Genomic DNA, 143561 nt, shown 5'->3' on the forward strand with positions numbered 1-143561 from the left:
AACACTTAAATACAAACTGCAACATGCAAGAAATCAACTAAGTGGTCTTAAGCCAATAAGACAGAAAAGAGGTCTTATAGACGCACTAGGAACAGCTATTAAATTCATAGCAGGAAATCCAGACAGTGATGACTTGAAAAATATTCAGGAACATCTTTTCCTTATTGAACAAAAAGAAAATGGACTCATAACCAACAGTAATAGACAGTATAAAATAAACTCAATTTTTGAGGAAAAATTAAACAACATAACAAAAACACTACATAAAGTCACGCAAAATATTCTACAAGTTTCGAAAACACCAAGTGATTTGGAAGTTGTTAGCATGATTTTCGAAGTAGATGAAATTATTCAAATACTAAGAATAATAGGAGAACAGATCGAATTTGCAAAATTAAACATTGTTCACAAGGACCTCTTTACTCTAGGAGAAAAAGAAAAATTGTACAATTTGTTAAAAAATCAGATGATCAGCATGAACCAGCTTGACGAAGTCTTCAAATACTGCAGCGGGAACATCGCCTTCTCCAATAATCAAGCCGTCATGTTAGTCAAGATACCCATGCTTGAAAAAGAAACGTTCGAACTCCTAGAACTCCATACTCTGAACAGAAACGGAAGTAAAATCGACACACATGTCCAATATGTTGCAAAGAACGCTAACCGCATATTCATACAAAATAACATATGCGAAATATGCGAACCAACTTGGCCAGTTGAAGACCAATGTATCTTCAACATCCTAGTTCACAAAACCCCAATATGCCCTATAAAAACTGCACTTCAAAAGTGGGCAGCCAAAGAAATCCTTCCAGGGATAATTTTACTGGATACACAGAGGCCAATAACGGTATACGACTCATGTGGTGTTGCAAAGAATATCAGCACACCAACAATCATAGAAGCAGAGAACTGCACAATTCAGCTAAAGAACCTCACATTCAACAGCAGAGCAATAATCACACACGAATACCTAATCCCAACCTACGGAAAATACCCGAAGAAAGCAGCGGAATCCGAAGAAGACGTTGTGTTGATTAAAATAAACAACCTAGAGAAACTAGCTGAGCAACACTTCAACAAAAATCAGAAACACACAATCATAACAGCAACAAGTGCAATTTTGCTGTTAGCTGCAATTTTGGCATACTCGTGTACCACATTCTGGAAGAACAGGAAAAATTCCCATCAATTGGATCGAGGCGCTCCAATCTTAAGGGGGGGGAAGTTATGTGAAACACAAGAAGGCAATGCGCCACGCGCGAACTAGCGGCCACAACGCCACGCGCGAGCCAGCGGCCACAACACCACGCGCGAGCAACTGGACACCAGCATGGAATCGTGGGAACGGACGCTTCCGGACACCAGCAGCCAGACGCATCGTCAGCGCAATCGGCGCGGCCAACGTAGCCGTACTATTTCCAATAAAGCAGTCTTCAGTCTTTAGTCGTCCAAGCTCGGACCAACATCGTAAAATAAAAAGTTCATTTTTTAAAAAATCCGAAAGGAAAGTTATCCTATAACTATATATTAGGCCTTTAGCACACCGTTCTCAACAAAGAGCGACGGTCTTGCGGTAGGTGCGCAGAGACCGGAGTGGAAACAACGCGGTTCAAGTCCGCGTAAGGCCGCTAATAGACGGCGCGCGTCCGACGCGTCCGCGTCCCGAATGTTAACGAACATCAGTCAAAATGGGGTCTAATTGACGTTTAACGAATTGTCATTTACCCGCGTGGGACGCGCATCGTCTAGGTGACCACCCGCCATTTTGAACGCGGGTCGTCAACTTAACCGTTGCCCGTTCAACCGTCTACCCGGGTAGTTTTTGGAATTTTGTTTTCAAATAACTATTTCTATCGTACTGCTAAAGAATAATTTTTTTTCCAAGGAATTTAAATAATTTTAATTTGCGTTTTTTGGTTGGCGCACCTCAAACGTCCATCTGTTGCCGAGTAGTTCATACATTTTGACGTCGGATCGATTTGAAATTTTCAGTGAAGATACTTGAGGGTATTTTCCAAATCATTGTTTAACTTTTACAATTTTAAAAACTCATTAAGTATATTAATTTGAGGTTCCAACAAATTTCACCTTTTACATCTACAACCATTTATCTGTGTAGTTCATGCTTTTTACATAGAAGTTTGCCTTTTATGTATTTTAACACTGATATGTTTGCACTTAGATTCTCAACTACTCGAAATTGTTTGAAAAGTTGCAAAAAATAATGTACAAATTAATAAACTTTCAGTCGCTTCATGCTTCAACTGGAAACACTTTTTTTCGTTATTTTATTCTTTTTTCGTCGGGAATGTTGTTCCTAGTAATTCTTGTATTTGTCTGTTCTGTTTTTATCTATTCTAAGGATCGAGTTTTTCCATAACTCTCACTTTTACTTAGCTTTTTTGTACCTCGAATCACATACATAGTCGAATAGAAGCGTATTAATAAACGTGTTTTTGGCGCACATTTTCTGAACAAATTGATGTGTAGCATACTTGTATTTAATATAAGATTAAGATTTTAGGACTAGGCATAATTGCTTGAATTAAAGGATTCGTGTTTCCGCATGAAACTATTCTATTTGAGCATTTAACAACATTGAATTTCTACATCATTTTTGAAAAAAAATTGAAAAATTTCCGGAAATTTCAAGTAGTTAAGATTCAATGATCAAAGATACGCATACTGAAATACAGAAAATGAAAACTCCTATCAAAAATGTTGGAGCTACACAGGTTTGGGTTATAGATGTGAAAGGTGAAATTTTTTGGAACCTCAAATTAATATACTTAATGAATTTATAAAATTAAAAAAATTAAACAATATTTTAGAAAACACCCTCAAGTATCTTCACTAAAAATTTCAAATCGATCCGACGTCTAGAAAAAAAAGTTATTTGGTCTGAAGTACAGGAAAACGGAATCTCCCATACAAAATGTATGGACTACCCGGGTAGTCCGGTTGAACGTCTACGTACGTAACTTTGGTTGAACGGATGATGGTTAAAGAAACTTTATTTTAGGTATTTAAGAAGAAAAACTCATTCTTACTTAGCGTTGCAGGTGTAATGTGTGTTTTCATACAACATCCACTCAACGAATTAACTATAACGGAACATTTATATTGAAACGTCAATGGACGCGCTAGCGCGTGGAACGCAGAGTTGCTTGCTCGAAGCAACTCTGCGTCCAGGCAGGCGCGTCCGCTAGCGCGTGCCGAAAGTGTCCTAAAAGATGTCAGTTTGACAGAGTGTAGATCACATTCGGGACACGGGCGCGTGGGACGCGCGCCGTCTATTTTCGGCCTAACAGCTCGTGACATGAGAATGTGTAGAAGGAAGAGAAGAGAAAAAGGGCAAAGGCCCCGAAAGGGGCTTCCATTTTTCGTTTTTGTCGTGGCAACTTCGGTTTTTATCTTCGGCTTTTGCTGCATATTACCAGAATATGCACACGAGTATGCGTTAAATATACAGCGTCGGCCCCATACCGCTTCGTTCCATGGGTTGTTTCGTTTCTTTTCCGTCTTGCCGTTCTGTTCGGTGAACTGTTGGATGGAAAACAAACAGAAATTGTTTGCCAAGTTCAATAAATGTATGAAATAAAACTAAAATATCTCTTCAAAACTCAATAGGTGTGTAAAAACCCACAGCAGAGAGTTCCAACTGATGATGATTTGTCCGCGCTTTTCACACATTTCAGTGTCTCGACAAGGAGAAAGAAGCGGCTTAAAATGAACATCAATGCGTTCTACGTGTTTTCACTGGCCATGACGGAGTGGTGATGCACATCATACATCGAAGGAGCCTGCTACGGTCCGTGGTCGTTGTTTGCCAGCACGAACCAGAGAAGGGGTCAGACGATTTCTAGATGTTTCGTCTGATCGCCTTCCGAACCGGACGATAATTTATTATTATTATCGATATATCGATAACAATAAAACAAACAAAAATATTTTCCTGCATGAAAATAATTATTATGGGAAAGAAAAGATATCCTGAACTCAGCTCATATAATCTACCACGAATGCGTATACGTTTTTTGCGCGAATAGTATGAAAAGAATTGTTTTTCCCTTCTTTTCAGAAGTCGGTTTACGCCTAGATTGCAGAGGAAATCTGCTGCAAAAAGGGGTAAAAGAATTCTGAAAAGAAGAGCGGGCAGTTCTGAAGAGAATACTTTTTTTTTCTTCCGTTCAGCGATTCAGATTCATTAATTTTGTTGAAAGATTCATACAGATTCATAATTCTGAATCTGAAATACACAACTCTAGTTAATTCTCATCACACCCCAACTGGCGAACACTTTACACTTTTTCACTCGACTGTTCTAGCGCTGGATTGGGTCCCAACTGACGGCGACATGCAACATTGCCCCGTTTCCACAGATTCCTACCCCCGCGAGTCCAGAACTGTCAGCTTTCTCTTGCACACTTTGTCTTCCTTCTCGTTCTAATGATGAATTGGTGTGCTAGGGGAGAAGTCACATCTGCCCTTTCACATCTTCCCTTTCAGTCTGACTCATTACAATAGCGGAGCCGATCGTGTAGCATTCCCACACTGCACAGCAACCCGAATGTGTGTTGGTGCACTTTATGTCGGTCAATCATGTAGAGAATAAAAAAGGTCGTCTGTATGAATGCCATCAAGCACCAACTGTCAATCGCGACGCGATGAAGTTTTCAGTCTTCGAAACATCCAGCGCCTGAACAGTCGAGTGAAAAAATGTAAAGTGTTGTACCTTCCGCAAAAGTGTGTTGAATTTTCAATGTTCATGGCGCCTAAACGGAAACTAATAGGATCCATCAACAAGTCGAGAACAGTGTCAGCTCATGTGCGATCTGGTCCGGGAAACGGATGAGGAGTTCGATCGACCACGAATGCGTTGGCCGGATCTTAGAATCGGTAAGTAAACAAAGTGGTAGTGCAAAATCATAACCATTTATAACAGCGATTCACTAATTCTATTCCTTGGTTTGTTTCGTTCAATAGAAATAACACCGGAGGAAGAAGCCGCCCTTGGGAGAGCAGAATGCTGAAGAAGCTGAGGAATTCGACGAAAAATAAAAATTTCCGCGTTGGCGGCTCGAGCAGAATACAACACCGTCTTATCCGTCTCATTTGACATCCGAAATGGATTATATCCCAGGTGACAAAATTGACGGTTATTTTTGAAAAATGCAGTGAAATTGCCCTAAATCCCACCGATGTTTGAATGTATGGGTGCGGAATTTCGTATCGCCGTGTACATACACGGACTGATGAATGTCCCAGGTGACAAAATTGACGGTTATTTTTGAAAAATGCAGTGAAATTGCCCTAAATCCCACCGATGTTTGAATGTATGGGTGCGGAATTTCGTATCGCCGTGTACATACACGGACTGATGAATGTTTTCTTCTTGAACATTTTTCTAAGCTGGCTGTGCATCAGTTTGGAGCTGTCATTGGTGTTTTCATTTGGTAATGCGACTGTGCATCGTGCGGACTTGTTCAGCGTAAATAAAAGATGATAATCTTTATTAATCAAACATGTTTTCACGGAATAACAAGAAAAGCGGTAAGAGAAGCCTTTTTCCGGAAACATATTTAGCATTATCATCAACGTCGGTCGAATGTAGGTGTTCAATGAAAAAACGTCAACAAACCAGAGGTTTGTATCAAAACTTGTTGACACGGCGGGAGTGAATAAATCACAACCGTTGAAGGAAGTTTTGTTTAAAATGTTCCATCTCTTGAACTTCATATTCGATACAGGGTTTTTGGAGAAGTAGAACTTCGCACAACGAACTTGGTGGCTTCGGGAATTCTCTACAAACTCGCAACAAACAAGGAGAATGTGCTGATGAACGATGTGATCGCCATCGTCAGTTCGCTGCTGCAATAGTGCAACCAGCGGATATTCGACGAAAAGGTGCCGATAGCTTTCGAATTGCTGATCGAAGCGATTCAAAACGAGATGTCCCTGGGTAACATAAAGCTACTGCATAAGCTGCTGCGGAATCGGGTGTTTAACTTCCAATATCTGGGTGAAATTCTGGGCACATACAATACATCAGTACGATTATCAAGGACGATCGGAAGTATAGTTGGCGTCACGTCAGTAGATGTTGGACGTGGTATAGGAGAATTTCGCGATAGGTACGACACTTCCGCCGCAAGATACCATAATGGTACTGTAGTCACTGTTGACAAACGTGAAGTGTTACATCCGAAAAGAGTTTAACATTGAAAAGGTTCGTAAGATTCAGGGGACAAGCATATTCATTTTCCTATTTTTCTCGTTTTGGATTTTATTCGGGCTCACCCTTACCACCACAACGAAGCACGAGGCTACGGTTGATGACACTTTGGCGCCGAGGAAGCTGATCAAGTTCATTACCGATATGCTAAACACGAAGCGAAATTCGAGCAAAAAAATGCTGTCCTGCGATTCTACGATCCATCACTTGAGTGCCACAACCTTTAATCGGGGTTGTTTTCCTTCACGCTGCCGTTCGAGCTGGAGCCGCACGTTATTTTGGGTTTGCGGGATCTCGACCTTGGGTCCGACACCGAGATGGGATATGCCGGGGCACTCTGTTTGATTTATCACACCAATCTGGCCAAACTGTCACTGAAGCTTGAAAATGCGCGACGGTTGATGACCAACACTTTTACCAAACCGAAAGCTCCGCAGATGATCGCGAAACAGATTGGCTGGCAGGAGTCGATTGCTCGATTGTTGAACAAAAAGCGGATGGAAAACCGCGTCCACGGAGGCGCGAGGGAGCAAAAGCAGGGTAATATTTTGATCGACATGGATGAGGTGGTCAAACGTGAAAGTGAATCGTCGGTGATCAATGGTGCTGGCGACGATCTGATGCGTACACGTACACGACGGTGGCGGTAAGCATGGACCTAAATCGTTCATGTCTGAGGAGGCTGTGATCGAGGAGCAGGAGGATACGGTGTAAGATGCGGTGGTGAAGAATATCACCTCTTCGATCACTTCCGTCTACTTGGTGACATACAGGACGCGATCGGTTCGCTAACGCTCTGTTACGAGGATGCTGCCAGTCGTAAGAAAAACTCGTCGCTCAGCAGCAGCAGGGAGGAGAATGTTTCCTCTCAATAATCGGGTAAGTCGGTGATGAAAGATGTTACTTTCACAAAGCGTAGTGAAAAGTTGGATAGCAGCGCTGGAAACAGTGTCGAGTCGCCGGGTGTGAAGTACGCTGAAGAAAATGACGCAAATAACCTCTTGTGCCTTGTAACGAGCAGTCTGTGGCTAGGTCAGACTGCATTAGCTTAGCCATGCTCGCATCGTAGTTTGCGCTTGCATTCTCGAGATGGGTATTCAGGCTGCACTGATCGATCTTACTTGTCCTGCGGCACCGATAGAACGTAGCCCAATTGCCCTCTGGCATACGATCCAGTGGAAAAAGTGTTCTATGAAGCTACACGACGGAGTGATTTCGCTGCACTGTCATGGTACTCCTGCAGAGCATCAGCAATAACTGGACTGAAATGACCCACCTGCGTCTCGGTCTGCGAATAACATATTTCCACATCTCTCTCGATTCAGCCGTTTGCACTGTACCAAAAACAACATTGTGGTTTGAAGATAAACAGGGATGCGACTCTAATTTTCTCGATCAGAAGGCGGATTAAACAGCGAGTGGATCAACAGTATGAAAGCCAACAACACGTTTACCCAGGGCCAAGCAAGATTGTGATGAGGCAGTTTATCGATTATGGTAAGTTTATTGATTAATTTGCGTTATCGCTTCAGCACTCGATAATTTTTATTTGGAAAGTGTTATTTGCAACCGTCCAGCAGGTTTCAACAACAAAGGCCGGAAGGTTTCTGCATTGCTCGTATTGACCGTGGTGGAGCGTTTGCTGCTTGTAGAGGCTATGATTTCGGAAACGAGACAGGACATACAAGCCAAAATAATGCTGGAAAGCCAGGGTAGGCCAATATTTCCAGTGACTGTATCGACGAGGGATGAACTTTATGCAATGATGATGCAGACGCTCTGTTCGCCGCAAGATGCAGCTGACCCTGTGATACAGGACGAGCAGCAAGCTAGGAAGCAGGTTTACTCCATGGTAGCTCGATACATGCAGTGTTTGCGATTTTGTTGCATTCGAGTTCGTCGGGGAAGATTATCCTGTTTGCAAGCAAGGTAAATGTGAACAGGTAATTTTTTGTATATTTGTACTTTTCTATATTTACCTTTTCGTCTTTTTTGTTTCATGACTACAAATTGCAACTAGACGGTTTTTGGAACATGCGAAGAAACTATTCCAGAAAAACTGCTGAGATTGTTAAAATAAATCCTTTGTTTGAATTCGAATTTATATTTTGTTTTAATTTGATGGCTTTGAGCTGTCAGTTCTGGAGTTGGGATGGAAGGGTTCAATTTATAATAGTAAGGATCGGATCAGTGCACCCACGGTGGGTTCATTTTTCACGCACACACTTGCAATTTCGGCTTAATAAGACTGCTATTAATCTTCTATGCAGCCCCTTTCTAAGCCTGGCGAAAATTATCTAAATCGTGTTTTCTGTCACTTGGGATAGTTGTGTGCGTGCCATTATGGTGAAATAGCACGCACACATTCGTAACCTCTGTTTGGCACTAACACCACCACAAAATAACCGATTGAATGTTGCATCCCCACCCCTTTTTCGGTGCAACACTTTGTCTCGTTATGGAGATCGAAAATTAACAAACGAGATGATAACGATATGATAACGAGACAAAATTCGCCAGTTGGGACACGTATGCAATGCAAAATCTACTAAGTGTATCTGTGCCAAACTTGGCTGGAGTGTAGTTATTTTTTTTTTCTTTCTAATGCCCTCCTTCCGTTTCCCCCTTCAGAATACCTATGCCTTAAAAAGATGAAAAATAATAATTCAACAATTATGGAATGGATTTTTACAACATTTGGTACACATACTATTTTAACATGTAGCCATATTGTGATAATATTTCATTCATTTGGAAGGGGCAAGGGGGACTACCATCCTACCCCCTGGCTCAACAATGGTTACAATGCAATATGCGTATCATTTTCAAACTATTTTGGGTCACTAAATCGAATGGTTTGTGTGCTCAATCTCATCTCTCCTACGTAGCAAATATTCTCAATCACACAAAATCGGTCTAATCAATTCAATCAAACACAATTATAAAAAAGCCAATTTTTCAAGTGTGAAATGTCCAACATTTATATGCTTCCTTCCTGCCTACAACTTTCTATCACCTGAACGATAGAAAATATCTAAAAATTTATGATGATATCCTCCTTACGACAGATGCGACGGATTAAAAAAAGACACTGTTTAACACCGCAAATATCGCGGGGTGATGGTAGAAGTGCTCTTAAATAATTGTCGAGTCCTGGTCCAACTGTGATTTAGGCACAGTTTTTTTTCATACTTGCTTTAATAGATTAATTTTAATTGCTTGCGCAAAGCTGGAAGCATAGTTAGGTAATGAATACAAAATGTATATTTACATGGTTTCATCGACTAAAGGTAATACTAACATTTTCAGCACATAGCAAAATTTAAGATTGTTAAACTAAAAACTGATACTGAATGCAAACACTCTTCAGTTTGAAATTGATTTCTACCCGGATGAAATCGGGTTAATCAGCTAGTTAAAATTACAAAAATAAGTTAACATTATTCAAAATTTCTTATTGAAAAGTACTGCAATTAACCATTCCGACGACGCACGCTTGATAATTGCAAAGGAGTTTAGTCACACCTCGTTGAAGCCACACTACGAGGCTCCAGAGAGGCCACTATTACCAATCTGGTAGTTGAGTGGATTCCGCTTGATTCTTCGAGTGCACCGAAGCTTGAAATAACCGTTTGCAATGCGGCGTGCAATTGTGACTATTAAATCCATAATTTGCATTGACAGATTATCTTAAAAACTTTGATTTTGAGGAGAACAAGAACTTACGAGTGTTGTGTTTTTTATTATGCCTTGCAATGACTCCAGTATGAAACAATCTAATTTCAAATACAACTGCAGCCAAGTCAAAGAAATCTAACAATGAAGAACAACCTTGTGCCTAAAACAATCCCCTCAATCCAAATTTGAATTGTTTTGTTATTATAAAGACAGTCTATCCGAAACAACCAGAGTACAGTCTGGTTTATACTGCGAACAGAGAAGGTGGGCTCTCGCTTTCTGAGATGTAGACATTTTGTTCAACGTTATTTGCAGTAGACAATAGTGAACAGATTATCTTTACAACCGTGCATAATTTATATGAAAGGCTATATGTTAAATAAGTGACATTAGTGAACTGTTTCTTCATCTTTCCATCACAATGGCATGTTTTCAATCTCGTGAACATGGAAATTTGTGTGTAGTGGGATTCATTCTACTAAACGCTTTTGCTTACTGCTTTGCCAATACCAAACCCAGTACAACTTTAACTGATAATAGCCGTTGGAAAGTTGTGGACATACATACTTCAGGATCAGATTTAAGGCAACCCGAATATTACGATACTCCTTACGGCAATAGGAAGGATTTCGTTACTTCGAGTTATGAAGACAAGTACTCTGGCAATAGCCCTTCATACGGAACGAAAAATCGGCTCGGATTCAGTAAGTCAAGTTCAGTGCAAAGCAGTTTAGTTTGATGTCATTGTGTTTTTCATGCTCGCTTTGTCGTTTTAGCTCCATTTAGTAGCGGCAGCATATATACCCCCGGTGGTTTATATGATAGGAGACCTTCATTTGGGACTGCCCACCCAATTGACTATGGAGTACACGATTATGAGACTCCGTATGAGTATGCTCAACATGGACATGGATATGGCTTGAACTATTTACAGGGCGGCAAGGTAAAACTTGAGTTTTAAATTGCCATAGCTTGCAATACTTCTTCTTGAACTTCTTCTTTGTTTTAGGATATAACGAGAACCGTCCTGATACCGTTGGCAGGGGCGGCTCTTTTGGGAATTGCTGCAGCGTTGGTGGCTAATCCTGTATTGCTGCATTTGGGTGTTACTGCAGGAAAACGAAAGCGTAGAGATGTTGAACCAGCGCATAATCTAGCCTATCGCGCTCAACTACCACAGACACATTTATGATGGAGGGTAGGTTTGTGGATCATAAAATATTGTGTGTGAATAAGCCAAACTTGAAACAAATAGGTCCCCTTCGTATTTGATAATTTAAAAAATAAAAAGAATCCATCTGAAATTGATAGGTCCCCTTCGTATTTGACAATTTAAAAAATAAAAAGAATCCATCTGAAATTGATATATCCAGAGAAAACAAGACAGACCGGTGTTGTTTCACAAAATAGGCACAGTTTTTGTTGATAATTTGATATGGAATTGAATCTTTGTTGCACATCAATGAAGCAGAACCATTTTCAAAACATATCGCACAACCGACGTAGGAATCTTTATGCACATTCCCTCATAAGTACCAAATACACCTTTGAACATATATTTTTATCAGAATACAAAATACAACATACGGCTAGATAAACAGGAGCATACAGGTTATTTCTACTGTTTCTGCAATACTTTTTGTTGCAGCTCGGTGCTAAAGATGGTAAACTTTCGGTTAACCGTCACCCGTTCAACCAAACCTACATACGTAGACGTTCAACCGGACTACCCGAGTAGTCCATACATTTTGTATGGGAGGCTCCGTTTTCCTGTACTTAAGACTTAACAACTTTTTATCTAGACGTCGGATCGATTTGAAATTTTCAGCGAAGATACTTGAGGGTGTTTCCCAAAATATTGTATAACTTTTATAATTTTAAAAATTCATTAAGTATGTTAATTTGAGGTTCCAAAAAGTTTCACCCTTCACATCTATGACCCAAACTTGTGCAGCTTCAACATTTGAAATAGGAGTTTGCATTTTCTGTATTTCAGTATACGTACCTTTGATCATTGAATCTTAATTACTTGAAATTTCCAGAAATTTGTTCAATTTTTTCCAAACATGTTTAAGAAATGTTAAATGTTCAAGTAGGATTGTTTGATTCGAAAACACGAATTCGATAATTTAAACATTTATGCCTTACGTTTAGGTATTAACATCTTAATCTAATATTAAATACAAGTATGCTACACATCATTTTGTTCAGAAAATATGCGCCACAAACACGTTGGTAAAAGAGTAAATGAGGCCCCGGCCGCCATGTTTTCGATCGTGGCTACACCTCTTTTGGGCGTTTAAACTGAATGTATGCAATTGGTGATACATTAATCCGTTAAATTCAACCTACGAGTATTTGAATGGTAGTGTGTACCGTTAATTTCGGCTACGCAATCAACCAAGGGGTGCGGTATGAGGGGGGCCCACGGGCCTCCCCTTATTACTCAAAACTATAACAAACTCTCTTTTTCAGTAGACCTAGCGCAGTCCGCTCGCTGCGCTCGCTGCGGGCGCGCCGCCGTTTCCAAATCATTTCTTCGGCTAAACTCATTGTTTCATGCTGTCCATCATGTGTGGTATTGTTTACTTACTAGTAACTTAACATGTAAAAGTATATTAACCCGCATTTAACCACCACCGCGTGATTAGTTTAAACCGTTACGGTCTTTTAAGCGAACCGTTAGCGATCAAATATTTGAAAAGTATGCATGCGTCGCGCTTTGCATAGCTTCAGGCGCTTAATGTGAACCAGTAGGAAGAGGAGAATCTAGCCCGGGGACTCATTTACTCTTTTACCGACCTTTCATTTGAGGGGTCTGTTGCTAAAATTGACTGGGGTACTGAAAAGCTATTAACAAATTGGGTAAAAGAGTAAATGAGGCCCCAGCCGCCATGTTTTCGATCGTGGCTACACCTCTTGTGGACGTTTAAACTGAATGTATGCAATTGGTGATACATTAATTCGTTAAATTCAACCTACGAGTATTTGAATTGTAGTGTGTACCGTTAATTTCGGCTACGCAATCAACCTAGGGGTGCGGTATGAGGGGGGCCGCAGCGCAGTCCGCTCGCTTCGCTCGCTGCGGGCGCGCCGCCGTTTCCAAATCATTTCTTCGGCTAAACTCATTGTTTCATGCTGTCCATCATGTGTGGTATAGTTTAGTTACTAGTAACTTACAGTAACTTAACATGTAAAAGTATATTAACCCGCATTCAACCTCCACTGCGTGATTAGTTTGAACCGTTATGTTCTTTTAAGCGAACCGTTAGCGATCAAATATTTGAAAAGTATGCATGCGTCGCGCTTTGCATAGCTTCAGGCGCTTAATGTGAACCAGTAGGAAGAGGAGAATCTAGCCCGGGGCCTCATTTACTCTTTTACCACAAATTGATTGTTTTACCCATTATTTCAAGTTGTGACCAAGGTTTTTGAAGCTTGTTGATGCCAGTTTGGCGTGCAGCTTCGTTCTAGTGGTGGTTAAACCGAATTCCCAAATCCGAATCCCAATCCAAGAAACAGTCGCAACATCGTCTCGATGTGAACCAATCAATTGAGGGTATTTTAATTGGGAGGACCGAAACGACACAAACTGTCAGATTTCTCGACGCTGTCCCATACAAAAGGTAAACAACACCTTGGAAAAAAGCGATACAGTCTCTGCCACGGAACATCTTAGCCGTTGGTGTCCGAACTGCGGCCGTTGATGCGGTAATAGCTGCACACCGTTTTCTCAGCCATTTGACAGACATAGGCAGCGCTCTGTGAACAGCCCAACAAACCAGACAAACACGACACTGTTCGAAGGGTGCTCTGCCAATTGTCGTGAAGAACTCCCAACCAGTCTGGAATTGGGTTCCATTTGAAAATAGAGCAGCCCGAGGAAAACTCCATACATAAAAAACCAACCCAACCAGCCTGGAATTGGGTTCCATTTGAAAATTGAGCAGCCCGAGGAAAACTCCATACAAAAAAAACCAACTCTCGCGGACTTAGCCGATTTTTGCGATGACACTCTCGACGATTGCGGTCCGCAGATGCCGCGATAGTGGCGGAGACGCTTCGCTCGCGGACTTAGCCAAATTTTTCGATCCCGCTCTCGAACATAGCCCGCCGCAGATGCCGCGATAGCAAAGGAGCGTCCTTTTTGTGCGATCGAACGAGCGCGACGATGTGCGTGTGGGTGTTTTTTTCCCGTTCGCACAGCGCATCTCGCACGCAAAGTGATTTTGACACATCGAAGTAAACAACGCAGCACGGTAAGTTCGCCAAAGTTTTTCGCTGATAATTAGATGTTGTTTTTACATTTCAGCTGCTACAGGACAATATTTCTTATCTTCAATCAACCCTCAATCGATCAACCTACGGGGTGCTAGTGGTTCTGTATTGCCGAATATCAGGTGAGATTATTCAAGCGATAATAAACGATCCGAAACCGCCCTCCAGCTTATAAACCCTATTCCTATGCTTATTTTTCATTTCAGCAGCATCTGCATCTGTTTTGTTCGTCCTATATTTTTTTCATAACGAAGGCGTCTGTGAAGTCAAACTATAGACTTCATAAACGTTTACGAACGGTGTTACACGCTTTCCAGAATGCACCGTCGCGTAACGCGATGTCGCCTGACAGGCGCAGGACTCCATGCAAAAAAAATCTAGCGCGTTTCGCGCGACATCGCGCAAGGTTTTTTTTATATGGAGTTCAGCTCCTGTCAGACGACGTCGCGCTGTAGTGTGGATCCCGAGTTACATTTTACGGCTAGAGGAGGAAGTTAAACGACAGTTAAACGAGTTACGTTTTACGGCTAGAGGAGGAAGTTAAACGAGGAGTAGAAGACGAAGTTAAACGACAAATAAAGAAATAACTTAGTTTCATGTATGCAATTTCATTCCATTAGCTTCACGCAATTTCATTCCGCAATCAAAACAATACCCCATGCATGCATCGAACACATACACCATTCATATCATTAACGTCGAACAGCTGTAAGCGAAACCATCCGTGCTTACACCTGAGCGGAGCAAAGTCGTGCGCCGTGATGGGAGAGAGAATGGAACGTCATGGAAACCGATGTCCATTCCTCGTAGGTTAATATTGGATGTTAAACCTCGGGCATCGCCAACTGACAAATAGCCCAGAGCAATTATAGCACTGACTTATCCTATCGAGACAACATGACGACTAAATAGTAGAAAAAGACGCATTGGTGAGAATTGAAGACGAGCTGCGAAAAAAGTGGGGCTGGACATAGTAGAGAGCGGAATACGAGAGCAACTATGTTTTTGCTCTCTTTTTTCTAGCGCGCTTGGTGTGCGTGTCACCTGTGACTCAACGTTGTGTGCGTGTAATCCGAGCCCCCGTTGAGCGGATATCGGGGGGTCCGAAAGAAAAAGGCAACAAACTGCTTGATATTCAGTGTACCGCCGTTCGCTGGGAATACACAAGGTATAACAGTTTCACAGTGGGATACAGCCCTGCACGACTAAATCAAACTGTTTTGTTCTGTCCCGCTAGGCGATTTACTTTCCTCGAGTACTTTCCTCGATCCGCAACCACCCCTGACCTATACTTTGGATGTTGTGTACAAGACTCGGTGCATGCTTTGGCAGCGCTCTGTGAACAGTCCAACAAACACGACAAACACGACACTGTCGGAGAGGTGCTCTGCGACTTGTCGTGAAAAACTGTCACTCATCCAAGCAGCAAGGTAGCAGAATACACAAGGTATAACAGTTTCACAGTGGGATACAGCCCTGCACGACAAAATCAAACTGTTTTGTTCTGTGTCGTGTTTGGCAGCGCTCTGTGAACAGTCCAACAAACCAGACAAACACGACACTGTCGGAAAGGTGCTCTGCGAATTGTCGTGAAGAACTGTCACTCATCCAAGCAGCAAGGTAGCAGAATACACAAGGTATAACAGTTTCACAGTGGGATACAGCCCTGCACGACAAAATCAAACTGTTTTGTTCTGTGTCGTGTTTGTCTGACATGTTCGATGCAGGTTGACAGAGCATCTCCATATGATTGCATGGGTTTGATCGTTTTTTTTTGTCGTGTTTGTCGTGTTTGTCTTGTTCGATAGCTCACAGAGCGCTGCCTTTCTCGGGGTCCCGCTAGGCCGGTTCGCATGCAAGTTGTATTGCACTTGTTCCACCCAGGCCTCGGGCCAGCGAAAACGGAGGACGGTTTTATATGGGAGCTTGTATGAAATAGAACGAAATAGGACGTTCGAGCAGCCGCATAAACAAGCAAATGAGGATGTGTGCGTGCATCAATTTGTGCTATTTGAGAGTGTGTGAGTGAGAACGAGCAGCCCAGGTTTATGTATGTAGTTGTGAAAAGAGGATTCTTTCGGGTTGGTGGCGCAAAATAAACATGTCAGACTCCAATTCGAAAAATTATGGAAAATTTATTGAATATTCACTGGAAACTCACAAATTCAATCGGATATATTAAATACACACTTTGCAAAGATAGACTTACCAGAATGACGGCACAACTCATTACAATCACCAACACCAACCACTGTTAGCCGGTCTTCGACCAAGCCAGTAGCAAACACATTTTGCACGTTGAAGAGCTTCGAGATGATGGATTCGCTAGAAGAGGGATCGAAGGATAAAAAAGTACATGTTAATTTACAGGAAAAGGTGTAAAAAGGATTGCCCGGTTGCGTTTTGCTTGACCTTATTTCTTTTTATCGTTAAGTACGTTTGTCGGCAACGATACGATGTAGGAGTCCTAGGAACACATCGGGTGTAGGAATATCCCGTGCACAGTGTAAGCAAGCTTTCGTCTGTTCGGCGAATCATCTAAAAATGTATTTAGATTTAATTATACTGCACAAAAAATGGTACGGACTGACCAACGACATGCTTGTGCTTACCCTCTTTAGCAAGACCAGGATTGGCGACACCGGTTGCACCGAAACTTCCTACTCCGTCTTTGCTGCCTCAGAGGAAGATTCCTCGGTCACTCCGTCGACTTCCTGAAATGCTGCTTCTTTTGCTGCTTTTGGGGCAATCACTTTGGCCTGTTTTGGGTCCTTTTCTCTTAAAACTTTGTGTCCGCGCCGTTGGTGCGCAACCGTGTTAGCCCGGCTAGCTCTTGACTACAAATGGCGCTTTGGACTTGTCAAATTTTCACCGAATCGTCGAGCAATTTTAGTACCTACACAAGGAAACACACAAGTGTACAGACACGGGCTACCATGTTTCACACACCATGTTGGATCGAAGCGGTACGTTCATAACACAGAAGAGGAAGATAGCTAAAATATCCTGGACGTGTAAGGGAGAAAGCATGCACCGAGTCTTGTACACAACATCCAAAGTATAGGTCAGGGGTGGTTGCGGATGGAGGAAAGTACTCGAAATCGCCTAGTGGGGTCCCGCTAGGCAGCTCGAAATATCGTTCTCAAAACGTCCTCCGCGCGAACAAACGTCCTCCATGTTTGTATGGGGATGAAACAAAAGGAGGACGTTTTTCGAGCAATCGTCCTCCTTGTCCTCCTCACCATACAAAACTGCTCGATGTTTGTGTCATGGAGGACGTTTTTGAGGACGATTTGCTCGAAATTGCCTAGCGGGGTGTCGTGTTTGTCTGACCGAGGAGCCACACGTAAGCGAACGAACGCGTATAACGAATTTTTTGGCCCGAGCTTTTTGCGGCAATCGCTGTATACCATATTTATAACAGTTGATCAGTTTTTTCTACCCGTACATGGAAGGGGAAGAATGCCCAAAAAATTCGCTCGACTTTTTCTGTGCGCTAGCGAACGTTCGCTCGAATTCTGAGCACCGAACATGAACCGAAGGAAGGAAAGAGAAAACTATCATTAGAGCGAGAGGCAGTGCTGACACACGGAAAGCTCCAGCCGCTCGAAAAAACGTTCGTTCGGTGTAAAAAGCTTCACGTGTGGCACCTCGGTGACATGTTCGATGCAGGTTGACAGAGCACCTGCATATGATTGCATGGGTTTGTTCGTTTTGTTTGTCGTGTTTGTCGTGTTTGTCTTGTTCAGGGGTCGGCATACATTTCCCTAAAGGGCCAAATGATTCAAAGGAAACTGAAACCGCGGGCCGGATACCTTAAACAATGGCTGAATATTTTCAAAGTAGTCACCTTTTTAATGCAGTATCATCTTTCTAAATAGTAAAGTTATATAAAAAGTGTTATAAAGTTATATAAATTGTAGAATTATACTTTTTAAAACATGTTCATACTTGTTTTTGTTTAATTTTGATTTTGGATCCCAACATATAACAGGAACACCGTGTTGAACAATTTTAATCCAATTTTTGGCAAGAAAACAAACCTGACAAATCCGATAAAAGTTGAATTGGGGTTTTTGTATGAACCACTAAAATTTTCTTACGGGCCGAATAAACTCAGTTGACGGGCCGGATTTGGCCCGCGGGCCGGACTTTGCCGACCCCTGGCCTTGTTCGATAGCTGACAGAGCGCTGCCATATCAGAACACCCTAAAGGTATGCAATTGATCGAACACTGGTCCGGGTGAATTGAGAAAATACTGTAAAATTATACAGTATTTTCCTCGCGCTAAAAACTCAATCTGTGTATAATCCATTCTACCCCCCGCTAGGCGATTTCGTGCAATCGTTCTAAAAGCGTCCTAAAATGAAACAAACATCAAGCAGTTTTATATGGGAAGTAGAACGGAGTAGAACGACTGCTCGAAAACGTTCTGCATTTGTTTCACCCCCATTCAAAAAAGTAGAACGTTTGTTCCGCGTGTAGGACGTTTTTAGGACATTATTTCGAGCTCCCTAGGGGGGTCGACTCGTTACGTGACTAATGCGACTCACATCAAATTCAACTAGTATCGGCCATGTCAGAATCGAATCAAATCAAATTCCCAAGGAATCGTATCTGAATCGAGTTCCATTCGAATCAAATCTTTAGAATCCGTCTAAGGATTGAATCTTCGAATCTTCCGTATCTCGATTCTGCCAACACTAATGCCTCAATGAGGCCTCCGTGTGAGCAGGAGGGAGACATACAAAAAGAGAAATTGAGAATCGAAAAGGAAAAAGAGAGCACATGAAGAAAACGCAAAAAGAGTAAGAAATACTCGCTCATCATTTAGTGATGGCGGCTTAAAGTGAATACTTGTTGTAAAATCTTTTGCTAAACGGATTGTACGCCCTCAGGAAACGAATCAAACTTTGCATTCGTTTCCGTTTTTTTATTTCGTTTTATTTGCTTCGACTCGAAAGGTGCAGTTCATGGTGGAAACATTATGCATGAATTTGCTACCCTTGAAGAAACCGTATGAGGCAGAACAGCTCAGCTGAAAAGCAGCAAAGTAGCCTTTAAGGAAGATTCCCTATGAAAGCAAAAAGTGCTCGTCGATAAATGTACGTTCATTTGTAAACTATTGATAATTTCAACGATTCAATGAGTCGTAAACGTGCGAGCAAGTCCTCTGGAGACTATCAAAACTCTTATTTCAAGTTACAAGGGTCGTGTTCACAAAAGTGCTGAATATCATTAGACATCATTTACTCCCGGATTGCTTCATTTCTTGTGCGTGGTGTAAAATCGTCGAAAATATCGTATTGTTCCAGTTCCAGCAGCAGCATCGGTTAGGAAACGGAAAGAAAGCCCTGCTTACAGAAGAAATTTAGTTGCCCGGCTGACGGGTTTTTCGGATGATCAGAGAACCAAGCCAGAAACAGAAGCAAAAAAGAACATATTACGGCATTAAATGGTAATGCATGCCAGGAAACCGCAACGTTTGTTAAGCGATGGGTAAATTTCAAATTCCTTTTTTCTTTTGCGTTTTCCACACTAAACTGCACATTCCGCCAAACTCCGTCTCAAAGATAAAGTAGTATTCCTTTTTGTTGTGAATCAATTTGAGAGGAAACTACAGGCATTAGAATGTACTTTTTCTCGGCTGCTAGATTTCTTCTTTCCCTGCGAACTGTTTCACTCAGTGTCATCGTTGACAGTTTCGTGCGCGAGATGACACCAAAAGGAGTCGATTCTGGTCAGCAAAATTTTTGCCACTACGACATGATTCGATGCCATAACGTTTGTTTGCTCACTTGTTTCGCGTTAAAGTAAAACTGTATATATTCGCTGTGCGATCTGATGATCCTAGTCAGGGTCGTTTGTTCGCAGTGCGTAGGAAGAAGAATTGAGCCAGCATCGGCCGCATCAGAACATTCCACAAGGACGAGAATAGTAATCTTTTTCCTGCATTTTTCTTGCAGGTACCATCAATCTCATCAGTATCAGGTAAGTTTTTTTTATCATGTTTAGAACCGCGATAAATGTTTCGTTCGAACTGGGCTTCTTCGACCAAAACAAAAATCACGAGCCACCAAATCGTGCAACTTCATTGGCTGGCTGTGAAGCAAATCTAAACCTAACAGGATCCGAAAATGCCTTGGTTATTGAGGATAGGAATGTGGTTAGGATACAGTTGTATGTATTACTACAAATGCCTAATTTATTCCAGAATTCTAAGTATAGTTCCTCCAAACGGGACTACGAACGAGAAGCGGGTTCTCGATCTACCAACTATGGGCGGGATAGAGACAACTCACCTACCGGAGGAACGTTGAATAATGGTAAGCCGACGATGTGTCGACAAATTGAACACAAGGCGTGCTCTGGTTGAACATCAATTTAACTAACATCGAAAACAAATATTTATTCTTGTGTCTATGCAGATTCCCCTCGGGACCGGGAGAGAGATCGCGACCGCGATCGTGAAAGGGATAGAGAAAGGGATCGTGATCGATATCAATCTTCAGGGTACACAATGAGCAAGTTGCGAGACAAGGAGCGGGAGCGAGACTACAAAAAAGACAAATATTCAGGTTAGTTATTTATAAGACACGATAGAACAATTGAAACATAAAATTTCCTTCTGGTCCATTGCAGATTCGTTACGTTCGCCGAAGCGTAGTCGGACTGAACGAGACTCCGATCATCGAACTATTCATGACAGAAGATTAAAAGCAGTGACACTGCTGGATAAGCGTGGAGTTGCTGGTGATGATCGCGAACGCGATAGAGAACGCGAGCGAAACGAGCGGGAACGAGAACGGGAACGGGATCGGGACCGTTTAAGAGATCGCGAACGCGACAGAAGTGGCAATGGCGGAGGCAGTGGTAGCACTGTAATAGGAGGCTCTATTGGTGGCAGCACAGTTGGGGTGGTAGGAACCAGCTCGGCCACCATTATTGCAAATGCTTTAAACAATGCCAGTGGTAGTGGTTCTACTACCTCTGGTTCAAATACTGCTGGAAACGCCGGTATAGGCACTGTCTGTGGTGGGGGTACTGGTAACAGTATCGATCGAGACCGGGTAAATCGAGTCGGCGACTGGAGCGAGCATGTTAGTTCATCTGGGAAAAAGTACTATTACAATTGTAAGACGGAAGTTTCACAGTGGGAAAAACCACGAGAATGGATTGAAAAGGAAAGGTAGGCAATATTGTAATTTATTTAGACTGCCCTGAAAAATAATAACTATCTTTTTATAATGTTTTAGCACACGCGTGTTGACTAAAGACCAGCATCGCGATTATCGCGATAAAGAACGCGACCGTGACAGGGAACGTGATCGTGATGAACGGTACAGTTCGTCAGTCATCAATCGGTCGGGAGTCTCGTCGTATGGCAAGCATTCCAGCAGCGGCAGCAACAGTAGTGGCAAGAATAACACTCGTGTACGATGGCAAACCCACGAATCTGCGACATCTCACCGGAGGCGATTTGATGGAGAAAATTTGGAAATGGATATAAGCCCAGGAGATTCTACACCTACGTCCGAGGCAAGTTACTCACACTCAAGTACGCCGACCACTGCCCAACAGCAGCAGGGAGCACCAGGGCATAATTGTGCGGTGGGAGTTGGTAGCAGTGGCCACGCAGGGACAACAACAACGTCAACTGTTCCCTTGTCAGCGAATTCGGTTCAACCGAACACCACTGGCAATTGTGTTTCTTCGGATGGAACGAGCCACAACTTGTCGGGACATTTGCTTCAACGGGCTGTAAATCCAACAGTAAACCAAACGGGATCGTCAAACCACTCACAAGCAGTGTCGTCGAACCATCAGCAGCAATCACAACACAATGTAACGTCATCATCGAGCTCGTCCTCATCGTCATCTTCATCGTCTGGTAATAGTGTATCGTCCCCTTCACTGCATCTCGCCTTGCATGGTTCCGGCAGCACTGCCCCTATACTACCGGGAGCACATATTTCGATTACGGACGGAGCTATGCTTAACTCAAATACTCCTGGACCTCCACCGTCATCGATGACCGTACGTGTCCATTTTTGTATTAAAGTTTTCATATGATCTGCATATTAACTAGGAAAATTTATTCGATTAAATTCCAGAGCTCGCAACAATTGCATCTGCCAGCGCACCTGCAATCGCAACAAATATCTACGCTTGTACAACGGTCACCGCAACAGCAGACGCCACAGTTATGTCAACCCCCCAATGTTCATGGTTCTTTAAGTAGCACTAGTACCGGAATCAATGTTGCTACTTCTTTAGCAGGATTACCGAAAATTCTTTCGCAAATAACTGGCAACAAATCGATAGAACACAATGACCTCAATCCTCAAAAAGCGCTTCAAACAATTAATAATGCGCTTATGATGCAACAGCAATCTCGTTCGCAAAATTCCGGCACAGCGCACGAGTTGGGTGGAAATAGTTCATCGATGGCTAGTTTAAGGTATGTGCTGGGTCTATTTGATTTATCTCGATATCGTACGTTCTAATCCTTTTTTTTTTTTGTTTCGTTTTAGGGAGCATGCTCTCAATTCACCACTGTACAACGTCTCTAACTTGTCTCACCCGATAATGTCATCATCACTTTCCAGTGGATCTGGAAATCATACGAATCACAACACACATAACCACACCACAAGTAGTCTTGGAATATCTCAGACAAATATGTTGCACGGCGGAGGACTGGGAGGGTGTATTAGCAATGTGGGTAGCAACAATACAATTCTTACGGGAGATGGCCCTCCGACTCCAACACAGGAACTTGATCTACCGCTTGTTGATCATAGGAAATGTAGGTTGACTCCTTCTATTTCCATTGCGAAAGATAATGGAAGTGATGGATTTGGATATAATAACTATACTGTTTACTTTATATCAATCTTTAGAATTTACCATTAAATTTGTGCTTACTTTTACAGTAGATGGACTAGGCAGTGTCGCTGTTACGACGACTGCAACCAGTGCTGTAAGCAGCCTGCAAAGTGTCATGGCATCGTCACAGTGTGGCCGATCTCAAGGACCGAATCTAACGCCTAGCTTAGCAAAGTATTTTCGAGCTGATTTAATATCCCATGTCACTGGATGGCCATCAGAAATTTTAGAAAAGACGGTTTGTTTTTGCTCATTCATTATTCCTGGTACGACATAAGTTTGAATGCCTCCTAATTATTTTTTGTTCTATTTTGTAGGTTCAAAAGCTGTCGGAGGAGGCCCACATTTTAGGTGATTTACAATGCAGCAAAATATCGGCCGAATTGAAATGTGCGAGGAGTTTAGTTAGAATAACGGAAATCACTGCAACATTGCAGGAACAAAAGTAAGTACTTCAAGAACTGGCTTCATTATACAGTACACTCTTTCTAAATAGTAGTAAAGTAAGAGTACGGTGTATAGTGTTAAATCTAATGTTTAACTGTGTGCTTAAAATTTTGGCGATAAAAGACTTTCTTAGTTCCTGTTCTTTCTACCGTTGATCAGATATGATTATTTATGTATACGAATAACGATATGTTCGTACAAAATCTTGTTATAATTTATTTTACATTTTTTTTTACATCTGCTGACAACAGCGGTACTCGCTATTTTTAGAAAACTGACAAAAAGTAGTCGGGAAATCATACAAAACAGTACAGAAAATACTTTCTACTCTGAAGTATTTCCCTGATGTTGTGTTAATATTACAGACTTGTGTAAAAATTATGGAATATAAAATAGTATGGAAATGCTGTTTCGGGCACTGCGAGATGAACTGTGTTTAATACTATCGCTATTAAACAAAGATTGTAAATCTTGGTTGATAGTAGCATAATTTTTGAAACATAAGCATATTTTAGTAGACATAGCAATCAGAAATCTATTGAACTGGAATTTCAGTTGATCACCTTAAGATTTTACGATAACTTTTGGTTGATACATTACACCGGAGATGCTATTTGCTTCGAGAGGAACAATATTTTAACAAAAGTAAAAATGATGGATTGTTCTATTCACTGTCCTCTGATGCACATTTAGATACGATGAGTTTTCGAACCAGAGAAATTCTTAGAAATATTGCTCTAGTTGGGGCACTTATTTTAGACTCAGCATTCCAAATCTGCTTAATCATGCGTCTCACCCAGGCCGACATGACGGTAAAACGACCGGTTCTTGAAAAACATTTCAACATAGCTCTTGTTTTTCCATCTTCCATCTAAATCACCTCACGAAGAAAATGGCATTTGCTTCTTTTTCTTCCTGCTGTGCATTGACTTTTGTGATGTAGTGTATTTCTGATAGCTATTTTATAATCCTTCGAAAGACTATCATCAATCATGAAACATCCATTTTCATAACGAGACCAGACAAAACCTTGAGAACCCTTTGTTCTTGAATTTCATTGAATTAAAGTTACATCGAAGTGTATGTATACACGATAGCCTAAGAGCATTTTACTGGTTAGGAGTAGTTAATAGGTTTATTAATTCAGAATTGATTACCGAAGAAGTTGTGCAGTTTTCCGTTGATTGTCGTGTGTTTGCCACGTATTTTTAACATAGCGCGGTATTTTGTTCCCAAGCCAAATATAGTCTAAATTTGTGGATCTAAGAAAAACAAGAAAATAGACAAATACGTATGATTCTGTAAATTTGTTATATTTTTTTTTACAAAATTCTAAAGGCATGATTATGAGCCACTTTAAGTGGCTGAAAATGAAAACTCTATTAAGGCCTACCTTTAGCACCTTTAAAAAAAATATTTAAAGAAATTATTTAATATTAAAATGTACATGGCAAAAAATAATTTATTTGGACTTGGAGGATTCTTTTCAAAAACTTTCTTATTTGGTTCAGATCATGCAACTAAATTTTAATAAAGTGTAACCCATGCATCTATCATTAGATTTATCGCAACATTCCATGTCTGTAAAAATCATAACTAAGATTCGTTTCGTTTATTTCATTCCAGAATAATGTATCTACGGCAGCAAATACGTAGATTAGAGGAATCCAAGTCGGAAAATTCATTCATGTCATCAGATGATCTATAGCGCTAATGTATGATTAGTAAGCAAGATCAACAAAGTATAACAATACAGTACAGAATAGAGCGATCCGATAGGCAACATGTATGATTGTAAGTTTATAATAAAATTTAAGAAAATGTATGAAAAAAACTATATGATCCCTAAGAAAAAATAAACAGATACACAAATACACACTTAGTGAAAATGAGTACAATGAGGTTCAAATAAAAGTGGATAATAACAGAAGATGGATGATAACCATATTTAGTAAGTTTTAAACATTCCATAGAAGCATCAAACAATGTTAAACCTCCGTAACGTCCGATACTAAACAAAACTCATATATTGTATAGGACAAAACTCTCAAACGACTTTGTGGTAAAATTATCATTCCACCTACTAACATTGTTTGGAACTCGAGACGAGAATCACTTATCTTTCCGCTTATTGTCATGAGAAGAAAATGTGGTGATTATTGTTCCATAGGTTATTTGGAAATAATGCACAAGTTCTGGATATTTAATCAAAATCGAATAATAAGTCCGTCGATGGTGACACTCATAATTGCAGCACATTCTAGTGGAATTCGGATCTACAGATGTCCAAAAGGAGAACAGAAAACCAGGGTTCTCCCTAGGGAGGGAGGGGGGTTTGGTCCTGCTTTCGATAAACACAAATGCTCTTTTAACACGTTAAGCGCTATGCCCAAATTGCACTGCTTTCCGTTCTGCCAGCAATTCGTAGAAACGCCGGCCTACCTAACGGGTTCTGTCGGTCCAAGCAGACCGACGCCGGCTTACGGGGAAGAACACTGTCGGCCCCACGGGGCCGACGTAGCGCTTAACGTGTTAAACGAAAAACTCGCAATAATGATGTTATTCTTTCCTTTTTTTCAAAACCGATCAATCCCGTGTGTTACAACAGTAACGGGTACTGCATTTTTTTTATGTTTCTAGAGTAGTACACTTTCATCCTATTACCGAATCATACAAACAATATCGTAATACGTTTTGCAAATGTTCAAAATGATTGAGATGAAAATTCCCATTGGTGGTAGGCTAGAATTAAACACACTATTGAAGATGCTTATAAACATGCTATCCGTTGGTGTTTCTGTATTTTCGTATACCAAATTAGGTATCAAGCCTAGTTGAGATCGGTCATTCTAGTTCGCCCGCGATCTACTTTAGATAGCTTGTTCATATTTGGTCGGGAATTACGAACAACTCTGAACATGAAAATGTGTTCCTGTCGTTATTACAGGAATCTTATCTCTATTTTTTTTTTGCGGTATGCTATAGCGAAAAGTATGGCAACTGTCCATACTTTGGACTTGGATTTAGATTGTGCCCCAAATAATGGTGCGGTTAAAAAAGTCGTCTTTCAAATATTAGTTTTAGTAGCAAATGAGGATGCAAACTTATTTTACTATACTTGATAATTTGCTTTTTAAAGTATCTCTGGCGAGTTGAACGACGTGAATTAGGCATTTTTAATTTGTGTTAGATAAATTAATGTAGTAAAAATTTTGGTAGTATTGATAGGTAGTGATCGAATTGAAAGAGTGCAATTTTAGTAGCCGGTGGTGGTAAGTGACCATAGAAACGTATTCCGATGGAAGGAAATGGCAAATACATCTGTAAGCACTACACCACAACACTTTCGGCCTTATATGTAGCTGTCAACAAGGATTTCTAGAAGACGATCATTTCTTCAAAAGCTGATTTTGTCCACTTTTCTATCTCAACTCATAAGCTTCTCTAAATTAATCATGCCAATCACATTTGTTTTAGCGAATCTTTAATCATGGATCCCAGCACACCATATTCGTACGTCACAAAACATTGTTCATTAAACACCGTTCTTTTCACCGATCTGTCAAATGGCGTTTTTATTTCGTTAAACGTGTTACATAATTTTCTTCCATCTTCGTTTATTTCCACTAGACCCGGACTCACTATTTCGTTACTCAGCTAGCACCAGCACATCGATGGTGGCGTAATGTGTTCTGGAAATGAAATATATTTGACATTATATAACATCGCAAAAATTGGCATGAGAATTACTTACCATTATGCTGCGAGATGGTATGGAAACGAACCTCGAATCGTTTAATGATACTTGTAGTTTCGGTGGTGCTTCAATTTGCCATAGTTAATAGTGTAGAAGAACACCATTCCTCCGACGATAACCTGAAAGAAGGGCGCAATGCCAGTGCGCTTTGGTTGCATGTACTTATGCTGCCATCTCCAAAAGGCACGGCTAAAAACTCCGGCCAGGGCTCGTGGGTTCTTATCGCGACGTCCAAACCATGAGCCCAGCTCTGCCAATTTTACTTGACCGAACGGAGTATCGGGCTTGCCGTAGAAACGGGCCGGATCATAGGGTCCGTGAACCTTCGGATTGTATTCTACTGGATAATCACCGATGGCCATTTTAACAACTGATCACTATTCCTCGGGCAACTGCAGCTGAGGATGGCAAGATCTGACAGAGGAGCAGCCTCGAATCTAGTGTTGGCAGAATCGGGACTCGGAAGATTCGATGATTCGATCCCTGGACGGATTCTAAGGATTCGAATCTCATTTGACGGATTCTGAAGATTTGATTCGATTAGGATTTGAATCAGATTTGATTTGTTTGGGACTCGAATCAGATTTGATTTATTTGGGACTCGACTTGATTTGGTTCTGACTAGACCCCAATCTATTTCTCGAGGTCCACACTACAGCGCGACGTCCCGTTTCAAAAGTAGCCCAGTTTCGGCAGAACAATCGCGCAAGCCAAGCGCGACAGAGGTAGGAGAGTATGTGGAAATATGTATCACATTGGGGCGCAAACTCGGCTAAAATTGTTTATTGAATTTTGAGGTAGTTATGCATGATATTTGTTTAGCTACGTATTTTATGCACCCTGAGTGAGTTTGGCGCTTCCACATTTGAAATTCACTGAGAAAACAAACTTAAACAAACAACGACGATATTTTGGCCCGCCGTAGGAAGTATAGATTTCCACATCATCTCCTACTTGTTGAAGAGCAGTTTGTTTACGTTTCAGCACCCGAAAAAACTTTGGTAAAAATATCAATTAAAACGGAGTTTGATAACTGGATTACATTTGTGAAGCCTAAAAATAAGTAGTACAACGAAAAATCCGATGTTTCGTGAAGAATATTGCTCGTTTTGTTCGCGTTTGTGATTCGGTTTGTTTACGTTTTGTCCAGCTGTCGGTTTGTTTACGTTTCGAATTGACATTTGACAAGAGCTAGCACGATGTCGTGTTTTTCGCTGTTTCTACACTAGCGCGATTTGTGTGACAGATTTTTTGTATGGAGTTCGGCCCCCTGTCAGGCGACGTCGCGATTCGTGACGGGACGTCGCGCAGTAGTGTGGACCCCGAGTAACTCGGGTGGGTTCATCCCGAACAAATCGCCTTGATTTTTTTAGAAAAATGAAGGAAAAATTTGACAATCGTTCCGGGTTTTGTTTATGTTTACAATTTGCCATTTGTTGTTTCCAAAGTTCTTTCCGATAGCGTAAGAATGCCGTATTTATCCTGTTCAGCTGTTTTTTCCATAAATAACTCATGGAATGAGAAAAAATGCGATATAATGAAGATATTGTCGTTTTAACAAACACGTTTCTTGTAGCATTGTAGCAACAAAGTGTTAACATATGTACCTTTGTACGACCAACCTCATTTACTACATGACTTTGCAATATATCGTAGATGGAACTGTGTCCTCAGTAAAGTTGTGGCTAATGAGGGCAAAGAATTCCGGTAACCGTATCAACTGGAACCAGCAGCTTGCTAACGCGTCGGTATCCTTTTGTTGGTAAACAAAACCAGGAACGATTGTCAAACATTAATTTCAAAATGGCTGCCACGACCAGGCCTTTGAGCTCACCTCCCTTAACCCCTGGTCACAGCTTTGCGCAACCGCATGCGGTTGCGTTTTTTCCCATGGGAGAGATAGGAGCTGTCATGGGCTGTCACCGCAGACGCAAGACCTTGCGGTTTCTGTACTAAAAAATCAAACGAGTTTGATTCTTGCCGCAGACTCTTGCGTTTTTATATGTCAACTGTTAATATTGTTCCTAGTAGACTTTAATGAGATTGTATGCTCATATAAGTGGTATATTCAAACATTAAAGTATTATTTTTGGCAAAAATCTGTGCTCGTTTGACAAAAACGCAACCGCATGCGGTTGTGGAAAGCTGTGACCACAGGTTGAGCAAGATTTGGTTGCAAATTTTTCCGACAGATGGCGATACCATAAAATCTGCATATTGACAGTGAAAGTTGGTGCCAACATTGGCAATGTGTGCAAGCTTTAAGAGAGGTGAGCTTAAAAGCGCCCTACGCGCGAAAAAATGTTCCACTTGCGTGTATGGGGGCGAAACAAATGTACGACGTTTTCGAGCAATGGTTCTGATTACCATAAAAAACTTTTCGATGTTTGTTTCATGGTAGAACGTTTTTAGGACGATTGCACGAAATCGCCAAGCAGGGTTTTCTAATAAAATCAAGTCGATTTGCCATTTTCCCGTTTTTTCCAAGTGTTGTTTACATTTTGTATAGGACAGCGTCGAGAAAACTAACAGGTGCCGTCGTTTCCATCCCAGCAATCATGATGACCTCAAATAATTGGCAAGAGTTTTCGACACCTGAATCCGGAACAAAAGATACATCTGTAAATTAACTGGATTTTGTTGTGAAATTCTGTATTTTTTGTGAATGATTAAAAGCAATATTAATTACAGTTCAATTTAAAATGCAATCTAAGTACATTTTCACAAAAATTCCATTTCACGCTCGATACCAACAAATTTAAGCTGTTCTGTTGGTCCGTAGCGATAATCAAAGAATAGTTCCTCCCCTGGTTGTATAGCACGTTTTGCAAATATTCCAATGCGATGATCTCCGTTAACCATCATGACCTTTGCGTAGCAGTTGGGATTGATCGAATGGTTAGCGAAGCGAATTTTATTTCCCTTCCGTGTAGCGTCAACAACAAAATCTACAAAACGTGGAATAGAAAATTTGATTAAAAAATGTGAAAAAGGGATTTATGTGAATATTTACTAACCATTGTTCAGATTGAACAGAAAACTGCACATGTACTTGTCGTAAACCTTGCCGCGTCGGTCTGCCTCATCTTGGGATATAATTTCCCCACAATACTCAGAAATGAACTCATTTTTCTGTGCACTTTCTTTAAGGAAAATGCCCCAGCCCGCAACATCCGATGGGGCCATTAAAAGATGTTTATCTGTAAGTTGTATATTTTAGAATTGGTGAAAATGTGTTTCTTCTGGTTCTTGATTTTGAAATACTTATTCTAAACGTACGCAAAGCACGCTGCACGCTGACATTTTTGCATGTAATCTTGTTTATCTCGTAATGATCTGCCCCGCAAGTTTGACATAAATCTGGATCGCACTCACGCACTGCCAAGTAACAGGGGCATTGTTTAGTGTTGCATTGAGCCTTACACCGACACCCTGGGAATCGGTTTTGACACTCGCTGCTGCAGTTGCAAAACTTTTCGCAAAAGTTTTGCGCTCCATAGCATGGACAGTTTGAATCGCACTGCCCGGGATGGTCGCAAGGTGAATAGTTGAACACATGGTTCGAGCTCGACTCCTTGCGCAATTGTATCTTGCGGCAATGCACCGACCATAGCCGATGCTTTTTCTTCTTCTTGCGGGGTGGTGTATTGTCTTTGTTGAGCTCAATTGGCATGAAATCGGCTGCTTCCTGTTGGGCAAATTCGTAGACCTGTTGACATGTTTTTACCAGCATAGCTTCTGCGATGGCGCAAAAATTGTTGAGATACGTTTTTTGCAGTGTGCGGAAGAATGATTTATCGGAACCGTTCCACCCATTATCCGCGGTTTCAAATAGTTCAAGCAAACTCGCTCCATTCCTCATCGCTTTGTTGAACGGGGCATCTTTGCTATAGCGACTGCTATCGTTGCTGTCTTCTGAGCTGGCTTCATTTCCCGAGTCCATCGTTGCAACTGATTTGTTGCTATTGTCCGCAGCCATCTTTTCCTTCATTCCATCCTGAATAAAAAGGAAAACAAACTCATTTATAAGTACTGTTGGCACCAGGGCTTTCTTTTCTTCCACGGTGAAGCTCTAGCTTGCTACTCAATTTCACAATGGCATTTCATTTCAGTGAATATAGCCTCGATTTGATTCTCTTTTGAGCATTACTGTGGGTGATACATCTTCTTCATCTCAAATAGCACACGACATACGGCAGCTTCTAATGCGAACATTAGAATCGTTAAAACTTAAGTTGCTATCAAAGTTGATATGTATGGAACATTTGTGCGACAAAATGCACCTGATAGATTTAGAGATACACAGAAAATAAAATTGAGCAGTCGTAATAACCCTTCGAGTTAAACATATTTTGGAGGCAATCAGTTTGCGTCAATATGTAATACTTACCAGGAGTAGATAACATGTCTCACTGCAAGGTTTGCTTGGAATTTTAAGTTCTGGCCATCGTCGTCTTTGCAAGTTGGGTCCCGGGTGACATGCTTGAAGACCTACAAATACAAATAAAAATTTAAGATAACGAACACATGATGTGGACTACAGGACTACTAAAACAAAGCATCAAAAATCAACAAATCGAATCAAAGTGCGTCATATGAACAATCAATATTAATTTGGCCGCTGAAGGGTTAACATCCATAGCCTGAAGAATACGAGTAGACTTCGTAGTAAAGTGTGAAATTGGATATACTAGATACTGGAATAAACTAGATTGGCTTACTTGACAGTTAAGCTTCCATGCAAAGAAGTTCGTCTAATATTGATCGCAAAGAATCACGTTGCGATCTAACCTTTCTTTAACGAATAAGTTTTTTTTCTGATGAAACATTTCATTTTTTGAGAGCTTGTACTCTTCCGTTAACTCTACGTTATTTACAAATGATCGTCTTGATATACGGATACTTTTATTAGCCAAATTTATAAATTATTAATTATAAACTGGATAGAATAATAAAAATTGTTTAATATGCCCTTTGTGTGGGTTGGCAACAATAAAAAAACCCTATGTAAAATCATTCAACATATAAAATCCTTACAACTGAATTCAAATAAAACACACAGCATAAAATCATGAACCAAAAATTATTTGCAATATCTGTGAAAATCTACAGATATAGGATAAAAAAATTCAATAAAGTCTAGTCTTTTACTTTTGATTCGATTATATTGTACTCTTGATGTAAACGTTTAAAGGATTTAAGAACGTTATGCAGTTATGAATAAAAAAGATGGAAATGGTATGATGCATATGGTGAAACATTCAGTACAGTTGACATGAAGTATTTAAATTACTTATTTTGTGGAAACCAATGTACTAAGAGTAATTTAGTTTTACTTAATTAATACAGCCCGAAGAAACGTGACTATTTATTCGTTGGATGGTAAAAAGATCAGAAGCAATATGAAAAATTAGTTCTATCATTTGAATTCAGATACAAAATAATTAGGCTATAAGCAAAACATGTCTGACTATTAAGCAGCATGTGATATTTTTCTGTGCCACACTAAAGATGGTCACTTTAAACGGACCATGAATATGTGATTTAGTCGGGAGTTTCTTTTGGAAAAAAGTTATGAAGTAAAAAAACGGACTTCAAAACACCCATTGTTTTGTGAAAGGAATCAAGAGGGTAAACCCATACTTAAATGACAAAACATTTATCTTACGATCCTCAGTGGTCTGAAAGCGAGTTGCTCATATTTGGAAGAACAATTACCAATAGTCAAATAAACTTCAGTTTTGCATTTATTCGATCATTCACTATATGGCACGTAACTTCATGTCAACCACACTTAATCATCAGAAATTCGTTTTATTCATTAATCGGAAGTGAACTGCCGATCCGGCGATCCAACAAGCGCCGAAAATATACGTAAAATCTGGGTAGATAAATTAAGTAATCAACTTATTGTGCGTTCACACGAAATATTCGTAATTCAATAATGACACAGGACAATTGTGGTACTAGAATGAAGAATCAAAATTAGGCATTAAGAAAACAAGCTTCATTTATCTTGGCGCACTTTTTAAATCTAGATACGTAAAAGAAAGCGAATGGAGACGAGATATGAATGACGCACGAAATGTGTCGTTTTTTTGTAAAATGAGAACATTAGTACAAGTTTTTGTTTTGGTTCCACCATCCATTAAACAAGCACAACTTACGATTTTGAGGCTGGCCAATAGAAGATGGCAGTCCTGCGGTAGACCACAAAGAAGAAGCAGTAGGTGGTTGTATGACAATTGATCGGTAGATACAATTTAGAATGATCGAAACTACGTGTACCTATGTACCGTTTTACGACAATGTCCCAATATTGCATACATGTTAAGGGTAACTTCCTACACGGAGAAGCACAAAAGTAAGATGAAGAGCTCCTTTCAAATTTTGGATTCTTTACATATGTTTAAAACAACCACAATTTAACCAAAAGAAATGACGAGCCAAGCGAAAGACTAAGATATTCGGGGTCTTTAATGATAATAAAATTAAACTCTTTTCCCAGTTGACAGAAACTAATGCCAATGTGGAGATACTCTATATATGCGTACCTGGTTCTGCATTTAGAAAAATAAAAACAATAGTAACATACGATACTTACGATGTAAAAAGCAGTCGTATTTAAAGCAACGCCGGCAGAACAGTGTATGGTAAGAGTGAAGCGTTTGCTCTCGCGATACCGACTCAGCACGCTGTCCATCGATGTTCGGTGTGCATTCTGGCGGTCTTTCGGGGTCTACACGTTCAGTGAGTTCAATATATTTGTCTCGGAGCTCTTCAGCTGACCCCTGTTCTGGAAATTGAGAACTTATTGCCTGAAATATGATCGGTGCTGGAAACGCCTTTACACTTGGCAGATCATTTCTGCCATCTGTGAAATGCTCAATTTCTTTACAATCATCTCTCTCTGTGCCATCGACGTACGTTTCTGGTTCGTTATTTTTTTCAGTTTTCTTCATTTTACTTTTTCTTATGGATTCGTCTGCTTTTGAGGCATCAATAATTTCACCAGAAGATGACGATCGCGAATGGAGTTTTTTGACGTCCGGCTCCGCTGCATCTTTGGCCATTACTACCATCAACGCGTGGACGAGCTCGACAAACATGGCATCATCTATGAAACTTCCTTCCTTGTCTCCATGCACTTTGCCATCATAATTTTTTATAAGCTCTTCGATGAACGATCCATCTTGATCCAGTACTTCGTCGCCCATGTAGGGTATGTTGTGAAGAACAGTTTCATCTTCCACCATGAAATTTTGCTGCGTCGGTGCCCAGGTATACATCGTCGGTATCGGAGTGACCGCGTTAACGACACGGATCGGTACCGATTGATGGTTTCCATCTTGATCGACAGTTTCGGCTTTCTTCATACATCCGACGTGCGGTAATTGCTCAACGTCGCATTGCGTCCAAGTGGCATTTGTTGACAACCAGGTATCATTTTCCTTAACCAATTGATCCAACAACTTTTGCCTGTGAAAGGTACATCAGGGCGTTATCACAAGAGGAAGCGAGTAGTATCTACTTGCAGAAAAGTTACCTGTTTCGATTCCATGCTGATCTTACGTCGTCCACTTTCTTATGCCTCTTACTTTGACGAATTTTCATGTACTCTGTTTTCACGCGTTTCTTCCATTCTAATGACACTTTATACTTCGACATTTTCAGTGTTGGCACCCGCCGTATAACCGTAAACACTTTACGGATAGTACCAAATTCACAATATTATGGGATTACAAGCACGAAACAGAGAATGGTAGGAAATTAAAGACGCCAAAAGGAGTAGAACGAATGCATCAAAATCTTTTCATCACTAGCGCTTCACAGGAACTGAGCGCGCATTTCTTCTATTTCTGTCATTCTTGTTCTACGGTGTAGTGTGACCAGAATCAGGCTTCCGAAGATCCGCAGATTCAATCCCTAGACGGAATCCAAAGATTTGAATCCCATTTGAAGGATTCTAACACGCTTTCCAGACTACACCGTCGCGTAACGCGACGTCGCCTGACAGGCGCTGAACTCCATGCATAAAAAACCTAGCGCGATTCGCGCGACATCGCGCAAGGTTATTTTTATATGGAGTTCAGCTCCTGTCAGGCGACGTCGCGCTGTAGTGTGGACCCCGAGTAAAGCAAGCCGTACTCGGGGTCCACACTACAGCGCGACGTCCCGTCTCAAAACGCGACGTCGCCTGACAGGCGGCCGAACTCCATACAAAAAAAAATGTCGTACAAATCGCGCTAGTGTAGAAACAGCGAAAAACGCGACATCACGCTAGCTCTTGTCAAATGTCAATTCGAAACGTAAACGAACCGACAGCTGGACAAAACTTAAACAAACCGAATCACAAACGCGAACAAAACGAGCAATATTCTTCACGAAACATCGGATTTTTCGTTGTACTACTTATTTTTAGGCTTCACAAATGTAATTCAGTTATGAAACTCCGTTTTGATTGATATTTTTACCAAAATTTTTTCGGGTGCCGAAACGTAAACAAACTGCTCTTCAATAAGTAGGAAATGATGTGGAAATACACATACTCTCCTACCTCTGTCGCGCTTGGCTTGCGCGATTGTTCTGCCGAAACTGGGCTACTTTTGAAACGGGACGTCGCGCTGCAGTGTGGACCCCGAAGTAGACGTTGCGAACTTGTTCGTGCGAACAATTTGACAACCATGCATTGCCTGTGTTAAGGAAAGGAAAGGAAGATATAACTCGGGGTCCACACTACAGCACGACGTCCCGTTTCAAAAGTAGCCCAGTTTGTTTACGTTTCGGCACCCGAAAAATTTTTGGTAAAAATATCAATTAAAACGGAGTTTGATAACTGAATTACATTTGTGAAGGCTACCCGGTTGACAAAAATTCAAATTTTTTGCAGCTGTCATGTAGTACCAGCAAGTTTTCCATGGCAGATTGCTGGGACTCTTGCTGGAACTACATAGTACCAGCAACAATGTCAATTTCTGTCAACCGGGTAGAAATAAGTAGTACAACGAAAACTCCGATGTTTCGTGAAGAATATTGGTCGTTTTGTTCTTCTTCTTCTTCTTCTTTCGTTATGTGAGTCGGGATATATCCTCCTACGCTAAGTCGAACAATTTGTTCCCTTACTCGGGGTCCACACTACAGCGCGACGTCGCCTGACAGGAGCTGAACTCCATATAAAAAAAAGCTTGCGCGATGTCGCGCGAATCGCGCTAGGTTTTTTTAGAATGGAGTTCTGCGCCTGTCAGGCGACGTCGCGTAACGCGTTACGCGACGGTGCAGTCTGGAAAGCGTGTTACACGTAATCAGAGGCGTACCGACTCTGTCCGAACTCCTATGAAGTGGCTCGTCCTTTAGAACCGGCCATAATAGCCATATGTCCACCCGCCGTCCACGGGAGGGATAATTCCTTCCGTTGTCAGGACACAAAAACTCGTGGTCCGCTTGATTGACTCAAACAGCACGAGATGTGCGGCAGCTAGGATTTGTCTGACCTGAGCTCCAGCTCGGCGTGACCACGCGGTCGTGCCGCAAGCTAACCTTACTTTTCCGCTAACTACTTCACTTGAAACTTGTGCACTGCTAACCTCCGCTCTGATTCACTACCGAACTGGAACTGCTCGTTTTGTTCGCGTTTGTGTTTCGGTTTGTTTACGTTTTGTCCAGCTGTCGGTTTGTTTACGTTTCGAATTGAGATTTGGCAAGAGCTAGCGTGTTGTCGCGTTTTTCGCTGTTTCTACACTAGGCATCGTCTAGCGCGATTTGTGTGACATTTTTTTTTTTATATGGAGCAGCTTCGTTAATTACTCCATCTGATTGTGCAGGCTATATGTGCAATATGTGGTCATATATCACAAAATGCCTCAGAAAGGAAGCAATTATGGAGTAAATATGCACCAAACTAGTGTTGGGTCGCGAGCGAAAGAGCTACCTTAAACGCTCCGCTCACCTTACTGAGCGCGCTCAGCGCGCTCCTTACTTAAAATCAGGCAGCTCCGCAAAGAGCGATTCGCTCTTCAAATATCGCGCTAGCGAAAGAAGCCCACGAACGTAAGGAGCCCGCGAGCGCAAGGAGCCCGCGAACGTAAGGAGCCCGCGAGCGCAAGGAGCCCGCGAGCCCAAGGAGCCCGCGAGCGAAAGGAGCCCGCGAGCGTAAAGAGCACACGAGCACATGAAGTACACGAAGCGATGGGCAAATACATTTTCATCACCGATCACCAGGCGAACCGATACCCGAATACCATTGCATTAATTTAGCATTTCCTTTTCTCGATCGTTTCGTCGTTACCGTTACACGAAAAAAAACCAAGCGTAGATCGATACATGCGCACACGGTGGACAAAAGACTCGAGTAACTCGATACACGCCTACTTCGCCAGTTTATAACGGTACCACGACTGCCGGTGTCTGCAGCATGTTTTTGGCAGAAAGCGCCCGGGCTCCTTTCGCTCGCGGGCTCCTTGCGCTCGCGGGCTCCTTACGCTCGCGGGCTCCTTGCGCTCGCGGGCTCCTTGCGCTCGCCGGCTCCTTGCGCTCGCCGGCTCCTTGCGCTCGCCGGCTCCTTGCGCTCGCCGGCTCCTTGCGCTCGCCGGCTCTTTGAGCTCGCGGGCTCCTTACGCTCGCGCGCTCGTCGAATCGTAATTCGCTCACTATGGAGCTACCCCTCGCTCATCGCTCACCGCGGTGAGCGTGAGCCTTCGCTCCGCTCACTGAAAAGCAATACTTGACCCAACACTACACCAAACCCAATGTACAAATGTAAATAAGAATGTTTTTGAAAAGGCGACTTTTATGAAAATAAATATTAAAGCTCTTTATGGAAATTAATATTTTTATTTACAATTTTCAGAACGAATTTCCCGAGACATTTTAAGGAACTTTCCAGCTAAACAAAAAATATTCGAAAATATTCATACGTAACGGAAAGTTCAAATCACGAAATGAAGCATCCACTTCTACAATCGACTCTTTGAACAAAAGCGCTCACAACAGGCTCGGAAAAATGACTGCCGCTAAAAGGTGCGGCGAACGGTCTAATAGGTGCGGTCAACGCGCAAAGGGTGCTCCCATTATCTTAGAAGGGTCTGTCAACTTCCGAATGCTTTGGATGGAGTTGCAAAACGGCGCTCGCGCTGTCTTAATAGCTCCGGCGGTGGCATTAATGTTTTGGACGGTGTCACTAAACGCCTTGGCCATCGCGCTAAACAGTTGTAAAAGGTGTAATAAAACCTTCATAATTAATCAATCATCAATTTTATTCAAACTATGCCTTTTTCTACGTAAACTATCTCTGCATAATGCAAAAATTATGTTTAGAATATTTTAGGTTAACATTCATTCGGTCATTAAATCGGCAAGAAGTTCTTCACAGCGGAAATTGTCGTACTCCATAGTATCCACGGATTGCAGCTCCTCGAGCACTGCTTTCTCCATTTCTAATAATATTTTTGGTTTTTTATACTGAAAAAATAAACAAAACTATTAAATTGGCCGCTAACAATTATACAATCATGATTAGTTTCCGTACCAAAATGATCAGGGTGCTATTCTGATGTTTTGTAGTGATTTCTTCCTGTTGTGGAGCATAATTGCATCGTTGAAATTCCGGTACGAGTATCTTTTTAAAATATTTCTTATTCGATGTGCGTACAGTTATAGTTTTTTCATTCAGGTCGCAAGTAATACTGTACGTACTCAATGGATATGGAAGATTCCGAATTCTCCATTCAATTGCATTCCGTGTTAATCTTTTGGATAATATAGGCTCGCTAGACGATTCTTTAACAACAAGCTCGTTCTCTTTCAGCCCAACTGGTATTGGATCACCCAACTCGATCTGCCACTCATCCTTTCTCATCAGTTCCGATTTTGTTTTCCAGGCACGCCTTAAAATTACTCCGGTATCCATGCTATACTCTTCGACCATCTCCCGGCCATCTAAGAAGCGATAGTGAACCTTACGTATGTTTCCTTGAACTGCGGAAGTTTTTTCTGCGCTCTTTATCAACACAATCCAACTAGCGAACGACATTTCGTAACTACACCTTAAGCTTTAACTCACAAATGAGATGACTACTGATTTAATGAAAAATGTTGGGTATTTTAACAAACCATGCTGCCATAGAAACAGGTGCCGGGATATAGTGTTTAGTTTTCCATCAGTAAGAATGTTGGTAAACAAACAAAGCGTCATTATTTTTTGGCATTTAAACAAGATGTGTATATACATATGTCTTTAAGGATAGGTGGGATTGATTTGAATTTATCGTTAGCGTGCGGTAAAAATTGTCTTTAACCAAATTAAAATATCTACGGCAGAAAAATAGTTTTCAATACTAATAAAAATTTAAACATTCAATTGCAGATGCAACTGAGGAAATATTCTCAACTAGAAGACATCCCTTCTGGAACCGCAGCTCGTTGTCATGACATCTCGTAACCTCAAACAAATGAAGAAACGCATTTTAATAGATTTTTTAAGAGCCCATATCAAATTGCCAGCGAAGTGCGGCACCTACTGCTCTGTAACGATTAATCTAATAACTTAGCAGGTAATATTGAGCGTTAAAGATAGTGCATTAGTCTACTAGCGTTACAGTTAAATTTAGCGGATCACGTTTCTTTCGGTCATAGTTAGATTAAAATATATGATAAGAATGATATTGGTGTTGTGGCAAAGTGCTTTTGCATTCCTTGCGCTCAGAAAACAATAGTATACGGCTAGTTACTAGTTTCTGGTATGAGCTACCAATTGAAAAGTAGTACACACGAAAAGTACAAAGTTTTGAGCAAAACATAATATTATCAATTAATTGCATGACATTTGTTGCGTCTAGTTACGGATTGTATTGATGATACCGTTCGAAAATCTAGAAAGCATGCGCAATGCATCCCACAATCGAGACCTAGCGTCTCTTTTTATGGGTCACAACAGTGTATTCTGCTTTTGTTGTGATTGTCGGAAGGACATTCTCATCTCAGTCAAACTTCACTCTCTCGAGCTTTTGATTATGCTCACAATCATATTTTCAGGCATGATTTCATTGAGTACCACAGACCATCCCAAGTCTAATTTTTACCACGGTGCTAGCAGGACGAATCTTCCTTATCGTACATCAGGGGCAATAAGATTTCCTGAAAGTTTGCAAGCCATTATTTAAAAGAAATGCCCAAGCCTGAGTAATTTAATCGATGCACCGTACAAGTGAACGTGTGATGTGAATGATTAAAATTGAATGCTTCCTTGCCTAGAGAGAAAACGACTTCAGGTGCCAGAAATAAGAAAAAAAATACATCTGAACCAATAGCTGTGGCTGTGCTGAAGAAAAGTTTCCAGTTTATTTGTTATTAAAGTAAACAGTAAAAACCCCCATAAAAACATATAAAAGGCGACAGTGTACGCTTGCACCAAATCCAAATGAGCGAAATTTTTGGTAAAAGTCCAAATTTGAGCTTTTTCAGATAAGTTGGTTATTTCTGCATACAGTGTAATCTGTAATGTACAAAAGTTTGTGATAGTAACAAAGAATAAGGGTTTGATAATCCGTTGTATTTTCTCTGGAATATCATGAATTCATCATCGTATGGAACCGGCATTGGTCAACAAGAAGAAATCTTCTATTCGACGTATGAACCTACCAAAGAAGGTATGGGAAACCCCTTTTATATATTGTTCTATCTAATCTGGTTTTCTAACCACTTTCCAACTCATCAATTAAAATGCCTTTTGCGCGGTGCATCAATTACAGAAATTTTGGAATATGCTTTAAAAATTGGAATCGATCCCGATAAAGAAACAAATCTCATCTATCTCGCGAGACAAGGGTTGCTGCATCCTTTGCCGGAAAATTGGAAACCATGGTGAGTATATAGCTCGTTCCGTTCGTTGAAAACTCTCTTTCCTATGAATCTTTTGACTATAAGCACCACATCGCTGCATGGAGAAATCAATATAGTTTGGATATTTTGGCCGTACCCACAACGGTTATGAAAGTATGTGTAGAGACCTACATGAAAGTCTGCAGTCAGCTGATGAGAGTGAATGTGTTGGTGCTGAGCAGGAAATCCTTTTGTACGAAAAAAGCTTTTTTTGATAATTTTCATACCACGTATGGCGTGATACAAATGGTAACTATGAAAATGAGTTCATAATTTTAACCAACTTTTAAAGCTGCTTATGCGATGAATGAATAGTTTATCCAAAATAAATAACGAAGCTGCACACTGGGGAATTGGGAACATTTTAATCATGTTGGCCTACTAAGAAGACAGACTTGGACAAACAGGTTTCGCTATGGAGATGTTACTTAACAATTGGGCGAAGTAAGAGTTTGGTCATACTCGTCTGAAAAATTCCAGTCGGACGTCGATTATCCGGGGCCGGATTAACCGGGGGACGGATTATCCTGGTGTCTTGCAACTGACAACTGCACAACCGGGTTGAATTGTTTCCATGAATATCAGAATGGTTCACAACATTTTTTTAGGAATAGTGTCAAAAAAAATTTGTTGGATCGAAGTTGGCAATAAAAATTACTATAAAAAAATAATTCAAACATTTTTTATGATTAATCAACTAACTGGAACTAGTAAAAAATGAACTAGTCAAGACTCAAACCAGGTACAGTCAGTATCCGACTTACGCGGATAATGGGGACCAGAGAAATCCGCGTATCTCGAATATTGCTTGACACATAGCTTATACTAGGAGTTACGAGATCGCGTTCTTGTGTACATGATCATAGAATATAAAAAAAAACTTTTTACGTTAATATGAATGCAATGCAGACGTATTCGAATAAAATAAATTGCAAAAAACGAAATAAAACGCGTAAGTTATGCAAATGTGTAATTTACATATTTATTAGTGTGGTTGTACATCTCAGGAATTTACATCGGTGTTATACCCTTATTAGACGAGGAATATTTCTGTCCGTCGATTTTGGAAGATACAGGTGAACGTCGATTATCCGGGGGTGTCGGCAGAAGCGGATCAATCCGTTCGGAGGCCCCAAGCGGTTGGATAAACGGGGCCCTCCAGACATTTCCATTGCTCTAAATGTTTTCATACTTATGGCCAAAATTAGGCTTACTTTTTACAACAGCAAGCAATCCTTTATATATATTTTCAGGATATAATCTCCATGATTTTTGATAGATTTTTCATTCGTGCTGTTAATTATGACCTCCACATCCTAAACCAACCAGACCTATTGGAAACTAATCATTTTGATATTTTTCTGCGATAAATTCCATGTTTTTCTCTGTTAAGCAAATGAAAATTTAGGTTACTGTTCACTGATGGTTTTTATGTGTGCTAAATCGCAATGGGGGTTTCTAAATTTCTCTTAAATTATCAAATCTTTATATCAATTTTAACAGCGATGATGAAAACAATTTAAAAGGGTAACAATGGAGACTTTTGCTTGTGGGCCGTAAATTGAGAGCATTTTAAGTCAAACGGACAGTATTAGATGAGAAAGAAGATTCATGAAAACATATAATGGCAAGGTTTTAGGTGAAAATTAACTATGGTTAATTAAAGGCAACGTACTAACTTTGGTCACAGTACACTTTATGTACAAAGTATACATATATGTATACCACTGCGAGAATAAATAAAATGGGTAGTTACTTTTGCGATCTGGAGGTTTCATCACGGGGCCCCCTTAAGGTCGGGGCCCCCCGCGGCCGCTCAGTCCGCTCATAGGTAGATCCGCCTCTGGGTGTCGGGACCGGGAGGTCCCCGGATAATCGAATTCCACGGATAATCGAACATATACTAAAATACGTTTTTACCTGGTTTGAGTCTCTGCTAGTTCACTTTTGACCAGTTCCAGTTAGTTGATTAATCATAAAAAATGTTTGAATTATTTTTCTATGATAATTTTTATTGCTATTTTCGATCCGACAAAAATTGTTTGACACATTATTGCTAAGAAACTTTTACAAACTAACCTGAAGTTCATTGAAACATTTCAACAAGGTTGTGCAGTTGTCAGTTGCAAGACCCCCGGATAATCCGCCGCCCGGTTAATCCGGCCCCGGATAATCGACGTCCGACTGTAGTTGCAAATGGCCATTGACAGCAATATTGCAATATTCTTTCGACTAGTATTTTTATGTCAAAGTGGCGATTTGTTTACTTTTTGCTCTGTTGATTGCAACAGATTTTTTTCGTTACTCTAGGTTGAACAATACACTTAATTCAAACATGAAAATGATCAATTAACTAGTGATGAGAATAACAACTCTTTTTAGAGATTTGAATCAGAATGAATAATCATAACGATGATTCGAATCTTTAAGTCACTCTTTTGTGATTTAAAACGTGTAAAATGATTTATTAACCTTCGAGGTGATTTGAAACCTTAACTGGGATTCAAGAGGACATTCAAGAGGACATTCTAGAGGGAGGACTGGCAAGAGGACATTCTAAAGGGACATGCTTGTCACCGCGTGACTACATTAGGCGTACCATACCAAAAACTTGGTACGGTCTAGCTCCAGCGCACCATACCAAATGCAACCCAGCACTTCTGGGTTGGCTGACGATGGTGTGCTCGAAAGAGCTCGATGAAGTGCTCGACTTTTCATATTAGTGAGATTTTGTCGAGCAGTTATCAGTTAACTTGTGGAGAGCATCAACTATTTCGTTTGGTGGTCGCAGTGGTGAGGGTGAGCCAGCCGTTAATTTCGGCTACGCAATCAATCTAGGGGTGTGGTATGATTTCTAAAAATAATAACAAACTTTGCCACCGTTTGAGGTTTGCCACCGTTTGAGGTTTAGCCGAAAGAAGTTATACAGCATTCAATCCGTTGATAAAATTATTCTAATCTTTTCTAAGTCGTGAAACACTGTAGTAAAACGAATCTTATTGATTTTATTTGCCTGTAATTACCATCTGTAACCGTAAACTGCTGGATTCAGTTTGAATACATAAGGTGAGCAGGACAAAGCATAGAGTTAGAGTGAGAGGTTTTGTGACTACACTTGCATCGCTCGATTCTGATAGAAAAATCGGTTTTTGACACTTGGAGCGAACCAGTTTTTTGGTATGGTACGCCTAATGTAGTCACGCGGTCAATGTTGTTAAGCATGTAAAAATGCCTGCACACATTGCCAATGTTGGCGCCAACTTTCACTGCCAATATGCAGACTCTATGGTATCGCCATCTGTCGGAAAAATTTGCAACCAAATCTTGCTCAACCAAAAAATTTTAGTTGCAACCTCGCCAATGTTTGACAATTCAATATTACCTAGTACAGAAATGGTAAACAAACCAGTATACCAAACGTAAACAACCGCATTCGCATTCAAACACAACTGGTGTTGTTTATTTTTAATGTAAAAACGAGTATAGAATGAAATTTAAAACAATGTTGTCGTCGCCAACTCACGTCGACAACTTGCGCTGATACTTCACACATGAGCAATGCCAAGGCAAGCTCATTCTGACCCCAAGGCCATGCCAAGGTATTCTGACAGAAAAACAGAGGTTGTCAAGTATTACCTTGGCAGGCATTGCTCAGGTGTGCAAGAGTTTTAAGTCTTTGATTGAGTTGCCATTTGTGGCCACTATAGTCTCCATGCGCTTGCGGAATGCACTGCAGGTCCTAAAAATGTAGGTTAGATCTAATTCTCTCCAAAAACTGATCAATGTTTTCCGGAGACTTGTCACACTTGGGTGGCGTTTAAAATAAGCCTTGACCTTCATAAAGCGCCATATTGAGAAACCCGGAATCCAGCATGGTTGCCATATATCTTTCGACCAGAACATAAGCTGTTCTTGACTATAGTTTTGGGTGCGTTTCTGGGGTCGGAGGGGATGAGACGGAGCCCCATGGATAGTTATCCAACCTTATCCCTTAGACCTTTTCCCCGGTCCACTGGGATATTCCTATGGCATCGACAATATGTTTTTGCGATAGAAATCGCGAATACGCTGCTACTTGGTCAGGTTTTCCATTCTCTACCTATTTAGGTACAAGTTAAGGATTAAGTGGATGTAAAGAAAGCCAAGGACTTGTATGCCCAGAGAAAACGGGAACTATATTAGTACGATGGTGCAAACATTATCACGCATACGGTATAGCTACTTAAAAATATTCGCTATAATTGAAATGTTGAACTGCTATAGCTACTTAAAAATATTTAAATACATGTTTCTTAAAGCATTCAGGGTGACTTTTAAGATGTTCATAATTTTCTCTTTTTCTTCTTGTTTTGCGTAATAACCGCCTTCGGACATACCTACTGATTAAGGGCAAGGCCTCTCATTTTGTGCGTGGACAGTTAGCCCTCTTATTGGGGAGAGCCCAGTCTTAGTTAGAATTCGAACGCAAATTTCAATATTATATTGATGCCGTGTTATATTTATTTCGATTTATCAAAGTTATACAATTAATTAGGTTTGGGGGTCAACGACAGCCGAGCAGTAGAGCTGGTTAGAAAATCGGCCCATTAGCGACGGGGCTTACCATCTCGAAGCCGTGGGTTCGAATCCCATCCAAGACCGGACCCTCCCCCATACGAGAGGACTGACTATCCACGTACACATAGGGTACAAAGTCTCGTAAGCCCTTAACGGGGCAGGCATGCCAAGAAGAAGAAGGTCGAAGTTTGACTACTAGACAACATGCATTTATCTTAGTAGAATTTTTCCCTATGTGTACTTTGTGTGGGCCGATTTTCTATCCGGCGTAACTGTTCGGCTGTCGCGGACCCCCATTTTTTGCTGTTACTAATGTCTACTTGTTTGGTAATCAAACACGATAAAATTTACTTTATCTAACATTTTTGGGTCATTATACAAACCAAAAAACAGAAAACCCAAAATAATATAGATCGAATTTTCAATCATGTTGTTAATGCTTTGTAAAATCGATTATAGTAAGCATTTTGTACAAGACTTCAGACTTTAGTGGGTGTCTATTATCTTACGATAATACGTATATTACGATTCTGCTCTCTATTATCTTACAATAATACGAATTGTATAAACGGGAAGTATTCTCGGTTTGCTGATATTAGCTGTCCTTTAAATATAATATACTATAATATGCCGTGCCGGCTAAACCTAACAAATCTTTTTACAATTGACTTCAAGCATACATGCATATAATTAACAATGGGATTTTAGCTGAATTCAATTTTTCTCAAGAATGTGTGAAAAACTTACGCGAAAATTTAAAATATTCCTTTAAAAATGATTAGGCCTAAAGTAACATTTTATTGACATTTCCATCCTCATCACAACTTCTAACAACCAATGGCTAGTGAGATTAATTCCCTTTTTAGCGAAATCTTGACCGTATTTTTACATGCACTTTTAACAGCTAGAAGATGTTAAATTTTTCTCGGCTTGCATGTTTTTATTCATGTACAAAAATGATATATATTATTTTTCAAAAAGATCAAGATCAATTTAAAAAAAAATATTCAAAAGTGAGCGGTTTAGGAAAAAGGAACAAATATGTTGGCCAAGAACAAATTTAACCATGGTAATGACGCAATTTAAATTAAACAATACTTTTTTCTTTCCAGTTACAGCAAACAAGTTAAAGCGTACTACTATTACGACAGAATAACGAAAAAGTCTCAATGGGAACATCCGATCGATGTACTGTACCGAGCGAAAGTAGCAGATGCGCGGAAGGCACTGTCCTTAGATCGATCTGACTCTACGTCGTTAGGTGATTCTGGCTTTCGCAGTCTCAAATCCGCGAACAACAAATGCGACCCGTGCGCTAATGTTTACCAACCGGATGCTTCAAATCAGAACCATGAAATCGTTATTCCCCCATCTGTTCATATTTCGACTGATCTCAAAGCAGGTAAGAAGGAAACAGACCAACGATTTGTGCGGGACAAACTAGACACTGCTTTAGAACTGGGTCAAATCGAAGGAACACATTCCGAGCATATGACATCTGGGCAAATCGATGCGGAAGAGGAAGAGGAAAGTGATTCGTACAAAAAGAACAACAGTCAAGAAGCAGTGATAACAAGCACAAAATATTCTGGTGCAAAACAGCGAAATTCCGCCATGACTCTGTCATCGAAGCTATTATTCAACATCAGTAGCAGCGTACGAGAAGGCACGGTCGAAACACATGGACCAAACGAAACACCGGTTTTGAGTGGTAGAATGGGGTTAACTGCTCACGCCCAGAGCTTCACGATCACTGGCACGGGATCGCAATTTTTAAAATCAAATAAAAAGCCAGAATTTGGAGGGTTGGAAATAGGACGTAAACTAGAGCCGGAAGTGAAAGGCATTTTGCGTGACTCGAGTTTGACGTATGTCCGCAACAAAAGCACTCCAAACGAAGATTCTGGCTCGGACGAAAGAAAAAGCGTGCGGTTCGACATCGATCTAAATGCGGAGCTGAAACCGAGTAAGGAAACAGTGCGCGATGATTCTTTGATTAATTTTGAAGAAATTGACGAAGCGTACGATAACGATTCCGATGACAAACGCGACCGGGTGGATGAAGAAGATGGCTACGATGAAGCTGACAACGAATCGGAGGTGCTGGAGAATGTAACGGGAAATAGATATCAAACCGTGTACAAGCAAGCGGACATAGGTCTGGGCGTAGATGATGTTGAGCAACTATCATCATCGGACTCAGACGTACCGGTGGTTACGGATAAAATTGATCGCATGGAGACAAGGCCTGGGCAAACCGTTCCAATTGCGCTATCAGTATCTGAATTGGATAAAGGTGCAGGAAGGCACGACGATGATCGTGGGGTAGATTCTGCACGACTGCTGAAACAAACATTAGACCGCGAACGTACGAGGTACCGGGCGAGGCTAGAGGAAGAACTAAGTGCCCTGGAAACTCTCGAAGAAGCTAACTTACAAAAAGAATTAGCCAAAGTGCACCAACGATACGAGGAGTTGCTAGAAAAGGAAAAGAAAAAACTGGAAGAGCAGCATCAGCAAAATATCAATGAAATCAAAGAATTTTATCAGGTAAAGCTGAACGAAATGAAAGCTGACTACGAAGAAGAAAACGCTAAAGAATATACAGTTTACCGGGAAACTCTACAAGAGGAGTTCGATCGACGTGTTCAGGAGGTTACGGATGAGCATCGAGCTACAATGGCAACGCTTCAAAAAAATCACGACGAAATTGTCGAGGAGCTCGAGCGCGATCTAAAGACCGAGGAGGAACTGCTTAAAAAGGAGCACACCACCAACCTTACGGAAATGAAAATCAAGTTGAGTCATGAACTGGAAGTAGAAAGGCAGCGTATGCGGGAGACGGGTGAAGATCGTTTGTACGAGAAAGTACGCTGTGAAAAGCGCTTGCTGGAGGACAAGTACAAATGTCTGAAGGAAAAGTACACCCGTTTGAAAACGGATGTTCGCATCTCTCTGGAGCGACGTAAGAAACGCCGGGAGCAACAGCAACATAGTTTGCTCAGCAATAGCTATGAAACGGATGATCGTACGAACTCAAAACCACTACCGCCCTATCCGTATGACATTGGGAAGGGTATTTCGGGCCCGTCGTCAGGCCACACAGTGCTGACGTCTGAAAAATCATCCATCAGCACGCCGCCTCCATCGGCCGCTTCCAAGCGCTTCCCGGTCAAAGGCAGTTACCTGTTGGAGGGCAAAAATAAACTCCTTCACTACAACGGTATCAGCGGACCCTCGGACTCGCGAAAACCCCTGATGACGAACCAGAATAACAATAACAACGTAAATAACAACAATAATATTCCCCGTACGATGCAAACCGATGATACGAGCCAGAGCGAGACGACGTATTCGAAGAACTATTTTCAAATACGAAACATATTCGCTAGCGTCCAGCAGTGTGAAGGCAACATCAGCTCGGACTCGGAGTTTGATAAACAGCACCGAGAGAAAGGAGTGCCTATCATGGCTAGTGGCATTCCTCATGCCAAGGTGGAAGCGGCAGCGCGTCCGAAGCGCAAGATCTTTACCAAAACCAAGTCCGCCTCCACGTCGAAACTGAACGCTACCAAACACGAACGGGAAGCAGGAAGCGGTCGACCGTGTACTCCTGTGGAAAACCTTCGCATTCAGCTCAAGAAGCTGGAGGAGTTAGAGGATCAAATTCCAGATTGCAACCTCGACGCTCCATATCATCTGCGGTATCCATTCGTTCATGATCATGTGGAAAATAGCGGAACCGGAAATGTGGATGGTGTCGGAGCTGGAGGCGCCACTGGAACGTGCGGTGCGATAGGATCAAGCAATGGAAGTAGCGAATTAGAATTTTTCAAACATCGCGTTCTACTCGAGCGGGATTCCGTAATGCGCGCCAAAGAGTCCCTACGAGCGCAGAAACACCTATTCAAAACAAAGCAACACGACGTTTCCATCAAACATGCCATGAAGAACAAGCACACCATGGATCAAATATTTAACGTAAGTAATATTCTTAACTGTAGTTATTCTTCTACTGCGGGCTCATTTCTTAAACCTAACACGTTGAAATGTATGTGACTCTACTAACTAACGTATGTAAAAGAATGTACGTTAAAAAATTGTATGTTTTTTGAATTTTTAATTCTCAACACTAACTATTATCTGTTCAATATTTTCAGGAAGAAAAAGAGCTTACCGAAATGGAAGTATCACTGCACCGAACCCGTGCTATACTTGGTGAGAAAGTAATCAGGTTGCGTCACCTTGAGCGCTCTTTGCAGAAACTTTCAGAAAAAGAACGCCCAAAAATGCGATCGGACGGTATCGACCGGGCGCTCCAACCCAAGGAAACGCTAAGCGATTTATCATCCTATTCGAGCTCCGGCTTCAGCAGTAACGAGTTACCAATCGCAGAGCACAATTATGGCCAACTGCGCACAACAATGGCACCGAGCAATGATGATCCCTTTAAATATCTGGAACATCTGCATGCAGAGATTCAGGAAATTTGGAGCCTTCTCAGTAAGTATAAACACAATACTTTTTTAATTAATCCATACATCATTAAAACAAGCCGAACGCCTCCAGATCTATCGATTATAGCTTGTAACATAGTCGATAATAGTTACGATGAAATGCTCAAGCTAGTAATAGAAAAGATGATTCTCTTGCAATAAATATTAAAATCTTTTCAATTGCTTGCTATGTTGTGAATGTGGAACCAAGAAAAAATAATACTAGTGTTCTCGTGAAACTCTTTCGACATGAGAATTCCACTATTAGAAGACAGATTAATGTTAATACGCCAAAAACAAAGCGTCGTCAACATCTAATTAGTTTTCCAATTATAATATCTGTTAATTCTTCTCCAGACCCCGGCACAGGCTCAGTTTCGGTAAGCTTTGACGAAATGGATTTCCTTAACAACACCAACACGATTACAGGTAATCGAATCTGCGATATGGTTCTCCCGCCAACACCGGCTACACCAATCACCACTAAATTGTCATCGGTAGCCCAACCGATGGGTGTCCACTTGCAAAACCAACGTCATCGTTACACAGTAAATCTGCTGGAAAAGACTCGTGATCTGAAAAACTGGCTTCGGAATGCCAAAAGTGAGCATGAAATGTTAAAGAAAAATACATTCGGCTAAACGTCCTTGGTTCTATAGTTACATTCTATAGTTAAATGCCAGTAGCTTTGAGTTTGATGTAGTACGATTTTCGCGACTATCAGAGTACTTAGAAAAAGTGGCCAGACACCATAGTATGTGTTTTCCACTGAGTGATAATTTTTTAACAATGTTTGACGTAAAGAGACAGAATTATGATAGCGTGATAATTTATAATAATTAAATATGGAATAAAACATAAATTAACACACACTATACAATTTGTTTAACAAGAGCGTAGCTGATGGTAATTGATTTCTTTTCAAATGATAAAACTTAAAATTAAAATCCCGCTGTAAGTTCGAAGTTTCCTTCAAAACAATTGTCCGACATTATGTAACCCACTATAGCTGTGTAGTCTCAATTTTAACGTTCAATGAGAAATGGAATGAGCAAAGATTAATGTGCATCTTAAATATGAATAGACATCTTCAAGGAAATTTATAGTGTACGCTTTTGTTAATCACTGCATTGAAGCAATATCATTCTAAAGTATATTTTTATTTGCACATACATTCTTTCCGGCCGAAGCATTCATGCTAGTTATCCTAGAGTGATGCCATCTTTTGTGAGTGGAACGCCAATGTTCAGGAGAAAAATCAAATTACTATTAATTAACAATACCATCCAATATAGTGCAATATGTTATACAAAATCACTTGGCATTAAATTGTTACTATTAAACCAGTAATGTTTAACCAAACCTCAGAATGAAAGTCTCGAATCTATTTGTAAACATAATTTAGTAATTGATAGGTTTTATACATTGTATGGACCTATCCGCTATACCATTCAACACGAGACACACAGTAGTGGGATAAACCAGACCTGTGGACTGATGATAAACCAGAGGCCGATTAGTGGACCGATCAATAATGTATCTGTTACAACTACCATGTAAGAAGCGTTAGCCTGGCAAAACCATTCACTTATCCTATTAATTATAAAATAATGTTTGTTTAAATTACACTTCACATGAGCAGAACACATAGATAATTTGTAAACCTATGTTTCAAAGTCATTAATAATTTTCACCTTGTAAGAACATGCTTACGACGTTATAGGAGAGTATGAGCAATTTGCATACAACACCTTTCGGTAGGAGATGTTTCCAGGAATTATTAAAACATGTAGAATATCGATCGAAACGTAGATAACAATCTAATATAATTAGTAACACTACTGTAACATCCAACTCTGTTTAGCCAAGCACACATAACGGCTCAATATAACAGAACGTAGGGAAAAACAACCACGACAAATTTATTACTCCTCAAGGAAGCGTAAACAAAATATAAACCTTATAATATTCTTCTTTCACAGCCTCTACACAGACTTCGAACGAGTTAATCCGATCGAATCGAGCTATCAATTTTCAAATGACAAAGGAACCGAACCTTTGGCGTGATCCCGCTAGACATTTCCTAACCGTTTCCCTCAAAACCAAGGTGGGTTCTAAGGGAGGTGAGCTCAAAAACCTGGTCGTGGCAGCCATTTTGAAATTAATGTTTGACAATCGTTCCTGGTTTTGTTTACCAACAAAAGGATACCGACGCGTTAGCAAGCTGCTGGTTCCAGTTGATACGGTTACCGGAAGACTGAGACTCTGCCCTCATTAGCCACAACATTACTGAGGACACAGTTCCATCTACGATATATTGCAAAGTCATCTAGTAATAGGTTGGACGATATGGGTAAAGCGGTTTGGTCGTCCAAAGGCACATATGTTAACACTTTGTTGCTACAATGCTACACGAAACGTGTTTGTTAAAACGACGGTATCTTCTTCATTTCGCATTTTTTCCCATTCCATGAGTTATTTTTGCAAAAAACAGCTGAACAGGATAAATACGGCATTTTTACGCTTTCGTAAAGAACTTTGGAAACAACACCTGGCAAATTGTAAACATAAACAAAACCCGGAACGATTGTCAAATTTTTCTTTTATTTTTCTAAAAAAATCAAGGGGATTTGTTAGTGATGAACCCACCTGGATAGTAGTCACTTTGCTCAAAACTCCTCTCCGCCCGCCTCGGCTCATATAAAAATAAGGGAGTTTTTGTTCCCGTTTTGAAGTTTTGAGAGAAACCGTTAGGAAATGTCTAGCGGGATATGTATGAAAATTGACAGATCGATTCGATCGAAGTCCGTGCTGAGACTGTTAATGTTTTTGTGTTTTAAACTCACCTTCTCTGCATACACATATAAATGTTGATGAATCGATGTTTTATTAAAACGGTCCTTCTAGATTTGCTAGGCTCTAGTATAGAAGGACGGCACTGGTCCGGGAAAACAAAGTTGCAATGTCATATATAAAAAAATCAGTTTTTAAATTACTACATATATATTTATTCTAAAATAAAGGTTTGAAACAATAACTTCAAGTTGAAGCATGGACGTTTTGCTTTATTCTAATTCATTATCCACGGTACGGCACAAAGTAAATCAAAGACAATCGACGGTTGATCGAGATACGAATTGTCAGAACGATTTGCCCACGAAAGTCGAAGCAAAATCGAAGTTGCTGCGGCAAAAAATGAAAAACGGAGGTCACTATGAGCATTGCGGGTTGCTTTCGCGTGGCAGAGAGCGTGCTCAACCAAAGCGGGACATTGAAACTTCTTATCGTACTGCGCACTTTGAGGGCTTCACACATGAAGGTTCGTCTAGTCCAGTGATGTCAAACTCGTTTGACCTCGCGGGCCACATTTCCTCCCAAAGTAGGTTTGCGGGCCAAAATGTAAAATTGATGGGATTGATGAAAAATATGTTCTTATCAGTGTGGTTTGATCCAAACAGTCAATCGTGTTTCACACCTTCAAATTTTTAAAATATTATATTACTTTTTATAAAATTTACAATTTTCAGTGAAAGATAAGGTTGCTTTAACACTATTGTGCATTTTGATTTTTAGTAAATTTAACCCGGTTGACAGAAATTGACATTGTTGCTGGTACTATGTAGTTCCAGCAAGAGTCCCAGCAACCTGCCATGGAAAAAATTGCTGGTACTACATGACAGCTGCAAAAAATTTGAATTTTTGTCAACCGAGAAGATATCAAATGAGTAAATGTGCATTATTACTACAGCTAACTTATTGCTCCACATCTGTTATTTTATTTAAAATGCTCTTGTAGTTCATGAAGTTTGTTTTGTATGAACACTACTTATTCACTCGTCTCGAAAATCTGTATGAAATCTTTGTTCTTGTCAACCACAATATATCGGCGTGATGTGGATCAAAGTTGTATATCACTTTCCTATAGAAATTCAATTCACAAAAAAACATTTGGCTATTCAAACAAAAGCTAATACTCAAAGATCCAAACTTTCGATGTATTGCTTCAAAGGGGCCGCGGGCCGGATCCGATGTTCTTGCGGGCCGGATGTGGCCCGCGGGCCGTATGTTTGAAATCCCTGGTCTAGTTAATCACCCATGCGCCTTGTAAAACGCCGTTGATACGAGGCCGACTTTTATTCCAATATTCATATTTCCCTACAAACGCAAGCTTCGGGTTGAGGCTGGAAATCAATGGACAAGAGCGAGGTGATAGCCTTGTCTCTTTTACACCAACGCAGAAATTCCCCCGTCCCGCCACCGCGCCCATCTGCTGCCGCGACAGCCGATCCGAACTGAAAAATCGAGGTTTGTGATTGGCTAGCCGAACCCTCATGTGTGACCACGTGACTACATTAGGCGTACCATACCAAAAACTTGGTACGGTCTAGCTCCAGCGTACCATACCAAATGCAACCCAGCACTTCTGGGTTGGCTGACGATGGTGTGTACGAAAGAGCTCGATGAAGTGCTCGACTTTTCATATTGGTAAGAACTTGTCGAGCAGTTATCAGTTAACTCAGGGCCAAATCCGGCCCGCCAAATGATTTTATCCGGCCCGTAAGAATATTTAGGTGCTTCATACTAAAAACCCATTCCAATGATGATGATAATTGTTTAACGAGGTGTTCCTGTTATATGTTTATGGATAACATATTAAATGTTTTATCTTTTACCACTTTTTATGCAACTTTGCTTTTTAGAAAGTTCCACTCTCCATTACAAAGGGTATTACTTTGAAAACATTGAAGCATCGTTTAAAGTATCCGGCCCGCGCTTTCGGTTTCTCTTCAATCATCTGGCCCTTTTTGAAAAACGTGTGCCAATCCTTGAGTTGACTTGTGAAGAGCATCTCCAAAAAGTTGGGTACATTTTAGAATCATGATGGAATTTAAAACTGTTATTATTATTTTTCCATGCCATAATATTGATGAAACATGACAACTTTACTCCATGGATGAAAATAATGCGCTGCAACTGTCGTTCCAACCAGGCGTTAACAAACAAAAATACTCGTTCTCTTCTCATCGTTTTTCTTCTTTAATAATAATTGATACGATGTACAGTTAGTCCCCGCAATACGCGATACTCGATATACGCGAATCCGCAATACGCGATTTTTTTAGAAATGACAGCTCATAGCGTTTACCGTTGTTGCTTGATTTCTTATTAGTCATTTTTGCTTTGTTTTGGTAGAATGAAGTTTTCAATACACAGTTTTAAACAGCCGTTTAAAGGCCATGACTGCAACGGCCTGAATTTGCAAGGAATTTTCAGTTGTTTTCACAATCAGTACACGTTGGTTCTAGTTTCATAAACCTGTACAGTCTTGAAGCGGTAATATTGAAGCAAGTAATATGGCATCAAAAAATAAAAGTTCTCGTACGAAGTGTGCTATAACTATCACAGAAAAGATAGAAATAGTCCGGATGTTCGAGGAAGGAAAAAGCTATGCAGAAATAGCCCGGCAAACAAAACGGCCTCATTCAACAGTGCGAAGCATCATTCTAACCAAAGATAACCTGCGAAATTCGGCAAAAGGAGTTACAATGGCCACTCGGAAACGTAACGATATTATAGAAGAGATGGAACGCTTATTGATCATATGGATAGAAGATCTGTTAAATAAGCGTATTCCTCTCAGTTTACAAATTATCCAAACCAAGGCAAAATCTTTGTATCAAGATATAGAAAGCTCCACTGGTATTTCGGAGAATAGAGTAAACTCTTTCAAAGCCAGTTCGGGGTGGTTCAACAGATTTAAAAATCGTGCAAACCTGAAGAACATGAAAATTCATGGTGAGGCTGGAAGTGCAGATGAAGTAGCATCAGAGAACTTTCCTGGCTTGTTGAAAAAGCTAATTGAAGAAAAGGGGTTTCTTCCAGAACAAATTATAAACGTTGATGAAACTGCACTTTTTTGGAAAAAAATGCCCACAAAAAGTTATGTTTTCGATGATATGACACGAATGCCTGGATTCAAATCAAACAAGGAAAGAATTACAATCATGGTTGGAAGTAACATGACCGGTGATTTAAAATTAAAACCCTTGGTAGTATACCATTCACAAAAGCCAAGAGCATTTAAGCATATTCAAGTTCAGTCATTACCAGTGGTTTGGAAATCCAACAAAAAAGCATGGGTAACTCGTTCCATTTTTAATGAATGGTTCCTGCAAAACTTTGTGCCAGAGGTAGAGAAGTATTGCAGAGATAAAGGCATTCCATTTAAGGCACTTTTATTACTTGATAATGCTCCAGGCCATCCAATAGAGCTCGACGAACTGCACCCTAATATTGATGTAATTTTCCTGCCACCCAGAACTACATCACTGTTACAGCCTATGGACCAGGGTGTGATTGCAACATTTAAATCGTACTATCTTCGCAGAACATTCAATCTAATTGTTCATACAATAGAGAAAAATCCAACATTCAACATAACTGATGCCTGCAAAAATTACGACATTCTTTCTGCCATCCGTAACATTTCAGCTGCATGGCATGAGGTTAAATCGAGTACCATTAATGCGTGTTGGAAAAAATTATGTCCTGCTTATTTTACACATGATACGGCATCAACTGATGAAGACGAACAAATACAACTTCTAATGAAAGAATGTTTGTCTGCAGCTGATCTGTTACAAGTGGAAATAGACCTTGAAGATATTCAAAACTTTATATATTTTCAAGAAGAACCTCTAACGAACAGGGAGCTTATTCAAGCAGATACTTTAGAAGTGCTGGATGAATACAACGAGGAGTACGATGAGGAAGATCTAGAGCCTATCCAAAAAAGATTCAACTCAAAACGATTGGAGACTGCTTTTGAAAATATAGAAAAAGCATTATCAGAATTTCAAGCGATGGATGAAGACGAAAAAAGGTCAGCCAATGTCAGCGATGGAGTTAGGAAGGAAATAGCGGTTTACAAAAATATTTATAATGAGAAGAAAACCATCAAAAAACAATTATCAATGGATAGTTTTATAAAAAAATTGTAATTTCTCAACACATCACGAAACATTTGTGAAGCAAATATAATGGATTAGGTATGAATTATTATTTCAATGCATTTTTAGTTTACATTTTTTATTGTATGTACGTATTTTGATTTATAATTACGATTGGGCACTATACGTGTGAAAAGAACACCTAGCTTGAGCTGTTTACATAATTTATTCCACCATGTTTATGATTCAACTCTTTATTATGAAGTATAAACGATATGACAGAGGAAATCCGCAATACGCGAAAATTCGATATACGCGATTGCGTTCGGTCCCAAACATTCGCGTACTGCGGGGACCAACTGTATTTGCTTAAAATTTCTACCCGCTCTGTTGATCATAGTTCCTAATCCAACAACTATTTCGTTTTGAAAGAAGTTATACAGCATTCAATCCGTTGATAAAATTATTCTCATGTTTTCTAAGTCGTGAAACAATGTGGTAAAACGAATCTTATTGTTTTTATTTGCCTGTAATTACCATCTGTAACCGTAAACTGCTAGATTCAGTTTGAATATATAAGGTGAGCAGGACAAAGCATAGGGTTAGAGTGAGAGGTTTTGTGACTACACTTGCATCGCTCGATTCTGACGGAAAAATCGGTTTTCGACACTTGGAGCGAACCAGTTTTTTGGTATGGTACGCCTCATGTAGTCACGCGGTGAAGCCCTCAAAGTGCGCAGTACGATCCATAACCCTACCGGCACAAGCTACGGGTCGAGATAGGAAATCAATGGCAAGAGCGAGATGGTGCTATCCTTGTCTCTTTTATACCAACGCAGAAATTCGCTCCGCGAGAGGTTTAAATGGCTAGAGCGGGTTGAGCGTATACCGATGCATTCCCATACAGTCCATACAAACGGCTACGCAGTAGATATATATTGGGCCTTTAACACATCGTTCTCAACAAAGAGCGATGGTCTTGCGGTAGGTGCGCAGAGACCGGAGTAGAAACAACGCGGTTCAAGTCCGCGTAACAGTTCGAAACATGAGAATGTGTAGAAGAGAAGAAAACAAGTGGGAGGGATCCGAAAGAGGCCTCCATTTTTCGTTTTTGTCGTGGCAACTTCGGTTTTTATCTTCGGCTCGAGCTGCATATTACTTGAATATGCACACGAGTATGTGTTAAATATACAGCGTCAGTTCCTATAGCGCTGCGGTCCATGGGATATTACCTGAATATGCACATGAGTATGCGTTGAACATACAGCGTCAGTTCCTATAGCGCTGTGGCCCATGGGTCGATCGCTCGTGCTGGGTCTTCGATTGCTTGCGCTGGGTTTTCGATTGCTCGCGCTGGGTCTTCGAAGACCGCGGTCGATTGCTCGCGCTGGAACAAACCCGAGTGAATTGATGGGCGCGGCAGGGAGAAATTTCTGGTGATGTTGGGATTGGGGAATTTCTGCGTTGGTGTAAAAGAGACAAGGATATCACCATCTCGCTCTTGCCGATTGATTTCCTGTCTCGATCCGAAGCTATGGCTGGTAGGGAGTTTCGCAGATAATAAACACAGTGCAAACGTAATCGCTTTTTTTCATATAGAGTTTTGCGTCGGGCTGCCCAATTCGTGCTGCCTGGGGTCGCAGTCCAAAATGAGTTTGACATCACTGCTTTCGAGACAACAGTTGATGAGCTATTTCAATCCTCAGTGGGTTAGAGCCTGTAAATTGAAAAGAAGTTTACATAACAGGCATATAAACAGCAATAAACCCTGCTTTATGTTTTGGTAGGAAGAATTAATCTTCCTTCCTTAATAACGCACATACTCCGATATCACAGAGCCCTACTAAAAAACATATTTATGATACTTCAATTGAAAATTTCGTAGCTTATCACGAACTGAATGAAAATTTAAAATGCACAGAGAAAGATTTTTAAAAAAGGTATCAAAATTTATTCGTTTCATTTGTAAACCTTTGACGACGGCACTTGTTTTATTTGATAATTAAATTTGTTCTACCAAATACAAATTTTTCTTGGTCCTTCCTAATGGTATGCTTATTACATTATGTAAGGTGATAATCATGGTACTAATTGTTATTTTGAGCAGTGATAAGAATTATAACACAAATGAAGTAATGAAAAAAAATAGGAGAGCTTGTTTTGTAAGCATATAAAAAGAACAACTTCAATTCCGAATGTGGTACCGTATGAAATCAAAGATGGGTCATCCGAAACGGATATTAACCACCATTTTGATAACAGATTTATATAGCCCACACAGATTCAAAATCGAGTTTATCATCGACTACCTACAACAACATCGCCAACACGCCAGGAGGCATAATAAACATAGATATTCTTTTCATATGTATGAAGCTTTAGTTGTCGCTTGCATAAGTGCTTGCATAGTGTACTAAATAATCACCCGGTAACCCTATTTATCCAATACTTTGTATTGTCGCTCGTGTATTATGAAATAAAATCTTTGCACGGATTTGTGCCGACAAGGTGGGTAGTCCCACTAACGTCGTCGAACTTAAGGCTGTGTTCGATACTGTAGCTCATACCGTACTTTTCGCAGGTATGCAGGACTATTCTTTCAACCTAGGTGAGATGGGCCGTCTCGTCTCTCTCCTTAACATACCTCATAGGTAGTATCTTTTGTACTTACGGTATAAGCATTGGTAGGTTCTTTTTCTGAGCTGCATCAATTGCTCCATTATTACTGCATGCACTGTTGTTGCCAACAATGCTGCAATAACCGCTATGTTCATTAAGTTTTTTGTTAAATAGATCGTGTCGAACTTATAACCGTGTGTTTATTAATATTGTCTATGTTAGTTTTAAGGAAATTTCATCTAGCCATTCAGATATACTTTTGCCCGATGGACGGAATATTACAGTAAATTCAATAAAAAATATATATATATTTGATTGTTTTGCACGTTTTATTGCTGATTTCAATAATTAAGACAAACCAGTATTAAACGTATAAACTATCAGAATAGATGACGTGACTTATGAATGCACAGAGTTGAAATTCAATTTTTGAGAAGTAACTGACTGTTGTATATCAAAATAAAAATCTTTGATAACTAGTTATATTTTATAATATCATTTATATCTTCATACATTTGAGATGGAGGAATCATGATGTTATATTTAATTGCAACTTATTTCTGGAAAAATAATGTTTCATGCAACATAGGACGATCAAAGGTTCATTATAATAGGAAGAGCTTCAAGCGAAACATAGAGTATATTGGAAAAAGATTTGTACAATCTTGTAAAACAATTGAAGGTGTCGACGGTACCTGTCAGTGTTCTCGATGCTGTCTCATGCAAAAGATAAACTTTGGAAAAAGCGGAAAATGGCTATCCGCCTTGTTTCGTTTCCGCGCAGAGTCAAGACGTGTAAGTGGCGTCGTTTTGAATCGAGATATCGACTCGGTCAGCCATTTTTTCGCTTTTTTAAAAGGGTGGTTACCCTTTTGTTTGGGACAGCGTGGAGAAAACTGACAGATCCGGACGTTTCCGTTCCTCCAATCATGATGACCTTATTTATTAGAATTTAAAAAAAAATGTGCCAAATAGACCTTTTATAGTTATTCTTATGTTATAAATTATTCTTTCATCGGATATGGTCGGATCACATTTAATAAACTTAAATATTATCGTGTTACAAAACCAGTAGTGCACACACCAGGCATCATCTGAACAGGTATGTTTTTTCTGACAAAAATATTCGGCCAACAAGTGTTTTGAACTTAAATTGTAATTCGACTCTTTTCGAAATGAAACCAATATTGCATGACTTGCAGGAGATGCCGGATAACACAATAAATTGGAGAATTCGATCAAAAAGGTAATCTGTAATTTTTTTCCTTTCTGTCATACATAAAATCCCTTTACTGAATCAAATTAAATTCAATATTCAATATCTGGTAAGCAAAACATACGGATAGCATCAGTAAGTTCGAAAGGAATGAGAATAAAAGAGTAAGAGCGTCCAAATCACTGCGTGGAATGGTTTAGATAAAAAATGTAGATAACTGTTGAACGTGTTTTCAAAAATGGTTAGAAAATAAAAATAATATAGAACTCCGAAATAATATCCTACGAAAACTTTGTTATGTCAATTTCTTTCGAACTTATAGATACAAAACGTATGCTTCGCTTGCCTTATATGGAATATTGAATTTGAATTGAATCAAAAAATAGATTTTTTTACACTTCAGGTTATATATTTTTTTATGTGTTTAGCGAGCAAAATTTATTTAACATATTTATTATTTTTTACGCGGCGTGAACGAAAAGTTTACTGCCAGTCCTTAGGGACTGACGTGGTTCTTAACGTGTTTAACAAAAAACATGATGCAAAATAAGCAATATTATATCGCTCCGGTTCTCGTAGCACGGAAGAGGGTTTTATATTCGTTAGATACAATTTGAGCAAAGTTGAACACATTTCGAGCAATAAATAAGGATCTAAGATTTAATTTTATACTATGATCGTTAAAGACAGTTTTTAAGCTATGGATACTTTAAGATGAGTATTTTGAAACGGTTTTCTGTTCTGTTTTTAGATTTTTACACAACATTTTTTTTCGCCACTTTTTATTTACTCATCATACACAATCACGATTGTTTTGAATATATTCCTGCTTAATGTGCACTACTGTTGGTTAAATTGCTATTTTACGATTTATTACGAAGAACTCAATATAAATGATGATAAAATAAACATTAAATTGTGCATACACTATATGCCAAAATAACGAATTGCTGTATTTCACATTATTTCAACAAATTGATTCCACTTTAAGTATTTGTTAAATATAATGTTTCGGGTTTTAGTAGTACTACAGTTTTATAGCAACAAAGTGATGATGTCTTTCTTGTTTTAGCACTATATAAAATTGACAAAACATTTTATTCGTTACATTGTATTTGAGTTTCGTATTTGTTTTTCCTACAGTCTCTACGTGCACATTTTTTATTATTAAATGTTTTATTCTCGCCTAGACTTTTCAGTTACTTTAAATAAAGTGTTTTCCGTTCGATCATGTCTTTTACTTTATTATGTCTTCTCAATCATTGCACAGTATTTATTGGATATAATGCTTTTTTTTTTGTAAAATGTCACATGCGACATGGGATTTTCAAAATGTATATCACTAGGTAGTCGTAGTGTCATCCGAGTAAAATCAAAACTAAACTGTAGACCAATCTTGATTATCTTCTTACGACACAAGACTATAAATTGCACGCTTTAACATTCTTATAAAACCTGATACATGAAAGGCAACGATGTATAATGTTTCTTTTACCTATTGCAAAATCTCAAAAGAAAAGTCGATACAATACCGACAAACATTTTGTTGACATTGCGGACCTGTGATCGAGCTACACAGGAGATTTCTGATTCACTTTTGCAATTACGGCAAGAAACGATGACCTGGACGGACTGTGATCAGAGCCGCATGGTTGTACAACTTACGATCTTACATATGGATTGTAGCTGCAGTATACCGCGCTTCACCGCGTCGCCACGACCACTTGTTAGGACGGTACTAAAAAAGTAAGAATAAGATTAACAATAAAAAATGTAACCCATGTTATGAGAATTGTTTTTTAAATGTGAAATTATATTATAATACTAACTATAAAAAAGAAATTTGAACTAAATAAACAAAAGGTAAATTAATGTAATGATTTATGAAACGGAGTATACAAACCTTTCGTATTTTGGCAATCTAATTACATATGATGAAACCCATGTCCGTCATTGAAAGGGGAACATATAATAGTCAATATGGATCTTACGCGACTTAGTTATGTCCACCACCCAGAAATACAGTTAAGTAAATTTGTAAATGTATACATACCCTGATCAAAAGTTGACCGCTTTTCGTGTGAGGGTTTCGATATGCGTAAAGCAACCAGCAGGCACAGACAAACAAGATGCCAAAAATAACTAACATCGAAACAAACAGATTGCTGCTAGATGACGCATCATGGACATCTGTATGATAGGCGTGTACTTTGTTAACACTATCATCGGTTCTAACCCCATTAACATTCGTGCGATTAGTTGTTCCATTCGATGTACTATTTGACGATTTATTGTTTATTGCTCCATCCTCACTGAATTTGACATTGTGATTATCCACTGTGCTGGTTTCCACAGACTCACCGTAGTTATTGCCTTTCTGACCAATCGCAGGACAGACAGATTTTTCAAAGATAACGGTTTTGTCGCATCCTGCAAAACGAAAATTGATAAGATTTCTTATTCATATCAACCGATCATCGTACAGTTTACTCACCTTTTTGAATCCAATCTTGACGCTTTCGATCCGTACCGGTAGAGCATCGGTTAATTGTTGGACACCACAAACACTGAAAGTAATGTACACAAAAGTTGTAAAACAAAATATATTTATTAAATATTGAAAATTTTAGGCAGATTATGTTATAATTTAGGCAGATTATGTTGTAAAACCAAACATTATGCGAAAGAACGAACTAAACATGTCTCCCAAATCTTTTATTTCGTTCGGTATGTCTAATCACGGAAACGTTCGTTGACTTGTGTCGAATAGTCTATTAAAAGGCCAACACAATCAATATGGGTCGAGCGGGCAAATAAATTTCGTCAGTCTGAATCCGTAAAAGTTGCTATCCAGGTCGAGAAGCTTCTTATAGAAGCAACATTATCAGAGACGCGTATGAATACTCTCCACCGAACTCGAACTGCACGATTCATTAGTTTTTTCAACGCGATACAGTTTTGATACCGGTTTTGTTTCAGTTCCTGGTACAAGATGTTGATATTAGCACATGACTAGCATGACTTTCATTGGTCTTAGGTTATGTAAAGTAGCAAACTCTCAAGTATATATTACCTTGAAATCAGCACCATCATGAGTAATGCAAGAATCGCAATCTTTAAAGGAAAAACAGGTCGGCAGCGCAGTAAGTGTAATGATTGTACCATTTTGTACATCAGTTTGGCCGAAATTGACGCGATGATACTCGTAGATAGTTTTCTGCTTTGTACCTAAAACAGAAAAAGTATTGAAAATAGTATACTTTACCATAACGTAGATAACACAATACCCGATCAATAAAATAAAACTTACGTATAATTGTCTTATCGATGATGTACGCATCTGACAGACCTATTTTAACTGGGTGCCTTGTTGCAGGATTATCAAAAATTTGCTGAATATCGATAGGAATTTTTTTATAGGCAAACACAATATCCCCGGTTTTTTTCAAAGTTACACTAAAAGTAAATGTGCCATTATTTGGACGATCCTGTAATATAACGTTTTCCCATAACACGGTAAAAGTTTCGCCTGAAATAATAGTAGGCAGAAGTAGAAGTGACTTAAAAATTCCTTTCTGTGGTATCAAATGATGTACTTACCGTCATCGCGATACTTAACGAATGAACTATTGGACAGTGCAGTATCAAAATTTGCCATCAATGGTGCGATGTACTGCGTCGATGCCAACCATGAGTGAACGTAGTCTCCAGTGTAAAGAAATCCCCCGCTGGCAATGGTAATATTTCGGATGGGAAAGCCATAAAACGGAAAATCAAACGACAACAGCATGGTCTAAAAAGAAGAAACGTAGTACCCAAATAAAGTTCGCCTTAAGAGAATTCTTGTTTACAGCCACATTATATTACAACTTGATACCGGATTTTCTATAGATATAGCATCCGCTGAACGTACTGTCAAACGCAATATTGAGCATACAACCAAACTAGTGCTGGATTTTCTTTTAGACCTAATTTAATTTTCCAAACGTAGTTTGATAGCAAAATTATCAGGCAAAACAAATATACATTTTGTTTTTGCGTAACTTGTTTGAATTTTTTATAATAAATAATAAGTGAAAAAGTACTATTTTCATCATCGCATCACAATCTAAGGGCCAAAATGGAATCATATTTTAAAAAACACATTATTCTCTATGACTATGACAAGTGAGGTTTGTATCGTTGTCCTACTGGAGGCAGTAGTCACAAAGTAAGATGATTTTTTTTTTTTATGGCTGTCACAGTCGGTCCTACAGCACGAGCCCCTGTATAGGAGCTCGTGTCAGAGTCGGTATGCCTCTGAGTACGAGTAAGGGAACAAACGTTCGACTTAACGTAGGAGGATATACCCCGACTCGCATAGTGAAAGAAAGAAAAGAAGATGATTTTTTAACAAAAGGTTATTGGTCATGTTTCATATTGTTTAAATAACCCATTTTGGCCATGATGGTTTCGCTAAACTACATAGTTTAAGTTCTTCCACCTGCCATTGAATTTTATAGCAAAACGCTGCCTGTTTGTCTGTTACGGACAAATGGTGAATAGTAATGGAGTAGATCAGTGATGTCAAACTCAATTGACCTCGCGTATTTCCTCCCAAAAAAGATTTGCGGGCTAATAACAAGCATTGATTGGATGCATGAAATTAGGTTCTTATCAGCCATGAGTCAACAATGAATCATGTTTCACACTTTTAAATTTTTGGTTTTGCTATGAATCATATCCAACTTTTCATTAGCTGTATGTTATTTTCTTGAGATAATCATTATACCAGTAATTTCCAATAAAACAATGCGTAATATGGTGATTCAGTATGCCTGACTGCGATTACTTAATGTCGTGTACAATTTCTCTAAGAAAGTCATACTCCTCAGTGGTTCTGTAGTCTTGCGGATATAAAAACCATAGTTCGTGGAGCCATGTTCACAATCAATTATTGCCATTCAAGAAAAGGCCAATAGAGAATTTCAAAGGGGTCGCGTTCCGCATCTAACGTTCTTTTGGGCCGCATGTTTGACATTTCTGAAGAAGATTGATTTAATACTAATCGACTAATAAACAAAAAATTTTATCTGAACTCTTTAGACGTCGCAATATGCTACATTTCCATTCCAAATTGTTTTTTTAAAGTAATTCAACCTCGCAAAGTGTTGACGCAACTTCCCAGATGATGTTAGCACTTACGTACCTTTTCAGAGTGTGAAGTAATTTCTAGACCTGTTTTGGACTTCTTTGTAAGAATTCATTCTTAGTCTTCGAGCAATTCCTCGTTCGTCGACTGTTATAAAAATCAATTTCGTCCTCTGTTGGTAAGGGTTTTAAATGTCTCTATATTTTTCAGTTGTCCACCTCTGACAGTATTGTAGATCATGACCATTTGACAGCTAGTTCTAGTCCTCGTAACTAATTTGTGTGGCAAATACTACCGATATTTTTGGTACATGTTGCAATAGCCGTTTATGTACCATTTGAGTAAAAAAAACATATCAAAGTGCTTAATTTATAGACTGTCCAGGCTCCTAGATGGACAAACTTCTAAGCAAACATTGTTTGACACATGCTAATGCTCCCGAAGTCGAGTTATGCTTAGTAAAGACGAAGGTATATGCTCAATTTTGCGTTGCTTAAACCTGCCTGTTTTCATGAATTATTAAAAAAAATGTTTCTACATCTAGAAAAAAGGCAATTTGTACTTTTCATTTGTACAATAAATAAGATTCAAAAGTAAATTTAAAAGACCGCATTTTGTGGATGTTTCCATGAGTAATGATAGAAAAACCAATTCTCCTTTATATGTATGCTCAATTTTGCGGTTAACTGTATTCTCTTTACTATAAAATTCCATTTCTTTTACGGGATTCATTTCTTTTACGAGAAAATGTGCAGTAGTTGTAAGGGAGAAAAACTTGCCTGAAATAAGCACACTATTTTTAAGTGCTGTTATTATTGCTTATCGAACTTTTCAATTGTTTTGCAACATGTTTTCGCTCCCTGGCAAAAAGTTCAACCATTGAATGTTATCCGCCAGTAATCTTAAATTCCTCCCTGTACTTTTCTTAAGTAGATACCATAGTACATATACTGTCATTAAACTAGGAATATAATACATACCGTAGCGCGCCGATGAGAGTTAGATAACAACCCATTGATTGTTAGATTAGATGTTATTTTTTTCCAAAATTCTTCGCTCATTGCTTTGTCCGTTGACCAGGCACTTTTGTAGTATAAGTGATTATCTTCAAATGTTTTTGTAATGTTATGCTCTTTTAGCGTTGAGTTAAGTTCTGCCTCACTACGTTCCACTGCATCAATGTTGATTGCATCGCTGATAGGATCCCGTGTAGTCACATCAGGAGTAGAATTATTTTTAACCTTCTCTGACGTGCTTGTACTAACATCCACAGTAGGGAGAGTTGAACTGGGAATCACCGTTGTAAGCTCAGCTCTTAGCTTGTTTGGCCCGCTCGTTGGAAGCATTGAACTGTTATTCATGTAATCTTTTCTTTGACCAGTTCCATTGAAACCTAGTAAATGAGTTGCATCCATGCTAAGGTTAACGGATCCAGGCACGAGTAATTGTTGTTTTTTTCCGTTGATATTCTCATTTTGCAGCTTCAACTTTGAAAGACTCATCTTGTTTTCGTTTAGAGGAAGGACAGATCTTGATGTCGACAGCACACCATCTGATTCAGTAATATATGTTTCATTTACGCCTTGAGTTGATGTTGGAAGCACAACAGCGGTTGGTACAGTATCTCCTGGCACTGGCACGTCTGATTGGAGATATTTTCGAGGTACTGTAAGCAAAAAACATATTTTTTTGACCAGTTAGACACATGACCATGCCCACTTCATATCACTGACGGTTTTCCACGTCACCTTGAGCGACATTATTTATAATATAGCCAAAAACGACCGGTAGATACTCCCCAACATACTAGTAGCAAACTACTTACGGTAAGGTTAAACATTTTGTAAGGCTTAACACGTTGACTGCCATGGCTATCATGTTTGATAGCCAGTTTTCATTAGTTCTAAAACGTGTTTGTCGCATAAGTAAATGAAATACAACATAAAAATGATTGTAATATTGAAATCTAATTCTTTGGGAAGCTTAGTCTTTACTTAGCCTTAAAAAATTGTCGGTTTCATACATTATAAAAACAAATTTTGCTTGGCAGTCAACGTGTTAACATCAATTACACTGTTTTTTTTACATTTTTGTATAGTTGTTGCTTTAGAACCGAAGAAAAAATTAAAGTTTTAGAATTTTTGTTGGAATTTTGTTGATTAAATGATAGTCAGTTTACTTGTGTGTTATTTGTTATAGTGCTTAGCAATAATTTGCAGAGAATAAGCGAACACTTGGTTCAATTGCATCGATTAGTGTTCATTATATGAATAAAAGTTAACGAACATGTTTGCACGTGTTTACGAAGCAGGTACACTCGAAATAAACGACGCGCAACGAAAGTAGAAACAAAACATGCGACAAAAAACTGCCAGAGCCAGGCTCGGACAAAGTAGTACAAATTCCAAACTGTGAAGGGGTTTATAAAATTTGTTTATAACATTTATTAAACCAACAAATTTTGAAGGCTAAGCAAAAAATTAGCTTCCCAAAGAAATGATATTAAATATTACTATAATTTTTATGTTGCATTTTCATATATTTATGGGTCAAAAATTTTGTAGAACTGATTTCTACTGTCACTCACTTTTGGGGAAAGGGCAGCCAACGTGTTAACACGTTTTTAGCTCTCTTTTTTAGTACAATCTTTTTTAATAAAATGTGTTTATAAGATTTGTTAAACTGATGGTTTTCGAAAGCAAAACGAAGACTTAGCTTCCCAAAGAACTAGTTTTTAATGATACACATAGTCATAGTCATAGTTTTTATTTTGCATTTTCATTTATTTATGGGACTGACTTTTTAGAACTGCCCATGAAACACTCGGCCACCCATGAAACACTCGGCCACCCATGAAACACTCGACCATATAAAATTGAGTGACATATGGGGCTGAAATTCGGAACCCTATTTGGTACCAAATTCAGCGAAACTCGGCCTCCAAGCTACACCACTCAACTCTCCGGGCCCCATGCTCCAGACCAAAAGAGACGAAAAAAAAGAGCTCGAGGCCGTGTGTGCGAGCTGCGCACTGTACTTTTCGCTTTCACCGATGGCTATGTTTGTCTCGCCTCACACCACATGTGTGCCGGTGTCGTATTTGGTGGTTCTTGTCTGTTCGTCAGTCGTTCCGTGACGCTCCTGTGAGGCGGATGCATGCTGCTCGTCTGATGGGGATTTGCATGCACGTAATTCCCATTCATGGTTTGGCTGGATCGTGTGGCAGGATTGTCAGGGAGTTTCGATGTGGTCTTGTGTTCGTCAAGAATTACGGTCTGCACGTCATACGCGTAAGTCTATTCTTCCTTCGAAAAACAGACACGTTCGTACGCAATAAGTATCGTAGATTTTTAACGCATGTTGGTCATGCGTAATTTTTTTTCTGAAGCCAAAACCAGATTTTTTTGACGATTTTTTTTTATTTTAGAAATGGAATTGGCTTCGTCTAATGACATGCTGATGTCAAAGACTTGGTCGTGACTCATATGGAAACAGTTTTTCGGCGTTTCTGGCCAAACGATAAGAGATAGCGACTTGACGTCTTCGACAAAGTTGTAGAGTAAGTTATAACATTCGTTCTTTAACCACTTTCCCGTACAAGGGTTCCTCGACGATGAAAACAGAGCTAGAACATAAAAATTCTTGAATTTGCTTTTTTTCTATTTGCTGTGTTTGCTTCTTTTTATTAATTTGTAACTTCATGTGCTTTCAACAAATAATTTAAAATCCAAAAAACCTCATGCGAAACAATTTTATCGAAAGAACCATCTTTCTATCGCTTTTGGATGTGTGGAACTGCCTGACCATGTAACCAGTGGTTCACAATCGTTGATTTGTATTATTCAAACCAATTAAAAATTTTCAATGTTTTTTACAAAAGTCAAAGATAAAAAAAGACAAAAAAAGTTTTACAATGTCATAAATATTCTTGTGTGAAGGGCAATAATCATAAGCGTTCAATACCAATAAACTGTGGAAAAATGTCTATCATTTTTTGAGCTTTCGAACCGCTGCGTGAAAGGCAGCACAATGTGTGGTATGGTATGTATGTATGCTACTGCCCAGTGTGGCGGGTACGACGTAAACACCAAGTACACGGGAGAACATTCTCGATGTTTTGCTTTTCGCTGTACGTCGGTGGAACGATCGCTGGATTCTCTTCTACCGATTCTCTCGTTCCATCGATTCCATATGATCCACGCTCCCGAGACTCAACCGGAGTACGGACCCCATGGGCGCGAAAGCGATAGAAGACATCTAAATCACGGCTCAGTATTGCTTGCGCGGTCGCCCCCATTATCAGAGGCGGAGCCCTTTAAAAATTGAGCGAAAACTCTCAAAAATGTTTCATGGGTGGTTACTGCTAGTGTTGAGAAAGGAGCGAAAGAGCTGGCAACCTCGCTCCGCTCCTCGAAAGGAGCGAAAACATCGCTCCTCATTTGTGAGCAAAGCTAGCTCCAAAAAGTGTTGCACGACATTCTCGCTCCTTTCGCTCCTTTCGCTCCATTCGCTCCCTTCGCTCCTTTCGCTCCTTTAGCTCCTTTGGCTCCTTTCACTACTTTCGCTCCTCTCGCTCCATGCGCTCTTTTCATCGCGCTCCCTCTTACCCTCATCCTCATATCGTCAAATTGCTTTGTCTGTGCTGTCCGGTGCCGGTATTGCACACCGTAATCGAATGTCTTGTTCTATTCTTTTGTATGGCCGTTCGTGCCGCATCGTTGTTTTTTATTACTTTTTGCGTTTGAGGGGTCGGAGCTTGCGTTTTGTTCAACATATTCTTGGCGACCAATCTAACCGGTGTCGAGTCAATCGTGGGCACTTGAATGGTTTGTTTTATTCTTTTACATTGTCATGAAGTACGGTACCACTGCTGCCACCGTGGATAACCGTTTTACAGTTATTGCTTTTCATAGATTTTGACTTTACTCACCGAGATAGAATGGCGTTTTTTTCTACCTGTTCATGGTGTAGACTCGATATGGACTTCACTGGTACCCGTTTCAATTGTTATCAGTTTTCACACATTTCGCCTACGCTCTGCAACCAAGTCATAACAGAGCGCATAGGAGCGAAAGGAGCGATAGGAGCAAAAAGGAGCGAAACGAGCGAAAAGGAGCGAAAGGAGCGGAAAGGAGCGATAATGTCGTGCAACATTTTTTGGAGCTACCCAGCTCGCTCCGCTCCTCTAGATGAGCGAAATATGCCCGCTCCGCTCCTCAAAAAGAGCCGATTTTCACAACACTAGTTACTGCTGTCACCCACTTTTGGGTGGCATGGGAGTCAACGTGTTAAACCAGGCATGATGGTACATAATCGATCCGTCATCTGGCTTAAGATGAAATGTTGATGATAATATGACAATATGAGTTGCAATGGATGCATTGACGACATATTTTAAAATTTCGTGTAAAACTAAAAGCTATTAAAAGCTGTTTTTTTTACATTACATTTATCGTAAGTAAAAAGCCTCGATCTTCCTTAAAACTTTGATTTTATCGACATACGCGTTCGGCTATTCCGGTCCCCAAAATTAATTTCGAATCATTTTTCCCTTTCCGAGCATTTCCAACGCGATAAAGTAGGGGTATTTGGTAGGTATTAGAGAAGAAGAAGAGAAATTAAATGAACACTCTGACGTCCGGATACACACATAGATGTAATGGCTCCGTATCAGTTTGCATTCGTTCACATCATTTTGGTGTGCTGTCAACGCACCGTCTCCTGACACGCACCACGAACTACTGGATGTAAACAAATATCAAATGGAAAGTAAACTAATTTCACAGGGCGCGTTGCTGTTCGTACGCAAATTCTAATAAAGATTGAAAAAGAATGAAAGAATGATTGAAAACAAAAAAACAGGGCGGCCAGATATGGAGGAACTAGTGCAAACGCAACGGTCGTAAAGCGTTGCGACACCGTGAATTGTGCGGACGTCAAAGTGTTAACATAAAACAACAAATAGTTAGGAGGGAGTTGTATGAAGTTTCTTACGGCAAAAAAAAACAAAAGAAATGAAATATTTAAAGAACCAGATAATCTAGATTTTCCACGAATGAACTGAGAAAAGGTGTGTTCAACTGTGCAATCACCCACTTTTACGTCAATCAACATAGGCCGCGACAGCCGAACGGTAGCGCCGGTTAGCAAAATCGGCCTAACGGGGCTTACCACCTCGATGGTGTGGGTTCGAATCCCAACCCAGACCGGACTCTCCCCTGTACGAGAGGATTGACTATCCACGTACACATAGGGTAAAAAGTCTCGTAAGCCCTTAACGGGGCAGGCATGAGCAGCAAGGTCGTTAAGAAGAAGAAGAAGAAGTAGATTCCTTGTTTGACAATTCGCTTTTGATAGCATGTGACCAAACAAAACAATCTTGGAATTAAGATGTGGTGATCATTCTTCCAAGTGAAATATTTAAGTTTGAAGAAAACAAGCAGTTCCGGTCATGTGGATTTGGTCATACTCGAATTACTCTCGGAGCCAGGAAGGCGCAGGGATTTGACAACGTTGTATTTTTCCGGAAACCACGGATTCTTAGGTCCATAACCTGTTACCATGAAAATTCGGAGATTGCTAGGGTAAGTGCTCCTATAGTGGTGCTAGTAACAATAGTGGATGTAGTGGAATATATTTCTAGGTCTACGACGAAATAAATATAATGGGATATTTGTTCTTCTATCAAATGTTCTTTGATCTTCTGCGGAGTGTTTAGCAGATAAACCTTCTAATTCCGTAATACAGGCTCCAAAACTAATAATTTCTGAACAGGTTGTACTAATATGCTGGATTTCTTAAGAATTTATCAGGTATGCCAAGATTTTTTTAAGGCTATAAATCTGGTCTGTGAATGGGGTAGGATCCGACACCTCCTGAAGGCTACATAGGCTCTCCTACCCAACTCCTATTCTAGTATGTCCAAGCCACACAGACTGTGTACATGTAGCCCCGCTTATCCGAGCTTGGGTAAACGGGTCCAATCCCACCCCCTTGGGAGGATGGGGCTGCATGGCAAAGGCAGAAGGGGGGTGAGCAGTCCGGGTTGCCGGGCTGCTTGAACGCCTGGGGGGCAACCAGGCGCAACCAAAGCTGCCACTGGGTCGCAGGGCCAGTCACCCGGCCCCAGTAACAAGGACTACGGAAAGGCGAAACAATATACTGAACGGATTTAACGGTAACGGACCTATTCAACGCCCCCGGACAACGATTAAAATGGGCTCATGGAACGTACGCACAATGTATAGAACCGGAGCCTTGAAATTGGACGATGAACTAGCCAAGCTAAACATGGACCTCGTCGCGCTACAAGAGATACGCTGGCTAGGCAGTGGTGTGCAGAATAGGCGTGGCAGTAGCTACGACATCTACTATAGCTGCCACGACCGCCACCACATGCTCGGCACGGGCTTCGCCGTAGGTCAACGTGCGAAGTCCGCAGTCATTGATTTCAAGGCTATAAACGATAGGCTATGCTACCTGCGCATGCGAGACAAATTTTATAATATAAGCCTCATTAACGTTCATGCCCCTACCGAAGACAAAGATGAAGAGGAGAAGGACCTGTTTTACGGCCGCCTCGCGAAACTCTATGAAAGTTGCCCCAGGTATGACCTCAAAATCATCCTGGGGGACTTCAATGCAAAAGTCGGTAGGGAGTCGATGTACCGCCAGTACATCGGAACCCACAGTCTACACGAGCACAGTAATGAAAACGGTAGTAGATTGGTCCAGTTCGCAGCAGCGAGCAATCTGGTCATCGGAAGTACCGGAAGTTTGCGCGACGGGACATTTACAAAATCACGTGGGTATCCCCGGATGGAGCCACTTCCAACCAGATCGACCACGTGTTGATAAATCGCCGCCACCAATCGAGTCTGTTAAACGTCAGAACTTATAGAGGGGCCAACATCGATTCTGATCTTTACCTGGTTGGCTTAATGATAAGATGCAGGATCGCCTGCCCACGAGCCAATGTGGGTAGAAACAACACGCAGACACGATACAACACGGACTCTCTTAAGGACAGTCGAGTCCAACTCTCCTACCAGGGAGCCATAAATGAGTCTCTACTACTGCAACAAGGAGAAACAGATACGAGCGGGAGATGGGATGCTCTAAAAACAACGATCACGAACTGTGCCAAAAACATTTTAGGAGAACGTCGTGGCAACACCAGATCTGGCTGGTACGACGAGGAGTGTAGACTTGTGAATGAACGCAAAAACTGCGCATACCGAGCAATGCAGCAGAAACAAAGAACACGGGCATGCGCAGAAGAATATCACCGGTTCAGACGAGAAGAGAAACGAGTTTTCAAGCGAAAGAAGCAATTGTGGGAGGACGCCAAAATGCGAAAACTCGAGGAAACCAGAGTGCGTTACGGACCCACAAGACAGTTTTACCAAGCGATAGCAGGCCACCGAAGCACCTTTACTCCGAAGGTGACCTGCTGTCGCAGCAAGGATGGAGATCTGATCAGCAACCAGCCAGAGGTCCTCTCGCGGTGGGCTCAGTACTTCGATGAATTACTAAATGATCAGTTTAACGAGCAGCTGGAGGCTCCACCAGCAGATGAAATCATGCTTCAGCCACCTAGCATTGAAGAAACACGAAAGGCTATCCGTCGCCTCAAGAACAACAAGTCGCCTGGCACGGACGGAATAACAGCCGAACTGATCAAAAACGGAGGCGCAAATCTAGAGAACGAAATTCATCGACTGATATCTGAGATATGGGATAGCGAATCGATGCCTTGTGATTGGAATCTTGGTATCATCTACCCCATATACAAAAAGGGAGATAAGTTAGACTGCAGTAACTACAGGGGTATTACGGTGTTGAATACCGCCTACAAAATATTCTCCCTCGTTTTTCAAGAACGACTTGACCCATTCGCTGAATAGATAGTAGGAAACTATCAAAGGGGATTCCGAAGAGGGAGATCAACCACTGATCAGATCTTCACCATGCGGCAAGTCTTGGAGAAGATGGCAGAGTACCAACAAAACACTTTCCATCTCTTCATTGACTTTAAAGCCGCATATGATAGCATAGCCAGGGTAAAACTGTATCAAGCCATGAGCTCATTTGGAATCCCGGCTAAATTAATCAGACTTGTAAGAATGACCATGACCAACGTCACTTGTCAGGTGAAGGTGGATGGAAAACTCTCAAGTTCCTTTGCTACCACCAAGGGACTGCGCCAAGGGGATGGGCTTGCCTGCATACTCTTCAACCTAGCGGTAGAGAGGGCCATCCGAGACTCGGAGGTTGAAACTTCGGGGACCATCTTCTATAAGTCAATCCAGATCCTGGCATACGCTGATGATATTGATATTATTGGTAGAAGACTCTCCTATGTAGCAGAAGCATACCAAAGGATCGAGCAAGCGGCGAATAACCTCGGACTGCAGATAAACGAGGGAAAAACCAAGATGATGGTGGCACCATCAGCGGCCCTGCCAACAATTGCCGAAAGCCTACGCGGGGGTTACGTACAAGTAGGTGAACGCACTTTTGAAGTCGTCCAAAATTTCACCTATCTTGGGTCAAAGGTCAGCACCGACAACAACATTGAAGATGAAATTCGCGCTAGGGTGCTGGCAGCCAACCGGTCATATTACAGTCTGAGAAATCTCTTCCACTCACGATACCTGTCAAGACAGTCGAAGCTGGGACTATACCGAACATACATAGTACCAGTGCTCACATACGCCTCCGAGACATGGACTCTGTCCAAATCTGACGAAACCCTCTTAGCCGTGTTCGAGAGGAAGATGCTCAGGAGGATTTTTGGCCCCGTATGTGAGGAGGGACAATGGAGGAGCCGTTATAACGGCGAGCTCTACGAGCTGTACGGCGACCTTACTGTCGTACAGCGAATTAGACTCGCCAGGCTCCGGTGGGCTGGTCATGTCATGAGAATGGCACCGGACGACCCAGCCCGTAAAGTCCTTTTAGGCTGTCCCCAAGGACAGAGAAGGCGTGGTAGGCCTAAATTGAGGTGGAAGGATGGCGTAGACGAAGTCGCCAATAAATCCGGGATACGGAATTGGACCAACGTGGCGAGCGACCGTGAGCGGTTTCGGATGGAGCTTCGTCAGGCCAAGACCGCTCAGCGGTTGTAGCGCCACTGCCGCATGCCGTCTATGACCAAGACAATGCTTGGGCCTATGAGTATTTTGGGCGTTCTGTTTTAAGTAAGCTTCAAAAATAAGTCACAGTCAAAATATATTCAGCTATTTCCAAGTACTACCACCACTATAGGAACACGACATACCACATCTAGAGGAACCATACCACCATTATAGGAGCAACCAACTCGGAAGAAATATACGCTTTCTTTTGTGTACGCTTGTTTTTGTTCCAGAAGAAAAGTCGCGTTTCGATCATAATTGGTACAAATAGGTAAAATATTGTGTTCTTAAGAGCCACGCTACACGAGCCGCAAACTCAAAAACTTTGCGGCGCAAAAAGGGGAACAGCTGAAAAGTTTACGTCAGAAACTTTTCAGCTCCGTTAGCTGAAAACTGCACCCGCAATGTTTTTGGCAGCTAACCACAAACTCAAATGCGCCAGAAGAAGAAGATGAAGAAGAAATAAATGTAAACATAACAAATCTTAAAAACAAAATAAACGAACATATCGTGAAAAATTTACGTGTTTATTTTGCAGCTACAGTAATATTTTGTCATTTTTTAGCTAGAATATCAATTTTAAATTCACTATAGATCAGGGGTCGGCAAAGTCCGGCCCACCAACTGATTTGATTCAAAAGTTTCAAAAAGTTTAATGATAAAGTTTTAAATATTTTATCCTACCACTTTTTATGTTACTTGAGAACATCAAAATCTTCCTTCTTCATGCGAAGAAAGTGAATTATAGTTTCAATTGCTTGCTCTGCTACAGTACTGTCCAGCAAACGGTTGCCATCTTCTTGCCGTCGGCAAAAATTGGACGCATCCACTACCTACGCACAATACGCCTATTGCGTTGCCTGTTGCGTTGTTGCAAGTTTTGGGTACTCAACTCGATGACCCGCGATAGGGTAGTTAGCCACACTTCACTCATCAATAGATTATCCATATTTTACTTTTTGTGTGAATTGAAATAAGATCTTGTTTGCTTTGAAAGAAGATTTTTGAGTTAACTGAAATATCAAAAACAAAAACAGCAGAGAATGACGCGTGCATAGACTGTCAGGAACTTTGCGCTTGCATTGACTGGCGACAGAATTGGTACCGCAAAACGCGGCTACACGAACCGCAAAGATTTTGACGTAAACTTGTACGGTTTTTGAGTCTGCGGTTGGAGTTTGCGGCTCGTGTAGCAGGCCGGTAACACTTATAAATTACATCGTATATACATTAACATTAGCCCATTTTACGTAAACAACTTTTAGATTTTCATCGAGTACGTTTCTTTACGGTCTTATCACTCGTTCAGGATCAACAATCAATTTGTAAATTTTTAAATGACCACCGTAGAAACTTTGGATATATTTTTAATTGATAAAAATGGTAACTTTGAATAGTTGATAACAAGTTTTATGATTAATTTATTCGTTTGTTTGTTTATTTTTTTGCAGAATTAAATATTCTTTTCGTTTTCGATGCATTCACATAATTACGTCCTGTCCTGAAGTCCTGTCAAACGCAAGATTCAGAACCCGCGCAACCGCTACCTTGACCCGCGCCCGCGCAGACGTCGACCAACGCAACGCAAAACATGAACAAAACAGCGTGTCAGCAAAACCTCCGAACCATCGTGCAGGTATGAAGAAGCACGTGAAGCGCATAATCGTCATAACGGAAGTCGGACCACGCGTCAGCTAAACGCCAAAGGTCACTCTAGCCAAGACGCCGCCGAGTTAGAGATTGCAACGAGTCAGGTTACATCCTGAGCGCATCGCTTGGGCTGAGATTCTGGCTGGACAGGAGAATGCTACTAAACCCAAACCACCTAAGCTAAGACGCCGCCCGAGATAGCGAATGCACGGAACCCCGACAGCGACGATTCGGGTTACTCGGGGTCCACACTACAGCGCGACGTCCCGTCACGAAACGCGACGTCGCCTGACAGGCGCCAGAACTCCATACAAGGTGTATAAATTAGAAGGTGAAATCGTCCAGTGTAAAATGACATTTCATGACTTGACATAACACTTCTGGGGTATTCATATGGATTTTGAGGGGGGGTATCGGAAAAAGATTGGGCTTTTGACGTAACTCTTCTCAAATATGGCACCCCTTCCAAAGCGACATAAAGTCACCTTCTATACCCGACGAACAAAGTTGCGCGACGGCGGGTTTAGGTGCAACTTTTTCCATACAAAACGCCCGGGCGATGAAAGTGCTACCCCAGTGCTCCTCTCCGCGAGTCTATACTTGCAAGCGGTAGCACAACATCGCGAACAAAACACCGCGACGAAGCGATGCATCAGGAGGAATTTCCCCATCCCACCCCTGATGGACCCATACTTGCAGATAGAACTGCAACACGGACAGGTTCGGACCAAGGCGTGTTAAACAGGGTAGGTTTGGTAAATGACGTTAAATATTTCAAACCATAAAAACCCTGAAGTTGAATCGGAGAATTGATTCATATCAAAATTTAACCATGGCTACGATGAAGGCTCTTAAAAAATGAGTTAAATTAAATACCAGTGAAATCAGTTTTCTTAACTGTCAGTATTTTCTATGTATTGCTGCGTTAAACGCAGTAAGGGACTTTCTCTCGCGCATCTCAGGCGAAATCAAACTTCGCAGGAAGTTCTTGAACTTCTTGCTTCAGTAAATATACTCGATCAATAGGTTGAAAATTGGCACTGCACTTGTTTTATCTTGAGCACGGCTTTGTGTGCGGCTTAATTGATTACAGCGAATGCGAAAAACCAAAACAATCGCTATACATCACTCATACCATGATTCATCTTGATTCATAATGTAAAGAAACAAAATATTAAGTCAAAAACATGGGTATTCTACCGAGCTATTACTTTCATTCGTAGAAGTGTGGTGGAGAATTGAAAAACGCTTTTTTGAGTGACTGAAAGTGAAATAAGTGAACCAGATACAAATATTGAGCATCAAAAAGAATCAATGTGTTCAGTTTTATATCAATCATCACTTCAAACACTGCTCATAATTACCAAGCGATGAAGAAAAAATAAAATATTATTTTGACAATCATTTATGAATTTGAACCAAATGTCAACAATCCAAAGTAAACCAACCTACAGCTTTATAGGCCTTGGGCAGTTTTGCCTGTTGTCAACAGAGTTGTTTTGATTTTGCCCCCGCAAGCAGAGTGAAATTGCAGTTCACCAAAAATGTGAAGAAAAGAGTAATATAACGGCAGTTTTCGTTTATATTCGGTAAGTAAACGTTATTGAGATGAATTATAATCAGAAAGAATCCAAACTATATTAATTTTTGTTCATTTTCTCTTCCAAAGTTCAACGTGAGCAGCAGCGGCACCAGAAGCTCAACCGCGGTGTCATCGGTAGAATTAAAGTTTGGTGCAAGGAGATGGCTGATTTTTGCGGTCCCAAGCTTGCGGCTCCAAGTGAACAAACGGTTTGTAAAGTGCTTAAATATATTTGAATAAAAAATGTTCGTTTAATATAAAATTACAACTTGGGAATTTTCCTTTGTATATGATGACAATATGTATATTGAAAACATCGCCTCCATTAAAACATCGCGCATTGTATAAAAAACATCGCGTCACGTCGTTTTTGTCACGCAACCTACATATTTCGCAGGTTCCATCAGGATCCTGATGAAACCATGAAAAACGCCCTTTTCATAGCGCAACATGGATATTCTTGTTACTCGGGTATACACCTTGAACTCCATACAAAAAAAAGTGTCGCACAAATCGCGCTAGTGTAGAAACAGCGAAAAACGCGACGTCGCGCTAGCTCTTGTCAAATGTCAATTCGAAACGTAAACAAACCGACAGCTGGACAAAACATAAACAAACCGAATCACAAACGCGAACAAAACGAGCAATATTCTCCACGAAACATCAGATTTTTCGTTGTACTTCTTATGTTTAGGCTTCACAAATGTAATTCAGTTATGAAACTCCGTTTTGATTGATATTTTTACCAAAGTTTTTTCGGGTGCCGAAACGTAAACAAACTGCTCTTCAACAAGTAGGAGATGATGTGGAAATCTATACTTCCTACGGCGGGTCAAAATATCGTCGTTGTTTGTTTAAGTTTGTTTTCTCAGTGAATTTCGAATGTAGAAGCGCCAAACTCACTCAGGGTGCATAAAATACGTAGCTAAACAAATATCATGCATTACTACCTCAAAATTCAACAAAAAAAAATTTAGCCGAGTTTGCGCCCCAATTTGATACATATTTCCACATACTCCCCTACCTCTGTCGCGCTTGGCTTGCGAGATTGTTCTGCCGAAACTGGGCTACTTTTGAAACGGGACGTCGCGCTGCAGTGTGGACCGGACGAGTTACTATTTCATAAAATGCCCATGAAAACAATGTTTTTAACTGCCAGTATTTTCTATGTATTGCTGCGTTAAACGCAGTAAGGGACTTTCTCTCGCGCTTCTCAGGCGAAATCAAACATCGCAGGAAGTTCTTGGACTGCTTGCTGCAGCGTATATATTCGATCAATAGGTTGAAAATTAGCACTGCACTTGTTTCATCTTGAGCAGTTGCTCTATCGATAACGTAACGCTATTATGTTCTTTGTGTACAGCTGGTCAAAAAGATTGTCTATTGATTACAGCGAATGCGAAAAACCAAAACAATCGCTATACATCTCTCATACCATGATTCATCATGATTCATAATGTAAAGAAACAAAATATTATGTAAAAACTATGCGTCTTCTATCGAGCTATTACTTTTAGTCGTAGAAGTGTAATGGAGAATTAAAAAACACTTTTTTGAGTGAATGAAAGCGAAATAAGTGAACTACATCCAAATATTGCGCAAAATAGAATCAATGAGTTCAGTTTGATATCAATCATCACTTCAAACACTGCTCATACTTGCCAAGCGATGAAGAAAAAATAAAATATTATTTTGACAATTATTTATGAATTTGAACCAAATGTCAACAAGACAAAGTAAACCAACCTACAGCTCTATAAGCCTTGGGCAGTTTTGCCTGCTGTCAGCAGAGTTGTTTTGATTTTGCCACCGCTTGCAGAGCGAAATTGCAGTTCACCAAAAATGTGAAGAAAAGAGTAATAAAACGGCAGTTTTCGTTTATATTCGGTAAGTAAACGTTACTGAGATAAATAAGATTCAGAAAGAATCCAAAACTGTGTTAATTTTTGTTCATTTTCTCTTCCAAAGTTCAACGCAAGCAGCAGCGGCACCAGAAGCTCAAGCGCGGTGTCATCGGTGTAATTCAAGTTTGGTGCAAGCAGATGGCTGATTTATGCGGTCCCAAGTTTGCGGCTCCAAATGAACAAACGGTTTGTAAAGTGGTTAATTGTATTTGAACAAAAAATGTTCTTTTAATATAAAACTACGACTCGGGAATTTTCCTTTGTATGTGATGACAATATGTTGAAAACATCGCCTCCATTAAAACACCGCGCATTGTATAAAACCATCGCGTCACGTCGTTTTAGTCACGCAAACTACATATTTCCCGGGTTCCATCCCCGAGTAACAAAAATAGTCATGTTGCGCTATGAAAAGGGCGCTTTTCATGGTATCATCAGGGTCCCCGACGAACGAAGTTGCGCGACGGCGGGTTTAGGTGCAACTTTTTCCATACAAAACGCCCGGGCGATGAAACTCGAGTTCAGCCGCCTGTCAGGCGACGTCGCGCTGTAGTGTGGACCCCGTGTACGGAGTGATATTTCGTGTTGCGTTTGCCAAAACATTATCTGGCATTTCAGATTTTTTTCCGAGTTTTCAAAAGAGACCAAAGACGCATCCTTCGATCCTTTTGATATGTTCTGAAAACATCGCAGTCGGCGGCGTTTCCGTTCGGCCAGCTTCGTTGGACCGAAACGTTACAGTATCGCTATACAAATTGGAGCAACTAGGTGGTTCCATTAGACAGTACGATTGAGCGAAACGAGCACGTAAGCGAGATGCAGACAATTTCAACAATTTCAACCTTGAGCTTAGATAGCAATAGCACCGTTGAACGAGCGAAGCGAGCGTGAAAGTGAGATGCACAATTCCTACGCTCCGGTTTTCCCACGCACTTTACAGTTTCCCCAGGCGCTATGCTTTTGCTAAGGATACTATGGATGCAGGATGGTAGGGGAAATTTTTCTTGCGCTGAACGAGTTTTTGATGATCGATGGTTACTTTGCCGAAATAAAACAAAGCAAAACGTGAACGTGCTACACAGTTTCATTCAAACTTTGCAGTACGAAGTAAATGAAACATTTTCGAGATTTTAGTGACAATTTTTTCGAAAATTGCATTTACTCTTGGGAAAAGTGGTGCTGCAACGTGATGGAAATAACCAACGCAGAATAAAATTAAGTATAAAACTAAATCCATAAGGTTAGGCCCTAAACACGGGCCCTGTAACCGGGAGCTGTCAACGGGCCTACTTACCGGGCCCTAAAAACGGGCCGTATTACCGGGCCATGTAAACGGGTCCTGTACACGGGCCGTGTTACCAGGGCATGTAAAAGGGACCTGTCAACGGGCCGACTTACCGGGCCATGTAAATTGACCGTGTTACCGGGCCCTGTAACCTGGCCCTAAAAACGGGCACTGTAACCGGGTACTGTAAAATGGGTCCTGTATCTGGGCCGTGTAACCGGGCCGTTTTACCTAGTCCGCTATACAAATTTCAGTAACGTGGTGGTTCCATTAGACAGTACGATCGAGCGAAGCAAACACGCAAGCGAGATGCACAATTTCAACAATTTCGACCTTGAGCTTAGATAGCAATAGCACCGTTGAACGAGCAAAGCGAGCGCAAAAATGAGATGCACAATTAATATGCTCCGGCTTTCCCACGCACTTTGCTGCTGTAGCTAAGGATACTGATGGATGATGGATGGAAGGGATGATGGAAGGGGAAATTTTTCATGCGCTCTGATTGGTTGCACGATTTGATGAACGTCGAACAAATTTTTGAAAATCGATGGTTACTTTGCCGGAAAAAAAACAAAGCAAAGCGGAATGCTGCTACACAGTTTCATTCAAAGTTTGCAGTAGGAGGGAAATAAAAAGGTACGGTCACACGAGATGAACCCTGCTCGAATTTGGACGCTCGGCGAACCTTTTTTTGAATGTGTTAGTGAATCGAGCAGAGTTCGCGAACCTTTTTAGAGCAGAAAAGGTTAGCCGATTTTGGTGGATAGCACGAACCTTTGCCGCGAACCTTTTTGACAACCGTTTTTATCTGTCAACAAAGTTGGACTTTATAAACTCGGAGTTGTGGCTTTCATTTAAGAAAAATAATAAAATTCATTTAATCGTCTTAGAATTTGAAAAATTACAGAAAAATTGGCGGACCTGTCGTCCGACAAAACATCGTGCGACAAAGCACTGACACCAGCCTAACGATTTCGTGATTTTGGGGACAATTTCGAATCGAACATTACATTTACTCTTGGAAAAGGTGGAGCTTCAACGTGATGAAAATAATCAACGTAGAATAAAACCAACAATTAAACTACACTCATAAGGTTAGGCCTTGTAAACGGGCACTGTAAGTGGGCACTGTAACCTGGCCCTGTAAACGGGCCCTGTATCCGGGACCTGTCAACGGGCCCACTTACCGGGCCCTGTATACAGGCTCTGTAAACGGGCTCTGTAACCGGGACCTGAAAATTGGCCGTGTTACCGGGCCCTGTAATCGGGACCAGTCAACGGGCCCTGTAACCCTGACCTGTAAACGGGTCCACTTACCGGGCCCTGTAAATTGGCCGTGTTGCCGGGCCCTGTAAACAGGCGCTGTAAACTGGACATGTAAATGGGCCCTGTAACCGGGCCCTATAAACGGGCCCTGTAACCGAGCCCTGTAATCGGGCTTTGTAACCGGGACCTGAAAATTGGCCGTGTTACCGGGCCCTGTAATCGGGACCAGTCAACGGGCCCTGTAACCGTGACCTGTAAACGGGCACAGTAACCTGGCCCTGTAAATTGGCCGTGTTTCCGGGCCCTGCAAACAGGCACTGTAACTTGGCCCTGTAAACGGGCCCTGTAACTGGGTCCTGTAACTGGGCCGTGTAACCGGACTATTTTACCTAGTTTCGAATGTTTCAAAAATCAACAATCTTGTTCAGAACTTATTCCTCCAGGATGTAGGATAAACTAAAACGTCTATCCGAGATATTTGAAGATGTCGAAGGAAAACATCCGAAGAAAACGACAGATCAGTGGCGGGATTGGTTCTTCCAGGGGACTGGGACCATGACAAAGCACCTGCCCAGAAGCGCTGTCCATAAGGCAGTTTTTGACCAAACATGGCATGACACCGATTTCCCCATCCTGGAGGAACAAATTCTAAACAAAATTGTTGATTTTTGAAACATTTTCGCCCGTTTTTGAAGTTGGGGGCGCCCAGAACGAGGTTGGCCTCAGTTCTCGGCCATCTCACTTTTTTTCACAACAACAAAACTTTGCATACTGATCAAGCGAAGGCTAAGCTTAAAAAATATATATTTCCCCCGCCAACCTTTTCCGCCTCAGCTCAACCTTTACCCCCTCGTACACTGACATTAGGTGGAGTCGCATACGGGTTTTATTAATTCTAACGATGGTTAAAAATAAACGATCGCTAATTTTCATAGCCCAAGGAACTAGAAATTAACCTGAGGGAGTAACGATCGTTTGTGTTTGTACTGATTAAAACGACCATTTATTTCTACGAAAACGATTTATAAATGCATCCAATTCATCGAAAATGAACGTTAGACGGTAAATTAAACGATGATTAAATAAATAAATCCGAATAAATCCGAATAAATAAATTTACAATTTTTAGTAAAAGATAAATTTTCTTTAACACTATTGTGCATTTTGGTAAAGATAAAAAAAAAGTAAATGTGAATTATTACTACAGCTAACTTATTGCTCCACATCTGTTATTTTATTAAGAATGCTCTTGTAGTTCATGACGTTTGTTTTGTATGAACTCTATTTTTTCGCTTGTCTAGAAAATCTGTGTGAAATAGTGATGAGCGGGTCGACCCGAACCTATCGGGTCGGAGCGATCCGTAACCGACCCGGAGCGCTCCGGGTCGAACTCTCGATTCCAACGACTCCGGGTCGACCCGTGGGGGCAACGACTACGGGTCGACCGGTAGGTGCAGCTGCCCATATGCGAGTTCGACCCGTTGGTTAGGGTCGACCCGTAGGTGCAACGAGTTCGGGTCGACCAGTAGGTGCAGCTGCCCATATGCGAGTTCGACCCGTTGGTTCGGGTCGACCCGTAGGTGCAACGAGTTCGAGTCGACCCGTAGGTGCAACGACTCCGGGTCGACCAGTAGGTGCAGCTGTCCATATGCGAGTTCGACCCGTTGGTTCGGGTCGACCCGAACTCGTTGCACCTACGGGTCGGAATCGATTCTTCTAGGGACGGACTCGATTCCGGGTCGATCCACGAAAAGAATCGTAAGACTCATCACTAGTGTGAAATCAACCGTCAATCGCAATATATCGGCGTGATGTGGATCAAAGTTGTATATCACTTTCTTAAAGAAATTTTTGAAATTTACGTTAGTTCAGTTCTCTTGCAATTCATTCAATTCAACAAAAAACATTTTGCTATTCAAACAATAGGTAATACTCAAAGATCCAAACTTTCGATGTATTGCTTCAAAGGGATCGCGGGCCGGATCCGATGTGCTTGCGGGCCGCATGTGGCCCGCGGGCCGTATGTTTGACATCCCTGCCTTAGACCAAAGACTCAAATTCGATGAACAGGTAGAGAAAAAAAAAAATACAAAAAGCCCAAAGCAAACTCAATACAGTCGACTCTCGCTGATTCAAACTATATAATTCGAAGTATATCAGTAGTCCCTTGCAAAACTCTCACTATTTCGAATAAAAACAATACGATTTGGTACACTCGATAAAGCGAAGTAAAATTCGAAGCTAGGTTGCTATCTTCACGCGGTAATTCGAAGCTGTATCCACTCAACTCGCAACAATTCGAAGTTCTGAGCAAGTTGAAACGTGATAGAAAGCGCAATCATATGGAGGTGTCTGTCTCTGTCAACCTGCATAGAACATGCCAGATTGGCAGATATGCATAGAACATTGCCAGTAGATTGCTTCTGAACAAGAGTGAACAGAAAAAGGTCCGCTACTACCCAACGCGCCTTTGACAGCTTATTCAGCAAGGTTCGGCTTTCCCCGGCGGCCCAATTGTACTGTTTAGCCAGTTGTCAAAACGAACAGCCTATGTTTCCCGTGTGTCGATATGTGCACCACACCCAGTTTGTGTGTCTGCTGAAGCTAGAAGAAGCTGCACGGAATTTGCATTCTCGTCTAGCTGTTGGTGTTGTGATAAACAAAGTAAAATATAGTTGAAACTTGTTCAGTACAAAGTTCTTAGTGTACGGTGCGTGTTAAGGAAAGTTTAGGTTTATTGGGAACTGTACAATTGGAACGCAATACGTCCAGTGCAGCATCGACGAAGAAGTTTCATCGTCTCTGTACAAAATATCATCTTCAGCTTATGGAAACTATAAGTACGTATTAATTGTTTAAAACGATTTGTTTGTTAATCTATACTTCTTCAAATCATGTGTCTAATTGTTTATTCATTCTTTTCCGCAGTGCTAATTAGAAATAACAACAAAAGGACCAGCCCCGGATCTAAGCAGGAGGAGCTGGATGGGTGAGATATTTCCTTCCAACGCATACCCGAAGACTGATCCCGTACGAAGTTAAACTCTTCGAAGCAGCTTGATATGGTTGCAGATAAAAAATGGGACCCAAAAACACTAAAATTATGTACAGGCAAAAACTTGTAATAAAATCATCGTGGTAAAAATAAACTCCTGTATTTATTTTTATGAGTTGTATAAACCTTGAAAATAAAATAAATAAAAGGGAAAGGCCTTTTGTAGAGCTCCTTGCGAAGCCTTCGTATAGGTCTTCTTAACAGAAGCCCTAACAGTACACCTTGCAATTGTTCTAAGCGGTGCACTTTTAATGATTTCGCGCCGCCGGGGTTGTGTTTACAGGCCGCTTGCAGCATTCGTGCAGTGTTGTGTCTATCTTTATTTTTATAAATCTCAGTTTCAAAGTCCCGTGATGAGATGAGGCAATAAACCCTACATTTTTACAGTGCACGTGAAGCATGCTTTTTACAATCTGACTCTAAGTGGAAACGGGACTCGAACACGGGTTTACCAAGAGCGAAGTCTTAGTCTTGCCGAGGGACCATAGCACAAGTTAGAAATAGTGAGGAAATATCGCTACTTGAATGGCAAACGTAGATTTTGAAGAAAAATTTTATTTCGTACTATAAAAGATTTTCCCAATCGGGATTCGAACACCAAACCTCTGATGCAAGGCTCGAGCACCACTACCAGTACACCAGTTGTACGAGTGGATAGCATGGGGAAAATTCAGGTATATATGGCTATGTGAATAAATTGAACTAAATTGAAATCTATGTATCAAAATATGATCGGATTTGAAAAAGTACATTAAATATCTAAAAAAAATCATGAAAAAAAAATTTTACAGCCGTCAACAAAAAAGTTTTTCCTAGCCTAGATTTGAACTCCGATCCTCCGGAACAACACCCATGCACTTAGCCCCCTAGACTATTGATGAAAGAAAATTTCCGCGTGATATCACAGCTACTGATATGTATGTAGGCAAACTGAATGTAGCATAGAAAATGAACCAAGAATAAAAACTTCAGTCACATTTTTCCTCCCCGAGCTTCGCCGGGGCTTCGAGCTAGTTGTTAATAAGTTTAATGTTTCAAATTAGTTTGGAAGTTGTTATTTTCATAAGTTCTCGATAGTTTTCGTGTGTAGGAAGTGGAGCATCATCGGCAGCACCGGCGGTATTCTTGATGTTTCAAATAGTGCAACCAGAGTCAATCGGCAAACTGCTTGTTGGTGCTTCCAAGGTATATACAACACTCAGCTAATGTTGACAACATGGATGAATAGGTCTTTCAAATAGTAGATGCATAACCCATTGATGGAGCCTAATTGGGTGGGTCGTTGAGCCACTCATTTACTGGGTGCTTCACAGTTCCTCTGCTCGTTGGGTAGACAGAAAAGATAGTTACAGAAAATCAGGACATATACGAGGTCTATAGAGGTATACGTCTCCAAGCTAGCTTGCGAAGGCCCAAGAATGGTTTCAACAGCCGTACTGAAGCAAATACTCGCCTAAGATGAAGAAGTAAAAAATAACAACTTGATAAACTCTAAGCACGTAGTACATTTCAAACTTTTACTTCTCTGGTTTAACAACCGTCAATAATCATGCTTACTAGACATTTGCATTACGTATGTCATGAAAGTTCGATCTTGATTGGGAATCGAACCCATGCCACCGAAGTAGAATCCTGATACTCATTGGCAAACAGTACTGGACTTTGTATTTGTATGGCGACAGAATTATCAAAATATCCCACGTATATTTTAAACCACGCTTATAAAATTCCCTTAAAACAAATACTTTACAGTACTCTCGTATCACAAAAAAGGAAAGTTACGTAGCAGAAACCTTTTGAATAAAAACCATGAATTCGGCTGAACATAGTTAGTATATAGCACCATGTTAAAGTGAAACACATTCATGATAACTTCAACCTCAAGCTATCACAACACATCATAATACATTAAAACGTCAGCACGTGTATTTACTACCTGTAGACCTGCATTTAAACGAGGGATGATCTTTTAAAAGCTTTCTGCACTACCACTACACTTAATCGAGCTTACCTTTCTCGCAATCCCCATATTGGCAAAGAAACACGTTTAACAGCAACAGCCAACACAGCGACATATGACGGAGAGCATCCATCTTCCCCATTTTCACACTTTTAATTTGCGACGAGCGAATTTTTATCCTACAGAAAATTAGAACGCAAAAGAAAGATATTGGTTGATTCTTTGAATTGAAAACAATTACAAAATCACGGATTTTTCATTGCCCTGAACGGGAGGTGCAAAAGAAACACACACTTCTATAAAGTCGTTCACAATTTACGCAAAATCATACGTAAGCACTACCACTAACGTTTACAATCATCTATCGCACGGCTAACAAATTACTAACAGGTGGCTTGATCATGGACCTATATTATGTAGGAATTACTGATAAAGTACATATCGTAACTCAAACTATTTGAATACACAACAAACGAAACTCTCTACGATTACGCTTTTCGGTACACTCTATGTAACTCGCGTCTTGGACATTAGTTATTGCACAACACAATGTCGACTGCGAATTTCTCTTGGATCTGGATTACCTTTCTCTTCAACCTGGACCGTATTCTGCTGTTTCCACTAACACATTTAACAAAACTATACCTTGCAACACTATCGCACTGTTGCAATTTTTTCAACTTGTCAATTTACGATTTCTTAGGTACAGAAATATATTCTTTAAAGCCATGAAACATTTACTCGGACATAAACAACTGCGAATAACGGGCACGACATCTCTACCAAACTAAAAGTGCATATATTATTGATAACTACCTTCTAGAAAACGCACAACAAATGCAGCGGTCTTTACGTCAGGCTACAACACGGTAGTGTTGGCAGAATCGGGATTCGGAAGATTAGAAAACTAGATCCCTTGACGGATTCTTTTCGATTGGATCCCATTTGACAGATTCGAATCAGGTCTGATTCGATTGGGATTTGAATCAGGCGTGATTCGTTTGGGACTCAATTTGATTCGACGCTGATTTTATTCGAATCTATTTGAACTTTATATTGTTACTCCATTCGGACACGAGGTAAGATGAATTTGCCTCGCTACGAATCGGAGCTCCAGACTACAGCGCGACGTCGCGTTTCGAGACGGGACGTCTGACTCGGGGGTCCACACTACAGCGCGACGTCGCGTTTCGAGACGGGACGTCTGACTCGGGGTCCACACTACAGCGCGACGTCCCGTCACAAAACGCGACGTCGCCTGACAGGCGGCCGAACTCCGTACAAAAAAAATGTCGCACAAATCGCGCTAGTGTAGAAGCAGCGAAAAACGCGACGTCGCGCTAGCTCTTGTCAAATGTCAATTCGAAACGAAAACAAGCCGACAGCTGGACAAAACGTAAACAAACCAAAACACAAACGCGAACAAAACGAGCAATATTCTCCACGAAACATTGGATTTTTCGTTGTACTACTTATTTCTAGCCTTCACAAATGTAATTCAGTTATGAAACTCAGTTTTAGTTGATATTTTTACCAAAGTGTTTTCGGGTGCCGAAACGTGAACAAACTGCACTCAATACCCCGAGTAATACGGGGTCCACATTACAGCGCGACGTCCCGTCACGAAACGTGACGTCGCCTGACAGGCGGCTGAACTCCATATGAAAAAAGTGTCGTACAAATCGCGCTAGACGATGCCAGGTGTAGAAACATAAAATGCAACAACGTGTTATATACGCAATCACGTTGTCAAAAGCGTTCTCTTTTGAGATGTATCGCAAGTGTAAACAGAATTGTGTTACCGGCCTGCTACACAAGCCGCAAACTCATAAACCGTATAAGTTTACGTCAAAATCTTTGCGGTTCGTGTAGCCGCGTTTTGCGGTACTAATTCGGTGAGCCACGCTACACGAGCCGCAAACTCAAAAACTTTGCGGCGCAAAGAGGTTTTTGTTTTTGATTTTTCAGTTAACTCAAAAATCTTCCTTCAAAGCAAACAAGATCTTATTTCAATGCACACAAAAAGTAAAATATGGATAATCTGTTGATGAATGAAGTTTGGCTAACTACCCAATCGCGGGTCATCGAGTTGAGTACCCAAAATTTGCAACAACGCAACAGGCGTATTGTGCGTAGGCAAGAAAATGGCAACCGTTTGCTGGACAATACTGTAGCAGAGCAAGCAAATGAAACTATAATTCACTTTCTTCGCATGAAGAAGGAAGATTTTGATGTTTTCAAGTTACATAAAAAGTGGTAGTATAAAATATTTGTATCTTTATCATTAAACTTTTTGAAACTTTTGAATCAAATCAGTTGGTGGGCCGGACTTTGCCGACCCCTGATCTATAGTGAATTTATAATTGATATTCTAGCTATAAAATTACAAAATATTACTGTAGTTGCAAAATAAACACGTAAATTTATCACCATATGTTCGATTATTTTGTTTTTGAGATTTGTTATGTTTACAATTATTTCTTCTTCATCTTCTTCTTCTGGCGCATTTGAGTTTGCGGTTAGCTGCCAAAAACTTCGCGGGTGCAGTTTTCAGCTCACGGAGCTGAAAAGTTTCTGACGCAAACTTTTCGGTTGTTCCCCTTTTTGCGCCGCAAAGTTTTTGTAGCGTGTAGCGGGGCTCTTACATTTCTCTTTTGAATTCGGTTTTCACCTAGACAGCATATAAAATCTGCTGCAAAAGAAGGGGAAAAAGAATTCTGAAAAGAAGAGCGGGAAGTTGTGAAGAGAATTCTGTTACATCAAAATAACGCCAAAATTTCTCGTTGGGAATAGATAAAATAGCCAATTTGTTAATAACTTTTAGTTGACACCACCGGCTTCACTTGGTGACACCAACGCCATGGAATATCATTTTGGTGCTGTGCCTTATGAATCTTTTGGTGAGATCATTCATATGAATTTTTCATCAAAGATTCATTTAGATGGATTCATCAATCTTTTGAGATTTGAATCTTTAAACGTTAATGAATCTTTCAAAACCTTAACGAATCTCCATTAATCTTTCATGGATCTTTGACGAATCTCTATTATTCTTTCATTGGCGTTGATCATACGACCAAAAAAAAGAAATCTCTGGACCCCATAAATCTTCATCAGTTTATGCATCTTTGAGATTCATGAAAATCTCTGGAACAGATTCATGAATCTCTAAAAGGCAGATATTCATTCAGATTCATGAATCAGAGTCTTAAATATACAACTCTACATCTTTCCGGACAAGTAGGTTTAACGTTTCGGTGACCTCTACTTTAACAAACTGCGGTACCGGCGGAGGTCATTTGACCGTTTTACAATTTGATCCTATCGGACTAGTCGTATGCAACATTGCATTCAATCTATGCTCGGGGGGTCTTGACCGTTCTTTTACAAATTTAAAGTAATTTTTAAAGATTATTAGAGTAGAGCAACTACTTTTTAGTATATATTTGTTAACTATCTTTTGGTGCGTTTGGTTTGTTTATTCACCTCTCCATCAAATCTCTCGTTCGGTCTAAACCCAAAAAGATTGAGTCAGAATTCTTCTTTTTGAATCTAATATTTTCAAAAGGAAAATGTAAACCTATGAAAAGAAACTGGACTGAAAACCAAATACAATCTGATCAAACCAAATTGACTCTTCTCTATTCTGAAAATAAATTGATTAGTCAAATGTTTGGTAAGTTTGGAAATTATTCATGTTTAACGCTCTTACCAGCCCGCTACACGAGCCGCAAACTCCAACCGCAAACTCATAAACCGTATAAGTTTACGTCAAAATCTTTGCGATTCGTGTAGCCGCGTTTTGCGGCACCAATGTTGTCGCCAGTCAATGCAAGCACAAAGTTTCTGACAGTCTATGCATGCGTCAGTCTCTGCTGTTTTTGTTTTTGTTATCAGTTAACTCAAAAAGCTTCCTTCGAAGCAAACAAGATCTCATCTTCAGTTCACACAAAAATTAAAATTTGCATCCATCACATTATCGCCTTATGCATTTGCATCGGGGGCAACATTGCCGAAAAAAAAACTGCCTAGTACCCTTAAAATCCAACGGAAATGTAATTTAGTTGCATCACAGGCAGAGACGAATGACCGAGGAGGTCAAAGTCTATGAAATTAAAAAAAAAAAGTTTCATTACAGGGAAATAAATCTCAAATAAAAAATTCTAGCTATAAAATGACAAAATATTACCGTAACTACAAAAGAAAGACGTACATTTATCACCGTATGTCCGTTTATTTTGTTTTTGAGATTTGTTATGTTTCTTCTTCTTGGTGTAACGACCTCTTGGTCATGCCTGCCCGTTACGGGCTAACGAGACTTGTTTCCCTGTTTTACATGGATAGTCAGTCCTCTCGTACAGGGGAGGGTCCGGTCTCGGTTGGGATTCGAACCCACGCCGTCGTTGCGTTTCATATACATTTGAAACAAGTTAATGCTTGTTCTTGCTTATTTAACTTCATCCATCTAGAACTTTTTTACACCGAACACTAGAAGAAAAATTATAAAAACTAAGAATGGAACGTCGCAGTTTAAATTCAACTACCTGTCCCTTTTCTATTTGTTGCCTATATTGTTTATTAACAAGAACTCAAAAAGGATGCCACAATCGCTTTTCTTCTTTGGTGTAATGATCATCTTCGGTCATGCCTGCCATATGAAGGGCTTACTAAACTTTTTCCATTTTGCACAGTCAATCGTACAACAATATCAATAATTTTGAAAATAATGGGATACAAGTTCTTAAGTTAAATTCTTCATCCATTCTTGATACAAACATAATCATTTTAAGATAGAAAATAAATCAAAATAAAACAAATGGTCATGCGTTATTGCATGCCTGTAGGTGGCGTCTCCCCCTCCCCCCCCCCCCCCCCCCCCCACCTCCTCCCCACCACTGTAGAGAGATCGAAAATAATTAAAAATACATCTATTTATAAAACAAGCTATGTAAAATGGATCATAATGTTCTGAACATAACTGGCGATAAGTTGATAGTGATAACTGGCAGCCTTTCACTTTGCTAAAGCGATACGAAAAAAGTATATGGTATACATATAAGAAATCAAGAGTGGGAGTACGTGGTAATAACGAGAGCGTTGACGCTTCAAGCAAAGAACGGAGTTTAAAGCTAGCACTAACGTATGTTTGGATGCATTCTGCGATCACTTGAAAAAGTATTATTGTTGTCGTATTTTATGCTTTCTTTCTACAGAAAAACAAAGACGAATAGAATATTACAATTGAACTTTCAAGTAAAACCAATTTTGTATTTATAATTAATATTACAATAAGTAAATTTGCAAACCATTCGCAGCCGCCCATTATCGTTACGTTGGATTATCAGCCGGATAAAAAAATATCAAGCCCAAATGGTTTACGATTACTTCACGATCCCACTATTGATTTATAAACCAATTGTATGTTATTAATATCAAAACTATTCTTTTTTAATAGACATTAAAATTAATTTTTAATTTCTAAACGTTGGAACTAGCACTATGGTATATGGTTGTACGTATTGAACCATTAACTGCTTTCGTTGTTTTTTAACCATACGTAGGTTTACCTAACCTTAAATAAAAATTAAGTTATTTTGTATTTGCTTATCTAGTCTTACCATATCCACACATTTTTTACCAGTGCCATGTTTAAGATTGTAAAATCATGCGTAGACTGCATGCGACTAATGCATGTGTAGCCCCCCAATTCATCAGGCGGCTCTGTTAGTTGTATCAATAAAAGGTACCTTTGTAAATGTTGCATTGCGTGGTGCGCCTGATTTTTTTTTTGCAAACCACGCGTATACATATCATACTTAGGTGGACACACCTTTCCAGCCGCTACATTTTGTCGCACATGCGTGCGCTGTGTTCCAAGCCCATTGGACCAAGTTCATTTGAACTTGATCGAAAGGATTGGTGATCATGCTGGTGAAAAAAAAAACAATTACATAGACAATTCACTTGCGCTTTTTGCCGTGGGCTGATTGCTATAAAAGACGGACGCAGCTTGGTCTTAAGTTATCAGTTCACTCACTGCTCTTTCAGTTCTCACATCAGTTTTGGTGCTGATTAAGTTATTTATTTATTGTAATCCCAACTAAACCCTTTTATCTACCGTTATCATGTTCCGAGTAAGTAAAATCCAATATTCCGCGATCGAGGAAGATTGTCGCTGTGAATATCCATTGTAATCGAATTTACCGCTTGTTCGATAGATTGTTGCTCTGCTTGCCGCCGTGACCGTGGCCCAGGCTGCGTACAGCTTGAACCCGGCTGGCCCAACCTATGCTGGCATTCACACTCCGGCAATCACCAGCCAACAGTCCAACATTCTTCGCAGCTACGGTAATCTCGGCCAAATCTCCACTTACTCCAAAACCATCGATACCCCGTACTCGTCTGTCAGTAAGTCCGATGTGCGTGTGAGCAACCCGGGTCTGGCCGTTGGCCACGTTGCTGCTGCCTATCCGGCCGTCGCTCCGGCGTTCGCCCATCACGCTTATACCGCTCCGGCCCTGGCCCACCCGGCCATCTACGGTGCCCCTGCCGTCAAGGCTGTCGCTGCCACTCCCGCTCTCCTCGGTGTGGCTTACTCCGCTGCCCCGGCCGTTGCCCACATGACTTACAGCAACGGACTCGGTATCAACTATGCCTGGTAATCTTATGATTGGCTTCGATGAATTTATGATCACCAAATGAAACGAACCGAGCAACCAGAATATTGCATTTTCTCCTCGTGCAGCAACGCATGGACAATCTAAGTCATCACAGTCATTCAAATGCATCGCCACGCGCTGATCATTACCATCTTTTCTTACTGTTAATGTTGGCGAAAATTTATAGTGGATCTTACATAACAGCGATAGTTTTCTTTTCGATAATGAATAAAAACTAAGAAATTACACAAACAAATATTGTTCTTTTATTTTTTGAGTCTCGAGGCGGATTTGCTTTGGTGCTGGGAAAAACTACGCCATACTTAGGAATGAACGCAGTATCGTCCACAGATGAAGCTCGCCTGGTTGTTACAACAAGTAGTATATTATACTATACATGTAAGTTGTTTTTAAACATAAGTGTAGGGCAGCTTACTAGAACATAAATCGGGTGCTAGTGCTTTTGTAATAGTTCACCTTGTATGGCCCTTAACTCAATGACCTCTTTGGATTGGACATGAAAAAAGTATTAAAGATACTTAGTGCCTCAAGATGATAATCGTATCTTAAACTTGCGGAAAGATAGTAACATCAGAAAAAGAGCTTTGTATTCATTTTATGCAGAATAATGACAATATTAACAGATGATACTTTTACTTTTTCTCATGAAACGAACCATACTGCACTGCATCATAAACGTATCACAGTGCCGTAAAACTTTACTTTTTTTTAGCAAGTAACACAGAACAACAGGTGATTTTTACAGAAAAATTAGTATTTATCAAATAAGAGGAAGGTTTTTGTTATGAAACAAGGAAGATTCAGTAGATTTCAACTTTAATCATGAATTTGATATATTAACTTCAACCCGTAATAAATAAAACCTAGTGAACAGTAATTACACCACTTGCTTTCATTTACCTATCGAGCTGTTGACCTTACCTGACCTCAACTGCTCTTGTGAATTGGTGCGAGCTAAATCTTACCAACACACGACACTTTCCCTGTCATGCATGTGGGGTACCAAACTAAAAGGGCACGGTGCGAAGAGTTTCGACTGGATTCAATTTGAAAGATACCGGTTGCTCTAGCATAGCAACGCGTTCTCACAGCGTTCGTATATTCAAAAGTATAAAGCAACATCTTGAATAAATACCAAGAAAGAACAGTATTTTTATAGCTTTCCCAATAAATTTAATCAGTAACTAATAACCATGATCATCAACGGTACATAAACTTGATAAAGTTAGTATAACAATGTTCAAATAAAATGATGAGGAAACTACTAGAGGAAAAAAGAATAGCACCACCTGTTTTTTGCCAATATTTTTTATATTTCCATAAAATTGGAGCTTTTTCGAGTTTGGTACGTTATTACAATCAGTTTTTCAACTTTCCAGTGGATTACGGTCGCATGAATGAGGGCTAACAACGTTAAAACCCAATAATTCATGAAAACGGGGAGGAAATAAAAATAGCACCACTTTGGTTTTCTGGTCAGCAATTGAAGATATTCTAACAAAACCTCAATTAAAATATAGTTTAAGGATTTTATTAGTAAATATAAGAGTATTTGTATCTAATCCCTTCAATACGCGGTGATTTGGAGGTACAAAATACATTTTTTTCAGAGAGTTCTGCTCATGGCGCTCCCAGCATTCACGAATACGAATTAGCACGTAATTGTTGCTTCATTGTTTGACATTTGAAGTCAAGCACGATGACTATGAATAGGCCAAAGGTTTTTTATGAAATTAGGATACAAAGAGCCTGCTGGCTACTTTGATAGCTCCATTCTTATGTCAGGAATCCAACCTGTAGTTAACATCAACTCATGGAATCCGGTATATTTTTATTGGAAAACGAAATCTATGCTCATCCAAGATTAATTTTCTTCAATTAATCTTGTTTCTAGTACATAAAACTTCATTCTCAGTCAAGACCATGGCAAGGTAAGCTTTCGTTGCAGTGAGAGAGTTCCCCATATCAATGGTTCAGGTCTACGACCAAAAATACCTACGTTAACATACGACCTCCTACCCGGGTAGGCCATACGTTTTGTATGGGGGTTGCATTTTGCTGTGCTTTAAAGCTAATATCTTTTGTTATAGATGCCGTAGTGAGTTGAAATTTTCAGTAATGATACTTAAGAATGTTTTCTAACACATCCCATTCAAATAATAATATTAAAAATTCGATAAGTAAGTAATTTTTTCATTCAAATATATTTTATCCCATAGATCTACAATCGCCAACTCTGTAAACCATACATTTTCAATAAGTTATTGTGTTTGTTTATACTTCTTAAGTGGTCTGGTGAAGTAACTTCTTGGTGCCTTCAACATTTTTGTTTATAAATTGAAGTTTCAAAGATGTAGAAAAAATTTTCTATTAAATTTTACGTTTTGGAAATGTTCATGTTCCTCAGTAAATTCAGTGGCATATCTGGAGGAAATTCTTCATTATACATTGTTTCAAACTTTCAAATTACATTGGGCGCAAACTCGGCTAAAATTTTTTATTGAATTTTGAGGTAGTAATGCATGATATTTGTTTAGCTACGTATTTTATGCACCCTGAGTGAGTTTGGCGCTTCCACATTTGAAATTCACTGAGAAAACAAACTTAAACAAACAACGACGATATTTTGACCCGCCGTAGGAAGTATAGATTTCCACATCATCTCCTACTTGTTGAAGAGCAGTTTGTATACGTTTCGGCACCCGAAAAAACTTTGGTAAAAATATCAATTAAAACGGAGTTTGCTCGTTTTGTTCGCGCCAGCTGTCGGTTTATTTACGTTTCGAATTGACATTTGACAAGAGCTAGCGCGACGTCGCGTTTTTCGCTGCTTCTACACTAGCGCGATTTGTGCGACATTTTTTTTGTACGGAGTTCGGCCGCCTGTCAGGCGACGTCGCGTTTCGTGACGGGACGTCGCGCTGTAGTGTGGACCCCGAGTAGGAAACTAAGAATGAACTTTATTCCACCTGAAAAGAACTTTTTTTCATGCGTCGCAGCAACAAATATACCTTTTAAGGTATACGGGTAGAGCACGGACTACGACCGGATAAAATCCGTTCGACGGTCGGTGAAAAATGAACTCTGTGCGTTTATACCTTATATGTTCAAAGGTTCCTTTGAAGCCTCCAGCTTCGTTTATACCTAAGACGCTCAAGTGTTTCCGTGAAGTGGATGATTGTTTCTTTTCAAACGAAGTCGTTGGTATTCATTTCAATAATTATACAAAATGATGATAAACTCATAAAAAATTACAAATAGGATCCTCAGAAAAGCAATAAACACTCTTTTTTTTAATACAGGGTTTGACAGGCCAACATACAACTGGGGCAACGTTCCTTCTAAATCGCACCTTCTTTCAAAACAATAACAAAATTGAAGTTCTAACGTCAACCGGGTTATCGATCAGCATCACGCTGTAACTTGACACGGAGGGCGTAACCGATCAGTGTCAAAAAGGAACTTGTCAATGAAATGAGCGTTCTAGACACGGCAGAAAATCATCACGCTTCTGATGTTTCATATTGTTGTACTTTTTTCATTGGAGTTTACCGCTGTATATATTTTAAAAATCGCGCGCTTTTTTGTACGTCTGGTTTCACATACCTGGTGAATTACAAAGTGTAGCAAAAGTGTCTTGTGAAGATTCAAGTGAGAAATTACATTGTGTATTGAACAATGGAGGGTGAGAACGAATTCAACGAGTTCCTTGAGATATAAAATTCACCAGGTATGTGAAACCAGACGTACAAAAAAGCGCGCGATTTTTAAAATATATACAGCGGTAAACTCCAATGAAAAAAGTACAACAATATGAAACATCAGAAGCGTGATGATTTTCTGCCGTGTCTAGAACGCTCATTTCATTGACAAGTTCCTTTTTTACACTGATCGGTTACGCCCTCCGTGTCAAGTTACAGCGTGATGCTGATCGATAACCCAGTTGACGTTAGAACTTCAATTTTGTTATTGTTTTGAAAGAAGGTGCGATTTAGAAGGAACGTTGCCCCAGTTGTATGTTGGCCTCTCAAACCCTGTAAGAACTCTCAAATGTACGAATTCGTTGAGAATCCGCGGCTTAAAACCTCGCGGATTTCTTCCCATTCAAACGGGAACGAACGGATTTGCGAAAAGAGTTCATTTCGTTCATATTCAAAATGGCAGGTAAAATGAACACATTTGAGAGGAGGTGAGTGAAACTTGACAGCCAGATTTGCCCGCGCTTTTCAATGTGAGTGACTTTGACAACTCGATTCGAACGGATTTTATCCGATCGTAGTCCGTGCTGTACCCGATAGTTTGAACCGTTTCAATGCAAGTCGCTGTGTCATGTTGGACTTGCGGAATCTTTGTGGCTACTTGTAGTTTTCCCCGCTCAACGTAATGTCTTATTGGCACCTTAAGTTGGGGGTGTCCATGGCGCAGCGGTAGCGCGGGGAAACACCACACCACAGGTGTGGGATCGAATCTCGAGTCTGGCACCCTCCGGTATTACGAACGGCTGACCACCGATCTATAATATACCGTCTTTCGGTCACACAAACTCTCTTCGGAGAGAGGCCTTGTCCCACTAGGGGATGTCGTGCCACATAAAAAAAAAAAAAAAGTTGAATTCAGCATGATTTAGAATCGCTATTCGTCCCTGGTTTTCTCCTTGTTTATAAATTATTCGCATATCCATCTCCGTAAGCTAGGTTTTACTCCCGCGTTGGTCCTGGTGGCCGTCGTTACCGGAATGTTTCACCGTAGGGTTGGGCTGCTATGATATGTAATCGGAAGGTTTTTAGACCGATTTTCAGTGAACAGTCCTCTGCTACCATGCTCAGTTTTGATGTTTAGCTCGGTTTTAACGAAGCGATGCTGTTCCTGACCCATGTCTTCTAAATGGCTTGGAAAATCAAATAACACACGACTAATAAAATTTTATTTCTATAGTTTAGGTTCCATACTAACTACCAATATCTTAAAAACTCATTTAAGGCCGAAAATAGACGGCGCGCGTCCGACGCGTCCGCGTCCTGAATGTAATCGAACATCAGTCAAAATGGCATCTAACTGACATTAAACGAATTGTCATCTACCCGCGTGGGGCGCGCATCGTCTAGCTGACCACCCGCCATTTGGAACGCGCGTTGCCAGCTTAAAGAATCTTTATTCTCAGCGTGGCAGGTGTGATGTGTGTTTTTATACAACATCCACTCAACGAATTAACTATAACGGAACATTTATATTGTAACGTCAACGGACGCGCTAGCGCGTGGAACGCAGAGTTGCTTGCTCGAAACAACTCTGCGTCCAAGCAGGCGCGTCGGTTAGCGCTTGCCGAAAGTGTCCTAAAATATGTCAGTTTGACAGATTATAGATCACATTCGGGACACGGACGCGTCGGACGCGCGCCGTCCATTTTCGGCCTAAGATTATTAATTTTTTAAATATCTTCAATTGCTGAACAAAAAACCAAAGTGGTGCTATTTTTATTTCCTCCCTACTTTTAGGCTTTTTCGGTTTAAATGGTTATTCTCCACATTAAAGCGACCGTAACCCACTGGAAGGTTGTGAAACTGATTGTAAAAACGAACCAAACTCGAAAAAGCTCAAATTTTATGGAAATCTAAAAAATATTGCAAAAATGTGCTAGCAGAGTGGTGCTATTCTTGTTTCCTCCAAGTGTAGAAGCACTAGGAAACAAGGATTTAATATGATTTTTTTTATAGAATTGAATAAGATTTTGATCGTTTGTTTACGTGGGCTTTGGTCTTTTTAAAAGAAAAGTCTTATCCAGTTGTACGTACCGTATCCAGGATAATCACGGAAAAACTGCATTACCGTTCTCATCAGTTTCATCACTCAGGCTTTGCTCTATTTGGTCCTCACTTTTCTTCTCACACTGGGTGGGTCAGCTGCTGGGTAGGATTTATTAACTTGGGCATCAGTAATCCTTATAGCATGCTTAAACGAATGCGCAACTCTGCAGTTCTCTTAAGCTAGGTCTTTGACGAATTAGTAGAACTCTTCAAACATCCAAAATTCATCTAATTATATCGCAATATGGATCAATGGATCCATTGATACTCCCATGCCTAGTTCCATAACGGTTATACCTGTCAACTATTTCATGCATTTTGTGATTTAAAAAATCTTACCTTATTCACCAGTACAACTATTCTCATTCGGTGGGGTTTATTTTGATGGGCAGTGAAGTAGAGTATAATTGATAGTGGAGAAAAATGAAAAAAATGTCGTAGTTAACGAACTATTGTGTCAAGTTTTCTTTAAATCGACGTAAACTAAACGAAAGTTATTTTAGAAAATTGAAACCAGATGCGTAAAAAACGATACACTCCAGCGAGCCTAGACTTCTTTCCTAGGAGTGATTCTGTGAATATCTGATGGAACACAGAGACCGGTGGTGGATCCTTCGTATACTGAGAAATTGTCATGAACCACCAACTCCACAAATTTTATAGGCGCAAGGCGTTAATTTTGATGTTCAAATTTAAAATTTATGACAAAAATTTAATGTTTACATTTCAGGTATCGAATGCATTTAAATAAAGTTTGAAAGTTTTTTTGGGCACTATCAGTTTCACCATACTGTAGACACAAACTACACGCGTTGCGTAGCTTATTGGAGTAATCACAAATTCTTCCTAGCTGCTGTCAAGTAGCACCTTAAAGTATTGTGTTCAATAGACCTTCACATATTTTAGAACCACGAGAACCGGATTACAGCAAATCAATGGTAGTAACAACTCTGGTGAATCAATTCCAGCAGAAAAAATATGAACAAAGCCTTGCGATGTAAGACTTGGTTATAAACTCGGACGCATAACTCAGTTATACAACAAATTAAAATGAATATATCATTGTGTACCATACACACATAACCCACAGGAAGACGTCTAAAGTTGTTTCACTAAAAATTAAAATTTATCAACACTTTTTTTCAGTTATTGGTTTTCTTTAAATTACAATAATAAGATATACACGTAAAAATATGTTTTTCTTAATGATCACTCTTTTCTTCTTAATGATTGTGTATATAACAAATACTGACGATTTTGATGTTTTTCAAGTTTCTGATCTCCTGCAATCCATCTTTTGTGTTCCCGCCTGCTACATTTATATGCGATAAACCATACTAACCTTGCCTTGCATGACATGCGTTTGTCATGTTTTATGCGAACAATATTTATACGCATAACTCACATTTTGTTATTTAATTTCTCCGTCGAAATCACTGCTGCATTCGAATTCCGACCTAGTTGTTTAAGTATATATTTTATCGACCTTAATCTTTCATCTTCAACTTCAATCCATGACGTTTCGCGCAGTAATATTTTCCTTGGTAATAGGCTTGTCAAATACTACAGCAAAAACTAATCCCCTCGTTGATTCAGTCGCTAGTATGCCGTCACATCCAAATATTTGTCTTGCATTACACTTTCTTTTAATAATTCGCTTTTCTCCTTTTCGCATATCTTTATACATCTCGGGGTAATTTTTCCTACATGGGATCGCAGCCGAAGGTACGAAAGGGAATCGCTTTATCGAAGAGTGAGCCTTAACATAAGTCGACTTGGAATTTCCATCTCCAACTAATGTCGCAAATCATCGCACTGTTCGAAATTGTAGACATGCGTTCCACATATTTAAGTATAACAATGCTGGGAAAGATTATGAAATCGATGATGTGAAATATTATGATGTTCCATTTATATCTGTTCTTTGTTTATTTGCGGTTTCCCTGCAACGATGCAAAAAATTTGCACAGAAACTTTATATCTTCTTAAACTGCCTTAAGGTTTTCTAAACCACAATATGAAAATAAATCGATGGTTTCTCTTCGGAGCGCACAGTGGTTAAAGAAAGGCTTTAGGTCACAATTTATAAAGTCCCGGTTACTTCCTTTTCTCAACATTAATTATATTATTAAATGAAGCAGAATGACGGGTTTTGCACGTATCTGAACAGCATTTCCGAGAATCTCGCCAGATATTTAAAAAAATAAGGAAAACTCATTGTAATTAATAACGATAGCTACCAAGACCTGTTAAAAACAAGAAAAACTACCGTAACAACTTTATTTTCAAACATACTAAACATCATAAAAATGCGAGGAAAGCACATTTGTGTTGAAGACTAATATCAAATCTCTTATATGATTGAAAAATGTGAAGTAGTGAGTTAGCAACCGAATGACTGTTCCATTTTACTAATAAAACCCGTTGCAATCTTCTTCATCTAATAATATGGGGACAACATAAAGTGTCCTTAAATTTCTCTTTAACCTTTCACTGTTTTTTCGTCCCTTTACTTACATGCTCTTTGCTTCCATAGCGTTTGTTATACTTGAGTTCCTTCGAATTAAATGGCATGTAATACATATTGATAACCTTTATACAAATTACAACCAAGTATAATACATACGCGTTTTTGCACGGTTTAGTTGCGTTTAGAATTTTCAAAATTTTCCGAATGACTGTGTGTTTATTACACACGATTCACAATTGCTGAGCGAATGCACCGCAAGCAGTCACGATCCAATCTATTCCATTTCTGGAGTCTTTTTAGCTTTGTTGTCATAGCATAGTATCGACTTACCTTTATTCTACATCTCATTTACACCTAAGATTCCTAGTGCTTTACTTTGTTTTGCGTAATTCTCTACTTCCATTGGAGTAATTTCTCCTATCTCCTTCTAAACTATTTCCTTCGCCATAAAATGATGATGGCGTGCGTTTGCCAAAATCGTGAACATCGCTGATTTATTAAACTACATTTACATGAAATTTACATCACGTTTGCTTGGTAATGGTTTCTCCATATATTTTGAAAGGAGATTCTGGCTCATTTAAACTTAGTCCACGGAGGAAGTTCACGGCAACTTAAACCGAAATGCCATTAAATAAGGTCGTAAGAACAAAATTACACACAGTTGGTGGCTAACCGTTTGTGCAGTCTCGTTGAGAAAATTTTCAATTGATATTACCGGAATTTTTTTTGACGATGTTTTTCCTATTTCAATATGCTGTATGCAACATTATTTTTGCAACCTTTGCTAAGGTCATCTCTTTAGTTTTGTTGTGCTGTGTACGATTTTGAATGGGTCTGTTTGATGCATTTACATGTTGATTTACACCTTTTCTTCAAAAATATTTTTATCCGAGTTGTAGAAAACGTTTGCAGGTTGATTTTTTTTCATTTTCGGAACAATTAAAGCACATTATAAATTACAAATAATTGAGTAAGAGTACACCGTCCTGCGTGTTGATATTTACTTTTTAGTTCACTAATTGTTATTCACATTTTTTTCAAAATACGACGGAGTATGTAAGATGTCTCAACCGAATAAAACTTTCCATGCAAAGTGCTTCCTACAAAAGTACATATTTTTCGTACAGAACAATCGTTAAAAGCATAAAAAACAATAAAATCATCTAGAATTGGTATGAAAAGTTAAATGACCAGACAAATTCAGTATCAGTATTCTTCATCAAGTTCTTATTTAAATGAAAACTATGGATTCATAAATTGTTTCGTTTATTCACATATTTGATTGATGTTTCTTAGTGTTTTCACCTCCACCCGCTTATTTCCTTTCGCCCCACACATTTCATGCCTTGTTTATCTACATTCTCTCTTACTTATCTTTAGCCACATTACACATGTTCTATAACTATAAATTTTTTTAGCCACAGTATCGCATCACCTTCAATGGATTAAAACGTTGAGACGGTTATTCCTGAATTCTCTCTACTTCTCTAACGTGTTCTCCGTGTATTTTTGTTTAAAAGCAACAATCACACGAACAGGCAAATGCACGCACATCAACATAATTAGGTGAATCAGAACGAAATGTTTACGGGAAACGGAGACAGGCAAGGAACGGACGAGTTGTTGGTCGTTTGGTAACGCGGCAGTAAATGAACCAACTACATAATAGTCTTTCCAACATACAATAAATCCAATTTCCATTTTAGAACTACATGTAACGCTATTGCACCATGAACTGTTGCTGTTGTGTATGTTTCCAGTGTGCTGAAAATGATTAAAGAAAGCAACTCGCTCCCTAGAATGGCGAACAACCTTATCAAGAAGGATTTTGTTACAGCGTAGCAGTCTACAAGTAGAAGGTGAGAAAAAATATGAAGCTGCGACTGCTAAAGATTTCCACAAGCGTGTGCACTTCCAGAATTTGCACTTTTCGTCCACGAGGCTTTTTGTCATTAATTGGCCATCCATTAGGTTTATCCGCTATTGTATCATCTACAGCTGCACCGAGCTGTTTTGCTTTTATCATTTGCCCGTAAAAATCATATAGCCTATACTTGTTTCCTCCAAAACTGACCATCACTCAACACACCAACGCACGCCACTCATCCGGATGATAGCATGCGGTTCAGGTGGTGCATTGAATTTTACATTTGTCACTGCGACACTGAGGGGCTCTTTTTGTCTCCGTCTTGATTGGCCGGTCCTGTATTGTTGGGAGGGCCACCGCCACCGCCCCGGTCGACCTGCCAGGAGTTTGGACCCCCGCTCATAGGTCCACCATCGTTGTGTCCACCGCCTCCGCCGAATGCATTATGACCATCATGGTCAAGTGAGTTTGCCGCATCGTACTGTGTGTTTTCTAGTCGCGTTATCAGCCGCTCATCTTCGTCTCCAAACTCACCACCCATTAATGACGGTTCACCAACCACCATGACATCCTTTGCGTTTCGCAGCGTCGAATTTTTTGGGGAGTTGTAAAAGAGAAATTGAAAAGAAATAAAGGCATTAGAAAATACCCATGAGTTTTTAAACAACTCCATCATCATTTGGTCAACCAAGTTCCAACCGGGTACTCCGGTAGAATCTTCAACTGTTATTGATATTTGTAAGAATTGGGAAAATCAACTCACTACCTGAGACGCCAGCGAAAAATTTGGACCCGGAGAACGCTTTTTGCTGGGAACCTGTGGACCAGCGTTACCTGCACCTGCTCCCGAACTCGAACCTTTACGTTTTCTCCGTTTATTAGCGGGCCTTTGTGCATCTGCATTGGTTTTATTTAATATGCACCATAACCATGCATAACATTTCCATGATAAAGCATCATATAGATGAATGAAAAGAGAAAATAAATGAAAAATAAATGTTATTTTACAAATCAATATACTATTACCATCACTTTAGACAGATTCTTCAGCTATCTATGCATATACATAGCTTCTATGCATATACATACGAAGTGAAATACAATTGATTTTTTTTTTTCGCAATTTAAATACAAGAGATTATTTATGTGATTGAATTTTATAAAATATGAGTTGTTACTTTTGTGATTTTTTACGTTCAAGTTACTTTAAACAATAGATAAATCCACCAACAACCAGATTAAGGATTGCCAACTTTGCTTGAACGGGAAAAACTCTGTGTTGTAATTCGGTTTAATATGATTGTTTATGTTTGAACGAGACTTTTCACAAGTATGTTTATGAATAGCAGCATAACATCAATCAAGCCCTTTAGCCGGACAGTCAACAGTTAATAATGAAACCTTGCATTTATTAGTTAAGTAGCATACTTCACTGTAGTAGATTTAACCGGAACACTAATGTTGCAATTGACTCTATTTTCATCGTGATTACCGACTGACTGACCGGCTACAGACTATGGACAAAGAAGTACCTCCTTTCTTACCCGGCGGTGCGACCATCCGCTGCCATTTTTGAAACAACGTCGTTTTCAAACAATCTCGAGGGCTTAATGCATACGCTTTATGTCTGGACATCAATTCCTGCATCGGTTCTAGTATTACACACAGCTGATGTAGGGATGTTGTCGCAACGTGGCAAACCATGGATGGTCACGATCGGAATTGAAGAGAAAAGATACAAACGGTTGAAATTAAACCCACCAACTAAACCATGTGCCACTCTCGTTCCTCTTTGTGTAGCCAAAAAGGGGATAAGGATTTGATAGAACATTAGATGTATACAATGATTGCATCTGATTCTTCAACGGCAGCGCATCTGGGAACTGTTAGAGAGGGCGCGTAAGATAAAAACATCACCACTCACGCGCAGATAGTTAAGTGTTGAGTTCGTGATTCCTTGTCGGGTGATATTTTTCGACAGCTGTTCCAGCATTGCCGGATCCGGTTGAGGACTATGAAGAGCAATCACCGAACGTGGTATAAGTTCCCGGTGCGTTCGTACTGCCATGTGCCAAGATTTTATCCGCATTAGATCATCGAAAGTAAATTCCAAAATAAGTCGACCTTCGGTGAGCACCTGAATAATACAAAAGATATATAATTATATAATTATTAAATAAAGAATTATCATTAAAATAACTACAAGGTATCAATTTTACAGTAACTGCAATATGAAAAGAAAGGCCTGTTTTTGTTCCATTCGAAGCGAATTATTATTAACATACATATTTTTCAATCGTCATGCCTCCATGGCACGTCAACCGGGGAACAAACACTATACTTTCTGTACAGGTTTCTGCGATCGAAAAGTGGTACAAGATGATGCTTTGTGTTTTCGGCGATCAAAAGCATTGAAGAAACTAGTAAGAAGTATGATAACTTTTATTATACAAATAAACTTTCAAATTATTTTTTTTGTAATGTGATAAAAATGTTTTTTTTAATTTTCAATAAATATTAATCTGTCACATCTTATACATAATGAAAAGGCAGAGTCTATTTTGTTGCATATAGGAAAAAAAATATAATAATTTAGTTTGTTCTGCTCCAATCCCCAATGATAACAGCGACAACTAAGATAAGTTAGGCAAAACTCACAATTGATCAGAAACATTAATATCAATTCTAGTTAACGGGATTGAACGCCATAGCTTGCTTTAATTCCTACCTTCGTGTACATTGGTTTTCCATGAATCGTTTCCATTGTGCACTGATCGCAATCAAGCGTGATCGATGTATTGTGGAACGATTCTTTCGAGTGCCGCAAGTTAAAGTACAACTCCGTAACTCCACCCTCGAAGATGCTTCGAAAATATCGTGGAATTAGCGTGCGTCCTATAGCTGTAACAAATAAGTGGAAGAGTTTTTAATTATTCGAATGCAGACCCACAATTTCATTTATATTGCTTACTATATCTTTTTGGTCCATCCTCCAAACAGAATGTTAGAGTTAGAGTAGCATCATCTTCGAAAAACTCGTTAGCAAATGAATCCCACCAGCAGTTATCACTTTCCTAAAAAAAAAAATATACATATATATATATATAAATTGAAGGCTGCTTCAATATGGGTATTTAAATCTAAAACATTCGAACTCACTTCAGTTCTTTGTTGCAATCGCTTGTTTAGTTCATATATTCTATAGTCAGGTTGTCCGAAGTATGCATGCCTTCTTGGAACATTCAATTGACTGTAAAGACAAAAGCAGAATGATGTTTTAAGAAATATATTTTCTTCAACCGTCAACAAATAACTAGTACCTTTGATCCATGCGATCGACGGGTTGTGGTCCACCCATCATATGTCCCTGAGCCATTGGACCACCCATGTTAGGCCCGTTTGGTCCATGTCCAAATGGTGAGCCAGGAGGCATCCCAAACTGTGGACCACCAAAATTACCGGGCGCCCCAGGAGAAGTAAAATGAGGGCCGCTGCCGAAAGCCGATCCGGAACTGCCCGGTCGTCCAAACTGAGGACCATTTGCGGACGGAGAACTAAACGGACCTACGGCAACGGGACCTCCGCCGCCAGGACCATTGTAAGGACCCCCGGGACCACCAGGGCCTCCCGCGTTCGGTGGTGGGAAACCGGATCCAACATTCTGTGGTGGCCCAGGACCCGGAGTAGACGATCCTGAGGGTGCTGGCGACGCTGTATATTGTGGTGTATTGGATCCTGTTCCAGGGGGAACATTTTGATAGCTATTCGCTGCCGAACCACCGGCTGGCGAACCTTGACCGGCAGCGGGGAAAACTGGACCACCGAAATTGTTAGGCCCACCAGGGCCACCAAAACTATTCACAGGAGTACCCTGACCCCCGGGACCACCAGGGCCTCCTGGGCCACCCACTCCGCTACCGCCGGGACCACCTGGGCCACCAGCTCCCCCAGGACCACCTTGTTGTGAGGGATCGGTGGGAACCGAAGGTGTTCCTTTCCAATTGTTACTAGAGTCCTCCAGTGTAGATGGCAAACTCAATGGCGGTCCGGCATTAACTCCACGGCGACTTAAACCTGTATGTAGGTAAAAAAAACATGAAGATTAGAAGAATGTTTTCCTATGCATGTGCGCACGCCAGCTTTAGAACAATGAGCAATAACTTTAATAAGGATAAATTACCAAGGAGCACCTAATGTTTCAAAGCTCAAAATACTAGAAACAAAAGCTACACGTTCGTAAATTTCATTCCATTGACCGTGAAAAGATATCTTTCTTGCTTTAAATTAGTTTTATTACTGTAGCTAACCACTGTTGCATCTAACGGTAATACAAAAGAATATTCTTTATATCTTTATTGTTGATGACTGAAAAAGTTACACTAGTCTAGAAAAACCCGTTGGTAAAGAATGTATCATCTAATCTACTCTATCTTTTTTATGTTATATTTAAACCTTTTTTATCTAATCTATGTTTTCCTGTTTGAAAGATATATAATCGCCGATCTATTCTGCTAATGCCAAATGCGCTAGAATTCTTGATTTAAAGTAAAAGCAACTCAGAAAGGGTTGCATTATATCAATTTATTTCCACTTCATTTATTTTATATAATTTTGTATTTCTATCTTTTTGCATTTTTGTTGTAATCCATCAATTTAAAATCCTCCCAGTGAAATGACGAATTGAAATAACCTTTCACATTTAATAAAAATATTGAAAATAACAAAGATATATGAAAATGTAATAATAATATTGTGGTATCTTACCTAGCATATTCTAAAAACGGAGCTTCTGATGAATAAAAAGTATTTGTAGGTTGCGCACGGTACGCGCTTACTTCCAGAAGTTCAACAAAGTTACGAGACTAACAATAAATAGCGACACTAGCACTCATGCATAGAGAGCTAGTATGATTATTTCAGTAAGTCTCATTTGTTGATCGCTTTAATATTGAAATTGTTTGCTGTCGCACCGAATCTTAGACGTATGGTCGTTTTTTACTTGCCATTCACAAACTCTGTTTATTTCACTAGCAAACTTTGCTCATTACACATTTAACCATAGGTTATCCATTTCAGTTCTTTTCTTCTGTTGTTTTGTTTACTTTTTTTAATCTTTCTCATCCAATAACTATCATTATCTATCTAATCCATTGCTCACAGTACATTTGTTATTTTTTTCAGTTATTTAAGAGCTGATGCCACTAACGATGGTGACGCTCACGCAGCAAATAGTCACTCAATTTTAAGCACATATTTGACAGTACAAGGATAGCCAATACCAGCGAATCTGTAGTGAGCATCGCCTTGCCAACAATTCCTATTCAATAGAGGTCCTATATAAGGATCTACCAATACTTGATAAGCTGGTTTCACTTTTGCTGGTTTGTCCTTTGCACTTTTTCAAACAAATTTCATTAGCCACCAGGAGGCAAGATATTTCATTTAACATTCACTTGAATATAGGAAAAATGGGATGCTCTCTTTTGCTTCTTTGGAAAAATGATGCATATGTATCTGGAAAAAAAGTATAAATAACGATAATTAGAATAATAAAAATGTTATTAGAAATGCCTCGTACCGGTAGAAAAGACATCTCAAGGGATAGTGCAGTGTACGGATAAGTGTTTGCAAATAAATGAGGCAAGTCTAAAGCTAGATATGATTCTGCAAAATGTCTTAAAACCTACGCGAAGGTTGTCGTACAAAAAGATCCAATATCCTTGTCTATCTTAGGTATAAGCTCAACACCAACATTACATCGATAAGGATATTCTTGGTAGAACATTGGCAGCCGATCGGTCCTACTACTATTGGTCTGCGGCCTCTTCCTCTACCGATGCCTGTTATGTTATGATGGTCGGAGCCTGCAGTATGCAGAACATTCATCGAGGAAAACTCTGTGTTTGAAACTCAGGAAATCCGGTGCGTTGATCATCGGATGAAATCGGATGACCCAGCCCTAACAGTTTAAGACTCTTCCGAGAAACAGAGATACAGACCAGTAATTCCATTACATGATATGGAAAAATTAATACGGGGCAACGCTAACATCTATAGTACTATACATCAAGTAAGCTAAAACATAAGAAATAACCGTTTTTCAAGAGGAAACTTATTTTTGTATTATTTTAAAGATAGAAAGACCCTGGTAAAACTGTCGCAACGCGCTGTGAATTAAAATCCTACCAAGTCACAACTTTTGATCAGCACCCAGGTAAGCTTGTGCTTAACTATTTGGCAGCAATTTCAACTAAATTGTGTAAACATTAATTTATTAGCTGGAAGTAAATATTGCTTCCAACTAAATTATATTTTATTTACTTGAACAATGTAAAGACTATCGTGTAAAAAACTATTAGAAATTCATGTTTAACTGCAAACAATTATAAATCGGAGGGGTAATGTTGTCGTTCAAACGAATTTGTGGCTTAGTTATAGTTAACAACTTAATGTGGCTAACATGGGACACCCGGGGTCGCCCTATTTCTATTAGCCAAAAAAAACATTTACAATGGGTAGTAAACAATTTGATACAAATCTTTTACCCTACTCAAAGGTATTCAAATTACTAAATTTTACCTTTGAAGTAAAATTGAAATGATTGAATTGATAAAAATGAAATGTTATTTATATATATATATATATATATATTATACATATATTTTTAAACATTGTGCGTGTGATTATTTTTCTTTTTGTTGAGAGAAAAAATTAGTAAATTTTTAAACAATCTTTAAAATTAACTCATCCCTGTTTTACCTAAACTAAATATTCTAAACTCTATATTTCCTTTACTGATACAACTTCCTTTAAGCAGATTTGCATATGCTACAGATAAGGATCTATAAATAGGGATAACACTTGGAAACCTAACGTAGCGTGGAATATATCGACTTCGTCGAGGAACAAAACTCTCGCGAGTTATATGAACCGGTGTTACATTTTTTAATCTGTTTGACGTGATGATGTCCACATACATGCAGTCTATTTGTTCGTTCTGTCGCCTTCCGTCTCTCTCGCACATATTTCGTTGTCTCAATATCTTCCTAATTTAATGTTTCTTTTTCTCTCATTTCACTCTTTCCGCTCTTCTTGGTAGAAATGAACGCACACATCACCGAAAAGTAACACGAAAGCACAAATCTCTCCACGCAGTATAACGAGCAACCTGGTCAAACTTTGTGCCGCCTGTAGCAGTACGGTAAAAAAAACTGTGCCGCGCACTGTTTTACGTATTTCGTTAATGGTGTTCGTGCATGACTGCGAATATATTATACAGAGGAGAAAAGATCTCTTCTAGGAGTTTTGCCATCAGAGAGAACGAAGCGAATAAGAACCATGTAGAATGATGCACACACCCGCACGGTTAATCATTTTGTGAAGCTCTACGGATCGTGGAAACGACAAAAACGGTCCGCACTGTTCTGTGGCTTTTTTATTTTGCAAAAAAAAAACAGTAGAGGAAGTGAAAATTGTCTGCCGCAGAATGGTTAACACACATGAAGTACTGATAGCCATTCAATAAATTCGTAGTCCTCATTACAGCATTTATTCCTGTTCTTGAACCGCTCAAGTCACAACACTTCACTGACTACACATTTGCAAATACACGCGCGCTTAGTCTTTGCACACACACACATACACACACACACACACACACACACTTCTTCCACCCTTTTTATTCCGACTGACACTATTTTTTCTCAATTTACTGTTAACTGGTTCACCAAAAGTTCCTTTAATCGATGAGACAGGTTGATTAGAAAATAATGTTGTTTCTCCAACCAATACTAACACACAGTACAACAAAAAGAACAGCCAATTTTGTGGTATAGATCAAATATGGAAGTTTTTCCTCACCATATATTGAAAAGCACATCTCCACAGCGTTCATAATCAGCATTTTCAACAAACCCAATCGTACATTGCTACAAGTTGATTAGTAACTGCAAAACACAGTGCTTTTTTAAAATGGCAAAATGAGCCATAGGCTCATACGTTGAAACGAAATTGCCCTTTTTTCCACTTTTCATCATTCCATCAAGCTAGTTCGTTGCATCGTTGATCTCCTACATGGAACACACAGTGGACACGAGTTAAATGTCCAAAATGCACTTTGAATCACCACATATGGAATAAACTTCATTCAATCTAAATGATGGCTGCAAATTTGATGGTTTTACGTACTCTTGGAGGTTGTTTTTACAACAAATCACGGTAAAAATTTCACTTAAATGCGGACAATCTTATGGACGCCATCAATTTTTTTCATCATTGGCGGCCATTTTGAAGCAAATGCTTACTTTCGGTTGTATGTGGCGGCCGATGGCGGCGCTGTTTGCTATCCTGAGGTTCGGTTTACCGGTTCAGCGTGCCAAGGTCATCACGCTCAAACAGAATTTCGCGGATTCGATGTCCTCAAGGTCAGTATCCGGTAAAGAGCATATTTCGCCCGCATTTTGGGAGAGAATTCGCCTTTTCGCCCCCCAAACGAGCGGCGAAAAGGGTGAGCTAGTGGCGGGTCATCCAAACTTGAACCTGTGAATAAAACAGCTCTCCATAAGAGCTGGGGTCATGGCCCGTCGAGCTTTAGGAATTGAATGTCTCAAATACGTTAGATTTATAGTACTATCCTTCAAAATAGACGCAAAGACCCGTTTCCGTACCTGTCGCTACAAGCTAGATTCAAAAACATTATATTACATCCATCATAGCTACGGCCTCGGGCGCTAGCAAAAAAAGTTATGAAAACCCTGGCGGGGAAGAGCGGAAAAAACACACGATCTGTTCGATTTGAATGATAACGCTGTCATATTTGTTCTTGAAACAAAATAAATGCCACTCTTCGCGGAATAAAATCGGGAAAATCAATTAAAGGGTGTCCCAGAAAGTATAAGCACGATTTCAAAATTAGGTAAGAAATAAAACCTGTTCCAGAAACTGAATTTTTGTTTCATAAATTGTGTTTGGGTTCTGTTCTGAACTATTTGCGAAAAAAAAAATTTAAAAATTTAATCGTATGCTAATGACCGCACTTTTGATCTGTCGCCTCCGATATGGCTCAGCACAGACTTGTCATGAACGGTGGAACTAATGGAACTTTCCTATTTTTGCTTGAATGCTTTTGCTCTTTCCCGGTTCAACTGTTGGTCGATAGGACCAGGTTTTTGACCACTTTTCGGCGTATCCTCGAAGCTGGACTCCTCCCGAAACTTTTGGATGGCGGTTCGTACGGCTCCGATACTCACACCTACCGATTTCGCCAATTTCCTTAGCGAATTGTAAGGAGTCGAACACCATTTGTGTAGAACGCATTTGCACTTTTTGACGACAATGCCTCGCATTTTAACAGAAACGGTTGAAAAAATAGTTTCGATGCACTATCTAGTAGGTTTGAATGTAAACAATCAAACACCCGAAGAATCAACTGTTTGGCGTCATCCGTTTTCCAGAAACGTAATTTAGAAATCGTGCTTATACTTTCTGGGACACCCTTTAGTTTCTGCATATTTCTCACAAGGGCTAAAGCGTTCGTGTTGTTTGAAATTAATAAAAAGAATAATGTCAAACATGCTGCCCGGTTGACAAAAATTCAATTTTTTTGCAGCTGTCATGTAGTACCAGCAAGTTTTCCATGGCAGATTGCTGGGACTACATAGTACCAGCAACAATTTCAATTTCTGTCAACCGGGTGCTATTCTTACGTAAATAATTACGTGAACTAGATGGGCTACGTAGTGAAGCTCTTCACTAATGTTTGTAAGAATAGGGATTGGATCCCTGGACGGATTCTAAAGATTCGATTCCGATTTTACAGATTTTACAGATTTGATTCGATTCCGATTCAAGTCAGATTGGATTTGTTTGGGACTCAATTTGATCGGTTCTGGTTTGATCCGATCCCAGCGTGCAAAATCATCGTGATTTCTCGTTCTGTCTAAATGACAATTGTTAGCAACGAAACGAGATAGCATGACGATTTTGCAGGCTGGGGATCTGTGAGTCGAATTAGTCACGTAACAAGTCGATCAAGAGACAATGTGATGGACATACGAGAGTTCCATGAGGTCTACAGTGCAGCGCAACGCCCAGTCGCATAACGCGACGTAACCGGACACTCGGGGTCCACACTACAGCGCTACGTCCCGTTTCAAAAGTAGCCCAGTTTTGGCAGAACAATCGCGTAAGCAAAGCGCAACAGAGGTAGGAGAGTATGTGGAAATATGAATCACATTGGGGCGCAAACTCGGCCCAAAAATTTTGATGTAGCAATACATGTTGTTTGTTTAGCTACGTATTTTATGCACCCTGAGTGAGTTTGGCGCTTCTACGTTTCAAATTCACTGCGAAAAGAAACTTAAACAGAGAACGACGATATTTTGCCCCACCGTAGGAGGTATATATTTTTCCATCATCTCCTACTTGTTGAATAGCAGTTTGTTTACGTTTCGTCACCCAAAAAACTTTGGTAAAAATATCAATTAAAACGGAGTTTGATAACTGAATTACATTTGTGATGCCTAAAAATAAGTAGTACAACAGAAAATCCGATGTTTCGTGGAGAATATTGCTCGTTTTGTTCGCGATTCTGTTTCGGTTTGTTTACGTTTTGTCCAGCTGTCCGTTTATTTACGTTTCGACTTGACATTTGACAAGAGCTAGCGCGACGTCGCGTTTTTCGCTGTTTCTACACTAGGCATCGTTTCGCACAAATCGCGCTAGCTCTTGTCAAATGTCAATTCGAAACGTAGACAAACCGACCGGACAAAACGTAAACAAACCGAAACACAAACGCGAACAAAACGAGCAATATTCTTCACGAAACATCGTATTTTTCGTTGTACTACTTATTTCTAGCCTTCACGAATGTAATTCAGTTATGAAACTCAGTTTTAATTGATATTTTTACCAAAGTTTTTTCGGGTGCCGAAACGTAAACAAACTGCTCTTCAATAAGTAGGAGATGACGGAGAAATATATACCTCCTACGGCGTGGCAAAATATCGTTGATGGTTGTTTTAGGTGGTTTTCTCAGTGAATTTCAAATGTAGAAGCGCCAAACTCACTCAGGGTGCATGAAATACGTAGCTAAACAAATATCATGCATTACTACCTCAAAATTAAACAAAAAATTTTAGCCGAATTTGCGCCCCAATATGATACATATTTCCACATACTCCCCTACCTCTGTCGCGCTTGGCTTGCGCGATTGTTCTGCCGAAACTGGGCTACTTTTGAAACGGGACGTAGCGCTGCAGTGTGGACCCCGAGTCAGGCGACGTCGCGCTGTAGTGTGGACCCCGAGGTAGTGTGGACCCCGAGGAAAGCGTGTAATGTGGACCCCGTGTACCGAAAAACATTCATTCATTTTCCCATACAAAAAAGTTTCATTCCCATACAAAAAAGTAGGACGTTTGTTCACGCGTATGACGTTTTTAGGACGATATTTCGAGCTGTCTAGCGAGAATACGCGAAAATTCAATATACGCTATTGCGTTCGGTCCCAAACATTCGCGTAATGTGGGGACCAACTGTACAAAAAGTAGAACTGTTCGTGAATCGAGGAGACGCTGAAACTTTCACACTGTAGTGAAATATTCAAACGCATACCTGACAAAAGAACTTATTATTTTCATTTAAAGCTCTACTATAGTCTTACAATCGTAATCATCCAAGTCTATGTACGGTTTTCGTGTTGTGTTTCACAGGATTTTTGTTTCTTATCTGCTATTTCAAAATGTATTGAATTTGAATGAGAAGAAGCGCTATCTGGATGTCACATTTGCCGCCTCTGAAGCTTGGTTTTATTTACCTTTTTTAACAGTTATACACCGTGGATGCTACCAATTAATCTTTGTTACAGCCACCTTTTGTTGCAGTGGTAAAACCGGTTCGCTACATGTCAGTCAAGCAACGAATTTAGTGATGGGAATTTAGGGTCTGGATGGGTTCGTGCGCTTTATTCTTATCCGAGATGAAATGCCACTCGCTCCCCCAATAAATCCCTGGACAACCCTGGATCGCAAAAGCCGCCAAATTTCATTTACATCCAGATAAATGACGTCCAGAATGAATATCGAAATGCGACTAACCATTGAAAGGTGCATGGACAAATCGGACGATTGTAAAGCAACGGATCCAGCTCCGACTTCATATTTATAATTGACAACACGCAATGACATTCCGTCCGTAACACAGGAGGAGTAGGTGGTGGAGAATGAAGGAAAGTGGTGTGAAGCAGAAAAAGCAATATGGCCACCGTTGTTCTCTTCCTTGTCGTTGTTGAAATTTTGGGGAAGAGTTAAATGCAAATTTCATAAGTATCGTGTATTATGTGACGTAGAAAAAGCAGCATAACGTTGAAGGTGGAATGTATTGAACACTCTTAGTATAAGTACAGTTTCATGGACTGTCGCACCTTCCAACTTTACTGCTCATCGACGTCCGAATTTCTTCGCACTGAAAGTTGAATCGAATCGTATTGTGTGGTGTAGTTGTGAAAATAGGTTCGGTTGCAAGTTCAGAATGAGCAGCGTTGTTTGCAGACAAGGATAATTCGGTCGACAAAAGTGCATGAAAATTCGGATTAAATGCCTATCAAAGGGAAAGGTCATCAAATTGATCTGTTTGAACCACATTGAAAGGTATGCTTGCGCGGGTGCAAGGGGAAAAAGGATGAAAAAGTGTAGCAGTGTTTGTTCTCAGCATAAATGTACCGATGATGTGCATGTGTGTGGTTTAAATGTGTGTGAGTGTGTGCATGCGTGCGTACGGTTAAACGGCTGTGTATATGATGTGCAGATACAAGGAAAAACAAAATGCATTGGGATGGCATGCATGAGGACATCAATAAGTTAACATTGGGGCATGATTTTTTCTCGCAGCTGGAATTAAGCTAAACATACAACTTGCGCAACATCACAGAATACATGACGCAGAATGAAACAGTGCAAACGATAAACACAATTATTGGGTTTATGCTCTCACACTAAATTGTTTTATTATATGTTGATAAATCATTTTGTTTGTGAATCAAAAAGTAACAATTATGGAATTAATAGAAAAACAACATTATTCCTTTCGGGTACCCTTGTATATGTATTAGGTTTTTTTTTAATAAGAGTAAAGCCGTTTTGTCTATTCTATGGGAAAAAGACATAGAAAAATATCGTCTTGCTGTTATTTCATGCGTTAAACTATTGAAGTAAATAACCAGTTTCATTGACAATCGTATTAACTTGCTAAAGAAAATACTCGCACTTTATCTGTTTTGTTTTGTGGTTGAAACCTTTTTTTCACAAGATACCAATGAAGGCACTACACATGAACCACCGAGCAGGTTATTGAGTAACTAGATTTATAGTACGTTTGTAATTCATTATTACAGAGGAAAAGCCAATATATAAAGACGTGAATAACCGGTTTAAAATAGAAAAACAATGCTCTTATATTAACAAGTATCAATCAATGATCAATGCTGATAGAATTTATCTATTACAATCTTTCTCCAAATTAGCACTGCGGCAATAATTTGAATCTCCTAGTAATTGTGCCTGAATATCGCATTCCTTGCTATTGATCGCCAACATCGTACCGGGCAATCTCATGTCGATCTTTGTCCCGCATGCCATAAACCCGCACGGTTGGCCAAAACTCCTGGAATGTTAGCAATACTTTGAAACACAATGGTAAGCATCTATCGATTGCAAGATTAATTTGATATGTGAAAAGCATGGTTTATGTTTGTTTGTAGACTAAAATGATACAACTGCCGGACGGGGGTCAGAATCAGCAAATACCAGATGTAACCCACAAGGACAGCTGCAGTGGGGGTGTCCCGTTCACTACGACAAACCCACAAGCGACTTCAACTCCTTCTGCCAAAGTACAGGAGCTACAGCAGGCTACAAATGATACCCTAGGTGATGTGACGGAGAAACCGCACCCCAAAAACCGCCGCACATCTACTCGTCGTTTTGCGGTCGGATCGGGTCGCAGCGACGATGATCCTTCTACTTCCACATCCTCAACCACATGCTCGTCGATCGCTTCTTTATCGATGGTGTGTGATACCGAAAGCCGTACATTCAAGATGCCATCTGTTATGGGACCATCGGAGTCAAGAATTATATGTCGATTACCGCTGGATCGGTTGGAAACAATCTTAAGCTCTTTGGATATCGCAAAACGGAGCAAAAATGGTGCCACAGACATTTCGCCAGTCGATACGGTTCTGGATTTGAATAAATCCCTACCAACAGATGGAAGCACATTAACATCAACAGTGACGCAGCTATCGAAACAAATTCAGTTAGCACAAGATGAGTATGGTCCTTTGTACAAGCTGCTCTGCCTTTACTGCGAACGGACGTTCAGCAACCAGAAGCTTATGTTTAAGCACACTGATCGAGTGCATAAGCTGTCGAAGGACAGACGTAGCAGCTCGCGCGTTGTGTCCACGACTAACATTGCAGACGTTTCCTTATGCTGCAATTTTTGCTACAAAAGTCGCACACTGAAACCATCGTCGGATGATTTACCGCAGCTATTTAAACATTTGGTTACGCACCATTCCGATCGATATTACGCCTGCGAGCAGTGCATTTTACGGTTTCCCTGCGAGGAAGCTCGCGAAGCACATATGGAAGCAATACATCCAGCGGCAAATGGTGCACGACCTAAATCAAAGGCAGCTCTTAAAGCGTTCAGTCATAATCGCAATAAAACAACCAATCACCATAGTCTTACCCTGCCCAGCAGTGCAACAGTTAAAAGTAGCAGATCTGCTAAGAAAACACTCCACAATCGCACCACTAATGATGAACTCCACGAAAGAGACCAGCCTTCAGATACGGAAACACCCGCTGGCACTGGTGGCCAGAATGCACGGTTGCGATCATCGCCAAGGAATACGATGGCCCCATTGCAAAGTCGCGGAGATGGGAAAACCAAAATGAAGACGATAGTTTTCAAAAAATCCGAGCGGTTACTTATGCGCAATGCAGAGCCGATGCTGCTGTCCCGGTTGGGTATTGCTCAGCATCGGTTGCCCCGTCAAAGTCGACGTCTGCTGGCAATCGCTTCTTCCTGTGCCAGGGGTGATGCACTTTCATCGTCATCATCATCATCGTCGTCATCGTCATCGTCATCGTCGTCGTCATCATCATCGTCGTCGTCGTCGTCGTCATCGTCGTCATCCTCCTCGTCATCATCATCGTCATCCTCATATTCAACGAGTACCGCAGGTCGGGCAAGCAGTAGAAAAAAGCATATCGCTTTGAGTTTGGACGAGTCCCAGAAGGTAGACAACTGCGTTATTAAGGTAACGAAACTTAAAAGTATTCGCTCGTCGCTGAACAAAATCACCGTAACTTCCACTTCCGATGGTGGTAGCGGCGGCATCGATTCCGGCAATCAAACATCCGATCCCAGCAGCGGTCGCACCAAAATCAGCGATTTTGTATTAACAACGACAACTGGAGTGGCTCCAAGCAGCGGTACTACTTTTCTGCAAGGGCGAAGTGGAATCGGTTGCAGTTATACGGCATCCAACAATGCCAGTAGCACTACGACTGGTGGCAATAACAATTGCAGTATTATGAGCAGCACTACTGGGAACACTGGAATTAGTGTTAATAGTGTTGGGCTGTTCGACGTAGATTTCTACGAAAATGTTACTCGCAATGTTAACATAAATTTAAGTCGCTTTTTGGATGGAAAGCTGCAGCTTTCTCCGTCGGATATGCCGTCCCCCAGCGTTAGTGCAGTTAATGCAGCGCCGCCGACTGTGCGGTCGATTGTTGTACGGAGTCCGACGGTGACTGACAGCAAGATATACGAGGCGACGGATTTGCCAGTAGGCGGAGTCATGTTTCCAACGTTGCTTACGGTCGAGCAGTATGGTACGGATGTCGGGCCGGGACTATCTTCGATGGCGACGTCGTCGGCAAAGGCGAAGAAACCGATTACGAAAAACTCCTGGAAGTGGAAGTGGGATTTCGTAAAGAAATACAAGTACGTTAATGAGAATGGGCGGATTGTGAAGAAAATTAAGCAACCAACGCTTGGTTTGCGTGATCTCTCCAAGCTCGATATGTGGACGCAGCTAACGATGCGAATGAAGCACGAGGAGGTACGCAAAAGCATTTCGCATAACGAACGCGACGATGCACCAAAAGAAGAGTGTGTTGCAGTATTACGTCAAAATAAGCAAGCCATGGTGGACCAATTGGATCAGATACTTGACGCACGTTTGCTACCTCAAATTGATCTGGAGCAAAACGATCAGCGAATAATAAAGGTAGAGCCTACAGACGAACAACCAAGCATAGACAACGGCAATGAATCTTCCAAGTCCCTTATCCCATTGCCTAGCGGCAACGAGGAAGATGTAACATTGCCCCATACAGACATGGATCTGGGACAGGCATTTTTGCAAGGGCTTGAACTGATGAAACTTGTGCAACACAATAACCTGCTCCCGGTCGTACTGAGTGGCGAATGGGCCCGCCCACGGTGTTATATTTGCTACGGCTGTGGGGACAAGTTTAATTCGCTGAAGCAAGTAGAAGAACATCGCATTTTTCGCCATCCGCACGTCTACTCAACGTTTTACGAAATAGTAGGCCGCGAGCTCATCGAGAAGCGATTGTACAAGCACTTTTTCATCCCCTTCTCAGCATTGGCGGCTCATCGTTTGCATTATTTGCGTTTGGCTGAGCCGGAGTTTGAGCCAGAAGGTTCGGGTCCGTATATCGATGGCACCTACAAGAGCATGAATCTTGAAATTAAGAACGAAGACTCTTCCTCCAATGAAGCCACTTCCGTTTCCACAACAACAAGCGCTGCATTAGTTTCATCTTCACGCTCTTCAATCTCCAGCAACTCGATTACGACATTAGCAACATTAATGGATGCTAGTGCCGACTGTGTCACTTCCCTCACCCATTATGCACCTGCTCTCGCAGAGGACGAAGGCGAAAGCAGTACAGTAGTATGCAGCAAATGTAAAAAAGAGTGTCAGAATATGTTGGTTTTGTATGCGCACATGCTACATTGTTCCAACGATTACGTTTGGCTGCAAGCGAAAAAACGAATGAAGTATCGTCGTGCTAGACGTCGACGAGGCGGTAACCGAAATACTTCCGGCACAGTCGGTGGGCTGAACTGTGCTGCGTCACTGCTGGCTACTGTGCGTAAAGCACAGCAAAATCTGCAGACTTCGGTGGAAAAGTCGGAAACGGCATCTACAACCTCCACGTCGTCTTCGAAAGATGGCGGGTTAAGTATTGACCTCATCAACAGTTCCAACACAAGTACGACAAGCACCAGCAATGGTAGTATTGGAAATACCAGTCATTCGCCTAGCAATAAGAAGAAATCCAAGTCACCAAAGCCAAAGGACACTGACAGTGAGTACTTTTCAATTTACTGGAGATCATTTCAAATTTATTTGTATAGGTTTTTTTTACTATTTTTTTAAATTTCAATACATGCATAAGTTAACGTCACGCAAACTGTAAGGGAAATGCTAGCGTTTTTTAACGCATGCAAGTGTTTAATTAAAAGCTTTCTAACACGTGAAGGTTTCTATTGGAATGTTCGCATGGGAATAAATGGGTATGCATAAAATATACAATACATACAATAAAAACATTAATTTTATATTTTTTTCATATTGATTCATATGAATCTATTCTATCTTAAGATTTATTCATATTTATTATGAATATATGAAACGTTGATGAATTTTTCACGAATCTTCATGATTCTTCTCTGGCGTGATCAAGCGACTAAACAAAAAAGGAGGGGCTTCTCTTCTCAGGTTTTGCATTTTTTGGGCTTTATTTCTATGTTCTTTTGAAATTTATGAATCTTTGGGATTGGGATCTCTTGTTGATGTAAACACGCGAATTTAACAGAGCAAAAGCTGCGACAGTAAAGTGATATAAACATCCTGAATCGTTCGGACGTCAAAGTATTAATAATATTTAAAATAATCATAAAGATAAAAAAAATGACAGAGTAAAAATAAACATTTCAAATAAACCCATACATTCTTTTAGTCTGGGGAGGCGGTTATTAACATTTGATTGTTTTACAAATAGGTATGGTCGGTAACATGCACAAAACGGGCAGCAGCATTATCCTGCTTAACTGTAACAATTTGCATATCAAATACCGAATGCTTTTCTAAAACATAAAAATATCATAACTTTTAATCTAATCATTACCAACGTACTTCTCCTGCTTATAGGTGACATTGTGAAGCGTCTGTTAGCCAATCTACCTGCAAAGCGAAACTCCCGGCAAATAATATTGCAAACAGCGAAGCAACTCGGCAAGCGATCTAATGTTAAAGGACGGGTACCACTTGTAGCTTCATCAAAGGCATCGAAATGCGTCGGGTTAAAGTCTCGCCACTCTCTCGGTGCAGTGGCCCCGCGAATAACCAGCCCCAAAGAGACAAAAAAAGTCAACGTCGCTTCACGATTATCAACAGCAGCGTCCCTTCCTACTACGAAAGCAGATAAACAGCCTATTCGCGATGGATCTACTAGTACGACTCTATCGGATACCTCTACTGCTGCCTCATCGAGAAACCTACGAAGTACGTCGGCCGATCATAGTCGCTCTCCACAAAGAGAGGAAAATGGTACTGTAAGTGGTAGCACAAGAAGTAAGTGGACCTCAGCAAAAGTGCAGAAGAATTCGATATCGAAGCAGAAGGAAAAGCGTAGTCAAAATAGCACACGAGTGAAGAAGATCGAAGGGGAAAACAAAAAAGTTCTACAATGGAAAAAAACAAGTCGTCAATTCCGGCGAATGTCAACAGGTGGCAAACGAATTTTACGCAGTGGATGCTCTCGAGAAATACCAGTATCTGGTCGTAAGCCCCAGTTAAGAAAGAAAGCGATACCCGGGCGAAAAGGGAAGCTAAAAAAATCAATTGGTAGTTCGCCGGTAGACTCGAGTTCGAAATCGGTTGGTAAGGATGTTGGAACACCCACGACTTCATACAGCGATCAAGAGAGGGAAAATGTTCAAGAAGACAGTCGGCATGAAGAATCGACGAACTCCATTCGAACGGTCGAGTTCGATATTGCAAAAGAGAAGGATATTGAAAACAAAACTAACGATACAAATGATACACACGTGTCGGAAGAAAATTCAAGTAATGTTCAACCAATAACAGAAACAGCACCTTACAATGATCACCTCAGTGAACACCCAGAGAGGGAGTCACTTGTCGATTGTGGTGAAATAGTTGAGCAAGAAGAGACCGTTCATGCTTTAAACAAACAGACCTCTTCTACTGCTAGCATAGATGGAAAAGGAATAGAACAATTACAGACTGAAAACGAGGGTATACAAGAAGTAACAGGCAGGTTGGAACAGTTCAAGGCACCACCAAATCATGAGTTGGCAAGTGAGCTAGAAAACAATAATCCTGAATCACTCTGCCAAACAGAAGTGCATTCGCTACTGATTTCGTCTGATAAAGTGCAGAACGATACTGACGTTGACATGATCGCCTCTTCGTCATCTTCGGTGAACAGCTGTCCGTACAATCGTCCGCTATTAGACAGTAGCAGTCAATCACCAGCGAGCAAACGTAAGCCTAAAAAATTGAACGATTGTATAGCAATGCTAACGGGAAAGCTTTCAGAAAGATTAGGTGTAGATTTTTTTAACAGTCAAACGCAGCGAAAAAGTTCCGATTCCGTAGAACAAACGTCTCAGACAACACCGGAGAAGCCAACAACAACGGCGCCCATGTCTGGTTCGTTTCAAGTAGAAGAAGCATCAACTCTAGAGTCACCACATTCAAAACATGAGTTTGTCATGTTACCATGTAAAAGCCAACTAGAAGTAGTTGCAACCCCTGCTCAGCACTCTTTACACGAAAAACCGCCGGTATCGATAAATCCTAAGAGTTCTGTGCTATCAACCCCACAGTTCGACGACATACCTGATCAAAAAATGAAATTAGACATCCAAAATCCACATCAAATGGCAAACGTTTCTCTGGTGGTAAACCACTTGCGATCTGGAGGTAATCTTTCTGAAGGATGTATGCCATCTTTGCTAGAAACGGGTGCAATACCACCTTCAACCAGCGTATCCGCACATGAAATAGAAGATCACTTGTCTGATGAGCCGTTAAATTTATCAAAAACCTGCCGCGAGCGTCGAAACACGTACAATTCGATTTTGACCCAAAAGGGTTCTCTGCATCACCAACAACAGCCATTTCATCAACAACAGCAACATCAGCCATATCAGCAACAACAGCATCAATCTGGCTCCCGTCCTGGTTCGCCTACCCTACATTCTACAGAAAGTCATTTGCAGCAACACAACCTTCGCATGCAACCGGCGGTATCGCACAGCCAAAAATATCTGCCCCCACACATGGTACCAAGCTTGATGCATCAGAATCCACTTCGGATAAGCCTTACTGTCGACCAGACAGAATCAAACACGGGCTCATCCTGTACAATAACGCCGAAGCCTGGGAGCGGAAATTTATCGTCCATTAAACTTCCCCCGGGCTTGATTATAGAGCGGGTGGAGTATAAGCAATCGCGTCCCGTCATTTCCAAGGAAGCTCCATCCGTGACAATCGTAGCACGGCACCGTCAGCTTCCCCATACCGCCAATTCTCATTCAGAAGAGGCTACGGAAAATCGTAAATCGACTGCCACCGTAACAATGCCTTCAGTTGCTGCAGGCTTTTCATCGCCTCCGTTTGCGCATTCACTATCAATGGCCGATTCACAACCCCAAATATCGATGCAGCAACACTTTTGTAGCGGTAGAGAGCATACGAAAAAGGTGTTCGATGGGAGTAGCAGTAGCACCAGCGGTGCTCATACTGCCAATATCCTACCAATTACGCCAGACCAAATGGCAAGCAATAATGTACGCGTTCTGCCGGCGACCGAAAAACCAACTCAAACCGTCGTTCCGTTTGTAGAGAATCGCATTTCAGTGACTATCACCGAAGCGAAACCCCCATCGGACCGTCTACAGGATGTACGCATACGTCCGAGGAATAATTCTTCCTCAGCGTCCTGCTCTCTACCGCCGGCAAGCCATTCGCAACCATTTAAATCTCAACGAAATGATAAAGCACTGCCGCCGACAAGCTTTTCAGCTAAAGCGCAGTCAGCAAGTCCGGCACCAACGGTGCAACTACCTACGCAGCAAGCAGTTGCGAAAGTACCGTCATTTCGTCACCAACAGCTACCGCAAAATCTCTCGAGTGTAGGGGTTCCGAATTCTTCGGAGAAACCTCATCATACAACGTTGATTATACCACACGTTCCAATGCCGCACCACGCTCCTCCACCGCAAATGACAACCAATGCAACCAAACGAGGTCGCCGGAAAAGCATTTTTGTATCATCCCCCATAACCGACGGTGGTCTGTCCGTCCCAGAATCAACAGGCACCTCGTGTCGTGAAGCGAAGAAGATAACAACTGTGAACAGTACAACCGATGCATCGATCCAATCGCTACGTTCCATCCTTGCACCAGCACAATCGTCCTTTGCACCAACGGCGGACAGTTTATGTAGGGCTAATATGCTGGCTTCTATGTCGTTTTCATTGCTACCGCCCGGTTTACTGGGAGGGCCAGCGAGCATGGGACTGGACTTGCAGCGGCTGGCTGCGGTTGGACTACCCGCTCACTTAAAACCGCCGGTTATTCCACCCCTGACCGTTCCCGTCTCGACTTCTTCGGCAACGTCTTCCGCCACTTTGTTGGAGAAAATCCTGCAACCGACCCGCAACGAAGCGCTCACAAATGCTCTCGAACAATCTTTAAAAAGTGCCCAATCTTCTTCACGACCTTCGGAACAACAACTTGTTGCGTCAGATAATGTGCCAGTGTCGTTCCTGTGCAATCAGAACACGGAGAACATCCAACATGGGCAACAAAATAGAGACGTTACAGGGACGATTCCGTTTGATCATGTGCAAGCAACAACATTACCATCGCGTACGGTGAAGATGCCAGAAGAAAAATCATCCGGTGGTAGAAGCAAAAAATCCTCTTCGTCCGGGCGTTCCGCGAAGAGAACTTCGTTTGGTGACATTGATCGAAAAACACTGATGGAACAAATTTGGAATGCATCCATCGTCGATGCAATGATGGAGAAAGATGCGAAATTAGAAGGCTCCCGGTTGATGCTACAACACACAATTCCAACGCAGCAGCATGACAGATGCAGTGCGTTGACCGGTCCGGAGAAACCGCTTGCACCGCTACAGGCCGTGGACGGTTCATCCGCGAACAGCGTGGATTTATGCGAACCCCGCACCACAGTTTCACCAATTTTTAGTAATACCCCAGAAGAGAAGGCAAATTCTAATGAATCACATTCCCATCAATCGAAACAAAATCTTCACAACGAACTAAAAGAGCACGACGGCAGCAAAAAACAACCATACGAAGAAGAACGATTGCAAGAACAGAATGACCAACCAAGCGCGAATAAGGTGTTATCCCAGGAAGAAAAAGTAGACCGGCAGAAGGCTCTTGAACTATCAGTTCAACTAGAACCAAACGATCTTACGGTTATCTCACGGACGCTGGACCAATCTACACAAGCAGAGGAAAACAAACTCGGGAAATCCCAAGCAGAAAGGCTATTCGAAAAAGAATCTGACAAAATTTACCCGAATGAACCAAAGTCCACAGTTGATATGGAGAATAACGTTCAACGAGCTGGGGAGCTGAATAATGTGGAGCAAGCAGAACAAACGCCAGAGAAAGACTGTCCAAAATTGGCTGCAGATGGAAATTTGATGCCAGCAGATTCGACCGAAACGGCCAAGTGGAACGAGCATTGCGTACAGGCGGAAAGTATAACACCGACACCAAAAGTTGTACGAAAGCGTAGGAAAAACGAGCTAGCTTCTATTTTGTCCGACCAACTGCTCGAAAGCTTCAAAGAAGTGGACAAATCACGTCTTAGCGATTTGAAGCTGCTGCACGATATAACCTGTGAGACGCCCGACGTCAAGTTCACCTTGGAGCAAATCCCACAGCTGGCAAAGCGCAAATCGAATCCGCCACGAATACCAGAATTAGTATCACAGTTCGCATCATCATCAGATAAGGTCACAACACTTAGCGTTGGCGGTAAAAAGCTGGGAACTAATAAACGTATTCCAAAAGATGTGGAAGGCAGAGAAAAAGCTGATGAAACGTGTGAATTGGCAGTCGCTGATAAGCAGCGCATTGCTAGTACTCAGGAGCAGGTCCTAACACTTGCTCGTCCTCCGTCTGATCAAAGCGATACGGCACCTTCGGTGAAGGAAAGCGCCACAAAACAACAGCAGTCAACATCGTTTGTACCGACCCGCAGAACCAGAAAGCTTTCGGTCGATATCGAACGACTTCGTCCGGTAGCATTGGCGAAAATGGAACGGATGGCACAGAAAAATGTTTCACAAAAGATTGCAGGGCATTTGGATGTAGCCTTACCGAAAGCGCAAAAAGATCCTCCAGTCAGTAGAAGCGCCAAGGGCGGTAAGGTAGCCCAAACGAAGGGAAAAGGTTCCTTCAGTTTAATGGAGGATGGGGCGAAACCAGGCACTCATATCGAAATATCCGACTCCATAGAAGCAAATGATACAAGCAAAGATGTTGCTGGTTTGGATCTTAAGACTCTAGCTGTTGAGGTGCCACCGGTGGGAAACAAACAGGCCAAGGATAACAAACTCTCGAAACAAAAAAACAAAGAACAAACGCCTACAGCAATAATGCCATCAGGCGATGTAGTAGATGCGCGGGGAATACTCGAGCAGAGCATCAGTGTCCGTGGATTACCGGAAGCAGTATCGAAGCTGGGGGACAAAAAGTCGGCACCGACCGTTGCTACTACCATCATCAAGCGGGAACGTCGGAAGTCTGTGTTTGTCGATCGAAACATGGCCAAATACGTTGAACGCGATAAAGAGCACGAAGATCAACTGCATTCAGCAAACAACAAGCAGACAAGTAAAGATGACTTATCACTTACTTTGCGTCGTGGGATGCGTAGTCAGGATAAATCCGAACCCATTAAGATGGACAGCTTTGTAGAGACGTCGATGAATCCACGCGACCCGCGCCGTCGAGTTGTACAAAAACGGATGGAACTAGAGCGTGCAGCGGCAGTAGCGGCTTCAGTTAACAAACCGTGCAATAGCGAAGAGAAGCTAAAAACATTGGAGAACTCTACCGACGATATGGCACAAAAAGAAAATATTCAACAACCCAAAGTGGTGAACACTAATTCAGCGAGTCCGGCGAAAAGATCCAGCGTCCCTGCGAGTGCGCAGCCACCACCAACCAAGCTTGAAGATAGTAAGACCCCCGCAGTGCGTAGAATCAGTGCACGGAGGGCGTCCGTTTTTGTACGTTCGCCAACACCACCATCATCTCTCGTGCAACCAATTTCGTCGGCTACGGCAGTAACGGCCGAGAAAAACACCGCCGATGGGCAAAGTGACAAAGGAAAATCTAAAGAGGACGAGCATCTGCGTACCATTGGACACGAAACCAGACGCATCTATCGACGGCGGGCCTCTATCTATCAGGTTCCGATCGAGCTGCTCCAGCAGGACGATGCAGATGAGTTCGAGCAACGCGAAGCCGAACTAGAAAAGAAGAGAAAGTCCGCGCAGCAGGGCAGCACCACACGTCGGTCAAAAACTCCCGGACCCGGGGAATGGAATCGCCGCAGTCAGATACGCTTGAATGGTAAGCCCGAGCCATCGATTGAATCGTTATTGCTGCAAGCAACCAATTCGTCCGATAGCTCTAATGTCCTTAATGGTCCGAAACGGCGAACAACGAAGAACAGTCAGATAGCGGAGACGGTTTCAAAGTTGTTCAACATTCAGGAAGAAATTATGCTGATCGATAGTAGCCGTCGTAAACCAAAAAAAGTCAACACCGCACCCTTAACATTATCATCGACCCCGGCACAGCCGTCGCTGTCCCAGGTGGCAAACATGCCGGAAGAAAGTGCAAATGCCGCAAGTACATTGCAGGGGTGTGAAAAGTTACTGAGCGCACAACATCAGCCAGAAGAATTAACATTTGTTACGGCTGGACCCGAAGAGGGCAACATTTCCAACAGTATGGACAACCAACAACAACAGTCTCCACTGCCAGCATCGACACCACCGGCAACGCTTCCGTTACCTCCTCCACCTCCACGAAAATCTATTTCCTTCTCGAACGACGACGAAGACGATTCCCCAAAGGTTATCAACGAGCTGGTGGAAAATATTTTGAAAAATGCACACGAATCGGACTCCTCCGACGATTCTGAGGACGACAACATGTCTCTGGCTTGCTTCGCGGCACAGAAAAGTGTAGTAGAAGGTGGAGTTCGCCGGCGGCGCGGAGAAGATGGTCCTAATTTAGACCAGGACGACGGGCTGACGAACATGTACATTCCGTTGCGAGCGATGTCGGTTACAGCAGACGACGATGACAGCACAACCTACACCGATGGTATGGATGACGATCTGATGAGCGTCACGACGGAACTGGCACCATCAATCGGCGGCAGCATGTACGGTGGGCGTGGCGGAAGAAGAAAGCGTCGCCAGTTAGCGCCACGTGGAAGCAAATTGAAGCGACAACAACAAGCAAAGGCGAAAGCAGCTCAGGCTCAATCTGATGACAAGCATTTAATAACGTACAACTGTGAACTGTGTAGGAAGGTGTTCAAAAAGCAGGATGCGTTTAACAAACATCGTATGACCCTAACGCATATCGCTAAGCTGTCGGAACAGGAGTATATAGAATCGCAGCAGAAACAACAGCAACAGCAGCAACGCGACGAACATCCAACACGTGACCAAAAGAATAATGAACAGGACAAATTACATCCACTTTCCAAAGAGCAGCCTGCAGTTGGTAGTAGTAATTCATTGTCAAGCGAACCAACCAGTCAATCAACTGCAGCATCTTCATTGTTGTTGACTTATCCTCGCGAGCTGGAAGGCGCGGAAGAGGAAACAGCATTACAACAACCGAAAGATCTAGATAAAAATACATTAAAAGTTCTCAGCCAGGAAGAAAAGCTCTTTTACGAGTGTTGCTCGATGCTGAAGGAATCCAAAACAACCGAAGGCGACAAAATGAGTGTAACTGTGTCGCTTAAAACGAATGAAATGGATGATGCGCCGGAGTCAGCAATATCAATGCTTAGTGTCCCAGTCCGAGGGGATGATAAATTTGGTGACGTGCGATACCCACTGCATTCCGTTCGTCAGCCTCCTTCGTACTTAGGGCGCACTGTGGTTCCGACGATAGTCGAATCGTTGGAACCACGGTATACGCTCCCGACGCAGTCTGCAAAAGATTCTCCGTGCTATCCAAAGGAAGAAGGTGTTCCCCCGGAGAAAGCAAATTTTCAAACATTTCGCGACGCGTGCCATAGTGAGGGAGGTAAGGTACAAAACAGGTCAAACGTCGTCGTGGCCGCCGAAGGGTACGGTAATATTTCACCTCAAAATTCGACCAAATCGTCGTCCACTACCAGCAGCAGCAGCAGTAGCAATGCGAAAATAAAAACGAAGGGCGCGTTAAAGGGGTACGATAACTTCAAAGTGTCGATACCGATGACGGGGCTGATCATGACGACGAACACTGGTGGAGTCGCGCCGGAAGATATCGACGGGATCGGAGGAAGTAGCATTGGATCAAATTCCAAAGAATCGCGACTGGACACGCTAGCAGACGTGGCGCTCTGTGGAGATATTCCAATCGAATTCGGTGTGCTTGGACAGTACGACCGGAAGCTGGAAGCAAGCAGTACACAAATCGAATGCACTTCACTCCCGACGGTCCAGCCGAGTTCCGCATCGATGGTTAATTCCAATGTAAACTCAAACGAAGTGACACAGAACAAAAACGACGACGGGGAGGATATGAAAGAAGCTGCTACATCTTCTATTTTAGATCCTGGGGCAAATGCTCAGTCGCATGCAGGTGAAATTGATAGTTGTAAATCCGAGGTGGCTGTTTTGGGAACTAAAAACCGTGGCGCAACATCGTACAGTACCCCATCAACCGTACGCTCGCGGTCCGGCTCGCGAAAGCGAAGAAAGATTGAGCCAAAGTCGAAACAAACGGTTGGGAAGGGTGGCGGAACAGGAGTGCAGCTTGCGGCAACAAGACTCGAACCCACCGCTAGCCACCACCACAAATCGCCGGATGATGATGATGTGTACGCTTTTCAAGATTCTCCTAGCGATGATGCGCTACCCGGGACGTACACGTCGAAAAAGTCCCACGACCCAGTCTTGTCGATTGGTAGCGGCAGGGAAGGAGGAGTGCAACAGCAAAACCGGGCACAGAAACGCGAGGCTTCCCCTGCACGACGAGAAGACGAAGAGGATAGTCAGGTTTCTAGCCTAAGTTTCTCCGATCGGGACGATTTTGTGTACGGTACCAACACGATGAGCGACGAGGATGAAGAAGAGGAAGAGGAGGAAGGTAAGAGCAGTAGTAACAGCAGCGGACAGACGACGCCGAAAAAGAAAACCAAAGCCGATGTTCAGAAAAAAAGTTTGATCATGGGTCGCATTTTCAAAAAAGGTGGCAAAAAGGAAAAGACCAAGGAAAGCATTGAAGCTGTCCTCAGCAAGAAGACTGGTGTCATGCTACCTTCTTCCTCGGTTGATACAAAGCATTCTATACTGGACCCTTCTGCGGTGGCATCATCAAAGGCACCCCCCGTTAAAGACTTTGATAAGCTGTTCGATACGCTGAAGAATGCTACTCCCTCTCAGGAAGATCGTGTCGATACGGATCGTATGAAGCGGCCAACCTCCGAGAAGCGTCACGGTGAAGTCTTCGATAAGGATCCGAATGTAACATTCGAAGCTGGCATGGTGATGGTGCAGGAGGGTAACAAGTATTCCGAGCTCAAGGATACCAAGAATGAACACGAACAACTAACTAACAGTGCAACCGCTCCGAGTCGGTTGCGCCGGACGGCAACGGTTCGGCAGAAAAAGTTGACCGAAACGTGGGATTCCGATGAGTACGAAGATTTCCATTCCGACGATATCATGGGACTAATCGACCGGGTAGATGACGCTGAAGTAAATAATAGCGATAAACCAGCGGCGAATAATAATGGGCAAGTGGGAGTGGATAGTGCAGAACCGCGCTCGGTTAGTATACCGTACTTTCTTGGTCTTTCGCTGAAGTCGCACATCGATCGAGCGGAAGGCGGTAAGCAGCATACTGATGAAACGCTGGAACATCATGGAGACGAATTGACTGGAAACAAACAGCCACCGTCGACGCTGGATGTCGTCGTAACGGATGACACCATTCGAAAGGTGATGGAAAGTGTCATTCTGGAGACTATGGTAAAGAGCAGCAGTCAAAAGGGCACGCTAGCATCATCTGGTAATCACCGAAAAACGTCCAACAAATCACATAAACTTACCAACAACAGGGCCAACATCAGCCTTGGTGTGTCGGCATCATCTGGAAACTATAGCGCAACAATCGTTCCAAAGAAAAAGAAAGACATGCTCCAAAGTGATGCCGATGGCACACAAGCGTTGGAAGAACACGTGCTCGAAAGTAGTGTGGTTATATCGTCCCAGACGATAACGACCAAGTTCAAGCAGAAGTTGAATATATCCAAGCGGAGCAGCACCCCTAGTAGCGAAGGAGGAAGTAGTATGGTTGAGGGTAGTAATAGTAAAAATAGCTCCAAAAAACCCAAAACTTCCTCCGTACTAAGTCGTGATCCGATGTTGGAGCAGGATAATAACAGTGCGCCTGTTACCGTAAACTCGCTCGCTGCCAACAATAACAACAACATTCACAATAATAATAACAACCATAGTAACAAGCACAACACCAATAAAGTAAAAGCATCGACAACGTTGTCGAACACATTCAAACCAAGTCCTACGGCGGTAAAAGGTCGCATCATCAATGATGGCTCGTGCGTGGTAGGGTCAAAAGTTCCTGCCGGCAGAGGTAGGCCCCCCCTGAGCTCGACAGCAGCCGCTGGTGCATCTAGTACCACCTCCAGACAAAAAAAGTCAGCACCAAGACGGATGAAAAACGTAGCCTACGATCCGGACAGTGACTATGAGCATAGTATCAAATATAAAAAGGTGAAACGCAAACTGTTGGAAAGCGATATCGAAGCCAACCTGAAGATTGAGCAACTGCAATCATCCCTTAGCCCGGACGTCGGTAGCATGATGCTGTCGACCACCACGCGCCGTAAGCGGAACGCTGGAGACATGCTGTACTACTGGTCCTCCTCGAGTGACGAGGAAGAAGCGGCAAGTGAAGGCGAAGATGGCTACGATAGTTGCGAAGCAGTTGGAAAACCCAAAAAGAAGCGTTCCAGTGATGCTCGGGGAAACAAGAATACTACGATGGAAAAACAAACCTCTACCGGCGGAGGGGGTGGCAGAAAACCGCGATCCAAGGGCCCGAAACCGAGCGCCGGTGAGTTTCTGTTAGCCGATAGTCTCGATGGCGGAAAGAGGTCTGATGCTGGCGTAAGTAGTGAGCACGGTGCAAAGCAACTACCTGATGTAGATGGGTCTTGCGTTGTGCCAAGTGATGGTGGTGGTGGTGGCGGCAAAACGAAACAAAACTCATCAAAACCCATCGTGCACCCTAGCATCTTAGAAAGCTCTGGCGGCACGACACTGGTAGTAACCTCTACGGCCGATGAGGCGGCGAATGTAGTCGGGACTTCTGGTAAAAATGGTCGAGGACGCAAGCAGCAGCAGCACCAGCAGCAATCAAATCAAGGTAAACCAACGGCTGGCAATGATGCGGTTGTGGATACGACGAGCAGCAACAGCAACGAAAATCTCCAGCAACATGGATGGATCGTTGGTGACTCGCATAAGAAGCTTGTCACACTGCTGGCGCATGCAAAAGGTAAGCAGGAGCGAAAAACGACAAACCATCGACGAAAGTGAAGCGTACAAAAATGTGTTAGAGAAACAAAAAAATAAATAGTAAATACTATTCTAGGGCGGTGGTAAAATATGGACTCGCTTCCTGGGGAAGGATTGATTTTTTTTGTTTTGTTTTCAACATATTAATTCTAATCCATTAGTCAAGTGTAATAAAATTAGTTTAATTGTAGCCCATTTAGCAAACAGTGCGCCTTACCGATAGCGTAGGTTTTGGTTTGATTTCGATTTAGATTTTATTTTCTGAAGCTGTACAGCAGATTGTACGGAGTTTTTAAGCTTTATGTTGTAATTGTAATGTCGAACAATGAGGCGTCCTAATTAAAGAAAAAAGAATCGCCAAGAATAAAACAAAGGGTAATCTTGTGATAAAAGCGCATACTTCTTCACGTAAAAATAGCAGAAGCCCCCCCCCCCCCCCCCCCCCGCTCCCTCCCCCTGACCATCCCACACTAAACAGGTGGTGTGACAAACAGGGATGTGGGGATAGTAGTAGTAATGTTGCCATCTGAAGGTATCGTTAGAGAAATGCTAACTGTTAATCATGTGTTTTCAACTGATCAACATAGGACATTATGTACAAGACACTGATTCATTACATACACATATATATACACACACACACACACACACAAACACATACAATCACCGCAGGCTGGAAAAATGAGTGGAAGTATATTCTTAGGCCTCTTCCTGGTCCTTCCATCGCAATTCAACTCATTTTGTACTAATTGTAAAACGCGGGTTTCACCTTGTTCAGCACAAAATGAACTGCGATTAAGTACACATATTACAGCAGTAATACGACAAAATTGCGGTAGTCTTGTGATAGACCTTGATGCGGGATGATAGCCAACAGGAAAATATATTAAGATGATCTCTTCCGCTGCGTTGAGGAAGTGCAATTTGAATCCCTGCTCAACCTAGTCTTGGAAGATTGCGTTTACACACTTTCCTAGCCTGTTGAACCATATGTATTGCAGTACTTGTCTAATCATTCAACAAATACGGAACGAGGCTAGACACGGTGCATAAAAGAATAAGCACCTGAACAAAAATAAGTAAATTCGCTTTCAGTTGTAATTCTAAGAACCAGAATAGTGTCATTGTATAAAGTAACATTTCATCGTATTACATGACGATGACAAAAATAATCTTGAAAGCTGCACATCACCGTAATCGCTGTCTCAAAAAGGCTAGAACCGACACACAAGTAAAGCAACAGACAGTGTTGGCATTGAAAGATACGCAAATTTGTCATGTAGTAATAGCATTTCCGACAAAAAATATCTTCATGTGCGAATACTTTAGTGTAAGTTAATGATGCAATGAACAAAACTGACTATTTTTATTTATGTTGATGTATCATCCTCATTTTACAATCTACTCTACTTTATACCGAAATCAATAAAGTGTTACCGCTCTGTGCTTGTATATAAAAAACAGGAAATGTACGTTATTATGGCTTTCTGCAAACACATGTATTTCATCTGATTTTTGGGAACTTGAGAAAGAATGATGCAATTCGGTCCATTCGGGTCCACTTGGGTCAATCGTGGGTGGAAAATGGAAACTAGTACATTTTTTTATTTTCGATTGTGTAGACCACAAACCGATGTTTGGAGAATTGACGTCGATACATTTTTCTTCAGTCTCAATTGTGTTTCAAATGGAGTAAACGTGTACTATAATACAGACCCTACACATAGCCATGCAATGCAATAATGGCTTAAATGCTTAAGATATTTTTCTTCTTCTTCTTGGCGACCGTGTTGGTCATGCTTGCCCGTTAAGGGTTTAAGAGACTTTCCCCATGCGTACGAGGATAGTCAGTCCTCTCGTGCAAGGGTGAGTCCGGGCTCGGTTGAAATTTGAACTCACGCCGTCGCGCTTAAGATATTCTTCTTCTTCTTCTTCTTCACTGGCCCGCTCGCAGTTGAGCACGTCGTGCTGACATGGCCTGGTCACCAATCGCTTTCCAGGACGCTCGGTCCATGGCTGCAGCCCTCCAACCCCGGTCGCATCCGATGTCCCGCAGGTTCTGCTCCACTTGGTCCATCCACCGAGCTCGCTGAGCTCCTCGTCGTCTCGTGCCGGGCGGGTCGCTGGTGAGCACCTTCTTGGTGGGGCATGAGTCCGGCATCCTCATGACATGCCCCAACCAACGAATCCTGCCGGCCTTCGCCACCGTCAGGATGTCCGGCTCGCAAAACTCCTCTACTACCTCGAGTTCGTCGCCGTCTACTGATACACTGCTCCCCAGCCTGGCTCTGTCACTGTCAGAGCCTCCGACGAGCAGGTACTTTGTTTTCGTCGCATTGATCATCAATCCAATCCTTGCGGCCTCGCGTTTCAGTCGGGTGTACGCCTCGCACACCGTCCTTGCGTTCCGCCCGATGATGTCGATGTCATCCGCGAAGCCGAGGAATTGGAGAGAGCGGGTGAAAATCATGCCACGGATGTCGAAGCCCGCGCTCCTCATGACACCTTCCAGAGCGACGTTGAATAGAAGGATAAGATTAAGATATTATGACATCTGATTTGAAAATTGTATGTAGAGCTACACTTTTGTATGTAGGTTATTGTTTTTAAAACTATTTAACCTTAATATTTTAAGTGCATTCGGAGGACTTGTACGGTGGACCTTTGAAGTGAAGACCTTCGATGTGATTCGAATACGTTCTTCTTTAAAATTATATGAGATTTATAAATTTAATATAACAAAAACTATCAATGCTTGTAGAGTGTTCGCATAAATAAAAATAGGAACTCCGCGCACTCACATAAATAACGTAATACTTTAGTTTAAACAATGTGTAAAGGATTGGAAGGAAACCTTGTGCCAGTTATTTAATCTTAATCTAAAAATCTGGAATAGTGTTACTTTTTATTTGATTATTGTAAACATAATATCAGATCATGAAATGAATGTTATATTGTATGGTTTTATACATGGGTCGAAAAAGATGCCGTTAAATTCTACACCGAATGATTTACCCATAACATTTTTGTAATGTTTCTTTGTTTTTCAATTTTCTCAAATTTTGTTTTCTTTGTTCTTGTACCTAACAGCAAATATAGTCCCATTTGTGATACATCCTAACAACACTAATATTTTTAATCCCATTTGTGCAGATCAGCCACATTGTATTTATTGCAAGAGAATTACCAGGATAAATTAGGTTAATTTCTTTTAAAAAAACCCCGGTATGACTCGGTCTTATGATCGGCAAATAGCTAATCTAAGTTTTTACTAACACTCCTTAATTGAATATTTTGTGAATATTGTTTCAATTATTTTTTTTGTCAGTAATCTTGCTGTGCTCAGTTTTTAATTTCTTTTTCGCTTGTATATCAGCCATTGTCTGCTCGATCGATCGTACATCTTTTTTATTTTCACTTGGCACTGAAATTGACAAAACGGAGAATTGTTTGATGAATGTAAAAAGATATTATAAGATGTTCAAAAGATCAGAAAAAAATTACCATAACCATAAGAGCGATTGACTTCCGTTTTCTTCGCCCCCTCCACGGCAGAATCTTTGCCAATCAAATGGATATATTTATGCTTGTAATCAGTGGGAGGCTGAGCAGTAACATTAGCTTCTTTTTGTATGCGATTGTTGTCATTTTTCCCTGTCTGTTGTTGTTCCAACTGTTGACAACGACGGTGTTCAATATATTGCTGCTCAGTTTCTTTATTCCATGGTTCACCGTTTCGTCTGGCGGTTAACTCGTCCTCAGAAGGCAAGTGCTCTTTTTTGTACACAACGATGTACCGATCGGCTCCTTCAATACCGAAGCTGATGCCAGATAAACCGGCTGTCTCCGCGACGTCGTGTCTGGAAGAGTAAAATGATAAGTTATTGATTATAAATGAGCTGTTCAAATAGCAAATACATCCAAACATAAATCCCTTCTAAAACACCGAAAACGTACACTATCGATCGATGCACTTGATCCAAAGGTTGAAATTCCATGTAGTGTCGTTTGTCGTCTTTTACCAATCTACCTAACCTTTCCTCGACGTACGTTCGGAAACGATTTAATTCATTTCTTTCCAGATTTTTTATCTTTTCATATTCTTTCTTTTGCCCTGGACGAGGAAGAACCAGATGGCGCAGTTATGGAAGAAAAAGGGACTATGTAGATAAAAGCAATTTATCACATGGATATTAGAATTTAGTACTTACTCTCAAACTTATCTTTTTCCTTTTTGTCTTTGGTTGGAGGTTTTTCCATGGATCCCAGTATGTTTCCAAGAATGTCCATTTCTACTGCACGTTCAATTGGCGCTGTGAACTCTGCACACTTAGTTATTAAAAATAGTCTTCAGTTTATAAACAAAACCTTGTCACGGTTTGGTTATAACGACAGGTCATCTCACTCAACTTTTCTTGACAGTTGAGTTCATTGGAATTGTCCGGGTCTTTTGTTGCAAAAGGTGCTTGCCCGAGTAACAAAAATAGTCATGTTGCGCTATGAAAAGGGCGCTTTTCATGGTATCATCAGCGTCCTGATGGAACCCGCGAAATATGTAGGTTGCGTGACAAAACGGCGTGACGCGATGTTTTTTATACAATGCGCGGATTTTTAATGGAGGCGATGTTTTCAATATATTGTCATCACATACAAAGGAAAATTCCCGAGTCGTAATTTTATATTAAAAGAACATTTTTTATTCAAATATATTTAAGCAATTAACAAACTGTTTGCTTACTTGGAGCCGCAAACTTGGGACCGCAAAAATCAGCCATCTGCTTGCACCAAACTTTAATTACGCCGATAACACCGCGCTTGAGCTTCTGGCGCCGCTGCTGCTCGCGTTGAACTTTGGAAGAGAAAATGAACAAAAATTAACACAGTTTTGGATTCTTTCTGATTCTTATTTATCTCAAAAACGCTTACTTGCCGAATATTAACGAAAACGGCCGTTTTATTACTATTTTCTTCACATTTTTGGTGAACTGCAATTTTACTCTACGAGTGGTGGCAAGATCAAAACAACTCTGCTGACAGCAGGCAAAACTGCCCAAGGCTTATAGAGCTGTAGGTTGGTTTACGTTGTCTTGTTGACATTTGGTTCAAATTGATAATTAATTGTCAAAATAATATTTTATTTTTTCTTCATCGCTTGTTAATTATGAGCAGTGTTTGAAGTGATGATTGCCCCAGCTACGTTAAATGATGCGATCATACGATAGCCATAGTAACGATTCGTTAATCGATGCGATGGGCAACATAACACCACAGCATAACGGCTGTAACCCCAAAGGTTCTCAAACCATCCGCGTCACACAGGAACAATCCGAAGGGGCGCTAGTGTGCTCCGCGATACACACACATGAAAAGGAGGTTGGTTCATTTAGAACAAATTGCGTCGACCGAATAATTTAAAAAATTGAACGTATTTTTTGCACTCATTGTCGTCTGCCTACGAATTGTTGTTGGTTGTGATGATGAAAAATTAATTTCCATGTACCTCAATTGGCAAAACTTAAGTTCAATTCCACATTCAAATTCAATTAGATTTCATATGAGGTAACCTCCGTGTGAACTCTTCTTGGGACTTGTTTTTGTTTGACATCTTCAAACCAAAACAAACTTGTGCGCAGTGCTTAGAAGACTACAGTCGATAAAAATTACTGTTTTTGCTTCAACAGCAAAAACAACGTGAAAAGTGTGTGTTCATTGTAAGTTTGTAAACATTAAACATGTTTTCTGTACAAAAAAAAAAGTGATTCGTTTAACAAAACGGTATGGGAACCGGTAATTGAGGAATGTTTGTTTGTGGTTATGAATGCGTTGTGCATTGCAGTTCCACTTCCTTATCCTGACTCGGCAGAGTGGTTGGTAAGTTGAATGCAATTGTATTTCGGTATGGTTCAGTCCCAACAATATATTATTGCCGATTTGATGAGATCGTCAACGGAAGAGGCGCCGTTACGCCCCAGTCCCAGCAGTCACCGTTCCGACCACTGATTTGGACCGTGTTTATGCTCTGGAACAACAACAACAAGTTCTCAAGCAACTCTACTCAAGGAACCGGGTCGAGTCACGAGAATCACACCGTATTTCGAAGACTACCCCAGGCCGACTATGGGTAGACCATTTGCACCGAGTGCATTATACAGAGCAAGCCGGCATTCCGTATTGCGTAAGTAATAATGTGGAAGTTTTCAATTTTGCAGAAGGCGAACATTTCTCTCCCTTTCGTCGAAGATGGTTAGCAACGACATAATATTCTTTGGGTGCTCATATTCACGAAAGAAGCCGCGTTGGAAATGGCTCCGTCTGCATCCAATGTTGTAAAGACGAAAACATCATCATAATCCAACAAATTCTTGATTATTTTTTCTTTCAGAAGTTTTAAACCATAGAAAAATAACAAAATATATCAATTTTTCATGAAATACAACCTTCCCTTGAACCAAGTTGCAGTTGGAGGACAGAACAATGCGGGTGCAGTTGCCTGGGTCGTAAGCTTACTCATGAAATACAGAGAACATTCTATGAACGGATCTTGAACAAACCATCGGTTTTTACATGTAAGTCAAACTATGTAAACACTGGTTACCATTCAAAATAATGTTTATGAGTGATAAATATTCTTTCCTCACAGCACGTGGTTGGCAGAATTACCTGAATAGATTGCTTACTATTAGCAGTAATATCATCAAACAATGTAAGTATGTTATTAAATTTCTGTCAAACTTTTGAAATAATGTGGTGTTTTATTTTACAGAATCGGGAAAATCAACAATTTAAATTCATCGGCAGTACATTAGCGACAAAACTAGTTAAATTTAAGAAATAATAAAATAATTCAATGAAACTAAAAAGTAACTGTAAATTTGAATTTGCAATATTTAAACCGAAAAAACCGTTTAAATTTAACGCCTATATGTAGGCAACCGCCGGGTCGAATCGTTACGAGAGCGTACAATAAGGCGTTTGTATCTCTTCTAATAGACGCTAAATGTACGCTGTGCTTTTGTATGTTAATGTACGCGATGTGTCGCACGACGCATAAATTAATGATCAATTGGTTATAGAGTAGGATTGCAGTACGAATTAGAGCGGGTGTTCAACCGCGAAAAGCCAATTTGGATTCAAATCAGCGATCAGGTGTGAACTTGTGCATGTACCGATAAATTTTGTTTAAGGTAATATGCTCTCATGCTTTCCATATATGTATAAATCAACAAATCCTTGATTCTTTTTTCTTTCAGAAAATTTAAACCATAGCTAATGATAAAAAAATATACCATTTTTCTATAAAATGCATCCTTCCCTTGAACCAACCTGTCACTATACATATCCCAATGCAGTTGTAGTGCAGAACAATGCGGGTGCAGTTGTCTGGATCGTAAGCTGACCCATGAAGTATAAAGAGCATGTTATGAACGGATCTTCGACAATACACCGATTTTTACATGTAAGTAAAACTATGTAAACTACTGCTTACCGTTCAAAATTATGGGTACGAATGATACATATTTTTTCCCTCACAGCACGTGGTTGGCGGAATTATCTAAATAGTTAATTTACTATTAGCAATAATTTAAACAAGCAATGTAAGTATGGTATTAAATTTCATCCAATCTTTTGAATTAATATGGTGTTTTATTTTTACAGAACCGAGACAATCAACAATTTTAGTGCATCGGAAAAAAATCAGAGACGAAACTCGTTAATTTTAGAAAATTAGGCGTTCCTTTTGTAAAAATATGGGTGAGGTATTAGAAATAATAAAATAATCCATAAAAACTGAAA

General features: G+C 40.8%; 11 protein-coding genes across 15 annotated transcripts; 5 read left to right on the forward strand and 6 right to left on the reverse strand.

Annotated features, from left to right (window-relative positions):
- The first annotated feature begins 10337 nt into the window (after window positions 1-10337).
- On the forward strand, window positions 10338-11108 carry LOC131293700 (uncharacterized). Its single transcript, XM_058321774.1, has 3 exons — window positions 10338-10620; window positions 10693-10859; window positions 10926-11108. The coding sequence occupies exons 1-3, from the start codon at window positions 10338-10340 to the stop codon at window positions 11106-11108; spliced, it is 633 nt and encodes a 210-aa protein (XP_058177757.1).
- A 7958-nt stretch (window positions 11109-19066) lies between these two features.
- On the forward strand, window positions 19067-25414 carry LOC131282533 (WW domain-containing adapter protein with coiled-coil homolog). 2 transcript variants are annotated; one of them, XM_058312028.1, is made up of 11 exons: window positions 19067-19694; window positions 20162-20186; window positions 20410-20521; window positions 20624-20773; window positions 20838-21384; window positions 21452-22232; window positions 22310-22656; window positions 22730-23004; window positions 23132-23322; window positions 23402-23529; window positions 25158-25414. In XM_058312028.1, exons 1-11 carry the CDS (start codon window positions 19651-19653, stop codon window positions 25237-25239), a joined length of 2682 nt encoding a protein of 893 aa, XP_058168011.1. In that variant the 5' UTR covers window positions 19067-19650; the 3' UTR covers window positions 25240-25414. The 2 variants fall into 2 exon arrangements, with proteins under 2 accessions (XP_058168011.1, XP_058168012.1); XM_058312029.1 differs by having other exon boundaries at window positions 23135-23322.
- Window positions 25415-27067: 1653 nt separating this feature from the next.
- LOC131280939 (putative ATP synthase subunit f, mitochondrial) lies at window positions 27068-27698 on the reverse strand. Its single transcript, XM_058310183.1, has 2 exons — window positions 27286-27698; window positions 27068-27223 (listed from the first exon to the last, which is right to left on the reverse strand). The coding sequence occupies exon 1, from the start codon at window positions 27648-27650 to the stop codon at window positions 27327-27329; it is 324 nt and encodes a 107-aa protein (XP_058166166.1). The 5' UTR covers window positions 27651-27698; the 3' UTR covers window positions 27068-27223; window positions 27286-27326.
- A 2238-nt stretch (window positions 27699-29936) lies between these two features.
- Window positions 29937-34977, reverse strand: LOC131282854 (histone-lysine N-methyltransferase E(z)). Its single transcript, XM_058312398.1, has 6 exons — window positions 34835-34977; window positions 33893-34767; window positions 31679-31779; window positions 30568-31285; window positions 30306-30488; window positions 29937-30236 (listed from the first exon to the last, which is right to left on the reverse strand). The coding sequence occupies exons 1-6, from the start codon at window positions 34954-34956 to the stop codon at window positions 30010-30012; spliced, it is 2226 nt and encodes a 741-aa protein (XP_058168381.1). The 5' UTR covers window positions 34957-34977; the 3' UTR covers window positions 29937-30009.
- A 3591-nt stretch (window positions 34978-38568) lies between these two features.
- LOC131281159 (protein DPCD) lies at window positions 38569-39431 on the reverse strand. Its single transcript, XM_058310418.1, has 2 exons — window positions 38813-39431; window positions 38569-38745 (listed from the first exon to the last, which is right to left on the reverse strand). Exons 1-2 carry the CDS (start codon window positions 39314-39316, stop codon window positions 38620-38622), a joined length of 630 nt encoding a protein of 209 aa, XP_058166401.1. The 5' UTR covers window positions 39317-39431; the 3' UTR covers window positions 38569-38619.
- Window positions 39432-40852: 1421 nt separating this feature from the next.
- On the forward strand, window positions 40853-50857 carry LOC131293701 (centrosomal protein of 164 kDa). Its single transcript, XM_058321776.1, has 6 exons — window positions 40853-40931; window positions 41034-41145; window positions 46833-47985; window positions 48034-49701; window positions 49881-50223; window positions 50574-50857. The coding sequence occupies exons 1-6, from the start codon at window positions 40853-40855 to the stop codon at window positions 50855-50857; spliced, it is 3639 nt and encodes a 1212-aa protein (XP_058177759.1).
- An 11297-nt stretch (window positions 50858-62154) lies between these two features.
- LOC131281610 (plexin domain-containing protein 1) lies at window positions 62155-89148 on the reverse strand. Its single transcript, XM_058310955.1, has 8 exons — window positions 89025-89148; window positions 67113-67798; window positions 64602-64794; window positions 64312-64530; window positions 64075-64229; window positions 63496-63568; window positions 63055-63431; window positions 62155-62739 (listed from the first exon to the last, which is right to left on the reverse strand). The coding sequence occupies exons 1-8, from the start codon at window positions 89113-89115 to the stop codon at window positions 62671-62673; spliced, it is 1863 nt and encodes a 620-aa protein (XP_058166938.1). The 5' UTR covers window positions 89116-89148; the 3' UTR covers window positions 62155-62670.
- Window positions 89149-95098: 5950 nt separating this feature from the next.
- Window positions 95099-95829, forward strand: LOC131293702 (cuticle protein 76-like). The gene is made up of 2 exons (XM_058321777.1): window positions 95099-95107; window positions 95192-95829. Exons 1-2 carry the CDS (start codon window positions 95099-95101, stop codon window positions 95633-95635), a joined length of 453 nt encoding a protein of 150 aa, XP_058177760.1. The 3' UTR covers window positions 95636-95829.
- A 9272-nt stretch (window positions 95830-105101) lies between these two features.
- LOC131282477 (LIM domain-binding protein 2) lies at window positions 105102-111124 on the reverse strand. 4 transcript variants are annotated; one of them, XM_058311955.1, is made up of 9 exons: window positions 110562-111124; window positions 109118-109871; window positions 108957-109047; window positions 108769-108871; window positions 108526-108698; window positions 107722-107934; window positions 107330-107465; window positions 106564-106694; window positions 105102-106368 (listed from the first exon to the last, which is right to left on the reverse strand). In XM_058311955.1, the coding sequence occupies exons 1-9, from the start codon at window positions 110566-110568 to the stop codon at window positions 106084-106086; spliced, it is 1893 nt and encodes a 630-aa protein (XP_058167938.1). In that variant the 5' UTR covers window positions 110569-111124; the 3' UTR covers window positions 105102-106083. The 4 variants fall into 4 exon arrangements, with proteins under 4 accessions (XP_058167938.1, XP_058167940.1, XP_058167937.1 ...); XM_058311957.1 differs by having other exon boundaries at window positions 105104-106368; window positions 107342-107465; XM_058311954.1 differs by having other exon boundaries at window positions 105104-106368; window positions 106561-106694.
- An 8495-nt stretch (window positions 111125-119619) lies between these two features.
- LOC131293703 (uncharacterized) lies at window positions 119620-136120 on the forward strand. The gene is made up of 7 exons (XM_058321778.1): window positions 119620-120018; window positions 120124-120965; window positions 121035-123208; window positions 124054-124476; window positions 125269-125591; window positions 126024-131175; window positions 131215-136120. The coding sequence occupies exons 1-7, from the start codon at window positions 119857-119859 to the stop codon at window positions 135786-135788; spliced, it is 13650 nt and encodes a 4549-aa protein (XP_058177761.1). The 5' UTR covers window positions 119620-119856; the 3' UTR covers window positions 135789-136120.
- A 2874-nt stretch (window positions 136121-138994) lies between these two features.
- On the reverse strand, window positions 138995-140124 carry LOC131281380 (sperm-associated antigen 7). Its single transcript, XM_058310709.1, has 4 exons — window positions 139979-140124; window positions 139725-139881; window positions 139272-139627; window positions 138995-139191 (listed from the first exon to the last, which is right to left on the reverse strand). Exons 1-4 carry the CDS (start codon window positions 140055-140057, stop codon window positions 139076-139078), a joined length of 708 nt encoding a protein of 235 aa, XP_058166692.1. The 5' UTR covers window positions 140058-140124; the 3' UTR covers window positions 138995-139075.
- Between the last annotated feature and the right edge of the window lie 3437 nt (window positions 140125-143561).

This window comes from Anopheles ziemanni, chromosome 2 (assembly GCF_943734765.1).
Source record: "Anopheles ziemanni chromosome 2, idAnoZiCoDA_A2_x.2, whole genome shotgun sequence".
Lineage (NCBI taxonomy): Eukaryota > Metazoa > Arthropoda > Insecta > Diptera > Culicidae > Anopheles > Anopheles ziemanni.

What these genes read in the sequence shown, in the direction of transcription:
- LOC131281380 (XM_058310709.1), bottom strand. Translation starts at nt 140,057, where the DNA reads ATGGACATTCTTGGAAACATACTGGGATCCATGGAAAAACCTCCAACC. An exon ending in CAAGTGCATCGATCGATAGT is followed by an intron (nt 139,628 to 139,724) that starts GTACGTTTTCGG and finishes TTACTCTTCCAG; the next exon opens with ACACGACGTCGCGGAGACAG. An exon ending in CAATCGCTCTTATGGTTATG is followed by an intron (nt 139,192 to 139,271) that starts GTAATTTTTTTC and finishes TGTCAATTTCAG; the next exon opens with TGCCAAGTGAAAATAAAAAA.
- LOC131280939 (XM_058310183.1), bottom strand. Translation starts at nt 27,650, where the DNA reads ATGGCCATCGGTGATTATCCAGTAGAATACAATCCGAAGGTTCACGGA.
- LOC131293700 (XM_058321774.1), top strand. Translation starts at nt 10,338, where the DNA reads ATGGCATGTTTTCAATCTCGTGAACATGGAAATTTGTGTGTAGTGGGA. An exon ending in GAAAAATCGGCTCGGATTCA is followed by an intron (nt 10,621 to 10,692) that starts GTAAGTCAAGTT and finishes TTGTCGTTTTAG; the next exon opens with CTCCATTTAGTAGCGGCAGC. An exon ending in ACTATTTACAGGGCGGCAAG is followed by an intron (nt 10,860 to 10,925) that starts GTAAAACTTGAG and finishes TCTTTGTTTTAG; the next exon opens with GATATAACGAGAACCGTCCT.
- LOC131282477 (XM_058311954.1), bottom strand. An exon ending in GATTGCAACAAAGAACTGAA is followed by an intron (nt 108,872 to 108,956) that starts GTGAGTTCGAAT and finishes TTTTTTTTTTAG; the next exon opens with GAAAGTGATAACTGCTGGTG. An exon ending in CAACACTTAACTATCTGCGC is followed by an intron (nt 107,466 to 107,721) that starts GTGAGTGGTGAT and finishes TCCCTACATCAG; the next exon opens with CTGTGTGTAATACTAGAACC.
- LOC131293701 (XM_058321776.1), top strand. Translation starts at nt 40,853, where the DNA reads ATGAATTCATCATCGTATGGAACCGGCATTGGTCAACAAGAAGAAATC. An exon ending in GTATGAACCTACCAAAGAAG is followed by an intron (nt 40,932 to 41,033) that starts GTATGGGAAACC and finishes CATCAATTACAG; the next exon opens with AAATTTTGGAATATGCTTTA. An exon ending in CCATGGATCAAATATTTAAC is followed by an intron (nt 49,702 to 49,880) that starts GTAAGTAATATT and finishes CAATATTTTCAG; the next exon opens with GAAGAAAAAGAGCTTACCGA.
- LOC131281159 (XM_058310418.1), bottom strand. Translation starts at nt 39,316, where the DNA reads ATGTCGTTCGCTAGTTGGATTGTGTTGATAAAGAGCGCAGAAAAAACT. An exon ending in ATAGCACCCTGATCATTTTG is followed by an intron (nt 38,746 to 38,812) that starts GTACGGAAACTA and finishes TTATTTTTTCAG; the next exon opens with TATAAAAAACCAAAAATATT.
- LOC131293703 (XM_058321778.1), top strand. Translation starts at nt 119,857, where the DNA reads ATGGTGTGTGATACCGAAAGCCGTACATTCAAGATGCCATCTGTTATG. An exon ending in AAAGCCAAAGGACACTGACA is followed by an intron (nt 123,209 to 124,053) that starts GTGAGTACTTTT and finishes TCCTGCTTATAG; the next exon opens with GTGACATTGTGAAGCGTCTG. An exon ending in TTGCTTCGCGGCACAGAAAA is followed by an intron (nt 131,176 to 131,214) that starts GTGTAGTAGAAG and finishes GGCGCGGAGAAG; the next exon opens with ATGGTCCTAATTTAGACCAG.
- LOC131281610 (XM_058310955.1), bottom strand. Translation starts at nt 89,115, where the DNA reads ATGGGGAAGATGGATGCTCTCCGTCATATGTCGCTGTGTTGGCTGTTG. An exon ending in ACTCTCATCGGCGCGCTACG is followed by an intron (nt 64,795 to 67,112) that starts GTATGTATTATA and finishes TCTTCTTTTTAG; the next exon opens with ACCATGCTGTTGTCGTTTGA. An exon ending in TCAAGATTGGATTCAAAAAG is followed by an intron (nt 63,432 to 63,495) that starts GTGAGTAAACTG and finishes TTCGTTTTGCAG; the next exon opens with GATGCGACAAAACCGTTATC.
- LOC131282854 (XM_058312398.1), bottom strand. Translation starts at nt 34,956, where the DNA reads ATGTCGAAGTATAAAGTGTCATTAGAATGGAAGAAACGCGTGAAAACA. An exon ending in TCAGCATGGAATCGAAACAG is followed by an intron (nt 34,768 to 34,834) that starts GTAACTTTTCTG and finishes TACCTTTCACAG; the next exon opens with GCAAAAGTTGTTGGATCAAT. An exon ending in TCTGTTCAATCTGAACAATG is followed by an intron (nt 30,237 to 30,305) that starts GTTAGTAAATAT and finishes CACGTTTTGTAG; the next exon opens with ATTTTGTTGTTGACGCTACA.
- LOC131282533 (XM_058312028.1), top strand. Translation starts at nt 19,651, where the DNA reads ATGGTAATGCATGCCAGGAAACCGCAACGTTTGTTAAGCGATGG. An exon ending in TCATCGATGGCTAGTTTAAG is followed by an intron (nt 22,657 to 22,729) that starts GTATGTGCTGGG and finishes GTTTCGTTTTAG; the next exon opens with GGAGCATGCTCTCAATTCAC. An exon ending in CAGAAATTTTAGAAAAGACG is followed by an intron (nt 23,323 to 23,401) that starts GTTTGTTTTTGC and finishes TCTATTTTGTAG; the next exon opens with GTTCAAAAGCTGTCGGAGGA.